The 133700-nt window shown below is 36.5% G+C and overlaps 5 protein-coding genes across 8 annotated transcripts; 4 read left to right on the forward strand and 1 right to left on the reverse strand.

The window, feature by feature from the left end:
• Nucleotides 1-11590: 11590 nt before the first annotated feature.
• Nucleotides 11591-31613, forward strand: LOC121411060. Of its 4 annotated transcripts, none has more exons than XM_041603549.1 (4): nt 11591-11731; nt 25072-25287; nt 25956-26117; nt 28979-31613. In XM_041603549.1, exons 2-4 carry the CDS (start codon nt 25169-25171, stop codon nt 31482-31484), a joined length of 2787 nt encoding a protein of 928 aa, XP_041459483.1. In that variant the 5' UTR covers nt 11591-11731; nt 25072-25168; the 3' UTR covers nt 31485-31613. The 4 variants fall into 4 exon arrangements, with proteins under 4 accessions (XP_041459483.1, XP_041459509.1, XP_041459500.1 ...); XM_041603566.1 differs by lacking the exon at nt 11591-11731 and adding an exon at nt 13534-13614; XM_041603557.1 differs by lacking the exon at nt 11591-11731 and adding an exon at nt 23370-23929.
• Nucleotides 31614-38916: 7303 nt separating this feature from the next.
• LOC121411085 (nuclear pore complex protein Nup54-like) lies at nt 38917-66158 on the reverse strand. The gene is made up of 13 exons (XM_041603601.1): nt 66033-66158; nt 58271-58501; nt 55718-55840; nt 54322-54381; nt 53103-53287; nt 52446-52633; nt 50954-51150; nt 49522-49576; nt 48694-48787; nt 47096-47203; nt 46182-46301; nt 43253-43363; nt 38917-42215 (listed from the first exon to the last, which is right to left on the reverse strand). Exons 1-13 carry the CDS (start codon nt 66121-66123, stop codon nt 42108-42110), a joined length of 1671 nt encoding a protein of 556 aa, XP_041459535.1. The 5' UTR covers nt 66124-66158; the 3' UTR covers nt 38917-42107.
• A 22053-nt stretch (nt 66159-88211) lies between these two features.
• LOC121430289 (trace amine-associated receptor 13c-like) lies at nt 88212-92019 on the forward strand. Its single transcript, XM_041627570.1, has 3 exons — nt 88212-88419; nt 91016-91387; nt 91487-92019. Exons 1-3 carry the CDS (start codon nt 88212-88214, stop codon nt 92017-92019), a joined length of 1113 nt encoding a protein of 370 aa, XP_041483504.1.
• Nucleotides 92020-95597: 3578 nt separating this feature from the next.
• Nucleotides 95598-101504, forward strand: LOC121406410 (melatonin receptor type 1A-like). The gene is made up of 3 exons (XM_041597438.1): nt 95598-95713; nt 99567-99842; nt 100417-101504. The coding sequence occupies exons 2-3, from the start codon at nt 99575-99577 to the stop codon at nt 100869-100871; spliced, it is 723 nt and encodes a 240-aa protein (XP_041453372.1). The 5' UTR covers nt 95598-95713; nt 99567-99574; the 3' UTR covers nt 100872-101504.
• Nucleotides 101505-108910: 7406 nt separating this feature from the next.
• Nucleotides 108911-119265, forward strand: LOC121430299 (acidic repeat-containing protein-like). The gene is made up of 6 exons (XM_041627580.1): nt 108911-109129; nt 111044-111241; nt 111617-112535; nt 114572-115387; nt 115950-116029; nt 118572-119265. The coding sequence occupies exons 1-6, from the start codon at nt 108921-108923 to the stop codon at nt 118666-118668; spliced, it is 2319 nt and encodes a 772-aa protein (XP_041483514.1). The 5' UTR covers nt 108911-108920; the 3' UTR covers nt 118669-119265.
• Nucleotides 119266-133700: the final 14435 nt, after the last annotated feature.

The following is a 133700-nucleotide window of genomic DNA, read 5'->3' on the forward strand; positions in this document are numbered from 1 at the left end:
GAATGTTAATCAAATTAATCCTATTTCGTTCACTTTATTTTGTGATTCTCCAATTGTGCCGAAATAGTGGTTTTGGGCCATATAAGGTACCTATTTTTATATAATTTTCGGTAGTCATACCTTCTTCAGAGAAGATTCGTGAATTCACGAATCTTCCCTGAAGAAGGTAGATTACTACCGAAAATTTGGAGAGTGAATAAAAGAACTTGTTGGCATTGCAAAAAATTGCATTACTCGTGAATTTGTTTCACATTTCTGATGTCTTATTATTGCCAATCCGTGGAAAACCAAGATGCTCGTATAAATATAAATATATATATATATATATATATACACAATTATACACACAACAACAAAAAAAAGTGAGTCCCTCCTTAAACAAACATCAATAATTTCCGAACCAATGCGAGTTTTTAATATTTTTTTGAATGAGTTTGTAGGTAATTTTATAAGCTATCCTCTGAGTAAATGATATGGACGTATTTTACGTCATGCTTCATTGAGCACCGTCAGAAGGCAAAAATGTCACTTTTCGAAAGTCACGACCCAAATATCATTACGGTACTTTGATTCCATTTTATTTGAACTAATTTCACATTCTCATCATGAAAAATAGTCAGAAGGCTTGTAAAAGGAGCTTTCTAGAAGATGGCATCATCTTTTTTGGCTAAATTTCACGGTTGAATAAACAAACACAAGTCCAAATTTGCTATAATTGGATTTCTTACACATTTCTATCAATAAAAATGATAGAACAATGATGACAGTTATTCGGGGGAAGAGTATCTTCAACAATATTCATCGTTTCGCGGTTCAATGAACATTTATTGAAAACAAAAAATACGATTTTCAAATATCAAAGGCATGTATTGTTATATTTTGGTAAGTGGTAACTGAAAATGATATTTTCTCAACTTTTTCGTTATGTTCATGACCAATCAACATGCTTCAATTATTCAAAGGCGTTTAATTAAACATTCATGCTTGAATGAACATGTGGAATGTGATTAGCTCTTTTTTACATTATTGGAAAAACTGCAACTTGTAACTATAACTGTTAGTAGACTTGTTAACTGCAAAAAAGGGGTGAACGCTGCATTTTTTAGTACAAATGTCCCACATGGCACAAATGTTCCTTGAGTCAAAAGAAAAAGATTCATCCAAAGAGACACGCTGTATCTATGCAAATAAGCAAGTAATTTGCATAAATTTGCATATTATGTCGATAAAGTATAAACAAGTAATTCAGAATATATATTTCACCAGAACTGCCCTAAAATTGGAAATGAAGACTTAGGGTAAGACAGGGAAGAAAATTGTCATAAAATAATTGGGATATCCTTGTTTATTATTACCTAATTTACATAAATTATGCAAATTATAATTTAAAACAGAGTATTTTTTTCAAGAATCCTGAACTGTTTTATAAATAACAGCAATTAATACAAAATGTCAACATTCTACATGAAAGAGAATATATTAGCGAAAACATCGATATGCTCCATGACAGTATAGTGTCTTAATTTGCTTAGAAAGAGGGCAAATATGTCAAAATGTATGACGTGATATTGCGCTAAAACGAGACCAAAACAACCTCCGTTCAAAAGTTACAGTGATTTGATTTAGGGAGGGCTTACTTTTTTTGTTGTGTACATATATAAGTCTATATGTGTGAGTGTGTGTGGGTGTACTTGTTTTGTGGTCGAGCCCCTTTGGAACTTTGATTCATGATTTTGCCCCCCCCCCCCCCCCCCCGGTTGAAAATGCAATTAAAATCACAAAGGAGATCGAGCTGGTCGCTTTTTTTTCGAAAGTTGATAGACACAGGGAGAGCAGATCATTCCTTTATTTTGTGCAATAAAATCTCTTTTATTGCACTATACAGTATGGTTTTCTATCCCCTTTCCTTTCGAAGCCTCCATCACTTTCAAGCTCCAAGCTTAAGATGGAGGTCTAGAGCTCCCACATTTCTATATATGTTCAGTAATTAAAGAAAAATTTATATATAGATAAAATTTTCACAGTACAGTTGATATTTTATAATGATTTATGTACGTTATTCATTATGTTTTAAAAAAATATTTGTCTATTAAAGTAATATTGAAAAAAAAATATACTTGATTGTATATACTTTGTTTTTGTTTTAAATGTGGAAATAAAATAAATCAAATCGAATCATCAGAAGATTTAATTGCCGCGCAAGAACAATAATCATGATAATTTCGTCGTCCCGAGTCAACTCCTCAGAAATGCGAAAAGTCCGAATTGGGAGCGATCGAGGCAGGAGGGAACGGAGGGAGGGGAATTAGGGGTATGAATAGAATAGAAGATCAAAAGCGCAAGGACCAATCCACGGAGGTTCATCTATTGTTACTGGGGATGCTGTGGCAATGCTGAGGCAGCACGCAGCACCCGGCCCGGACGCGCGTTTCCGTTTTACACCCTGGCGAAGGCATTTTCCGGAAAAGTAGCCAAAAAGCGACTAGTGAAGAGTCTACACACGTCGCTGGTTGCATGCAGCGTGCGACACAGGCGAGTCCACCACCGCATGCAATTTGCACAGTTACTGATCAGAGCACAGAGTTCCTTGGCACTTCATGTGGCAGTCAGGAGTGAAATCCGAACATGCTTTTGCAGTCGCGTTGTTTATGATAGTTTTTTTTTCTAAAAATAAATTATTAACTAAATGAATAGAATGACAGGCAAAATCAAAATAAACAGATACTTATAATGGAAAGACAAATTGAAGTTTGATGGATTGATACACTTAGAAGCTGCCGAAAGATATAGAAGACTGATAAATAGATAGAGACAAGAAAGACAGATAGATAGAAATAGAGACAGAGACAGAGGGAGAGAGAGGTGGATAGATAGATAGAAAGAGAGAGAAAGAGGGAGAGATGGGTGGATAGATAGATAAATAGAGAGAGGGGGAGAGACAGAGAGGTCGATATATAGAGGGAGGGGGGAGAGAGAGAGAGAGAGATGTTATAGATAGAAATATAGACGGACAAAGAGAAACAGAGAAAAAAGACAGACAGATGCTAGAGAAGGAGAGAGATAGAGAATTTGAGAGACAGATAGATAGAAAGATAAAGAATGAGAGAGACAGAGAAGATAGACAAATTAACAGATAGATAGATACATAGATTGATAGATATATAGATAGAGAGAATTAGAGAAAGACAGACAGATGGATAGATAGATGGATAGAGAGATAGATAGAGAATTTGAGAGATAGATGTTAAATAGATTTAAAAGTGAGAGAGACAGAGAAGATTATTAACAAATTAACAGATAGATACTGAAGTTATAAGAAATGATAGATAAATAGATAGAGAGAAATAGAGAAAGACAGACAGATGGATAGATAGATAGGGAGAGATAGAGAGAATTTGAGAGATAGATAGATGTGAATGAGACAGGGAAGATTATCAACAAATTAACAGATAGATAGATACTGTATAAAAAATAGAAGATAGATAGATAGATAGATGGATGGGGGAGAGAACTTGAGAGATGGAGATATGTTATAGATAATTATATGGACGGAAAAGGAGACATAGAGAAAAAGACAGACAGATGGATAGATAGAGGGAGGGAGAGAGATAGAGAATTTGAGAGATAAATATATGTTAGATAGATAAAGAATGAGAGAAACAGAGAAGATAGACAAATTAACCGATACTGTAGTTTCATAGATAGATAGATGAATAGATAGAAGAAAGACAGACAGATGGATAGAGAGAGAGCTGGAGAATTTGAGAGATAGATAGATGTCAGATAGATGAAGAATGAGAGAGAAGAGCGACAAATTAACAGATAGATACTGTAGTTACATAGGTAGGTAGAGAGAGAGAAATAGAGAAAGACAGACAGATGGCATGGATGGATAGAGAATTTGAGATAAATAGATGTTAGATAAAGAATGAGAGAGACAGAGAAGATTATTAGATAGATAGATACTGCAGTTACATAGATAGATAGAGATAGAATTTGAGAGATAGACAGATAGAGAGAAAGACAGACATCAGCAAATCGGCAAGGCAAATGATCAAGGCAAACATTCGTATTGAACCTGGAAAGTATAAGCTCAGCTGCATTTGCAAGTACGGTATGTTCTGCGGATAACTTCGGTGCGGACTTTGGATCGCGCGCCCAGCTGATAATGTAAACAAACGTAGACGTAGACTCTTCACTAGTCGCTTTTTGGCTACTTTTCCGGAAAATGCCTTCGCCAGGGTGTAAAACGGAAACGCGCGGCCCGGACCCGCCCCAGTGTAGATCCTCCGTGGATAGGTCCCTAGCTCCAACAGCGAGCTAAGGGAGAATGGGGGAGGCATTTTCCGGAAAAGTAGCCAAAAAGCGACTAGTGAAGAGTCTACACACGTCGCTGGTTGCATGAAGCGTGCGACACATAGACTGTGGGATGGTCGCTAAAATTGTGACTTTCCGTGGGGCGGCAAATACAACCACGGTTCTTGGACATGATAATATGTAAAATATTATGAGTGAATACATGCACAATGTTGCCATCGGTAAATTTTGCTCCTGACCTCAAAATTAAAATAATAATATTCAAAATCGTACCATTGATTCGACTGGAAATTCTGCCATTCACCCCGTGTGTTAAGGACTTCCGTGAACGCGCGCAAGCGTGCACAATGCATGTAACCTCGTTCGCGATTTATTTTTTTTATTTGCTGTACATGATATACGTTACAATACAGAATGTACGATGGTGGATAAGATGTCGTCGTCTTCGTCGTGTTTTGACAGCGAAAATGACGATTTATCACTAGCCAGTATATGCTACATGCACGTCTTACCCAAGGAAAGAGGGCCAGTAAATTCCTTTCAAGTAAAGAGCTAGAACAAATTTAAGCCTTTGCTGTATTTGTTGATGTAGACTACCTGGGACTTCAGAATAAAAATAGCTATTCGTGCAGCAGAGAAGTTTGCGATTGACTTGCATGCAGCCCGGCCCCGGGAGACCAGCCCGACGTCCGACCAGCATTTCAGCAAGATCCGAATGGATCAAAATAAATATAAATGTTCGATGTAGGCCTACCGCGTTTACATCTTGCCCAGAGCCAGGTCAAAAATCGTTCGTATATCACCAGCATTGAGCAATCAAGCAATCGAAGGTAATTTGTTTTCACTTTGTGCTCTTGCATTTCACTCTCTGCAAAAGTGAAGCGGTGCAAACTTTGATGATTTTTGTATAGGTCTACATCTAGATTTCTTAATTGAGTCGATGAATAATGTGACTCATGACTTACTTCGTCTTCTATTCATAGGCTTGTAAATGTGGCGGTGAAGTAAGTCATGACATGAGTCACATTATGTATCGATTCAATTAAGAAATCTAGACCTATACAAAAATCATCAAAGCTTGTACTGCTTCACTTTTGCAGAGAATGAAATGCAGAAGCACAAAGTGAAACAATTTTGGCATGGACAAAGATCGCTATAACAAGGATCACCATCTCAAATTCATCCTCTGTATCTTTTTCACCTTCGATTGCTGGAATGTTGGTGATACGAACGATGTTTGACCTGGCTCTGAGCAAGATGTAACGCGTTACATCTATAACGTTAGTTTGATCCATTCGGATCTTGCTGCAATGCTGGTCGGGCTGGGCAGGAGCGTAACGGGTCGGTGGCCATGCAGGAGGGGCAAGAGCAAAAAAATCTCCGGTCTTATCAGGGGCAGATCCATGATTTTCCAAAAGGGGGCTAATTTTTCAGAGGAAAGTTTCGACCAGCCCCCCCCCCCCAAAAAAAAAAAAAAGTTTTTCAACCAATTGACAAGCAAAAAAAAAATAAAAATAAAGGTTTTCACCCACAAATGAAGTATATTTCGTACACGAAAAAAAGGGTCTTCAATTTCAAAAGAGGGGGCACACCTTTGTTTTAATGGCATATTTACATTACAAAATTTTAGTATTTTGCTTCTCAAAGGGGGGGGGGGCAGGCAATGGCGTCATGAGGCAACATTTTGAGGGGCGATATGGTGTATCGGGTAAAAAAAAACAATGCGAGTGAGCAAAAAATTATACATTTTTATTACAAAAATCCAATTTCAGATTTTGACATAATGTTAAAGAAGATAACATATTTTTCACCCTTCTCTCTTTCCTTTTCCTTTTTTTTTCTTGGTATGTACGCCACGGTAAACAAGATCTTTTTTATGATTTTGCATGCTTATTTAAAAAAAAATAAAATCACCTTTTCATGACAATCTATCTGTTCTTCTTTCTTTCCTTTTCCAGTTCCTCTTTTTCCCCTTTCCCTTTCATTCTCCCCCTTTTCTTTTTTCCCCTTTCATTCTCCCCCTTTTCTTTTTTCCCCTTTAAGTTCCCGGTGAACTCCGCCAGGGGGGATAGCTTGCCCCCCCCCCCCCCCGCTGCACTGTTAAGCCACTGCTCCCTGGGATGGGCCGGGTTGCATGCAAGTCAATCGCAAACTTCTCTGCTGCACGAATAGCTATTTTTATTCTGAAGTCCCAGGTAGTCTACATCAACAAATGCAGCAAAGGCTTCCTTGAAAGGAATTTACTGGCCCTCTTTCCTTGGGTAAGACGTGCATGTAACATATATTTGCTAGTGATAAATCGTCATTTTCGCTGTCAAAACACGACGAAGACGACGACATCTTATCCGCCATCGTATATTCTGTATATAACGTACATCATGTACAGCGAATAAAAAAAAATAAAACGCGAACGAGGTTACATGCATTGTGCACGCTTGCGCGCGTTCACGGAAGTCCTTAACACACGGGGTGAATGGCGGAATTTCCAGTCGAGTCAATGGTACGATTTTCGATATTATTATTTTAATTTTGAGGTCAGGAGCAGAATTTACCGATGGCAACATTGTGCATGTATTCACTCATAATATTTTACATATTATCATGTCCAAGAACCGTGGTTGTATTTGCCGCCCCACGGAAATGAAAAACTAGAGACATTTTCCTTGTCCATCCCACAGTCTAACAGGCGAGTCCACCACCGCATGCAATTTGCACAGTTACTGATCAGAGCACAGAGTTCCTTGGCACTTCATGTACAGAGAGAGCGGCAGTCAGGAGTGAAATCCGAACATGCTTTTGCAGTCGCGTTGTTTATGATAGTTTTTTTTTTCTAAAAATAAATTATTAACTAAATGAATAGAATGACAGACAAAATCAAAATAAACAGATACTTATAATGGAAAGACAAATTCAAGTTTGATGGATTGATACACTTAGAAGCTGCCGAAAGATAGATATAGATCATAGATAGAGACAAGAAAGACAGATAGATAGATAGAAATAGAGATAGAGAGGGAGAGAGAGGTGGATAGATAGATAGAAAGAGAGAGAAAGAGGGAGAGATGGATGGATAGAGAATTGAGAGTTAGATGTTAAATAGATTTAAAAGTGAGAGAGACAGAGAAGATTAGTCAGGTCGATACTGAAGTTATAAAAATAGATAGATAGAGAGAGATAGAGAAAGACAGACAGATGGATAGATAGATAGGGAGAGATAGAGAGAATTTGAGAGATAGATAGATGTTAAATAGATAAAGAATGAGATAGGGAAGATTATCAACAAATTAACAGATAGATACTGTATACAAAAATAGAAGATAGATAGATGGATGGGGGGGAGAACTTGAGAGATGGAGATAATGTTATAGATATATGGACGGAAAAAGAGAAAAAGACAGACAGATGGATAGATAGAGGGAGGGAGAGAGATAGAGAATTTGAGAGATAAATAGATGTTAGATAGACAAAGAATGAGAGAAACAGAGAAGATAGACAAATTAACCGATACTATAGTTTCATAGATAGATAGATAAATAGATAGAAGAAAGACAGACAGATGGATAGAGAGAGAGCTGGAGAATTTGAGAGATAGATAGATGTCAGATAGATCAAGAATGAGAGAGAAGAGCGACAAATTAACAGATATATACTGTAGTTACATAGGTAGGTAGAGAGAGAGAGAGAAAGACAGACAGATGGATGGATAGATAGAGAGAGATAGAGAATTTGAGATAGATAGATGTTAGATAAAGAATGAGAGAGACAGAGAAGATTATTAGATAGGTAGATACTGCAGTTACATAGATAGATAGAGATAGAATTTGAGAGATAGATATATAGACAGATAGAGAGAAAGACAGACATCAGCAAATCGGCAAGGCAAATGATCAAGGGAAACATTCGTCGCTCATGATTGAACCTGGAAAGTATAGGCTCAGCTATGGAAGCTTAAAAGTGCCACCGAGATGTTGAGATAATTATCTCGGGAAGTCGACATCTTGATAGCAAAAGATAAGATGACGAGATCCTGGATCTCATCATGTCGACATCTTTCAGAAGAGATGATGAGATGACAAGATCCCGGATCTCATCATGTCAACATCTTTTAGAAGAGATGTTGAGATGACAAGATCCCGGATCTCATCATGTTGACATCTTTTAGAAGAGATGATGAGATGACAAGATCCTGGATCTCATCATGTTGACATCTTTTAGAAGAGATGATGAGATGACAAGCTCGCGCGCCCAGCTGATAATGTAAACAAACGTAGACGTAGACTCTTCACTAGTCGCTTTTTGGCTACTTTTCCGGAAAATGCCTTCGCCAGGGTGTAAAACGGAAACGCGCGCCCGGCGCGAGGGGGGGGTGGTGTTAACAAAACGGATAAGAGATCATTGTGAGTGTACACCGGGAACATACGTATATCAAATGTTTTAATAATGGAAATGAAACATACCTTGGGCAAAAGTACAAAACAAACTCCACATTATCAACAGTGCTACGATGAACAGTGTCTTCCCCATAACTGACTGCATCACAGCGTGTAGTCTGCTGCACATAAATGCAATGAGGTGTGTTCACGCGGTCTGTCTACGTCTGGCTGTGCACAATGCACAATATACATAACATATCGTTTGCGACCGACGACGTAGGCCTACTTGTCTGGTCAGAATAAGCTGAGATCGATTGATTGATCGTAGGCCCGATTACTAGTACATGTATAAGAAAGATGCAGGGCCAGGGATGAGTGCACGTATGGAGGCAGGGGAAAAAAAAGATGGAGATCGGGGGCTGATTCCCGGGGGGCTGATTGCACGAAAGGGTCTTTCAAAGGACCGTCTTTCGTGTCGCCCATCTTTTATGATACGCTATAAGCGGGGTGTTTCTGAAATTTATGATAAAAAATAAGATTCGTTAGCTTGCTTTTAAATCAAATTTTATAAAATTTCATGATATATCACATATTAACATTTTGTTTATTTTAACGGACAAATAAAATATGTTTGCGATTGATTTATTTAAAATGCCTTTCACATGGCGCATCATAAAAAATGGGCGACACGAAAGACGGTCCTTGCAAAGAGCCTTTCGTGCAATCGGCCCCGGCATCTTAGATTCTAGACAAATAATTTCAGGATTGAAATAAGATGCAGCAGCAGATTTTTTTTCTCGCTGGCGGCTGGCGCGTAAAATCATGAGGGCGAATTATGGGATCGTACGCATCCCCGCGGTCTACTGACAGCTGTCTCTAGACTTTTGATGATTTGAATAAATAGAGAAAAACCAAACTAGCAAAACGATGAAAATTTCATCAAAATTAGACGTAAAATAAAAAAAAATTACATAGTTTCGTGTATTTAGTTTTTATGCGCACATCTCAGTGATATACCAAAACTGTCAATGACGTCCATCACTCACTATTTCTTTTGTTTTCATTGTTTGAATAATACAAAATTTCATTTTTACAGATTTGACAACAGAGGCGTCGATCCTGGGGGGGCAGGGGGGCGATCGCCCCACCAATGAAAATATTGGGGGCAAATATATCATTTCCCCCCCCCCCCTTAATTCCGGATATGCATTAAAAAAAAGAGTGTAACGGTTCAGCAAGCGAGATTGAGATACACAACTCGTTCTTTATTTAAAATCGTGCTCAAAATGTCCGCTTTTCAGATTGGAATATAAAAATTTTAAGCTCGAGCTTCGCGCTCGCATCATTTCTGTTGCAAGAACCCATACTTTTCATGATTAAATAGGTGAATGTAAATGTCCCGTTTTCAGTTCTAAGCCTCAAAAGAACTCCTGCTTCGATTTACTATCAGTGCGTCCCATAAAAAACAAAACCGAGATTTATCGATGATTTATCATAACTTAATCACAAATACAATAGACAAATGACCTACCATTTTAAAGCTTAGAATCTCCTCTTTCACCTGAAATTACTAAGATTATTTCTCATTCACGCATGAGTGAGCAAAAACAATTTGAAAAGGATACCAAAAAGTCACTTGGCGGGCCGTATCTGATTTTAAAAAGAAAACCACACTTTCAGAAAGTTCAATATCTTGTCTTTTATTTGATACCCCAATTACAGAAAATGGTCAATAACAAAGTTCTGGTTATTTAAAATAAGGCTTGAATTTCAATACACCTATTCTGTTTAAGTCACAAAAAGTGCATAGAATTTCCAATCTTTAGGTAAAAGTGTAAAAATTTTCAACTCGCGCATGACGCTCGTATTATTTGATTGTTGAAATATGGAAAGTCTTCATGGATAGTTGCAAGCAGTATGTAGGCGTCCCTTTTCGATCAGTTCAAAACGTGTATCAAAAATTTCCGCTCGCGCTTGGCATTCATAGTATAGTTGCATAGACATCTTTTTCAGGATAACAAGCATTGCCTAGAATGTCCCAATTTTAGGGAAACTGTACATAACATTTCCAAAAAAAAAAGTTTGCTCGCGCTTCGCGCTCGCATTATATAAATTATGATATTATAGCTAGGTTTATGTTGATTTATAAGAGTAAAGCTAAGAAGTAATTATAAGAAACAAAACAAAAATCATGTTCGAGCGGCCGATCGGGGAAAATATGACTGAAAAAAATTCCAACCCCCCCCCCCCCCCCCATTGGCGAAGGCTGGATCCACCCCTGTATAAAACATGTATTTTAGAACGATTTGGCTTTAATTTGGGGATGATGACCCTTTTTTTCTTTTGTTTGTCAAATTCATATTCGTCGAAATTACGAAATCTAAATTTGGGGTGATAACCTTGTACAAGTCAAATTTTCCAGCCCCATGTCCCCCATACCTTTTATGAGAGATTTCCGCCCCTGCGTATCCCCATACTCCGATACGGGCGTAGGATTGGAGCTGCATGTGGTTTTCCTCATTTCTTTCTCTGTCATTTCATCCTAGGTTTTACTTGCATACTTGTTGTAGGTCTTTATAGCATATTTTCAGTAAAAGTGTAAAACTGAGAGACACACCTACTTGACTTTAAATCCTAGTACATGTAGATATATCCTATAAAAAGGACATAGAAAAGAAAAAAAGAAGAAAAAGAAATATATTTTTGAAGTTTACTTTTTTCATTTATTTTTTAAAGAAAAAAAAGTTAAAAATTTAATATGATGGGGAAAATAGTCAAATTTGACTGGTTGCCAAATAAAAATAAGAACCCCCCTGCTGTTACGCATTTGGCTTTTCATACATACAAGCGCAGCGTTTGATTTGAAACATAGAGTTAACTCTATGATTTGAAAACAGCGCCGTGACGTACACGGTGTCGGTGACACCGGTCCTGTCATCACAATATACAGCTACATGACGAAATTGCTGAATCTCATCTCAGAAAGGAGTTATCCAGACATCGCTTGGTGCAATTTACTCAATACTCACACGTATTGCGAGGTTAGTGGTGATGTTGATAACTTAACATTGATTTAGGACATCATGATATTCAGACGTAGACTCAGTCTCAAATCTAATACCCACTCATTCAATGAACAAGGTTATAATATAACCTTGTTCTCAGTTATATCTCCAAATTCTCCATGTGTGACAAAATAAGGGTGGCAATCTTTGGCTTATTTTCTCTTTTTCTTTGGGGCAAATGCTTGATTTTTTTACACTGACAGTTTCCATTAGACCTGTTAATTCATACTGCTTGGCTCTTATTTAAATTTGATTCTTTATATCATTTTTCTTAATTAAAAATAGAGATCAAAAAATGAAAATTTTCTTGCCATATTACTTTCCACCAATAGAGGGCGTACACAAAAATATGGCCAAAATTCAAGTTTTTTAGCGCTCTGGTGAATACAAAAATTATTCCCACATTACTAATGATAAATAAAAACAAACTGTATGGAAATTAGTAATTTTGGTCACAAAAGTGATATTTTAATGATTTTTTAAAGTGTGTGCTCTATACAGCATTGGCATACCATAGTCCTACCTGTAGATTCTCCACAGGCCAGATGGTAGCAGTGAACAAGTGATCTAACCCAGCCCCAGGCCAGGCAGGGAGCTCGCGCTAAATTAAGCCAAGGGCTTACCGTGTAGCCTATTTGACCATACTCCTATGGATACCTATGGATGCTTCTGAACGCAGTCTAAGACTCTATATTCAGTTCCAAATTCTGTCTCCTTTTTAGGTTGGCCGGGTCATGTCCTGGTGGGTCAGCATCAAACTTGAACTTCACAGGTTCACATCTCCAAGTCCAATACTTATCGGAGTTATCCAATCCATTCTCGAAGCTGTGGACACTGGGTGCATTCACTAATTCATTACTTAGGCTATTCCAAGGTTTCCTCATTCTTGTGTAAAAGGAATTCTTACGTTTCTCAGTTACTGACCTCGGAATTTTTTATCATGACCCCTGGTAGGCCCCTGCACCTGTCCCAAATCTGGCACTACTTCCTGGTCATACCTGTGAAATAACTTGTATGTTTCGATCATGTCTCCTCGCGCACGGCGATAAGCTAATGTAGGAAGTTTTAGTTGAATCAATCTTTGTTCATATGGGAGGTTCTTAACCTCAGGTACCAACTTAGTGGCCCTTCTTTGTACATTTTCTATTGCTTGAATATGTTTTTTTAAGTATGGACTCCATACTGCATGAGCATACTCCAAATGAGGTCTAATCAATGCTTTGTATAGGAGCAAGAAGTTCTCCTTGTGAAGATAAACAAATGTTCTCCTAATAAGATTCATTAGCCTATTGGCTTTATTTATCTTTGACTGAAAGTGCTGGTCAAAACTTACACCAAAAGCTTCAGTCTCTGTATTTTAGTTGTTCCGCTGAACTGCGTTGGCTCCACTCACCATACATAGACTGAAGTGGTTGGGGGTCCGTGGCTACAGACAACGTATACTGAACTAGCGTTTTATAGATCGCGATTTAAAACTGTTTTTTGAGCGAAATTTAATTATGAAATTCAGGGAAATACAAATAATTTAAGTAATTGCATACCTTGGACCGGATTTATTGATAAAAAAAATCCACTGGATGATTGAGAAATCTGTCATCTAAGCCATTTTCTCCTGACCTGACGGTTTATCTTGCAAGTTGAATGACGTCATTATCGTTAATGTCTCGATATATCGCGATTATAACTATTATCGTTTGTCTTTGTGAGTGTATCGTATCGTATTATTGCCTTGTAGGTGTGCTGGTAGAATGCAATATCGATATCACATTCGTACATTGTTGACGCCCTCTCCGCGTTCGTTTTCATAGTTTGGCTGCCATTTTGACCTGTTTTCCTGCATCGTACCCAACTAAACATCGGTAAAGTATAATTTTCATGCATTTTCATCTATATCGTTTAAATTTTTGTAAAATTGAATATTTAAATATTAAGAATGTTTAGTTCAAATATCCTTAGATTGTAACCTCGATGTGTAAAAGAACCTCAAACTTTGGACTCTGGTCGGACAAAGGTGCTGGGGTTATAACAAATGGGAGCCCACACGGACACTTTACCGTCGGTGAATGGGGATTACAGTAAAATGTCAGAAATTGTTGAATAAATCCCCAGAAACGACGGTTATTCCTGTCTAGTCAAAACTAAGCTTTGTGTCAACAATCACTCCTAAATCTTTACTAGTTTCAACTTGTGATAGATTATGTGAGGCATTATCATGTGTCATTGTATAGTCATTGGAATCATTTCTTTTACCTATTGTAAGTACACAACATTTATCCGGATGGAACTTTAATAGCCACTTGTCTGACCATGAAACTAGATGATCTAAGTCCGCTTGTAATAACTCAGCATCTCTGTCATTTTTTACATGCTTGTATAACTTGGTGTCATCTGCGAATAAATGAACAGTACTTGACAATATCTGATCTGGTAGATCATTAATGTACATTACAAACAGCAGGGGTCCGAGGACACTCCCTTGCGGTATTCCGCTGGTTACATCAGCCCAGTCAGAGAACACACCATTCACACAAACACGGTGCTGTCGACCAACAAGAAATGACCTAACCCACTCGCATATTAGCTTAGATATGCCAAATCCCTCAACTTTGGCTAAAAGTCTTTGGTGTGGGACTTTATCAAAGGCTTTTATGAAATCTAGGTAGATGACATCAACTGCACCACCAACCTCCAACATATTTGTCCAATCATCTAACACATTGAGTAATTGCAACATTGTTGATCGTCCTGATACAAATCCAAATTGTTTTGAACTGAGAAGATTGTTGCTCTTCACATGCTCATATATTTCATCCCTCAGGATAGACTCCATGATTTTACATACAATTAGGAGTGGGCTATAAATGGGTGATTTTTGGTTTTACTGTGGGAACAGTTTTTTTGTGTTCCTTTTACCTTATCTCAACATGAAATGACAATATTTTTTGTCTCGGGTCCGAGAAAAAAGTGTGCCGGGCCAAAATCCAAAATGGCCGCCAAAACCACCCAAAATCACAGTTTTGGCCACAACTTCTTTATTTGGTGGTCTTTTTCTTTGGTTTTGGTGTCTATTCATATGTTTTAGGGGGCAGGCAATTTGTTTTTCCTATAATTAGCACTTTTAAACCACTATTTGTAGAGTTAAAAGGTAATTATACCTAAATTTTCCCATTTTTATAGCCTTTTTTCAGACAAATGTAGGTTTTATTGTCCTGGAGTTCTTGGATATTAGATGGTACGAGGTCAACAATAGCAAGCAGCTTCATAGAGCTATATTGCTTTTATTCCTCTACTGTGGGTTTTACGGATATTTGTGAAATATATCTTATTAAATCAAAAAATGTTAATTATCCATAGGGGCAATACAGTATACAATGTAGTGTTACTGTACATACTACACTGCATATTTCCATGCATTGACCACCATGACATATGACAAGGCCTGTATATAAACTATAGTGTCATAGAAATAAGCTCTTAAGGTTTAAAATTAGATTGTGAATTGTGAATTTGATTGCTTGTCAGCTGATGTACATGATGAAACCAGCAACGTGAATTTCACATAAAATATCACATATCATATACGTACATCACATATCTACATGTAGCCATATCTTCTTCATTTGGAGGCTTTTTTACCTGGTTGTGGTGTCTAACTGGCCTATGTTTATGGGGTCAGGTAACTATATAATCATGGTAATGTTGATCAACAGCCAATCAGAACCAAGGATTCCATGTAAGTTACCATTAAGTTAACATAATGGTAAATTTTTATGCAACGGGACCCAGAATATCTACAGTGTAAATGCCATGATGTGGGGTTAATTACCTTTCTCCGCCCCCTGAATTAGCATATTTGACAAAACATGTCCTCAGTTTCTGAGACGAAACATCTTCAACTTCTAAAGCATCTAATTCTAAACCTAAGAGCTCATTTCTACATGTATAACACTATAGTTTATACATGCCTTGTCATGGTGGCCAATGCATTTATGCAGTGCAGTATATTATGTACAGTACATTGTATACTGTATAGCCACTATGGATAATTAACATTTTTTTAATGTAAGATATATTTCACAAATATCCGTAAAACCCATAGTAGAGGAATAAAAGCGATATAGCTCTATGAAGCTGCTTGCTATTGTTGACCTCGTACCACCTAATATCGAAGAACCCCAGGATGATAAAATCTACTTTTTGGCTGAAAAAAGGCTATAAAAATTGAAAAATTTAGGTACAATTACCTGTTAACTCTACAAATAATGGTTTAAAAGTATTAATAATAGGAAAAACAAATTGCCTGCCCCCAAATACATATGAATAGACACCAAAACCAAAGAAAAAGACCACCAAATAAAGAAGTTGTGGCCAAAACTGTGATTTTGGGTGGTTTTGGCGGCCATTTTGGATTTTGGCCCGGCACACTTTTTTCTCGGACCCAAGACAAAAAATATTGTCATTTCATGTTGAGATACATTACAAGGAATAAAAAAAAACTGTTCCCATATTGAAGTTACAAAAAAAGTATTTTTGACCCATGTATAGCCCACTCCTAATACAATACATGTTAGACTTATTGGTCTGTAGTTAGAAGGGAGTTTACGATCACCCTTTTTTAATACGGCACTGACGTTGGCCTTTTTCCACACATTTGGTACTACGCCTGATGCAAGAGAGTTTGAGTATATAATACTCAATGGTTTTGCAAGAACAGGTGCCAGTTCACGCAAGACACGGGGATGCAACCCATCTGGCCCTGGTGATTTGGATGTATTCAAACTCTCTAGTTTCTTAAATACACACTCTTCAGTAATTACAATTGTGTCTAGTATGTGAACGTCATGACGTTTAACAGATGGGAGTGGTCCATCAGGATCTTTAGTAAAGACACTAGAAAAATGTTTCAATAGTGCATTTGATTTCCCTACATCTGATTCTGTCAATGTTTTACTACTTCCAGTTCCATCCTGGTAGAGTGGTGGTATTCCACTCTTTACTTTTGTCTTGTATTTTGCATACTGCCAGAATTTCTTAGGATTAGATTTTACTTCCTTGGCAATGTTTGACTCATATCGTTTTTGACAATGTCTTGTTGCCGTCTTCACTTTATTTCTGATTGTGTTATAAGTTTTCTTCTTTTTTACAGTTTTGTCTCTAATAAATCTTTCCCAGGCTCTGTGCTTCTTCTTAATCAATTTCAATGTGTCATAATCAACTGGGAAATCTTTTCCTTTGCCCCATGCATGTTTACCACATGTTACTACAGAAGGAATAAATTCGGGACTAGCGTGATTTATGGTCTAAATATTTCTCCAAATGAATTGTGAAAAGAGAAATTATGCACTTACCATGATTGTATGGATGAAGGTCTAGCGAGTGGCAGTTTTCCTGACATCTGGGCACAGACTGGAACCTCAAAAAACGAAAAGTTCTCTCCTACCACTCATTCAATGAACAAGGTTATAATCATTTATAACCTTGTTCATTGAATCAGTTATATCTCCATGTGTGGCAAAATAAGGGTGGCAATGTTTGGCTTATTTTCTCTTTTTCTTTGGGGCAAATGCTTATTTTTTTTACACTGACAGTTTTCATTACACCTATTATTCATACATCTTGGCTCTTATTTAAATTTGATTCTTGAAATCATTTTTTTCTTAATGAAAAATAAAGATCAAAAAATGAAAATTTTCTTGCCATATTACTTTCCACCAATAGAGGGCGTACACAAAAATATGCCCCAAATTCAAGTTTTTGAGCGCTCTGGTGAATACAAAAATTATTCCCAAGTTACTAATGAAAAATTAATTGCAACTGTATGGAAATTAGTAATTTTGGTCACAAAAGTGATATTTTAATGATTTTTTAAAGTGTGTCCTCTGTACAACATTGGCATACCATAGTCCTACCTGTAGATTCCCCACAGGCAGGGTGGTAGCAGTGAACAAGTGTCTCCTACCATGTATAGGCTACCCCCGTTTCGATCGGCCATTTTGTTACAAAAGGAGAGAACTTTTGGTTTTTTGAGGTTCCAGTCTGTGCCCAGATGTCAGGAAAACTGCCACTCATTAGTCCTTCATCCATACATACAATCATGGTAAGTGCATAATTTCTCTTTTCACAATTCATTTGGAGCAATATTTAGACCATAAATCACGCTAGTCCCGTGAGTATGGTCAAATATATGGTAAGCCCCTGGGTTATCTCAAATCAAGCTACTCCGTCGCGTCGTCTACTTCGAGCAAAGTTCGTGCAGCTCAGTCTACACTTCACTTTTTACCGCTACACTTCGCAACTAAGTAGGTACGGTACCGTACCTTGCATGGTTTTCCATAGGCTTAGCTAGAGCTAGCAATAGTGAAGTGGAGTGGCACTGCCACTGGCCTGGTGGAGACTGCACAAACTTTGCGCGAGGTATTTGTGTGTCTGGCTGATCAATTTTAGAAAGTTATTTGGAAGAATTTAGGCATGCCAGAATTTACAACTGAAGTTTTATCAATTTACGCTACAAAAATCAAAATGTAAGAAAATATTATTATAGAGCCAGAGGACAAAATAGAAGATGATTACATACAACTATTGAATTCATATTTTTTTGTGTAATCTTAGACCAAAAGTTTTGGTCTCTGTTAATTGTTGTTGTTCTGCTCACCTGTTCACTGCTGAACTCCCTTAAGCCAGCCTGACACTTGCACAATTTTGTGTCATGCATTGGCACGACTTGAGTCGGTGTGCAAACTAGTCGTGAACTGGCGTGAAGTTTGCGTAAACACGTCGTGACTGCGTGCCATGTCGGGACGAGAATTTTGAAATGTTCAAAATTTTGGCCACGACAAAATTTAGCGACCGGGTCGTGAACTATGCGCAAACTGTTCGTGAACTCGTCGGGACGATGGGGAGGATGCGTGGCAGTGCGCGCCATGCTACGACTGTCACAAATAGTTCATGAACAGCTCACGTCGTTTTCACAAATCGTTAAGCACGACACCGTCCGAATTGCGCAAACTCGTCGTGCCAATACGGGAAGTGCGTAAACTATGCGCAAACTACGCGTGAACTCGTCATGCCAGTTCGTGTCAATGTGGACACTGACAGGCACGCATTCGTGAACTATTCATGAACAAGTCGTAAACAGTGCGGGAGCCTCCCAGTTCGTGCCCCAAAATGGCACGACTTGCCACGACAAAATCGTGGCCAAAAGTCGTGCAAGTGTCAGCCTGGCTTTACCTTGGCTCCACTCACCAAATACTGAATGACGTTAGAGACCGAAGTTCTAGCGCGATCTGTACAGGGGACTCAATGGCCATATGTTACCAGGTCCATATGTTTATGTATTAAGTTCGGTTAAAACAGGGTTCAGTTGCGCGACAACCAAAGTAAATCACTGTTTTTCCCTGTTTTGGTGCATTTCAGGCCGAAACGGAATAATAATCTTTATTTTGGTACAGTTCTTTTTACACATTTTCATGAAATAAAGACAAAAATCGATGAGCCACGTCGGGGGATTTTGCATTGTAACTCCCCTAATGGCGGCGGCACGCTAGCGAGCCGTCTGTGTATGAGAAGAATTAAACAAAAATTTAAATAACGTTAAAAAAACTCTAGACAAAAGAAAAAAAAGACAAAAAAGAAGGCTTCAAAATATAAAGTGTCCGGACACCCTACCCCCCATCCTACAAGCCATCCTGCCTGTCTGTGGGCAATCTGTGGGGAATAGGACAATGCTATGCCAATGGTAATGCTGTACACAGCACACACACAAAATCATTAAAATATCACTTTTGTGACCAAAAAAACGAATTTCCATACAGTTGAAATTTATTTTTCATGGCATTATCGTGCTTTCTGAATACGGAGACAAAAAAGATCTGGGGTGCAAAATTTCTTCCAATGCCTGTAGTCTCGACACTGGGTCTGAAGTTCCATGCGCGCTCGAGTTGGCTCACGATCAAAATCTTCTATTGCGTGCTCATGAGACTATACTTTCTTATCCCATCTCTCTCCCTCAAATCTCTCTCATTTTCTTTTACGCTTTTCGAGTGTTGGCTTGGACTAAAAGTAAAATAAAGAAAAACAATAGAAACTGGTTTGTTTGATTCTGCTCTTTTTTTATAGAACGTTGTTATCACTGACGGGATAACTAGCTAAAAAATAAAATTTGTGTATATGAGGAAAATGCCTCACACCTTGTCAAATCATTCTTGAACTCCAACATTCAACAAACTAAATGAATGTCAATAATGAAATCCCTGCAGCTCGATGCACAGCTTTCACAAACTAATTATTTTCCCCAAAATGATATCTACATGATACTAGTATTAGAAGTGTGCAGGAATGCCTAATTCAATAGACATGTAAAATTTCATGGCTCGTTATGTGCTCATGCCACATGCATGCTTGTTAATTTCTCATGCACACCTGTTGATTGACAAAGCAGAATTTACATCTGTCTTCTGAAAGTTGATAAAATAAAAATTGTCCTAAATTTATTTGTCAGTGGTCGACATCAGTTTAATGATCTTCAGAATTCAATGTTCTGTCTTATTTTGTCAGCCAAGTCAGGCCTCTCATGACTGACTGACTTAACTGACAAAATATGAATAAAATGATTGGCCTATTTATTTAGTCAGTGTCACAAATTTTTAACATCTTAAATGTTACAAAGGAAAAAATCTAATTATGAAGTAACCCTGTCATTTATCAATCTTACATTTTATTTAGTCAGCGATAAAACAAATCAATTCAAACTGTATATATCTTTATCCTCCTTTTTACTCCACTTTTCCAACTAAATTACGCACGGTAAAACTAATTAACCTGTATATTCCATCAACCCCTCTTTTCCCTTTTCTTCAAAACCACTCTGGCACTTTAATAAATCAATTCAAACTGTCTATATCTTTATCCTCCTTTTTTACTCCACGTTTCCAACTAAATTACGCACGGTAATTACCCTGTATATTCCATCAACCCCTCTTTACCCTTCTCTTCAAAACCACTCTGCCACTTTTAGACAGTTAGCTATCTATCCAGTGCAATTTCAACAAGCTTAATATTTATCTTTATGACTCCAGCGCGTGTTATCACGTAGCCAAAACCCATATACGGACCCAAGAAGAACGATAAAGTTCTAGTTTTTATCCTCCTTTTTTGCTCCGTCAATTGGTTTTGACAACTGGATGCGCTGGAGTCAAAAAGGAAGATAAAGTAATAAAACATTGAATATTAATGTGTGCGACTGCGTGTGCAGTGGCGGACCGTGACCCGGAGGAGACAAAGCATTGGGGGGGCACAGCATTGTTCACAGACAATGCAGTGCCCCCCCAATGCTTTGTCTCGTCCGGGTCACGGTCCGCTACTGTGCGTGTGATATGGAATCCTTAGAATGATCCATTATGACTAGGGGAGTGTAATGATGCAAGAGTTAAGTTGCTGCGCAATGTCATGTCAACGCAAAAATTGTCCCAAGTGCGAGAGTCTTGTCCATTGAGAGCTAGCTGAATTTCTCGCATCATCCATTGAAAATCAACAAGGCATGGTAGTGCTTAGCGAAATTCAGGTAATGTATACTTTATGACTCTTGAGTCAGCAATCACGATTAGCCTTTTTCACGAGTAACTTGGGAGTAGTTTTTATATTCACCAGAACACTCGAAAACTTGAATTTTGGGCATATTTTTGTGTGCGCCCTCTATTGGTGGAAAGTAATGTGGCAAGACAATTGTCATTTTTCAATCTCTATTTTTAATTAAGAATAAATTTAAAGAATCAAATTGACTTAAAAAGCCAAATCATATGATGAGTAATCGAAACTAACAGTGACATAAAATCAAGCATTTGTCCCAAAGAAAAGAGAAAATAAGCCAAATATTGCCATATTTCACTACACAGGGAGTAGCAACAGAGAAAAAGGTTATATCCACTCAAGGCCAAGGGTCATTACATGCGGCGGCGCACAGAAAAATCAAGCCATAGAAGTCGTGTGTTGTGGAACCAGAAGTGGGATCGCAGCACGTTCGACCCACTAGTTAGAAATCAACTGCCAAATGCAGTTTATGGTGCGTGTAACCTCGCAATATGTGTGATTGGATTATATCTAAACCAGGCCAGGGAGCTCCGGCCCGCAAAGCGGGTCAGAGTTCCTTGGGTTAGGTTATATCATAACCTTGTTCATAGAATGAGTATATTGATAGCTTTACGGTATGGTATTTGGTAAGCATTAATCGAGTCATCCCAATTGCAACTTTGAGCCCTGCTCATAGCTGGAAAGGCTACAGTGTACATGTAGGCCCTAAATAGAATTCACGAGGGGAGGCCGAGGGTAGCGGTGGTGAATTGGAGTGGAGCCTAGATCTATATGAACCCTCGCCTGAGGTAGCCAGCATGTTATGCTCTGTTAGGCTAACAATATTTCTGTGCGGCTGGCACAGATTGATGAGATAATAACATAGCACTGTAAAATCTGTGTGAATAATCAACTGCATACAGGTACTCCGGGTGGTCAGTGTCTTTGAGACACTCCTGGACTCTGTGTATGAACTCCTGGCAGAGATGACGTCTAAGCCAAGATCCAACAAAGACAGTAATCTTGACTGTCTCATCATTAGAGTCAAGTCATAGAGGGGTGGTATAGGTGGAAGACTTTCCCTGATGTGTAGAGACGACATCGAGTTATGATACGTGGATGAAAGTAATTGGGCTCTGGCAATATTCGAATGACAGGGTAGTGAGTGTTCTTTGGATAAAAGATGTCTTTTTCAAGATAGGGCACGTTACATAGATAACGTAATAAGGCATTAATGGTATCAAAACACTAAAATAATGAAAAAAGGGTATCTACATCATGTATTTCCAGGGAAAGCTACGTGTTTAAGGTCAAATTTGCGATGGTAAAAAGACTAATACGTTTTATAAAGGATGTACTTTTTTCCCCAACAGTCAAGACTTGTGTTAGAGTCCGATTTGCGTGAGGTGTGGGAGGTGGGGGCGTACTAAAACCAATAGGTAAAGGTTAAACCTACGTTCGTGACATATAATATATTGCTGTACATAGGGGTTCAATTCAGGGAATACTTGCCAAGGCAGGGTATCATTTTGTTTTCAATACAATTCACACACCAATATGGTTGGAACTTCATGTACCCCTTATCGACCACCTAATCTTCTAAGCATCATATCTGCGAAAATATTCATCAATTTTACCCAGTTTTAGTCTCATATGTGCAGAAAATTAAGCAGATCGGATTCCCTTGTTTCGTACCGCGACTCCGATTCAATCCGCGGATATATCGACGGACAATCAATACAATGATTTTACATAAATTTGCTTTATCTTTTGAAACCCGACCACCCGCGATACACTAAGTTTACGGCCGATTCTTGTCGCAATGGCGAAGTATTTTGACTCTTCCAAATCAGTTCTATGATGTCAACATGCTAAATGATCGTCTCACTACTTCCTTTGCGAGCTCCGGCACATTTGACGATTGACGACGGATATTTGTTCTAAAGCCGTTTCCTATCGGATTTCTTGGTTTTTCAGCGGGGTTTGGGTCTGGTCAATACAATTTTGATTAATTCTACTAAATTTTTACTTTTTGCTTTTTTTTCTTGTAAAATCAATTCTTACTGTTTCTATGGACACTGTGCCTACTCTCCCGCGCAGATTGGTGGAGGCTAGGATATGATATATCCAGAACTTGAGAGATGACATTGCACGGATGCCTTATGCGACAAGATGACTGACACAGCGAGGTAGATCTTGTTGTACTTGATCACTTTCCTAAAAGTGGAGTAAGGAAGTGGTTCCTAGATAATGCTGTGTAGACCGGGAAGGTCATATTTTCTCATCTTAGCGTATCCTGGATATTTTGGAAAGTAAGAGTCCATGCTCTGAGAGCTGCTACATGTAGGAATGCCCGATATTCAAAACGGTTGTGGTCTGGATTGGAAAGTTGACCGATAAGAAGCAATCTATCAAGATCTATCTGGATGGAAAGAGGCAAAATGTAGGTGAGAAGATACGTGATGTCTGACTGTTTCAACCTCAAAACATCTGTCAGAGGAACCTGCTTGATGAATCCCTAATCGTAATAGACCATAGGCCAAGGACCCTTATGCAGAACTATGGAGTGACTGTAGACTGTAGTTTCTTGTCTTCTTAGATTTTATTCAGGTACTCCAATGTTTGTAGAATTTTTTTTACTGAGTTTGTTTTATTCCATCTCTCTTGCCAAAGCATCTTACAATTTTATTATATTAGTTGTACTTAATTTAATAATTTATGTATGAACTTCCTTTTTGTTAAATAAACTTTTTGTGTAGAGGAGTCTGCTATTTCATTTCTTCTTGTTCCGCAATGTTCTAAGATCCACTCAAGATATGAAACTTGGAACTGCATCTAAGCCTTGTAGTAATAGTCAGAATTGCTGTGATAGAATAATAGGTTTGTCTTTCTGTTGCTGTGAGGGCAAAAGGGCAAAAATGCTATTTTTCCATTTGTCCCTCTTTGTCTAAATGTTTAGAAGCTTTATATATTATATAAATCTTCAATATTTTGGTGTCAAAAGAAAACATTTTGAGCCTACAATCCTATACAAAACTCTATTTTTTGTTTTACTGCATTACATTTCGTAAACAAATATACACAATGAAAATAATAATGGTAAAAGTAATTAATCTCATCATTATTTGAAATTAAGTTCAATTCATTATGATGTCAGCAGCTCTGCGCTACAGGTTTTATCCCATGCATTAAAAGAGAAAAAAAGGAATAAACATCGATGAGGAAGAGTCTAGTTTATTATCGAGACTAGCATGGTCGCCCACTTCTTTTCCATGCAAGAGGGCAGCTTTATGTACACCATTTACATATATTGCATAAGATTTTACGTTGGGTATACTACATAGCTGACTTATGAGGTGTTTCAATCTCAACTTGCAACAATTGCAAGTCTATTTTTGGTCCCAGAATCAATCATAAGTTTTGAAATTAATTGTAAATTTGTGATTGATTGCTGATCTGATTTTTGAAACAAGCAGTGTAATTTGCTTTGCTGCAATCAAAATTAATCTGTCATTTGTAAACTTGCAACAGAATATGTACACTGGATTGCAAAATTCTCTTACAACACCCCCTTAGACATTCTGCAGCTCAGATGTTTTTGCCCAATTGGATACAAAAAAATCATAATTTGATCAGGTTCAGGCAGACCAATGATGAGAGGAGTAAGGAGAAACGAATACTGCTTTACACTTTCCTTGGAAGTCTGGAACATTATTCCTTGATTCACTCCTGGTGTTTTCTATTACTTTCAGGCACAACATTTAGGACAGAAAGCCAGGATTCAGCCTTGCAATGAATCATCAGACTCAATTCAGCTGCATCAATTAATGGATCATAAGATATGATAACATGGCTGCTGGTAAACATCTTATCCTAGCCACTGTTATTGATGTTCTTCCTGGTCAGATGATATACCCAGCATGCGTTACCTGTTACACCAAACTTCACCTTCTTAGTGATTCAAACCAGTAAGTCTCTATCTCTCACTGTTGGATTCATTCAGTTATTTTCATTTTCTATCTAGTCAGCCTTGAAATAAAAACTGATGTCCTTGATGGCACTGTAGTGAACTCCAGAATGTTTATTGTTTAAGTGATAACTTAATGTGTGTAATCATCATACAGCTTAAAGAGGAATGTTTCCAATCAAATGGATATGTATTTACATGACATATGGGATAGCCGCTCGAAAGTGATGTGATAAAACTTTCTTTGATGGATTTTTGTCAAACTTATCGGTAATGCTTTCTCATTTTTCTGCATTTTGATTTTTTTGTTGTAATCTATACCTCCATAGTGCACATCAAAGAAAGGATGCAGTATGTACAGGTCTTACTTTCTCAGTTGAAACTCTTTGAGGTTGGTCTATTCATTTCCCAACAAGCTTTTGATTCAATACAAATGAGTTGGCAGATGAAAAAAAGATTGTTTGGAAAAAAGATGAATTGGTAAAATACAGGTCCCAAATAGTCTAAACTTGCTTTACAACTAACCTGAAGCAATGGCAATACATTGAATACTCCCCGTCTGGTAAAGTCAGCTCTGTATTACAAAGATGCAGAATATTACTTAAAGTGACTATGCTGTTTTCTTGTAAATTGCATTCTAGCTGTCATATTGTTTATTCTGATCTATAGGTTGCAGTGTCAGAGGTGTGGAAAACTGTATGGGAGTGATCAGGTTTACCAACGTTATCGATTGGCTTTAAGAGTAACCAGTCAGTCTGACTCTAGAGAGGTGACAGTTTTTGGATCATGCCTGGATCCTTTTATTGGGGTTAATGCTACAATATTAGCAAGGTAACAAAAATTTAAGTGTCTCAGTGCCATAGTACAACATATACATGTAGAACAAATAAGATTTGTGTAAGTGGAACTATTAAAGGTACATGTACCATATATTTTTTGTGTTGGCTTGATGTAGAGCAAGATGAGCCATTAGAGGAAATGAATGGGCGACTACCCCCCCCCCCCCCTCCATTATTTTTCAACTTGTGAAAAAGCGGAAAAAGAGGAGGGGTAAACTGAAGAAAGATAGAAAAGGGAGAACTCAGAAGAGTAAAAAAAAAAGGAGAGGTCTGGATTGTGTGGCTATACAGTGTGTATCCAAAAAAGTTTACACTCAAAATAATCCTGTAAAATTATCTATTTTTGATATCCTGAAGCATTTTCCACGTTAAAACATTGGTACAGATCTCTATAAGCAAATGATGATAGAACTATCGCGAAATATTTCCACTTGAATGAGCACTACTTTTGAAAAAGTTTTTGAAAAGTGATTTGCACAGAGCTTGGCAATACTATGTGAATAAATGTCAATGACAGTTATGAAGAACACATGGACTTTAGCTAGGGGATTGATTTGAAGATATATTTTACCTTTTGAACTTATTTCCTTGCCCAAATCACTTCATAGAGCACCAATGCAACCCCCCCCCCCCATAAACACACACCGAGGCAATCCTGAAAATATCTGAATTACACAGAGTTGTGATTCTCCTGAAATGGCTTGGGCTTGATTTTCCTTCTGTTAATTATTGTCAAGCTTGGGAAAAGTGTGGAGATGGGGCTAGTGGAGATTCCCATTCCTAGTATCAAAGGTCAAGTCCACCCCAGAAAAATGTTGATTTGAATAAACAGAGAAAAATCAAACTAGTGTAACACTAAAAAATTTATCAAATCGGATGTAAAATAAAGGTTTTTTTTTTTTTTTTTTTCACCAGCTGAGATGAAAATTTCGCCTATTTCTTAAAACAGTGATATGCACAATGCAGTAACATGTAAATGAGACAGTCGATGTCCTTCGCTCACTATTTCTTTTGCTTTTTATTGTTTAAATTATACAATATTTCATTTCTTACAGATTTGACAATAAGGACCAACTTGACTGAACCATGTAGTATTAAACAATGCTAGTTCCACAATTTCAGGGAGGAATTAATCATTGTTTCACTTGACAATGAGGAAAAAATTTGAATATTTCATATACTAAATTACAAAAAAAACAGTGAGTGGATGACGTCATCAGTCTCCTCATTTACATACCAACTAGGATGTGCATATAACTGTTTTATGAAATTAAGCAAAAAATGTCATATCTTTCTTATTTTACATCTGATTTTGATGAACTTTCAGTATTATGCTTGTTGGATTTTTTTATTTTTATTCAAATCAACTTATGGTTGGGGTGGCCTTGTCTTTATACCTTCTTTCGAACAAATGCACACAGTACCCCGGGCATGGCCCGATAATGTTAAAGGGATTATTTCACCTTGTGAGCATTTTTTTTTGTGCCTTTTTTCCTTGACACAACATGAAAATGAGCATTTCTTCACACACTGATTTCTGTGAGCTTACCAAAAATAGACAATGTTCACTTAAATGTAACATTCTGTCAATTTTTTTTATTTTGATAGATGTGGCTTAAACCCAAAAATATATGTAAAAAAAAATATCACCATATTGTTTATTTTTTCAAGTCCCAGGACTGTTTCGAAGTATAAACTTTTTGTTGTTACACACTATATTCTCTAGATGTATATAACCCCTGCTATTTCAGATGAGAAAAAAATTATCTTTATGCCTTGCCACTATCTGGTGTAATGCCTGAAATGTGAAATATTATACAGTATGCAGGAGATGTAAAGATAAGGGATTATACCCTCTTTAAAGAAAATATTGCATCTATTTGATGGTCAAAATTGTAAGTATAATTAGGGGGTGTAAACCAGGGAAAAAAATACATGGGGGCTCGGGGCGATTTTGCCCCCGAAATGCCCTAAAGAGCCCTGGAAAACTAAAATGGAGCCCCTGAAATTCATATAGGGTCCAATGTAAACTTTAACACAAATTAGGATATTTGGGCTAGTGAGCTCAAAAATAGCCCCAGAAAATAAATTATTAATTTTTTCCCTGGTGTAAACTAAGTCTTGGTTAAGAACAAGCTGAGATAAAAAGGGTAGATTTAAGTAAACCAGTCTGTTTTGCATTATTATTAAATGTGTTTATCAGTGATTTAGTTATAATGGCTTGCCAAGAATCTAAAACCGCAGCATCTGCCATTCAATACAGACCACATGCTCACCCAATCTTCTATTTACACTGAGGTGGAAAAACAATTTTTTTACTATTGCAAGTCATTACATGTTTGAAAAACAAATATGCTTTCTTTTTCAACTTTGATACTGAATACTGTACGCTTTTCAAATTTTCTGAAATTTCTCATATATTCCTATCGTTGCTTCCAAAAAAAAATTTCCTTGTCACACAGAACTAGAAAATGAGAGGGAAAAGCATTTGACATTTTTGAAAATTCTGAATTGCTAACATTTTTCTTCCATGCAAGTTTGCCTGCTTTCAGCTCAAGATTTGTCTCTTTATATGGTTTATTTAGTCATGCAAGGTATTTACATAGTATTGTTTTAGACTGCTATTGTAATAAAAATCAAGCTTTTGGATATTTGAATTGTGCACTGACTACTCCATGAACAGGTGTATAGGTGTGATTTATTACCAATTCATTAGTGACTCGTTATCGCTTGATGAGATTGATTCATCCAGGCAGTAGTACTTGATCTATAAATGTATGTATAGACCAATGGTCAAGCTGGTTTACAATTCTTTGCCAAGATTGTCATATAGTTTGTTTACATCTTTTGCAGCTACTTGGAGCATACGTTGCAAGATCACGCAATCTCCAATGATCTCCTCCATGATTCCATCATCAAAACACTCGTTGGGCATCCTTTCTACTTTGGTTTCAAGACATCCCCAGCTCAGAGGAATAATTTCACTGGTCCATCTCTAGCAGATATCATGGCAAGGGATCATGAAAGTTTGGTAGCAGTGCAGATGACCTCCCCTTTTCAACAGTGGAACTTTCCAACTGTTGTGCAGTATCTACAAAAGACTGTCGAGAGATTAGGGCATGCTCCATGTGGAGAGTGTGGTATCTGTCGTGTAATACCAGTATCTCATCCTCGGCACCAACATGAAAGAGTGGAATATGATGATGCTGAAGATACCATTGAAAAGGGAGGGGTCAATGTAGAGGGTTTTGAAATAACCTGCTCACGATTAGATGCAACTCGTGATGAAACCACAAGTAGCAACACAACCTTACATTTAGGGGAAACAGTCTTTAGCTGTAGTATCCCGAGTTTTAGGCTAAGCTGTGATAAGAGCATGTCTACCACAGAGGAAAAAATTAGTAGTAGACTGTTAAATAGTTCTCTTTATCAGAGAAACTTGTATCAGACCGATAGTAGTAGCACAAAATATCAAGAAGATTTCCCAAGGGAAACACACAAAGATGAATATACGCCACCAATATACACTAGTGATGACATGGACCATCAAGAAATTAGTAAACATATCTTGCATAATTTTAAGTCATTTAAAGAAGGTATTCCAGTTGTTGCAACTTCAAATCAGGCAGAGTGTGGCATGTGCATCAAAGGCAACCTTCTAGAAGAAGGTGGTAGAAATAAGGTCAATGGTTCGAATAGTCGTGCAGTCACTACAGATAATGGTGAGGATGAGTTTGTCACACACAATCTTGAAGAATGTCAGCAGGATGACCTTGCAAATACCAATAAAGACAATGGTAGAAGCAAGGATACATTCCACCCAGTTGCTTCACGAGAAATTGAACTTGAGCCGGATGTTGTAGGAATCAACGATTCATCTATCATTCAAGAATGTGAAGAGTTCATGAACAAGTGGCTAGAGGAAAATAGTCTTGATAGATGGTCGTACAGGGAATCCATTGAGAATTCTAGTATAAATCTGAGAGGATTACCGAACTTGGACACCAATGCTCTCAAAGTAGAAGACTGTTGCAGGACAGAGGCCAGAGAGAATGATAAAGGCAGTAGCTTTCATGAGGTAGACCCTTCCAGGACGTGTATGAGCCAAGAATTTCTAGATGATCTGCCCTTCTCAGAAGCCCTCGATCAGTTCTTGCATGACATAGAGGACGAACAACCACAGTCAAGGGGAAGGGGATCCAGTAATAGCCAACACCTAGCTCACACAAAAGGCTTATTCAGTGGCACCATAAACAGTCATAAGGGGACTTCTTCAGCCTTAAAGAGTAAGAGGTCAAGTGAAGCAGGAAGAACAGAAGGAAGACCAAATGGGAGAACAGAAACAGGAGGAAATGCTACAGCCCAAACAAGTGGCTTGGTCAAAGACCAGACTGAAACTGATGTATGTTATGCAAAAGATTCTGAAATTATAGAAAATCCAGTGCAAGATATCAAGTGCAATAGAAATGAAGGAAATGAAAAGGAAGAGCAGGGAGAGTCACAGTCGATTAAAGAAGATAATGAAGATTTCAACAAAAGGAATAGGAATCATGGGACTGACTGTTATCGTGATGATGGCACTGTTCTTTCAGATTCTTCCAAGCAAAAGCAACAACAACCATCACCTCAGAAATCCAGAAGAAGGAAGCTTGATGAATGTATTTGTGAAAGTAGAGCACCTTCACATTCCTCCTTGCAAAGTGAACAATCATCTTGTGATTACAGCCAAAGTCCACTTCTCTTCTCCCAATCACAATCCCCCATCTTACTGCCAAAGCCATCAAAGTTCCTTCCATCACAGCAGCCTAGATCCCTAAATATTCATGGACTATGTGCTGATGATACTGAGAATATGGTGCCCATCCACCACAGCACTACCCCTCACTTAAGAAACAGCTTTCATCATAGCAGAAAGAAACTGAACAAACCGAGTGATGGAAACCAACAGGGAACAGCTACAGATGGCTCCTCTAACGATCAGCAAATAACAGATCAAGGCACTCCATGTCTTTTCTTCCAGATCACGGACGATCCGATTATTTCTTCTCGGCCCTCTCCGATCCCAACCACTGGAAACTTTCCGAAAGTGTTCCACAGCAGACAAAAAGCCACACCTCTTCGACAACTCTTCCTGCAGAGAGCACGCTCCTGGAAAATGTCCAGCACACCCATGACAAGTAAGAAGACCACCGCCAGAGAGAGTTCTTTTGAAAGCCCTTTGTCATCTGGTACCCCAAACCTCTTCTCACCCGAAACAAGTCTTGAAAACACATCATCTAATCTTGGTCAATTGAATCAGTCAAAAGAGAGGGAAGAATCTATTCCCAATAGTTTTGAGTGCACACCTGATCTTTTTTAGAAGCTAATTATGTGAATTTTGATGGTTGCAAATAAAGTGCATTTTCATGTCAAAGGACATTAAAGGGATGGTCCCGGCTGAAAGTATTTATCGCTAAATAAATAGAATAGAATTCACTGAGCAAAATGCCGAAAAATTTCATCAAAATCGATAGCAAATAACAAAGTTATTGAATTTTAAAGTTTAGCAATATTTTGTGAACACAGTTGTCATGAATATTCATTAGGTGGGCTGATGATGTCACATCTCCACTTGTTCGTTTGTATTTTATTATATGAAATTAGGTTTATTCAAATTTTTTCCTTCAAAAACTAGAAAAATTGGATTGACAACTGATTTAGTGCATTAGATATTTATTGCTGCAACTTATTTTATTATACGGGAGACATATTATTCACACAAGTATGAAATAATGAAAAATTATGATTTTATGTAATAACATACGAAAACGGAAAGTGGGGATGTGACATCATCAGCCCACCTAATGAATATTCATGACGACTGTTTTCACAAAATATTGCTAAACTTTAAACTTCAATAACTTTATTATTTGTTTTCTGATTTTGATGAAATTTTCAGCATTTTGCTCAGTGAATTCGTCTCTATGTATTAAGATATAAATATTTCCAACCCAGACCTACCCTTTAACCGTGAGCTAATACCATTTGCCAAATAAGAAAGCTAGACTTCGTTAAAAGAACTGTTGTAACTGAAGAAAGAAATTGATATGATATTTATCTTTGTTTACAAGTTAATAATATGTATCACAAAGTACTGTGATATGTATCACAGTATCACAAAGTACTCAAAAATACATATTTAAGAAGGGATAAACCATACTTGCAGTTTGTGATTTTTGGGGGCTTGAGCCTTGTGTTGTCTTTCAAAATTAATATTTTGCTTATCAATACTGTTAATTTTCAGATCATTGTAATATAAGGCTCTCCAATCTGATAATATGGTGATTGATATTCATGTTAAAACAACCATTTATATGCATACAAAATTATGTTATTTTACAAATCTACAGTCAGCTTTTTATCTTACTGTTTATGACGGTTCTTGTTCATTTGTGATTTAATTATTTTCCCAAACAAGCCTGGCTTGGGATTTTTTTATCAAATCTCATATTTTTACATGAATCATAATTTGTGAAAGTGATGTAGTAACAACCCTCCATTCATGTTGTGAACTCTACATGTACATGTACCTTACAGATTTTGAACTGATTTATACAATGGAAAAAAGAAGCGACATGTATGTCCCTTCTTTTTTTCAAATTGATTTATCAAATTTCAAGTCAGCGATCATTTTTCCCATGGAATCTGCTCCATTTCTTGGCCAAATGTTATGATAACTACTGTACCTATCGTGAGCTACATTAGGAATATACAGTCACCGATACATTCGGCTCTTTTCTCAATGATTTTTTATGACTTTGTTGTGAAAGCATATTCTGAAGTGATCCCACACCGCAATGAAATATATACTGGAAGTATGTAAAGGCCACTGCACACCTTATTTTGGAACAAATTGCATTTTGCTCATTTTCTGAAAAAGTGAATCGAACGGAACACATCATTTTATTTGAGGTTAAAATTAATTGAAACAATACTAATATAACAATTTTGAAACCTAACAAGCCTTTATTTTAGAGTATAGGCCAAATTAGTTTCAAATCGTAGGCAGACGTTACTATGACATTATTACGACTAGATATTAAATTCGCTTTTATTCTAAGAAGGATGATAGCACAGTTACAGATTTGAACACATGTATTTGTATGATGATTTAAAACTTTACACAGTAAGATATTCCAAGTCTCAATATTAGCATAAGATTCTACTACATTTTATTCTGAAATCGGGTCACAGACCAAACGTAAGGTGTGCAGTCACCTTAAAGGACGTTTATATGCAGTAATAAAAATGCAGTTTCCTGTATTCTTAATAATTATTTAAACTTCTTAAAATTATTAAAATGATTTGTGTCCTAGTTCTTTTCCATGATGAATTGTTAAAGTTTAATAGCATAAATCTTGCATTAAATTGATCTAACTTTATTTTTCAAAGTAGTGAGCAAGGAAAGTATCTGCTTGATTAGTAAATATAAGTTTGTGTACAGTAAGACTCCATTCCATGAATTATTATAAAACCTTGTCAAATTCTTTGTTGGACTTCATGTACTGTGTTCAAAACTGTACATGTAGGCCAACAATGAATTTGACAAATGTTCATTGACATAGAATTATCCTTAAAAACCTTTTAAAAACCCTGAAAATAAGTGATGGAAGGATTGATATATTAATGTAGTTTGTAACTTTCTCACATGTAGAACCAATGATATTTCCAATATGTGACATTACATGTATGTGACAAGTGTATAGAGCAGTGTACAGTTGTGCATAGAAATAACGACATAACTGTATACATGTAGCCTTGAATAAAAGTGACTGTTTTAATTGTCATTTGAAATGAATAATACTGCCTTGAAATTACACCAGAAAACACTAGTGGAATATCATGATCTCTCATTGGATTATTTTCAAAGTTGGAAAAGCGACCAATCACCATTTTCAATCAGTTCGATGCCAGTTTCACCATTTGTTTTTATTACTGAACCTTATATTTAACTACATCATTACATGTACATGTATAGCAAGTGATGTATCCTACTTTTGTGTTCTTTTTTTTTGTTTTATGAAACAATGAGATAATACCTATTGTGTAGGCTTATGAATATAATACTCAATACATTCTGATAATGTGAGAAAAGCAGTGGCACATATATCGGCCCTGCAAACTACACAAAGGAGTAACTCTTTTTTTTTTAATAATACATTAATCATATAGGGAAATAAAACTCCTCTTTTTTCCAGATACTATGCACAGTCATCTATGGGAAATGTGCCGTGACTCCTATTTTTCAAATGAATCACTCACATTTTGTATGTTTACAGGTTAGAGGGCCCAACACATGCCAATCAAGGTTAGAGAAATACTAGCTGCCTGTATTGAACTTAGGGTGTGTTTATGCTTCCATCGCGAGGACAGAATCAGCGATTTGAAACGTTGATTCAAAATGCCGATCGTAAACGTGGTTCTGGGAGTGCTGTTTATGCTTAACTTTTCAGAGCAAATCATGGTCTCAAGCTGGCTTTGCATCGTAAAGCGAGGTCAAATTGGGGGCGCCTTTTTTCGAAAGTTTTTTTTCCGATTGTTGTTATTAAGTGGAGATAACATGGAGCAATACGACTGTATTTGCCCGCGGATTTTCATCTCATGGTTTGTTAGTCCAGAAATGTGGGACTTTGTCTTTTTTCGAACAACCTAGTTTAGGCACACTGGTGATGATACCAATGGGAGTTGTAAAGAAACATGTTCATGTATGTTTTTTTCTAATTGTAGCTGTTTCAATCATGTACATGTTCTATGTTCTTCAATGTTAAATAGGAAATTATATTCATATTTATGCATGTTTGTATTCTATAATCAACTTCAGTACTAATGTATAGAACTTCAATGGATGGTGACATCTCGAACAAAGATGGCTATTTTTTTTAATGATAAATTATAAGGAGGGTGGAAAAGCTTTTGAAGAAAAAGGAATATCATTCCAATGGTAAATTGCCAATTTGTCCTCTGCCAACTCGTCCACTCACCACATGGTCTACCTTCATTTAGTCTAATCATGCCATTCCGTTCATCAACATTTCGTCTAACAACCATTTAATCCAATAATCATTTGGTTGAATCATCACTTCGTCTAATCACCAGTTCGTCTATTACCGTTTGGTCTAATAACCAGTTGGTCTAATACCCATATTCTTTTCATTCATTTTGCACAATTAGCACTTTAGTTTAAATAGACCAAATGATAAATGGACGAAATGGCTTTTGGACCAATTGGTTAGACGGAATGGCAGACTAAATGAAAGTTGACCATGTGGTGAGTGGATGAACTTGATGGTAGACCAAATGAAAGAAGACAAGTTGGGAATGGGACGAATTGGCATTAGATGAATTGGAAATAAACCATTCCAATGACCAAAAATTTTAATTGAAGAAATACAAATTTTCTTTGATATAAAGCAGTGTATGAAGACTAAGCAGCCTTTTTGTCCTTGTCTGTTACTCTACATGTACATCTGCAACTCCATCATTGGGAAATTAAATTGCAGAGAACAATCCAGGAAATGTTCAATATTTAAACCTTCGAAGTTTGTTTTTCCATTTTATTTTAAAGGGCAAGTCCATACTAATGGCAAGTTGGTTTTTATAGAAATGGATGTTTTCTATTTAAAAACATTCTGTAATATTTAATAAGAAAATGTATACCAGTACATGTAGTGTGTATTCTATAGTAATTATATAGGTAGAAATACATTGGATGGTGATACCTGAAAACAATGACTGAGATATTTGTGTTATGATATGTTTGTACATCAAGGAATATCACTCCAATGACTAGAAATTTTATTTAAAAAAGAGAAGACTGCTTTTTTGTTGTCTTTGGCTGGTACTGTGCAATGTGTGCATTATGTGTGATTGTCTGATATCATTGTCTTACAAAAAAGAACTCCTCGTTACCATCATTAGAACATTAAAATGCAGAGAACATGACAGGAAATGCTCAATATTTAGAATTAATATATTCAAATGGGAAATCCACAATAACGGCAAGTTGGTTTTACAAGGAAAATAAGTAAAAAAAAATCATTAATGGAGGTTTGGCAAAATATCAACAAGATTGTTATATATTTTCATTTTTATGTATCTTTAATTCTGTGATGATGGTATGAGATGAAGTTTGTGACCATGGATTTCTCTTCAACTCAAGACAAAATATTAAAGAGATAATTTCATTTACATGTACTACTTTCTGTCAGAAAAGCTGTTTTCTTTTTGTTTGGAGAAGGAGCACCCTCTGTTATCAGGATTTGTGAAAAAATGCAACATTATAAAGGAATCCATTCTTGGTCATTAAGGGTTGTGTGGGAAAGAAGAAAAGTACGTATAACAGAATAGTGAAAGTTTGAAAGAAATCAGACAAGCAGTAATAAAGTTATTCTTTATTAAATGTCAAGTCCACCTCGAAAAACATTGATTTAGATCAATAGAGAAAAATCAGACAAGAAAAATGCTCAAAATTTTATCAAAATTGTATGTAAAATAAGAAAGTTATGACATTTAAATAAAGTTTCGCTATTTTTCACAAAATGGTTAAATGCACAATTTAGTCCCATGCAAATGAAATGACGTCCCTCACTCAGAATTTTTTTGTTGTTTGAATTACACATTTCAATTTTTACAGATTTGACAATAAGGACCAACTTGACTGAACATTATGTTAAACAATGGTAATTCCACATTTTCGTGGAGAAAAAAAAATTGGTTTCAAAGGACGAGAAAATTAGAATATATCATATTTTATATAGTAAAATACAAGAGAAATAGTGATGTCATCAGTTCCCTCATTTGCATACCGAAAAGGATGTGCACATAAACTGTTTTGTGAAATTAAGCGAAACTTAGAATAACCTTTTTTTTTACATCCGATTTGATGAAATTTTCAGTGTTTTGTTTGTTAGATTTCTCTTTTTATTCAAATCAACTCTTTGTTGGGATGGACTTGTCCTTTAAAAGTAGTGATCCCTAAGACTATTCATATTGGCAACTGGTATGACAAGGTGCAAGCACACCATTCCCATAGGCCATGTACTTGATTACCAAGATTTTTTGGTTTTCTCCCAAGTACCATTATTACCCTGGGGCAGTAATCTTAATATATTAGGTGATTTTTTTTTTCAAAATGACACTTCAGCCATTATTTGTATTGGTGTACATGGAAGAGTGGCCCTTGCCTTACATCACTATAACATCAGACAACCAAGTCTACATTGGTAAAGTGATAACAATTTATACAACTTTAAAAAAAATCCAAAACTTTCTCATTGTGTGTTAACCTACAAACTATTTTTCCTTTTTTCTTCTAAAAACTTTTCATTTGGGATGGATTTCCCTGTAGCATTATACACATGTAAGAACCCTATTCACTCTTTCGACACCTAAAACAACAATTTTTAAGATCTCTGATAAAAGAATAAAGCAGTTTTTGTTATTTTAATTTGTTTTAGTGTTGCAAACTATCAGAATTACCTCTAAATATCACATAAATCTGTTCAAATTAGGCAACACTAGACTTGAAAGAGGTATTAATAGTACATGCTGTGCACAGTCAAGGTGTTGCTTCATAAAGCTGTATTCAAGTTATGTTGGTGGTGACCTGTTAAATCAGATTCTCATTCGTTTAGATTCCCATCAACTGAAATCTTGTCTTAATTTGATAAGGGGTATCAAAAATTAATTCAAAGATAAAAAATTGGGTATCTGATACCAGTAATTTATCCAGTAAACTTGCACCAGGAGGTTGTCTTAACCCTATCTAGGCCGGGGGGGGCCTCGGAGGCCCCCCTCAACAAATTGCACGTTATTTTCGCCGTGCGAAATCTTTTGACCGCGTCGCTCGCTGAGTTTTTACTTTCAAGTCTTGCGCAACTTTTGAGACCAATTTCGCGTCACCCGGGTACGTGGTTCCGAAATTACGCAACATTATGTAAGTGCATGTCAGACCGAAAATTGCTCAAAAACGTGATTTCGTGTACAAAGTCAATGCAAATTGTGTTTTCAACCAAACTTCATAAATGTATGATTATTTTTAGTTTTGCTAGTCTAAATTTATTCATGTTATGATTTTTATGATCACAGAAGAGTCCCCAACAAATTTCATTGAAAAAACAATGAAAAACAAAAGGTCAAAAAAACAAAGAAATACATAAGAAATTGCAAAAAACAATATAATACATAAGAAAATGATTTGATATCACAATTTTTTTCATGTAGTACATTTGGAGCATTATTTAGGGAGTTAGAGGAAAAAGTATGATTTCGCATACTAATTACGCATAAATTAGCATAATCACTTAATAGCGATTCGCATGAAATAAATTACTATACAATCTTGTAGATTATGTCCCAGACAACCCGCGTGCCAATTTTCGGCGCGGTCGACGGCCGAGATCTTAGGGGGGGGCCTGGGAGGCCCCCCCCCCGGCCATAGGAACTCCCAAAATACCCCGGCCTAGATAGGGTTAAAGATGTCTTCTTGTGCTACATGACTTTATTTTAGCCCCATTTATGTTTTGATTTGTACAGCCTAATTCAAAATTTGACATTGGACTTGGTATGCAGGAGTTGGTGACTAACAATAATTTGGATCTACAATTGATGTCAGAATGTCATTGAATAAAAAGAATAAGAATATAATTTGTCAAGAGAAGATGGCTCTCAACATTCAACAACTTAATGAAACACCATCAAGGTCTACCGAAGTACTTTGACTTCGGCAATAATTACAATTAGAGAAAATAGACTTCTGTATAATATAACTTATTAAGTGTATATCAAACAAATTTTAAAAAGGAACACGATTCTCGATTCAAAAGACACAAAACAAGTTTACTCAGTTACTTTTATGTACATGTATTTTTCAAAGATATTTTTTTTTCCAATTATTATTACAAAGTTTTCATAAAGCTTTCATTTCATGATCCAATGAAGTGGATTATACAAACTCATTGGCATATCTATACACAGTGAAAACTTATACAAAGATAAACTCAGGTTCATGTAGAACTCATTTTGTACAGTTGCACAGCCTCATTCAGGCATGGTGGTAGTTCAGTAAAATTTTTAGTCAAGGCATTGTAAGATAAGTTGATAAACTGACATACGGTTTAACTCAAAGAAATTATTATTTTTCAAAGAGAAAGTGATTTGTCTGCAGTGAGGCAACTAGAGTTCCTATGCGTTATGATGTCTTGTATCTCACTGCCTCTGCTCACACAAAATTATTATTACTGTTCAAGTAGACAGATGCCTCTTGTCTTTTGGCACTCCACTCTTTGCAATTCTCCACCAAGTTGTTAAATGAGTTCCCAGTAAGGTTGAAAAGCCTATGCAGTATGTCTTGCAATTGAGTCTTGAAACTCTTTCTGGAATGCTCCAGAGGGAGTGGAGAAAGTGCAACATTGTGTTCGGGCATGTTGGGATTGTATGACAGGGGTAATAATCTACGATATCTGTAAAGCACATATTCAGATGTATTTAAAAACATCTGAAAAGCTTTATGTGCTTAAAAGCACTCTATAAAAGTGAAATGATGTTCTTAATTTTACTTTGCAACCCAACTTCTGACCAGGGGCCCATAATACAAATCTTAGCAGTCATTGGCGAAGAATATCTTTACAACTGACTACAATGTACTGTACAAATCAATAATTAAAATCAAGTGTATGATCAATCGCTAACCTTTGTGTTACGGGAACCCGGAGATGGTTGTATAACCCATGTAATATTGTTTCTGGCCCAATGTCACAAAAATTTACCATTTACAGTTGGTAATTACAGTGTACCATGGTAACCTAGGTCAGTGCTTCTAAAACTCTAGATGCCCACTCTAGGTTTTTATCCTACACTGCAGTATTCTAAATAGAGAAAAATTATGATAAAAGTAGCAGACTATAAAGAAAACAGAACAAATGGATGGTGATGCTCTGATTCATAACACGACCTCCAGGGGACCCTAACACAAAGCTTATTAATCAATCATAATACTAATAATAATGGTGCCTACTTATATAGCGTGCAGGTTCCCCTTTCGGTGCTCATGGCGCTTTAAAAAGGCACTGCTATTATTACCCCGGCTAAGCTAGGCAACCGATTCAGGCGCACACAGCTTTTTTTAGGAATTACTTCTGCCGGTACTTATTTCGAGTGCAGCACACAGTGGATGAATTTCTTGCTGAAGGAAATTACGCCATGGATGGGACTTGAACCCACGACCCTCTGTTTCAAAGTCCGGAGACTAATCCACTGGGCCACAACGCTCCACTATCATGAAAATCAAGCGTATAAGGCCCAGACATACCCTCATTCCTCAGTATTTTCATACTGAAATTTCCTTACCATGTGATTATAAAAATTGTTCACTTTTACCTTGGGGTAAAATTGAATTGCAATTGATATGACAACAGTTGAGTTGAATCAAATCAAAGATATACGACAAAACATCAGATACATTTTTTTTCTAATTGGATATTACTTTGACTGACCCTGCAGCCAACCTGAGAAAGCTCTTATGCCCAACAGAGCACTGTGAACTATTGGTTGTGAAGCATTGACTGAACTACATCAACAGTTAATCAAAAACACTTTACAGCTACTTAAAGTGACTACGTGGAATGCTAAGGTACATGTAGACCCCAATCTTGAATTAAAAAATTGAAAAAAAATTAAGATACCCCAAAAATGCATGAATATCCCCTTGATTTTATACAATATTTGTATGTAACACATAGTATAACACGTTTATGAGATGGTATCGCATGGCTTCATCATTTACCCTTTTTCTTTTAAATTGCTTTAACAAAATATACATAAATTTATGACATGAACCCACTGTGGAAAAGACTTCCTTGTAGGAAATTAATCAAAAGTGAACCTTTAATATAATACCTGCACAAGCTTGCTAGCCCTATTACAGATAAGGTGTTGGAAAATGGGAGGTCAATTTTCCAGAATGCTACGCAATTCAGCACCCATACCGATATCACGCATCAGCAAACAATTAATGCTTTATGCAGAGATGGTGTCAACAGCTCGCTCAAATTTTAATCATGAACTGGCACCTATAACTGCATCATATATTTTGTCCAGAATAATCTCCTGATGAACATACTAGACCATGATATAGGAAGTTCTGTTTCAAAAAGAAAATATGGTGTAGCAATCCCATGAAGACTCTACATTGAAGCACCTGACTAAATTTGAAACAAGCATAACATATTTTCATTGGTAAAGGAATCAAAAGTGCCAATGCATAACATTCATGTGGCTTGTGTTGCCTTCTGTACAATAAGTTGCAGCATGTAAAATTATTGAGCTTTTGATTTATGTGTTCACTAGTGGACTACCACTTTTGAAGCAGTGGGCATCAACTAACTCATCGCTTGTAGCAGATTTCTTGAACCTGTTCATCCTTGTTTTGCTAGTCACCCACAGACTGTGACATGTCTATGAATAAGCACTATACGAAACACCACATTATACATGTAAGTCACAAAGTGTTCTCAATTGGCTTGATTCTGCAAGCAGGGAGTCTGTGATTTCCTTTCATTCAAAATTATAGAAGATTAATTCCCCAAGTAACCACATTATATTCATGCAGCATATAATCACATGTACAGTCACTTGCACCAAATTCGGTGTCGGCCTTGCTTCAGTTCAGCCATGAAAGCATGCATACAGATGACATCAATGAGCTATTAAATGTGGTCATGTGAAACCCACCACAAATATACCACTGTATGCTTTGTCAACTGCTTCAAAAAATTACCCAATACATTGCAGTCCACTAGAAAGCTTGCAAATTGATAGCTTACAAACAGTTCCTCACAAGCTGCATCTCTTGTCAACCTCCATCTAGTCATATTAAACATAAGAGTGGTCCACTACGGTTTAGATTTAAGAGTCCATTGAAATTTGAGTCAATATTGATGTATGATCAACTGGTTGCTTCTTCCAACCCTCTCTCAATGAGTTTTAAATCTTCCAAGTCTTCTTTGATGATACCCACAAGATGGCTGATACCTTCTTGTTGTTGTTTCAGATGCTGAGGATTCAAAGATAGACAAATTAGAGATCATATGAAAGTCTGAATATGTGCATAGAATCATGTGTTGTACACCCTACTATACACATGAAAAAAACAATTCAAATATATGGGCTAAAAATAGGCTTCAATATGACTTCAGGTTTGTGTATCAGATTTGGCATTCCTCAATGAGAGGGATGAAGAATTATTAAAATCAAAATAGTGTTGACTGATAACTCATAAAATTTAACACATTTGTATCTTTATTTTATAAAATGATGGAACTATTAGTAATTTCTATTCAAGAAAATGGATGTGGAACACAAAACATGGGAAATCACACTCAGATCAGTCCTTGCTGTACACAAAATCAATGTACTAGGTTTATATGAATTCACTTGGGACTACAAGCAGTTAATCTACACTACAGTTGGTCTAATATCCATTTAGTATAACTGCCATTCAGTCTAATGCCATGAGTTCCCATTCATCTACTTATCATTATGAACTTTGTAGATGACAAATACAAAATGAGTGTAGAGTAACTAGAAATTACACAAAATGGTGCATGAACTAACTGGCAATTAGACTGAATACAGTTTGTAGACGAAATAGATAGTAGACAAAGTGGTTGTAGGTGAATTCAGACTAAACCATGTGGGATGATACTAAAGAGAGAGTAGACCAAGTGTGTGTAATACAATCAACAATCTACTTCTGTACTATTACCTCCAAAATATCATAATTGACTGAGACAAAAAGCTCCCCATCTCACATAATTGCTACTCTGCACGATAATTTTTTTCTTTTAAGATCTCAGTCAGTCTTTCACTACATTTTTTTTTAAAGTGGTTGGTTAATCTTCAACAAGACAGCTGAATTAAGTTCTACACAAAAAATAGACCCTTCAGCATTTCAAATGTTGTTGACTACATTTTGGTTGACCAATCTCTCAGGATAAATGCGTATAAGTGACATCACAGTAAGAACCCATTAATAACACTATAAAGCGTGCATGTAACATGAAAAATACTTTGAGAGTATTGTAAACTCACCTGTCTAATTTCATACTGGAGATCAGAATCAATAGAATACTGCTCACTATTACGACTGAATGGAAGGTGACTCTGCAAACGGATCTGGGATAACATCTCATTCAGACGAGCCTGAAACAAAACGAGATGATCTTTGAATGTATTCATGGTGGAGAGATAATATATAAAAGGTTTTGCACAATATCATATGACTGTTTGTAATCTTTTGTAATTAGTTGTTCCTAACTGTAATACTCCGGGGGGGGGGGAATAATGCCTCCCCCAACAAGAAAGTTGAAAAACAATAAAATACATACGAAATAATTACCTCAACATCTTTTTCTTTCAGAAATTGATGAGGGGGTTATGAAAGACATTCATGACGAAAATCTCGCGTTTGAGAGCTGTATACCCCATTTTTCCTTATCATCAGATCTCTTCTCCCAGTAATACAAATCCTATTGCCCTCAAGCATGAAATTTAAGTATAGAAACACCTGTTTCTTGACCTCGGTCCGAAGATAATTCACCCCAGCATCTACGGTCACAGCAGGGGGCCACACACGATGGATTGCAATGTGTGTACTTCCGGCGAGCGCATGGAGTTCCATGTATACACGCGTTGATAGAAAGTTTTTTCTTTCTTTCTTTCTTTCTTTCTCTCTCTCTCTCTTCCTTCCTTCCTTTCTTTCTTTCTTTCTCTCTCTCTCTCTCTCTCTTCCTTCCTTTCTTTCTTTCTTTCTTTCTTCCTTCCTTCCTTCCTTTCTTTCTTTCCTTCTTTCTCTCTGTCTGGCTGTCTAATTTTTTTCTTTCTAGACTTATTTTTCTTCATCCACCCCCTTTCTACACCTCTAAAGAACGTGCATTTGCCAATCATATCTGTAGTGAGGCCTATAAATGTCCTTTTCTCAAAGTTGAGGTGTAGGCCTATACATAGATAATACGTTTGCGATTAAAAAAATAGTTACAGGCATAGTTTGTATTCAAATTATGAATAAGACTTTGGGGTAAAAAAAAATGATGATTTCATATTTTTGTGCATATCAGCAGCATGATTATTATACTTTGTATGTTAATTGGTATGCCATTACTTCTATTTTTCGAACGTTAAGACTGTATCATTGCGCGAGTGAACCCATTTTCTTGCTGGACGGACAGAAACTATGCATGCATCGCGGTCCTTTCATGCTAAGCATACCGTAATTTTTATTCGCTTACTTTCCTTATTTCAAGGTCGATTTTCTTCGTTCGAAATTGAAAATGGACTAGTATTGGATGTCTGAATGTAATATGCCTTTGAAAACGTGATTAATATCGAATACAATAATTTCATTCCGAAGATCCTTCTACAGGCAGACAAGTCTTACGTAATAGCACAGCTGTTGTTTATCATTTCGTCCTTGGCTCAACGCTCATTTAGCTGGCCCGTGGTGGTGAAATCGAGACAAGGGGATTACCTGGCCAAGATGGGTTTATCGGGGTTGGAAAAGTTGTTTGAGATATCCCAAACACAAATCGGGGTATAAAACCGCAGTTTGCAGTCCGAAGTGAGGTCGAGAATCAAACGGGAAATTTTCGTAATGTGTACCAAAAATTGCCATTCAAGAAGTTTTATTTCCTTTAAAAATACCAAATTGTATGATTTCTCACATAAATAAGCATAAATTAATGAATTAGAAAAAATAAAAGGACTTTCATAAATTTAGCTTTGAATTACCCTTGGAGTATTAGGGTTAAAAGGGTTTTATGACATCTGCTCCAGAGACAATTGCTCCGCTCTAAATTCCACACACTAATCAAATGACCAACTTTAACCCTGGGTTTAACCCTAAATAGACAGGGCTATTTTGACGCCTAGAAAGACAGGAGGAAGGGGCTGATTCAGCTCCCCCTTAAAGCGACCTTACATTCACAAATCATGGGCAAATTGAATCAATACGAAATTTGCAAAAGGCCAATTGACTTGCATGATATAATCCGTCCGTCATGAGAGCCTGTCGGACTAATGCGATAAAAGTTCGGACAAAAGCACAAATTTAACCGATGTAGTGATCGTATTTACTTTTTGATTGCTAAAACAAAACAAATATCCTTTGTAAAGACATGTTTCAAAATGGAAACATGCAGTATACTTCTGGTTGGTTAGTCTACTACATATCGCTCTCCTATTAGACCTCCCAGACATGCCGGCGTCTATTACACAACAGGTATGCAGTCTGAAAGCAGGCCTTGTAATTGCTCTTTCATATCATAAGCTGTTTTCTCGAGCGAAACTTGAAACAGGGCAATAAATCCTGGCACTTGGAACAGACTCTCATTATATAGTGACAGACTTGAATCCCTGATTTCCCCACGATTTTCTAAATTTCTTATGTATTTCTTTGTTTTTTACTTTATTGTTTTTCATGGTTTTTCAATGGACATCGTCAGGGACTTTATTTTGAACATAAATAAAATGAATTAAATTGATTTAATCAGTAAAAGTAAAAATAATTATCAATTCATAAATTATGGATAAAAACACTATTTGCATTAGATTTGTACACAAATTCACGTCTTTGAGTAATTTTGAACAACCATGGCAGTCAGAGTGAGCTTAAAACAAATGCTACAGCTCGTCTGATATTATGTCATGGTTCCAAGATTAATTCTGACTAATAACTCAATTAGAACATGCAACATTACTCATGTGAAAGCCAGAATATGACTATACATTATTTTGCCAAACCTCCTGGCAAGCCCTGAACATCTTATGTTTCATATCACATAAAATACTTATGGATATAGACATGTTTCAAGAAAACAAAAAAGGTAATGAAAGAAAAAATCTATACTGAATAAAGATTCTACAGCTTACAATATTGAAAAAAAAAATCTTGCTACATGTTACTCGATTAAAACTTCCAAGATGAAATGATAAAATGATCTGTCATACATATTTTGTAACCTACCTTCATCTGGGTTGGTGCATTTAACTCTGCCATCAGTCCCTCAAGCTGTGTTCTAAGATGCTCCTCCTCTAACTGAATGGACACTCCTTGTTTTCTCTGGACCTCCTGTCGAGCCATGACCTGATAATCAGTGGTAAACAGAAATGAGGATCTGGCATTTATCATCTACTCCCTTTTCTATTCCCGATTCTATTTCCTTATCAGCATTTTCCCATCTCCAAAAAATTAGAACTTTACTCTGCAAGGTTTATAAAATCAACTCAATAAAGTGTTTTGCTGTTTCAAAAAAATCTAATTTCCAGTTATGAAACCCTTTAATCCTGTTTCAAATTGAGTTAATAGGGAAATACTGTTTTGTCACTTAAAAAATTGTACACAGCAAGAACATATAGAAAACAACGATAAATTCAATTAATTTAACATGAAAAGTAAAGAACAAAAAAAAAATTCCATTTATTTCCATTTTGAGTTAATGATAAATGGAAAATCACTGTACTAGTGCTCCAGAGCACTTATAAAACATTTTGGAATCAATTGTGTTGCGACTAAGCCCTCATCTGGAAGATGCACTGATTTACATTAATTCTCAGGGGAGCAGGTCTTAATATCAGAAGGAGTAAAAACAAATCATTTCAATTCCACTTCTGCCATAAAACTCTTAAAATAACAGGTAGTTTATCTCTGATGCTACTTCATTCCATTGTCATAGGCTTATTTGTTGTATTAATGAGGGTAAAACAAGAAGAAAAATTTGCGTTTTCCATAGTTTACACATCGACACACTCAACAAAACACTTGCCCATGGTTTGATGGGCATAAACTCGGCTCAGTCTGATAATGTCATCTACTATCAACATCTTCTTCCTCCTCTACTTCTTCTCGTTGATCATCATCTGAATTCCATTTATACCTACCTGTAAAACTCTATGTGATAATTCTAGATGTCTTCTCTTATTCTCTGCTATCCTCGCCTGCAATGTGTCCTGCTGCTCTTGCAATTTTTCCAAGTCTTTGCTTACAAGCTATCAACAAAAATAAGTACAAATAAATCAATCATTTAGTCTGCTTGAGAAAGCATCTCTAGAAAAGGGTAAGTGGAATGCCCCTGACAGGTTTCATTGTGCATTTATATGTACACAGGAGCATTGCCTTTGTAACATTGAAATATCAAACATTGCCTCTTTTTTTTTCATTTACCCTTTGAATACATTCCTGGATTTTCAAGGGGGGGGCATTTTGTAATATTTGAAAAGCAATAAAAAAAAGCCCTCGATTGCATATGCATGACACATTCCCATAAAAAAAATGACTTTGGTGTCTCTTGAAAGGGGGGGGGGGCACAGGCCAGATTACCTGGATACAGACCTGCCAACCTTTGGGAATGAAAAACTGTATTCTGTGATTAAAAAAAAATGTATTTTTCCCCCTAAAAGTGTATTTTATGATAAAATGCGTGGCGCACTCGCTCATCGCGGCGCTCAAGCTGCATGCAAGCTAAAATGCCCACTGCTATCGCAGATGAAAAAAAAAACATTGAAACATGTGTATATCTTCACCCTGGTTTTAACAAAATGATTGAAAAAAAAACAAGTTACCTGAAATTACATTGATCTAATAACCATACTTGTGTACGCTTTATGAAATAGAGACATATAGAGGTGATTTTTCTCAATAAATTACGATTTTGTAAAAAAAAATCAGATTTTTTTTTTACAAAAATCATATTTTTAAATAAAAAATGTAGTGCCCTATTTTGGTTGCAAAAACGTACTAAATACGCCTAAAGCATACTGGTTGGCAGATTACCTGTATATGCCACTGCACAGTGCAATAATCTAAGACCACGAAAATGAAAGGAATTAGAGAATCGGGGTAATGCCAGAGCTGCCAACCTGAACAAGAACATTTCAGTATTTTTAAAGCTGAAAATCAGTATTTCGGCAAGGAAATCAGTATTTTCAAAGAAATACCATAGGACAACACATAAAACTGAAACTTGAGAAATCAGTATTTTGCATGAAACCATCAGTATTCTTCTCATTTTTCAGTACTAAATACTGAAAATCCGTACTACTTGGCAGCTCTGTAATGCCCCTCTTATGATGTCACATAATTCAATCATTTTCAAGACAATGATAAAACTTAATTATTAAAATACCTCTAGTGGTATCTCAGCAAACCACAGCAACATCAAACAAGAGTCAAAACAATGTTTTGATAGCAGTTGCTATTAATCCTCCCTGTACACCTCATATTAAAATAAGTTAAGTTACATTAAAATGTAGCATGACCCAAGAAAAGGAAACTGTTTGTTAATTTTTTTTGTCTCAATGCCCAATTTCTAAAATACAAAACTTGACAATATTGATAAAAATTAATGATGCAATCTTACAAATATCAATCTCTTAGTTTTTTCCAAACAATTCAAATACTAAATGAATTTATCAATTATACAGAGTGTAAAGTCTGTGGAAGGACAGTCATTGTCAACTTGTTTTTAAAGCATACTTACATCCAGTCTTGCTTGATGCTGTTGTGTCTCTTGCTGCTGATATTCTAATCTTGTCTTGATTACATCAAATCCAACAAGTGGGACTGGGATCAGCCTAGAATTCGAATATGCACATAAGAATTAGAAAAATATTACAAACTAAATGAGTTACTTATTCACGACATATCCACATCCATCACTGTTTAAAGCATTTGCCTAATACACTTTCGTAAAAATTACATCTGCATTTTGCTGATCACAATTTTAGAAATCAATTTGAAAATTTTCTTACAATATAACAGAATTCGACAAAAATGTACATTAATGTTGTAACCCGCAAGTGAAAACCCGAACCGTACCATCCCGTATAATCCAATAATTTGCAAGCAGGACCCGCTGACCCGTCAGGTTTTAACCCGCAAGTCAATTTATCTTTGAAAAATGAAAAATATTATTTCTACAATCCCCATACTATACAGGCTCAATTCAGGAAAATATATGCCAACTAATAACCTAGCCTAGAGTGAATTTACTTACAATTTGCAAAAACGCCTCTATAACGTTTACTTTCTCAATATCTATTCTATCTATCACGCATTTGTCATAACATGAAGCCTGGCCAAGACCTGTACACAATTACAAGTATGTATTAAGCTATAGCAAGAAAGGGAGTTAATGCTTTATTCTCAACTATACTCTTCTTTAAGAATAAATTTTCAGCAAAAGACTCATGGAAGATATATGAGGAGAAAGACATTATCAACAATGCCTCAATGTCTCTAATTATGACAATTTTTTGTGGAAAATATCAGAATTTTCCTTAGCTTTTTATTTTATACTGTAACTTACCTATCTGGATCAGGATTATCAAGCTGAGCTTGCCTCCATAGTCTTGGGTCATAACCTAAAAGGAAAAAAAAATAACATTGAAATTAAGTTTCTAATTTAAATGCCCCCATCCCCTCCCCAAAAAACATAACTCTCACTGCAATTTATTTCTTAAAATGCATTGTCAGGATGATACAACATCTCCTTTGTGAGACCCAAATCCATTTTTTTCTTATTTGCACTGTTAAGGCCATCGCACATTTTACGACCCGACCGGTAGCCGACTGGCTTGCGACTGGGTGAGGGGAGAGGTGACGTCAAAGCACTTGTCAGCTTCACAGTCGCAGACCGGTCAGAGACAAGTCGCAAGGAAAATCAGAAGGATTTGACATGTTGAATCCTTATGACTGGATCGCAAGCTCAATCCAACCTCCAGCCAATCAGACAGCAGAGTTGCATAACGCGTATTATGATAAACAATGCGCATACGCAGTAGTAAGCGCAATTTCTCAGATGCTATGCCAAAAAGCAAAAAGCGCATGCGTGAGTCGCAGATCGGACCGCAAGGTGTGCGGTGTCGAGGCTTATGACTGCCTTGCGATTCATCTCCCCTCACTCAGTCGCAAGCCAGTCGCAAGCCAGTCGCAAGCCAGTCGCCAACCAGTCGGGTCGTAAGGTGTGCGGTAGCCTTTAAGATCACAAAAGTAGAGCCAGCTATTTATTGAAAATATAAGACAGAGCAAAAGATGCATTCAAAAATCATTGAAGAATTGTAATTTTAATAGCAGATTATTATTATTTTGTTCACATACGTCTCATTCTTCTTCAAACCATTCTCTCAGTCTGTCATTGTTATTCACTCATTCCCTCATTATTTCAACTGATGTTTCATCTCCGTTCCCAAGCACACTTTCATCATGTCTCGATCCCCCAGACCATTTGTGTAAACATTGACATTACTGTTTTGCCCCCTTGATGAACAACTCCTAGTTCATCTCCATCCGTTAATTCTTCCTCAGAATATTATGTACAATGAATGATAAATTGTAGTTTAGTATAGAGAATAAAGTCAGTTGTGATTGTGACTCCAAGCCAAGCAGTCATGGCCATTTATTGAGTAGAGATCAAGATAGAGTATGAGTTCAAGTGTAGAGTCAGAATACACAGACACAAAAATGCAAATCGGCTATTATGTGTATCTGAAAAAAAAGGAAACCTCTACTCATTGATTTAAAGCAAAACCTCTTGATTTCATGCATAAACTTCACACATAAATTAGCATTGATAATGGCATCATATAATTTCCACGATGCAATTTTGTAGATTTTGCCATGTGTGCAAAAATTTGAAACTAAATGCTTAACCAGTGGTGAAGGAGTCCTTACTGAACCTATCAAATCACTTGCCTTGGCTGCATGTCAAAGGTCTCATGACCAACATTTGTTGAACTTACCTAGAGGAGGATTCTGGAGGTAGTTCTCTAACTGAGTCTGTGTCAATGCTTGTCTTGGTTGCATGTGAACAACCCCCAAACTACCAAGCTGTTGCTTGATCTTAGCGTTGTTCAAGAAGGCAAAGGTTTCTGTTGATGGGATGCGTTTGGTAGCACCAGTAGGAAGACGTTCCAAGATGTAGATCACTACCTCCGATCTATAACAAACGAGTACAATGTGAAGAAAAGGCAAAAATTGACTTGGAAGATGTAAATAACACAGGTTTGCATAATCTGCTCTGAAAAAAATGCTTTGACCTGGGCAATATACAACTTATGGTAGGTCAACTTGAGCAAATGTTACTTACTCATACTATGTACACTTTTAATCATCTAGGATATATATATATTCTACGTGACATCTTGTGGATGAAAATACATTTTAAAGGAGAATGAAACATTTGGAATAAGATAGCTTGTGTGAAAACAGAAAAATCAAAGAAACAGATCAAAGAAAGTTTGAAAAAAATCGGACAAATAATGAGAAAGTTATGAGCATTTGAATATTGTGATCACTAATGCTATGGAGATCCTCAAATTGGCAATCTGACAAAATTGTGTGATGTCACTTGTAAACAACTCTCCCCATTACTTTAGTATATATTTCACTTGACTTGCCTCTTTCATCACATCTGTCAGTAGATCATGTGTTCTTTATTTAGGAGGGCATGTAATACAGATTTTCAAAGAATACATCATGGATGAAGAGTTTGTATCGCCATAAGAAAAAGCAAAAAGAGACATTTTGAGGGTATTTTGTAGTCCATCAAAGGGAAAGTTGTTCACATGTGACATCACACATCATTGTCGCATTGCCAATCGGAGGATCTCCATAGCATTAGCGATTGCAATATTCAAATGCTTTACTTTCTCATTAATTGTCAGATTTTTCTCAAACTTTCGATGATCTGTTTCTTTATTTTTCTGTTTTCACACAAGCCTACTTGTTCCAAAGGTTTCATTCCCCTTTAAGTAGGCTTGAATAGGCCTTTTTTTTAAACTCAGGTTAATTTGAATCAACTCCACCCTTTGTTGCCACTTCACAGTCCACTGTACATTCTTCTTTTCCTTTTTTTCACCAGTGCAGCTGTGTTTCAGGCTATTTCACTTTTTTGCCTACTAAACCTAATAAAAATCTGGGTTTTCTCAAAGCATATTCCTTCTGTTGTAAGAATGAGTACAAAGTTGAAAATGTAAGCTATAAACGTGCTTGTGAAAGTGCTACATGCACAAAGCTCCTCACATCTCTAAGTAAGAGTGGTCAAAGTGGAATACAGAAAACACATAATGAATTTATTGCACTGACTTCATTAACATCCACAATGCAGATATTTGTTCCCATTAGATATTAAACATTCACATACAGAAAAATAAAAGGTGGAATATGAGTACACAAATAAAAAAAAGGATAAAGCCCTAGGTTATGTGGATAAGTCAAAGGGGGGGTTCTTACTTATCATCAGGAAGGGGTCTGACATCCTCTACGCATACAGACAGAGTTGGTTTACTGCCCATGATCCTGTAGAGTGAATCTACCAGCTGTTGTTGCTGAGCCCTGATTTCAGTGTCTTTCTTCTTGAAGTGTAAGACAACCAGACCATCTTTTGTCTTTGCTGTCGGCTTGACGCTATAGCCAACCGTCTAGACAGATTAGAATGATGAATATTAGTGCCAATTTGAAATCATTTCATAATTGTTGTGATGCCAATCTCTTATAACTGGTTTCCATTTTCTGGAACACGTATATTGATCTCTGCATGCCCTAAGCAGCAAAGGTTGCACAAATATTTGACTGAAAAGATAATGTTCATCCTATAGTGAATATATATCTTTTTTCTTACAGAAATCTATGTGTAATAATGCTTATGCTTAGCAAAACATCTGTTCCCATTTCACTAAAATTTCTTTTAAAAGCATCTTTACTGCTTTGAAACACCTGCCTCAAAACATGTGTAGCATGGAAGAGTTATATCCCTTCACTAATGAAAATTAAACAATGTATATTGTCATAGCAGTGATATGTGAATGTAAACCCTGAATTGGTTTCATCCTTAATCTATGTGTATGCGTACCCATGTGTATGTGTATCTATGTGTATCTTGATTCTAACCTTGAATCTACAGAAGGGGTTTTCTGGAGTGAAGTTGACTGTGGTATTCTGATTGACAAACCCACTACCGGTCCCCCAGAATGCCTGAAGTTGATTCCATTTGGCTAGTAGGTTATCCCTTTCATCTCCATAGATACTGGGTACAGATAGAGCAGCAGCGAGCAGAACAAGGTTGTTGTCAACACCTGAATAATGAAGAGACGTAAAATAGTGACATTGCGTCAGGTTCCAACTCTCTCATGGTAATCGCCAGATGAATCCAAGTACAGTACTTACTGTGCATACACGGCAAGCAGGCAAGCCGGAACCTAATGACAGGGGTAATTAATGATACACAGTAATGCTCATATGAACATATTCAAAACGTTCAAATTCTGTCATATTTTAGATATTGAATTGTGAAGTCAGGTGTTAAAATTCAATAGAGTTTGTTTCTCTGGGCTCGCCGAACATTGTAGTGTTGTTGTCTACATTTGACACTCAGCATGAAGGAGTGCATTCTGTGGTGGGGTTCACAAAGAGGCCATTCTTATTACGCTTTCTTAAACTAGTTCACTGGAAATCGATTCAGGAAACCAATTTGGAAGTTCGCTTAGCTATCGTTCCCACTTGATCACACGAAAGTGTTTTTCAAAATCACTTCACGTAAAGCGATCTTGTTGCCATGGAAACGCTGTCAGTGGGGTGACAGATTTCATGCAAAATTCAAAACCGCAGCGTAGGCATTCTACACCTGTCGTGTGGAGTAGCGCGCTCAAAATGTGCGAAGATTGCTTTCCAAAGAACAGTTATATCCTCATGCTAAAACCTGTTTAACGAGGCAAAGCGATCTTGAAAACTACATCGCGAGGTGGTTTTCTGAACCCGTTTGGAAGGTCGCTTCCAAGATCGCTTCAACCACTTTTACTACACGTCAAACTAGTTTCCACTAAACTAGTTTTAGGAAGGTAGTGAGAACGGTGTCTAACTTTTGAGCACAACTGTATCTGTATTCCTAAAGCATTTTAAAGATATCGTTCATTATGCTACATCAACCACACAAGGTGATCGGAGCATTTCTAAGCTCTGTAAAACGAAAAAGATCGGGGAACCAGTCAACAAAAGTTTGAGTAATGACTGGTTATCATTCGATACAATACCATAGAAGCCAGCCTTATAGTAATTTTGTGCAGAATATCATCATCTTCATCAAAGGTAACTACATTACTATTGTACCTACCTAGTTGTTGTTGTTGCTGCTGCTGCTGAGGCTGAGCACCAAATCCAGTACCTAATCCACCTAAATGCCAAGAAATAATGTAACAACTATGATTTGAAGAACTATATTTTAATCCAAAAAATTTTGGGAGATTGGCTAAAAAAAAAAAAAAGAGTATTCAACAACCTGCATATCATGTGTATCTCTCCTATACAAACCTTAGTTTAACAAGACAGTTTTAAGTCGATGTTTCATGAGCTAGATCCATAAACTTAAGTTGTGATGCCACCTCAACACATATTCCCAACATGGCCAGAGCTTGACCTTGGCCATGTTCCTGAAACGCGCACAGGGTATTCAGGGATACATTTCTGCTCTTATGTCCAAATTTCATTAACTTGATCCATAAACTTTTAAGTTATGATGAAAATTAGCCAAACACCCCCAACATAACCAAAGTTTGTTGACTCTAAATGAACTTTGACCTTGGTCATGTGACCTGAAACTCGCATAGGATGTACAATGATACTTGATTGATTGATCTTATGTCCAAGTTTCATGGACTAGATCCATAAAATTTCCAAATTATGACAATTCCTCAAATAACCCCAACATGGCCAAAGTTTGTTGACCCTAAGTGACCTTTATCATGTAACCTGCTCAAGCAAGATCTCCAGTGATACACTATTACCCTTTGAAGTTTTATGAACTAGGTCCATATACTTCCAAAGTTATGACAACATTTCAAAAACTTAACCTTGGTTAAGATTTCAATACTGATTCCGTTAACATGGTCTAAGTTCATGGACCCTAAAGGATATGGACCTTGGTCATGTGACCTGAAACTCAGGCAGGATAATCAGTAATGATTACTTGTAATACTTGATTACTCCTATGTCCAAGTTTCATGAACTAGGTCCATGTACTTTATAAGTTATGATGACATTTCGAAAACTTAACCTTGGTTAAGATTTCAATGTTGACAAAGGAGCCGGACGAAAAGCGGCGCCTATAGTCTCGCTCTGCTATGCAGGCCACACAAAAATGCTTTAATTTAGATTATACATGATGAAGAGTATTAACCTCGTAGGGTCAGAAGGTATAACTCACCCAAAGTGAAATGACATTCATAGACGTCGCATTCAGCCTGCCTGACAAAATAGGGACACAGCACATGCTGTCTCATCAGGCACAATCCAGTCAATTATACATGGTTACATGCTGTACTAATTTTCTCCTTTATTTCTTTGAAAACATCTGCTTCTCTTAATTTATGAGATAGAGATAGGTACAAACCATGCAAAACTAGCAAGAGCACAATATCAATCAATGCCTGGGGTCACAGAATGTTGTGTGTTCTGACAATTTCAACATACAAATAATGTAAGATTATCCAAATCAAGGGTTTTACACTTACTTGTAGTTGTTGTTCCTGTGTTAAGACCACCAAAACCAAACTTGAGGCTAGAGCTAGAGGTAGCAGTTTGACCAAAGCCACCCCCACCAAAGAGAGATGATCCTCCTGGCTTGGCACCGAACCCTGGACAAAAGATTACAAATAAGTTCAAAAGCTTAAGACAGAATAAAACAATCACCATGAGCTATTAAATTCTTCCCATCAGAAAGAAAAATGTTAAAAGTGGATATGGTATACTGCAACGGATTGCTATCAAAATGCAAACATGGACATTCATAACATTAAAGCAGTGTGACTATTTGCGTGCACATCATGTATTCAATTAATCATGAAGAAGAATCATGTACAAACAAATCCAATTAATGTCATTGTTACATTGTAAAACTTTACATGTTAATATTTATTATGATCAATTATGAAAATTTTCTTTGCAAAATACCCAGCCAAATCACACATCCCTGTACAATATAGCTTGCTCATTTATGGTGGGAAATATTTGTGTCTGAAAAGTGAAATACTTAAATAACTGATTTTTTAAAACTAGATTATTTGTACTTGTTACATTATTGAAACACTGCCAATGAATAAATATAAAATGTGACTGGAGCAAATTCACTACTCTTAAATTGTTACAATGCTATGAATGCTACGTACAGACTACAGACATGCAACACATAAACAAGTGGAATGCCTCTGGCGGTCTCACCTGCATCACATGATTCAATATGGCAGCAGTGCTGACTTTGAAAATTACTATAACTCGCACAAGATGTTCAGTGATACTTGGTTACTCTTATGTCCACGTTTTATGAACTAGACCAATACACTTACAGAGATATGATGGTAATTCAACAAATACCCCCAACGTGGCCAAAGTTCATTGACCTTACATGACCTTTGACCTTGATCATGTGACCTGAAACTTGCACAGGATGTTCGTTGATACTTGAATACTCTTATGTCCAAGTTTCATGAGTCAGATCCATAAACTTTCAAAGTTATGATGGTAATTCAACAGATAACCCCATTATGGCCAAAGTTCATTGACTTTTGACCTTGGTAGTGTGACCTGAAATGCGCACAGGATGTTCAGTGATACTTGATAACTATTATGTCCAAGTTTCATGAATCATATCCATAAACTTTCAAAGTTATGATGGTAATTCAACAGATACCCAAAATTCGTCAAAAGTTCATTGACCCTAAATGACCTTTGACCTTGGTCATGTTACATGAAACTCAGGCAGAATGTTCAGTAATACTTGATGAACCTTATGGCCAAGTTTCATGAACTAGGTTCATATACATTCTAAGTTATGCTGTCATAAAAACTTCAGTTAAGATTTGGTGTCGACACCGCCGCCTTCGCCTACATGTATTGTCTCACTCTGCTATGCAGGTGAGACAAAAATGGGGAACTGTATTGTCATCAATAAAAATGGGAAATGCAAAATAGTACATTACCAACTTGTAAAGCCATTTTTGTGTGCGTGTGTCCAGATATTTTGGTGATGTTGGATGAATGACATGACAAAAATAAAGCTTAAAATAATGTATAACTCAAAATGCAGCAATATAGCAAAAATGAGTTTTTGTGGTGTTTTTTTTTATAACAAAGTGGTTCACAGAGGGCATACTGAACTACATGGCAGCTCGATCAAAATGACGAAAATTACCAAAATAACACATAAAATAAACAAAGTTTTCAATAGAAAGCATCATTATGACCATGGAAGATACAGGTAGATGCAAAGGAACTCAAGAAGAAGCAATATAGCAAAACTGTGGGGGGGGGGGTAGACAAAGTGGATCACAGACGGCAGGCTGGACTACACATCTGCTATTTTACCCACCTAGATCAAAATTAAAGCCTGTGGTGGAAGGCTTGATGCCACCACTACCACTGCCAAAATTGAAGTTGCCTGGAGTAAAAACAGTACCATTAACATATGTACTAGTCACTCAAATTATGTAAACTAAGGATTTCTTGTTGGCTTCATTCTGGCAATAAAGTGAGCAGTTTGCAGTGGATGTTTGAATTATTACACAAGCTCATAATCTAGCCTTTAGACAACGTTCCATGTCTGTTATTTTGCAAAATGCAGGGTGAATACAAGCCCCTGATCTGTATGCAAGCTCAGCCACAGAGCCTTGAGAAGCCTGCCTTGGACTTCCTATTACAACCATTTTTAAATTTCCTGACTCCTGATTGCTACCCAAGCCAATACTTGACCAAGAATATAGCCAAGTCACAAGGCCTTGTCAAAAGACTAATGAAATCAGGTTCTAGAATATCAAGCATCTATAAAACATCTACACAAAAGGTTAGAGTTGGAGAGTGCTGAGAAGTTAAATTTCCAAACCAAGGATATACATATACCAGAAAAAGAATCACATCTGCAAGAGGGGGGTGGGGCTGGCGTTAAAATTAATACTTAAAATGCTACCTGAATTTTCACTGCAGCAATCTGATCCAGAATAAGTATGACAGGTAATCTAAAAATCCCCAAACAGCTGTACCCTTCACTTTCAAAGATAAGAATTGATTCATACCTCCTGTGCTTGTAGATGTTCCAAAGTTGAATCCAGATGCACTGCTAGTTGTCTGAGTATTTCCACCAAGCCCACCACTCCCAAAGCCAAAGCCTCCACCAGTACTGGTTGTAGCTGTTCCTATGGGTTTGATCCCAAATCCAAATGCAGAGCTGCTCGTGGTGGTGGCTGTAGAAGTCCCAAAGCCAAGAGTAGGTGCAGTTGTTTTAGTTGTACTACCAAAGGAAAATCCTATTTAAAAATGAAAATAATAAGCATGTGAATTGATTATCTGTAGAAAGGTTTGGGGCAAATTTCTGTACTGTTTCAGCATTCAATCTAGATTGGATACTTGTATTGGCAATAGCGAGGTAAAAATAGGGTGATATTTCGGATTCAAGTTTAATGTCATATGAAGCAGAATAGTATCCTGATCGATTTTACACCTTTTAACGAAAATAAGGTGAACAAAAGTGTCGCTATTAAAGGCGAGCACATAATACACTTGCCTGTAACGCAGAGAATGGAGTTAAAAAGGAAAGTGGAAGATGACTTCACCATTAACCTGTTTTTCTTTCTTTTTTTTACGAGAAATATTTTGCACAAGAACATTCTCATGCTGTTTTTTACTGCTTCTTTAAGTCAAATGATAAAGCTATCAAGCAGACTCACAGTGGAAAATCACTTTTGATTTTTTTACTATGCAAAAGCATAGTAACCCCGACTGGGGCGCCTCGGACTTCGGCCGGAACTTAACCACCCTTGGCTACTTTTCAGATTTTTGTTTCGGAGGGGAATATCATGCCTGCTACAGGGAACCATACAGACAAGGGACTTGAATGCATGTGATACATGAACATACCTGCTATTGAACTGCACACACAGCAGATCCAAGTTGCTTTAAAAAAAATATTCCAGGGGTGAAATCCAGCAGTAAAATCCATGTTTTTGACTTCTAAAGATTCTTATGACACTCGCTAATTATGGACTCCAAAAATCTCGTAAGGGGGAAGTGATTTCCACTGGAAATATCTCTGCCGAGATCGCACAAGTTTGATCTATCACAAGAAAATATGCAAAGGCTGCCGCAGGGATTCCCCACGGCAGAAAATTCGACACCCTTCCAAATATGGCACTCTCACAAAGCTATGTGATCACGTCCAACATTTAGAGCCGAAAGAGGTCCGTTTGTTAAGTAGATAATTATTGCTTACCGACTTCTACATCAAAATTATCAAAAGTAATAATTAAAATTCGCATTTGCGCAGCTGAGATCTTGGCCCTCGATTGCGCAAGCGCTGCGAAAAATTTGCACAGTGGTAGTGTGGGATATAATCTACAAGGCTGTATGATTAATTTTTTTTTAAATAACAATGAATTATAGTAATTCATTCATGAGATGAAACATTTGCTCTATCATACTGCCTCAAAACTGCTGATCTTTTATTCAGACTCGCAGATCCTGATCATACATGTTTGTACTGCAAAAAAAATGGTATCGCAATTTTTTTCTTTTGTATTTTACTGTTTTTTTTATTTCTTATCTATTTCTTTGTTTCCCGACTTGTTTTTTAAGAAAATTGTTGCAGACTTAATTCCGATGATAAACAAGACAAAATTACGTGATTATAAATTATAAATTATACATAATAATTATAATTATTTATAATCAAATTTTAGTATTTGTTAAAGAATTAGTTTTTATCTAAAAATTATTCTTCAAAACAGCATTTTGTAACATCGCTACGTCATAACAAAGCGGTTCAAGGGTCAGACCTATTGTATTTGCTTTGTTGACAAACGGACATGACGGATCGAGGGATCTACACAAGATCGATCTGGTAAGAAATTCTAAATTTTTAAACTTTATATTAACCAATTTTTGAAACCTTCATATGCATTAGGCAGGGCGCGACACTAGCGCTGGTCCAACGGTCCAGACCGGTAAAATCGCTGTCGGGCCAGTAGATTTTCAGAAATAGCAAGATTTACTGGTCCGACATGACCAGTAAAAAATATTGTCGGGCCAGCAATTTTTCCAAAAATAGCAAGATTTATGGGTCCGACATGACCAGTAATAAAAACCATTGTTGGGCCAGTAACTTTTCCAGAAATGGTCAAATTCACCGGTCCATCATAAACAAAAAAAATATTCCACGACTCAAATTGCAAACCATTTTCCTCCCGTTAATTTCTGTCATTCACACACAGAATACACACAGAATGAATCGCATGTAATTTTTACTTGGGTAACATACAGTGTGCATAATACAGTGCGTATCAAAAAAAAGTTTACACTTTGAAAAAATACTGTAAAATTATACATTTGTAATATCCAGAAGATTTTTCCATATTTTAACGTTGGTACAGATCCATTCAAGCAAATGACGATATAACTATCGAAAAATATTTCCGCTTGAGTGAGCACCACTTACTTTTGAAAAGTTAGTGAAAATTGATTTGCGCAGAACGTTGAAATAGCTATGCGAATAAAAGTAAACCTTTATCATGAAGAACACGTCACTTAGCAAGTAAAATTGATTTGAAGATATCTTTGACCTCTTTCAACTTGTTTCCTTGCCCAATACACTTCGAAGAGTGCATTGCGCCCGCCCTACTCCCCCACACACCAAGGCCATCAAGATGATATTTAATTTACACTGAGCTGTGATTTACATAAAATGAAATAGGCTTGATTTTCATTCTGTTAATCATGTTGAGCTTGGGAAAAGTGTGGAGAAACAAGTATTAAATGAAATAATAAATGTCAACCCACTTTGAATAATAAAAACTTAGTGAAAAAGTGCTGGAGATGTCTGATGTAAACTTTTGTTCAGATTCAGTCATGTCCTCAGATCCAGCTGGCACAAAAAGGGTAAAAGTTGTCCTTACTAAGTGTTGAAATTTCAATTTGGGTGGCAAATTTGTTTAAAAATGCTTGAATGTATCTGTTTTATCTTAATTGACTAAAAGTGCAAGGGAAATGCAGGAAAAATGTATCGCAGGGTAAGTTTGACTTTGCCCTTTCCCCTTGACACTGCGTGAAAACAAGCATTTCTGCGCAAACAGATTTCTGCGAGCTTTACAAAAATGAGCAGTGCTCACTCAAGTGTAACATTCTGTCAAAAGTTTTACTTTCATTGGATAGATGAGACCCAAACCCAAGATTAGATGTGGAAAAATTACCCACATGTTTTATATTTCTTAATTCCCAAAGCTTTTTCAAAGTGTAAACTTTTTTTTGATACGCACTGTCTAGCCTAGCCAGCCACACAGCCCACATGGTAAAATTCCTACTGGCTGCAAGAACGAAGCTTGGCCCCAGAGCTTGGCTAACCTCTGGCAGAAATCTCTCACAGAACTGTCAAAATTCATTGTTCACACTCATGAAAAGCTCTTATTATGTCCATATTTCCTAAAAACTGGGGTAACTCTGTCAGTTGTAAGCAGTAAAAGGAGAAATTTTCACTTGTTTTAGTTCAAACAGATCGGGTTTCGAGTGATATCATCTGAATACAGCCCCACATATGTATTTATGTGTGTGTGTTGATACACTTGGTTTCTGACTTTCTTTTTTAGCTATATTTTAATTGAGTCAAAAAGAAAAGTTAATTTATTTATGATAGCTTTAGCTTTCTTCCTCTGTTTTCTTTCTATCTTTCTTTTCTTCTTTCTTTTCAATCTTTGTTTCTTCCATCTCTTCTTTCATTTTCTGTTACTTTCTTTCTTTTTAATTTCCCATTTTTTCATTGTTTCAATCTTTCTATCCTATTAAAAAGTATTTTTCTTTATTTCTTTTTTGATTTCTTTAATTCTTGAGACCATCCAGCCTATATTTATCTCTTCTTCTTTCTTTCCTCCTTTTTACCCTTTCTTTCCTTCATTCTTTGTTACTTTCATTCTTTCTTCCTTCCATCCACCAATTCTTCACCCTTTCTTGTTTTTTATTTCTTCCTTCTTTCAGCCCTTTCTCTTTCTTTCATTCATTCCTTCCTTTCTTCTTTCTTTTGTTCTTTCTTTTTTCCCTTCATTCAATCTATCTGTTTACCTTTTTTTTACTGCTTGCTTCCTTTCTCTAATTCTTTTCTTTCTTTCCTTCATTCCTTCCTTTCTTTGTCTCTCAGTATTTCTTTTTTTTTCTTCCTTTCATCTGTTCTTTTACCTTTTCTTCCTCTTTTATATTGCTTGCTTGCTTCCTTCCCTTCCTTCTTTATTTCTTTCCAATTCCATCATTCTTTTTTCCTTCTTTCTATCATTTTACCTTTTCTTTATTTCTTCCTTAATTCCTTTCTTCCTTCTTTCATCCTTCCTCCCTCTCTTTCTTTTTTTCCTTCTTTACATCTCTCATTTTACCCTTTCTTTTTTTATTACTTCTTTTTTTCCTTCACTACTTTCTGTCTTTTTTCTTTCTTTATTGTTTCATTTCTTTCCTTCATTCCTTTATTTCGTTTATTTCTTTTGTTCTTTCTTTCTTATTTTTGTTCTTTCTTTCCTTCCTTCCTTTCCTTCTGTAGTTCTTTCTTTTTTTCTTTCCTTCACATCTATCCTTTCTTTACCTTTTCTTTTTTTCTTTCTTCCTTCCTTCATTTCTTTCTTTTATTCTTTCTTTGTTTCTTTCTTTCTGTCTTGATTTCTTTTTTGTCTTTCATTCCTTCATTTTTTTTTGGGGGGGGGGGTAACAAGAAAGGACAGCAAAATAAACTCCCGCCTTTTTTAATGTTTTCTTTATTTTTGGGGACCAGTAGATTTCAGGTTCGGACCAGTAAAAAATTGAAAAGCTGGAAATCTACTGGAAACTGGAAATCCGACATGAATAGGTTGGACCAGTAGAAAAAAGGGTTAGTGTGGAGCCCTGCAGTAGGCGTATGAAGGTGTAAAAACAAATAAAAATCGTCATCATTTACATGATATTTATCTTATAAGATGGATTTCCTAGGGAAATGCATCTTTGTTTGGTCAGTCTCTTAGTCTTATACATACATGTACATGGTAAGCAGTTCAAGGCTCCATGATGGAGAGTATATGTCAAAATAGTAAAAAAAAACATCATCATGGAGTCCTCGGCTCAAGCCTCCACCAAGGCTAGCAAGCATGTAAAAATCTACGTCCAGCTGAACTGTCCACATGATCGCTCGCGCAAGTGAAATTATGGTATCTGGTGAAAGAAAATATTTTTCTTATTTCAAGATAATATCACATTTTCTTTGTGAATTTGAAGAGAAATTACCTTCAGACTGACAGAAATGTAACTTTTGAAATAAATCAAATTATTGGCTGCAAAAAAAGAAGAATGAAATTAGATCAATTTTCAGCATTTCTCTGCCATAGACTGTGTAGTTAAGAAAAGGACACACACAGTTCCAATTTTTTAGCTTCCGAGAGCTGTTACATGCCAAAAATTTGTCCATAAAGAGACCAACTCCAAGTCGCCAGGGCGAATCTGCATTAGATCTAATGTTAGACTTACATGTAAATGTACGGGTATTTTGAAAACATTCTTATCTTTGTTCTTATCTTTTACCTCATTGAGATAAGAAGACGCTAAAATCATTGCAAATCAGTATTCTAAAAATCTTCTTAACGCGTTCTTATCTCTGTAAGGACTGCCTCCTTCTTATCTTCAATACACCCAATTTTAGGATACTACCAATCAAAATGAGCTTTATATTGGCAGTTTAACCAATAGAAGTGTTCCTTATGTCAAGAGAATATCATGGGCGCTGCACGTACACTGTTTCTGGCGCATTGCGCGAAATGTGCATTTTATACGCAATGACCGATTATTATTTTGAGACATGTGCACAAAATAAAGAAAGAAAGTAAGTAAAGTAAATCAGCTGCCCGCTTTACACGGTGACTACAGGACCTCAACATCTTCCTCAGCCCTTGTGTCTGCACTCGGATGGGATAGTCTCTATACACGCCGCCTTCTTGCTCAGTGTACCCTCTTCCATAAAATTCATCATCATCTATTTCCTGTACCTTTTCCTCCTACCATTGGTCCTGCCACATATATTGGACGACATGATCACAGCCTTAAATATGCTATACCAAAAGCAACCACTGATGCATACAAGTTCTCTTTCTTCCCAAGTACTATCAAAATTTGGAATCACCTACCAGGACCTGTTGTAATGGGAACAAACCCAGCTGTATTTTGAGAGGCTGTGCTGCCATTCATCCGCTTGATGCAGCCTCCTGTTGGGTCTCTTATGCTATAAACCAAGAGGCAGTTTTTTTGCACGGTGCACATTCACTTTTAATGTATATAAGTGAAATTTCAAATTACTTCACCATGGCACCTCGCACTGATACACAGAATGTTTTCATCCCGGGATAGCTTTGAAGCTGATGAAAGGGATTACTCTTCAAGGTTCAAGGAAAAAAAGTAAATAAAGAAAAAGAACGAAAAGGGAAAATAAAAAGGCAGGAAAAATGAAGAATGAAAAAAAAAAGAAAACGAGAACACTAAAGGAAAGAATAAAGAAAAATATTTTTATAAATTAATAGAAGAAAGAAAGACAGAGAGAAAAAAGAAAGTAAAGAAAGAGAGTAAATCATGAAGAATGAATGGAAAAGGAATGAGTGAAAGAAAGAAAAAAAGAAGAAATAAAGAAAGTATTAAGACACAAAAGTGTCAGAAAGCAGAAATTTGAAGAAAAAAAATAGAGCGAACGAACGATAAAAAAGAACAAAAAATGAAAATAAAACAAAGAAAAATAAGGGAGGAAAATTTGAAATTTAAGGGAAGGAAGAAAGAAAGAAAAAATATAAAGACGAAAGAATGAATGAAAGAAAAATAAGGAAGAAATAAGAAGATTACAAAAAAATAAAGTGAAGGTAGAGAGCAAGGAAAAAAGAAAGAAAAGAAAAAGAGTGGGAAAAAAGGGAAATAAAAAAGCAGAAATAAAGACTTGGTAAAGAAAAAAAGGAAAAGGGAAAATAAAAAGGAAGAAACAAAGAATAAATGAAACATAAGAAGAAGAAATTAAAAGATTCAAAAGATATATCTGGAGAATGAAAGGAAGAAAGACATAGAAAGAAGAAAAAAGAGAACAAAAATAAAGAAAGAAAAAAAGAGGATAGAAAAAAGAGATGGGCAAAATAAAGGGTGAATGAAAGAAAGGGTGTGATAAATAACTGTTACTACCAGAGTCCATCAATTTTTGAGCAAGAATGAACACAGACATCATGAGATGTGATAACCTCGGCTCTAGCTATCTTAAATATCATAAAATATCGAAAGACAAGAAAGATAAAAGTTAAGAACGATTTCAGAATACCACTTATCTATTATCTTGATTTTATTCTTATCTTTTCAGCGAGCTTTTGTATTCCTGCTATAGATCTATATGCGCAAGTTATTTACGGAATTACGCGCTCAGCAGCCATAGCCATGGCATAGGAATTAGGATGGAAAGCAAGATAAGAAAAAGATGATCAGATGATAAGAACGTTTTCAAAATACCAATTTAAGAACGTGACGTAGATAAGAACAAAATTAAGATAAGAACATTTTCAGAATACCGCCCCAGGCGTTTAACTGTATACATCAACCATCCAGATCCAGAACTGTTGTTAGCGCCGCCAACGCAACATCATGCACAGCGGGATCGCGACAGCAGCTGCCCCTACGGCGTCGGGCATGTTGGGCCTCATTTTTCGTCAGGTGTATCCGGTCAAATTTTTGCAGTCTGTCGAGTCATGACAGAACAAAAACTTTAGATGGTAGATGTCTTATTGATATATTTTACATCGAGTCATGATATATAAAATATCTCACCTGATGTCCCAGTTGAGGTAGAACCAAATCCACCGAAAGATGGTTTATTTTGCCCGCCAAATGTGCTCGTACTGCCAAAGTTGAACGACATCTTGAATGATATTGTGAATATAAAGTTTATTCGAAATTTCCGATAGATGGCGCTGGCACAGTTTCTACAAGGCCCTATAAAAAACTGTATAGGGCCTTGAGTTTTTGCAGATTTTTGCAGTCTTTGAGAGTAACATAACCAGTGGCGTAACTACGGGGGCATGGGGCACGTGCTTCCCCCCCCCCCCCATTGGCTGGCCACAAAAAAAAACCGTGGAAATGGAGAAAAAGAGGGAGAAAGAAAGAAAAACGTAGTGGGGAATGAAAAATAATTGTATATTAAATATATTATATTATGTTATATTATATATTACATTATATATTACATAAGAAATATTTTTTTATAACTTTAAGAAACATATAATTTGCTCAGGGACTATGTGTTCATCATTCCTGGTGCTCACATTGTCTGTTTAATTCCTGGTGTACTAAAACATCCCCCTTTCAAGTCAATCATACACCAAATAGGCCTATAGTTCCAGTTATCATTGTTTAAGGTAGTGGCATGATATGCTTCTTTTTCATGATTACCTTAAGTGATTACCCCCTTTTCAGGTCTGAATATAAAACATTTCCAATCCGTACTTACGTTCGCGTTATTGGTGAGATATATTAGCTCTTCATGAATTCTAAAAAACAATTTTAAAAATGTCAGTTTTTTAGTCTGAAAATCGAAAATTTCAGATCGCACTTCGCGCTCGCATCGTTGTATATTGAAATACTTTTGGTCTTTGTGAATTCATACGAGCAAGCATTAGAATGCCCTTCATCTACAGGTTTGAATTTTAAAAAAATTTTAGCTCGCGCTTCGCACTCGCAATATTTGATTAATGATATACGTATCATGTTCATGATTGCAATGACTACAAAAGTGTTTCATGTTTTTAAATGTATACTATTAATTAAAGCAAGCTCTTGGCGCTCGCATTAGATGGCTGTGGTCAGATACGTATGCTGTTCATGAATCATAGGCGGATCCAGCAGTTGGCGAAAAGGGGGAGGCGTACTGCCGAGCGGTGCACATATTTTTGCACCTCACCGGCGCCATAAAAGAAAATGTTGAAAAAGGGGTAGTCTTTGCCGGGGGATAGTCTTTCCTTTACTGTTGCTAATATTATATCAGTGTATATAATTTTTAAGTGGCGCCTTTTCTTTTCTTTCATTTATTTTTATTTTTTAAGCGACACCTTATCTTTCTTTCTTTTACCTTTTTTCTTTGAGCGGCGCCTTCGGCGCCGCCCCCCTTGATCCGCCACTGAGATTTTTTTCTAAAAAAAAACGTCCTGTCCCTGTTTGAGGTCAATTTATGCAAAAAAAATCAGCTCGCGCTTTGCGCTCCCATTGTTTATTCAGTGAGACAGGTATGTAGCATGATGGTAAAAAAAAAATAGCTTATAATATCTCTTTTTTAGGTCTGAATATAAAAAAATTTCAGCTCGCGCTTCGCGCTCGCATTTATTGACCGGCGAGATACATATTCGTTTAATGGAACAATCCTTAAAATTTCTTTTTCAAGTAAGTAGGCCTACCTGGCAATTGAGTGCGCTTCGCGCGCCCACTAAGTGACACAATTTTTGCTGGTGCCCCCCCCTAATGCCGTGACGGCCGTGACCCACGGTACGCCATTGAACATAACAGTTCAGAAATCTAGCCTGCAGCTTCGGCCGTTTGTTTTTTAGTAGTATTGTTTATTTCAGTTTTTTAGTTTTAGTTTTTCTCATATTTTTAAGTTGTTTCAAGGGCTCTCTTCTTTTAAGTATAATCATTCTATGAAGTTTACAAACATTGTATATACACTGGCGTACCTAGGATTTTCCAGAATGGGGGCAAATCTTTTTAGAGGATATTTCGTCCGCGAAAATATTTGACAAGCCAAAAATAAAGGGGGGGTCTTCAACCCAAGGTCTTTAGGTTCAAAAGAGGAAGCACACGTTTGTTTTTATTGCATTTTTGCATTACAAATTATTAATTTGGCTGCTCATAAGGGGGGGCACGTCCCCTGGATAAGTTGTGATTAGTCAGGGGGCAGGGATACGTCCCCTGCATGAGTTGTGACTCGTCAGGGGGGCAGTCTGCCCCCTGCCCCCCCCCCCCCCCCCTTGGGAAGGTAGTCTGCATATATATCAATTTACTGTATAAATAAGATTCCATACAATGACGTACATTTACAAACAACTTAAAAATGTTTATAAACACACAAACTGACTTCATCAATTTAATGCAATTCAACATTTACTTCCAAAGGTAAATTTTTTTTTGGTCGCGCATGGTATCCACTCGTCAATGTAAGCGGCCCCCGGGCTTTTTTTTTTTTACCTGTAAAACAAATTTTATTTGGATATAACAACACGTCCTGTGTCTTGGAAAATAGGTATTTATGAAGAGGAGAGTGTATTATACAAATTCTGATTTGTATCAAATAAATGAGAAAATGAACAAGCACATAAACCGATTGATAAATAAAAATATTGCTGGTATTAGGTTGTAAGCAGCTTAAAGGGGAATCATCCTAACAATCAAAAAGTTTATTGCAAGAGTAGCAGAAAATTATAAAATTATTGCCGAAGGTTTGAGAAAAATCCTTCAAAGAATTGAAAAATTATTAAAATTCTAATTATGACTTGTGACGTCAAGCATAGCGAGGTTAAACTCCGTAATTTCGAAGGTTCGTAATTCCGAAACACGTAAATTGCCTATATTGTGGAAGCGTCGTGGTGAAGCGGTTCTGACTCTCGCCTTGTAATCAGAGGGTCGTGTGTTCGAATCCCACCATGGCCTAGCGTCCTTTGGCAAGGCGTTAATCCACACTTTGCCACTCTCCACCCAGGTGTTAAATGGGTACCCGGTAGGATGTGAAAGCCTATATGTAGTATGCCTAGCAATTCGAGTCTTGGAACTCTTGTTGGAATGCTCCCCAGGGAGTGGAGAAGGTACATACATTGTATGCGGGCATGCAAAGATCCGATGACCGGGGTAATAATATGTCTGTAAAGCGCTTAGAGACGTCGTTCCGATTTATTAAGCGCTATATAAATGCGGAATATTATTATTATTATACATGTATACAGAGCGTATCAAAAAAAAGTTTACACTTTGAAAAAGCCCTGGGAATTAAAAAATATACAACATGTAATTTTTTCTCATATAATCTTGGGTTAAGGTCTCATCTATCCAATGAAAGAAAAAGTATTGACAAAATGTTACACTTGAGAGAGCACTGTCCATTTTTGGAAAGCTCGCAGAAATCTGTTTGCGCAGAAATGCTTGTTTTTACGCTGTGTCAAGGGGAAAGTGCAAAATCAAACTTTTTCTGCGAAACATTTCTCATACATTTCCCTTGCACTCTTAGTCAATTGAAATAAAACTGATACATTCAAGCATTTTGTAACAATTTTGCCATCAAAATTGAAATTTCAACACTTAGTAAGCACAACCTGCACTTATTCTGAGGACGTAACTGAATCTGAACAAAAATTTATATCAGACATCTCCAGACATTTTTTCCACTAAGGTTTTATCATTTAAAGTGGGTTTACATTTCATTTTTCATTTAATACTTGTTTCCCCACACTTTTACCAAGCTTTACAATGATTAACAAAATGAAAATCCAGCCTAATCCATTTTATGTAAATCACAGCTCAGTGTAAAGCAAATATCGTCACGATGACCTCGGTGTGTGGGGAGTGGGTGGGGCGCAATGCACTCTTCGAAGTGTTTTGGGCAAGGAACAAGTAAAGAAAGGGAAAAGATACCTAATTCCACGTGTTCTTCATGATTAAGGTCTACTTTTATTCTCATAACTATTTCAAAGTTCTGCGCAAATCATTTTTCACTAACATTTCAAAAGTAAGTGGTGCTCACTCAAGCGGAAATATTTTTCGACAATTATATCGTCATTTGCTTAAATGGATCTGAACCAATGTTGAAATGTGGAAAAATCTTCAGGATATTTACCAATTAAATGAATAATTTTACAGGATTTTTTCTAAGTGTAAACCTTTTTTTTATACGCACTGTATATCTCGATTATGTTCGTTAATATCCGAAAACAAAATAGGGTTCATTATTCCGAAGGTTCAATAATATAGTTCGGAAACGATCGCCGTTAGTCCGAAAACGAAACAAGATTCGTAAATATAGTCCGAAAAAACTGGTTCATAATTCTGAAGGTTTTTAGTCCAAAAACGAAATAATTAAGGTTCGTTATACCAAGTACGTTAATCCGAAAATGAAATAAGGTTAAATCGTTATTCCGAAGGTTCGATAATCCGAAATAATCCGTAGCGATGCCGGGAAAGGCAAGGCGTGGTGGAGGGTAGGGGGTAGAAACAATTGTTATGAGGATGAGAAGGCAGGGGCGCGGTGGAACGTATTTTTGTTCGGGGCCGGGCATATCCAAAAAAGGGACCTTAGTCAAATGGGCATATTTTCACCATATGGGATTATCATCTGTGTGAAGTCGTTGTATGTTTTGTAGAAGTCAAGTTGAGAAAATACTTTTCGAAGTGATTTCTGATTATTTTGAGATATATATATTTAGGCTTTTTTACGCGGTTTGGAAAAAAAATTCGAATCTGAATTAAGTTTATTCTAAAACTCGCACTTTGGATAATTTATGAGGATAATTAGGATTTACTGTTAAAAGGGATTGCGAGATGTTGCGAGTGCTAATCACAAGCTCAAACTTAATTTTGGACATATTTTCAATAAAAATTGAAAATTAAACATCGCGAGCATACGTTCTTGTAATCATGAAAATGATGTGTAGGGCCGCCCTGTCTTACTCAAGAATTAACGAAAGCGCGAAACGCAAGCTGAAATTTTAATATACTGACCATAAATTACGGAACCTGTTAATGACGAAATTTAGTGACTCATGAATAGGATAAGTATTTCACCAATCGAATAATGCGAGCACAAAGCGCGAGCAGAAAATTTATATTCCAAATAAAGGCCTGAAAACTGGACATTCTAAGCATTTTATAACCAGAAACAGAATGAGTACCTTACTGCATACACTGCAAAAACTCCGGTGTTGATTTAACACCAGCCCGGAATCTATATCTGTCCACACCAGAGAAGTATTGAAATAACATCAGTTTGGAATCAAACCGATGCTGTTTTAATACTTATTGGTGTTGTATAAACACATATCTGGTGTTAGACCAAAACCAAACTGGTGTTGTTTAACACTTCTCTGGTGTGGACATATTATAGATTCCGGGCTGGTGTTAAATCAACACCGGAGTTTTTGCAGTGTAACCATGATAACTGAGGCGAGCTCGAAACGCAAGCAAAAAAAATATGTTTATCTAACCTAAAATGTATTATGTTGTATTTCAAAAAGGGTAATTTTTAAAGGGGCACATTATTTTCCTTATGAAAAAAGGGGCACTTTCCATTTTGAAGAAAGGGCATTTTTTTCCTACGGGGATTTGTTTTTTATCATAACCCGCAGAAGCTATTAAAAATGACAGCCCCTCCTTAAAAAAAATCCCATATCTGGAGGTTATTTAAATGTGACACAGACTCCCATATTCTTAATCCATTCGCTCAGGCAGCAATTGCTCAGAAAAAATCAAAATTGAGATGCTTGATCCACGCGCCAAATCTTGATGCAATACAATCATGCTTTGGTCACTTATGAATCATCTTCCGTTAAAAGTATTATTATCCTGTTGTTGTTGTTTAATTATACACCATTTTTGTTACAAAAATACTTTCATTTTCGGAAAACGAACCTATTTCATTTTCGGACAAACAGACTTCCGGATTAACGAACCTTATTTCGTTTTCGGACTAACGGACCTTCGAAAAAAACGAACCTTATTTCGTTTTCTGATTGAACAATTACGAACCTTCTGAATAATGAATGTAACCCAATAGCGAGTGGTAAAAAAATATATGAAATGTCCATTTCTCTGAAAATTGAAAATGGTTTTCACTATACCTTTTGCATATCAATAGACAATTTCACATCTGATCATGAAAAGAATACAAAAATAATCGTCTGGAATCATTAGCAATAATCAAATTCATGCATTACATATTGGGCAGTTGCTCGTTTATGACGTCACAAACCCAACACTTTAATTCTAATAACTTTCTAAATCTTTCATGGATTTTCCCCAAACCTTCACCAATATTTCTGTCTCGCCTGCATAGCAGAGCGAGACTATAATATACGCACCGCTTTTCCGACGGCGACGTCATCATTGAAATTTTAACCTAATAGGCTAGGTTTTTTAAATGACATCAAGGTAACCATTTGGACCTACTTCATGAAACTTGGACATGTTAAGATTATCAAGTATTATCAAACATCCTGCCCAAGATTAAGGTCACATGACCAAGGTCAAAGGTAATTTAGGGTCAATTAACTTAGACCATGTCGGGAAATCAACATCAAAATTTACCTAAGTTTAAGTTTTTGAAATGTCATTAGAAAGTATACCTCGTTCCTGAAACTTATACATAAGGGTAATGAAGTAGTACTAAACATCCTGCCTGAGTTTCAGGTCACATATGACCAAGGTAAAATGTCATTAAGGGTCAATGAACTTAATTTGGCCATGTTGGGAGTATTTGTTGAATTACCAGCGTAACTTTGAAAGTTTATGAAAGTAGTTCATAAAACTTGGACATAAAAGTAATCAGCTAGTACTGAACATCCCTTGCGAATTTCAGGTCTCATGACCAAGGTCAAAGTTCATCTAAGGTCAATAAACTTTGGCCATTATGTTGGGGGTAATTGTTGAATTGCCATCATAACTTTGAAGGTTTATGGATATAGTTTATGAGATATGTACATATCAGGGTGACCAGACGTCCCGTATTTCCCGGGATTGTCCCGTATTTTGCTCCTGTGTCCCGGCGTCCCGACAAACCCTTCCCGGGACGCCTATTTGTCCCGTATTTCAGAATATTGAACAAAATGTAGTCAATACATTTAAAAGTGACGAATTTTCATTAAATAACCAACAGCTGACGAAGCAGGGAAAACAATTAAATCGATAACTGTAAACTTTTGCAAGTTTTGCGGTGATTTCTTGCTAACCCAATACATTGCAAACGAACTGGCCTCCTGCCTGTGTGTGGCAGGCTACTAGCTTATGGGATCGAAGCAAATTCTCAATGGTGCAAACATCTCACATGATAAACAGTTTTTCCACCAAAATAATCACAGAATCGGCGGGAAATTCTGATAATTATACTATGGATTCTCAGATTAATGATTTGGAGATGTAATCGGAGGAACAAGTTATTGACTTTTCATAGATCTAGTTGTTTCAGCTTTCGTTTTGAGTCTTGGTGTGCACGATGCCGCGATGTTTCATCTAATTTTTTTTTGTGTTTCACTTTGAAATTTTATTCATTTCTAAAACATTTTATTTTTAAAATTAAAAAAAAAAACAAATAAAATTACGATTTTTATTAGATGATTGGATTTTTTTGTTTACTTGAAGTTTGAAATTTTCCCTTTTTTACTCTTTTATATATACCCTATCCTTTCTGCTTGCCCTTTTTGTTACATCTATCTTTATTTCCTATCTTTCTTTCCTAGACATTTTCTTTTTTCTCTCTCTCTGTTTATTTTTCGTTCTTTCCTTCTTTATCAAATATCCTTTTTTATTTCCTTCATTCTTTCTTTCCTTATAATTACCTTGGCTTCCTTTTCTCTTCGTCTCCTGTTTCTTTTCGTTCTTTCTCTCCTTCAATTATTTTCTCTTTTTTTCGTTCTCTCCTCCCTTTATTCTTCCCTCCACTCTTTATACCTTTCTTTATTTTTCCCGTCTTTTTCTGTCTTTCTTTCTTTCTATATTCATTTCAAAGAATGACGGAAACCTTTTTTTATCTCTTTTGTTTCTTTCTTTCTTTCCCTTCTTTCCTTCCAGTTTTCTTCTTTCTTTCTTTCAAAGAATGAAGGAAACATCTTTATTTCCTTCATTCTGTCTTTCCTCCTTCTTTTTCTTACCTTCCCCCTTTAATTCTCTACTTTATTTTGTCTTTCAGACATTTATTCATCTTCCCTTCCTTTCTTTCTTTCTTTCTTTCTATATTCATTTCAAAGAATGACGGAAACCTTTTTTTATCTCTTTTATTATTTCTTTCATCCTTCTTTTATTCTAACTTTCTGTTATTTTTTTCTGTTTTCCTTTATTTTCTTTCCTTCCCAATCATCTCTTTTCTTTCTGTCCTTCATTCTTTCGTTTACCTTCCAATTCTTTATATTTTTTCAAAAGTCTAACACGTTGTGTGGGCTTCTTTGTTGATATTCGTTTGTCAATTGTCCCGTATTTCATTTTGTGAAATCTGGTCACCCTGGTACATATATATTGGTCAGGGGCGTAGAAAGCGGGGGGATGGGGGGATGCATCCCCCCAGAATTTTAGGTGGGGGATGGTGTGTAAAATCATCCCCCCAGGTTTTTGTGGGGGAAGAAGCAAAACTATACAGTAATAAAGCAATGAATGCTAGTTAAAATCAATCAATAATAATAGCAGTAATAATCATAACGTACAGCAATGACAAACATGATCAAAATTGGACTTTTATCATGTTTATTCAGAGTCAATCATCTTATATGCATTTACAACTTGCAAGTTTTAAGTAATAACAACTGTCTTGCGTCGTCATATACATTTAAGGATCGTTATTCAGAGTTTCACCAAGTACATTTCCTTATAATAATTATGTATTTGCAAAGGAGATAAGTTCAAAATATTTCATTACAGATTTAAGAAAGTGTCGCTTAATCACTCCCTTTCAGAGCAATTGCTTTCATAACACATTAACACTGTTCAAACGAATTAATAAGAAATTACCTATACACATACACTGACCCTTTTCCCTGCTGGCCATGTCCTCAACCCCTACTTTGCAAAGGAAAGGTAAAAATTTTCAGTCTCTAAGGAGCGGATTAGTAAATGAATGATTTTGGAATGAAAGTGCAAATTTTGGATGGCCTCAGTGATATCCGAGGTTTTTTTCACTCAATATTCACTCTTTCATATATTCACTCCTTAAAGAGTGAACTATTTCACTAATTTTTTCAGAGTACTTTGCGCTTTTCAAAGAAGGTAGAATCATCCAATATATAGACATGCCTTAATTCACGAAGGCAGATTGAATCAATCCATGGATAAGAATTCTGTACGTGCGCAGTCTTCTAGGTTTGAAGGTTATAAACTGTTACATTTCCTTACCTATGTTTTTATCATAATCATCATAACAAGGTACATAATAAGAAATGAATCGAAATTATAACAAGTTACTATCTATACAGTTTACTTCCGACAACCCGGTGAGGTTTATTTCATTTCCATACTTAATTCAATCAAGCCTTTGTAATCATGGTAATTTTAAACAGAGTGTGCTTATCATTTTAGTGTCCGCATATCTGCACGTGGATAAGAAATATAATGTTGAGCTTTTTTTATTTTACCCCTATTACTATAATTGTAATTGATATTTTTTTAGTTATTTGGCTGTTTATTTGTTTATTCCTTTAGTTGTTGATTCATTCGTTTGATCATTAACAATATCGCTACTTTTAAAAGAGTATACTACTATACTAGTAAAATAAGGAATACTAGTTATTCTAGATCATGTTAAGCAGGACTGTCATGACCAAGATGATAACTAGACAAATGACATTTCTCTTATGATCATCTTTACTCATTGTCATTAATCAAACAAAAGATTACTGCCATGAAAAATGTGCAAGGAAGTTTGTTTATGACTGGATGCCCTGTTTATTGCTGAAAGCAAAGTGATTAAAAGACACACGAGATAATCCATGAGGCAGATCGTGTTATTTTGTTATCTTTAACTCGTCTGCTTTGGCCCATGATATTTTGTTTTTATCGAGTACGTTATCTCCTTCATTCTTTATATTTATATATTAATGATATATATATATATATGACCCAGCTAGGGATCATCCCCCCCCCCCAGGTCTAAGGACCTGTCTACGCCACTGATATTGGTAATGAAGTATCTTGCTCATCTGGCACAAGTCTTAGGTCACTTGATCAAGGTCAAATGTCATTTAGGGTCAATGAACGTAGTATTATATCATCATTTGAATAGTGTTTTTGTGAATAATTATTTTATCAAAGTCAACACTGCTGCTATATCGAATCGCATAATGCAAGCGAGACTGCAAGAGGCGCTCCACTTATTTATAATTATTATTTCCTCTATTTTTGCAACAAACTTTTCTTCAGGGTGAACTTCCCCTTTCAGGGGAGTAAATTACCTTTGATCTTGGGATTGCTCCAGATATGATTCTAACCTTTTATTTTGTTTTGCAACCATTTTTTATAGGTTAGACTGAAAAGTACTACAATGAGATAAATAAGGCAACGCAAGTGTGGAATATAACATTCGCAATATATCAAATAATTAAAAGTAACTTGATATGGTCCATATATAAAACCAATGTTCTTTGATAATTTCTTCTCTATATCTTGTATTTTAAATTTCCAAGTTAATTTTGAATCAATGGCTACACAAAGATTTTTTTATTCAACTTTAGGAATCTCAATAGTATTACATTATAATTAAAAGACTCAGGGTGTCATATTGTTTATTACATTTTACGAGGATTATAACAGATAGCCTATTTGACTGAAACCGCATGCAAAGCATAAAGAGTTTATTATGTTTCCATTTCACCGAAAGAAAGATTATGAAATATAATGCAGAAAGTAAAAAATAAAAAAAAATAAAAAAAATAAAGATAGAAAGCCACATACACACACCGTCCTTCTCCTAAAGACCCTCTCCTCCCCACTCCCCCCTCTGGCCCCACCATAGCCGCCTCCCCTATAGCCTATATATACCCACAAACCCCAAGCATGCCCCCGCAAAGAGACTTACGAGGGGAAAACATTTGAATCTGCAGAAAACCAACGACCCGACACCACCCTATAAAGTGAGTAAAATCACAAAGCAAAACGCTGAAAATTTCATCAAAATTTGAGGACAAATAGCGAAGTAATTATTGAATTTTAAAAATATAGCAATATATTGTGAAAACCTGCAATTCACGTCGTCATAAATTTTTATTAGGTAGGAGTATGATGTTACATCCCCACTTTCCTTTAACCTATGTTATTATATGAAATTTTAAATTGTTTCATTTTTCATACATGTGTGAATGATTTGTCTCCCTTCTTATGAAATTACTTTTTTCCTCTTTCACCCATAATCAATTTCACATACAAAATTCAGAAATACATTTCCAAAATAACTGTCAAAATATACATTTCTTTCATTCCCTTTTTCCTTAGATCCTTATTAATGTTTAATCTAATTTTCAATGATTTTTTTAGTGAAGTAAGTTGCAACAATCCAATGCACTAAATCAGTTGTCAATCCGATTCTTTTAGTTCTTGGTGAAAAATTTAATAAACCTGCGGAGCGTTGTTTCATGAAAGGACTAGTCGGACGTTTTATTCGAGAGTTACCAAAGTAACCGTGACTATCAACCAATCAATACGTTAATACGTTAAAATTAAGCTCTTTATGCGCCTTGAGCACTCTACAGAGTGGATTTGGCGCTTTACAAGTCTCATTATTATTATTTATTATTAATCAGAATCAAGAAAAGTTGTTAGATCTGACAACTTGTCGGACAAAAATGTTGAGAAACAGAATCCCCTGATTTCATATAATAATAATACAAAAGAACAAGTTGGGATATGACATCATCCGTTTGCTCATGGAATATTCATAAGGACATGCCCAACTTTTTCCCTCGGGATTAAGGCAAATCTTTTAGTTATTCCCTTATATATTTTGATCAAATTTTCCTTGTTTTGTTCGTCTGATTTTTCTTTACTTGTTCAAAATAATATCATTTTCAACCTGATATAACCCTTTAAGTTCTCTCCCTTAAACAACTTGTATTAGAGGGGGAGAGGGGAAGAGGAGCACAGTGTGAGAGACTGAGGGAGAGAAAAGAACTTAAAGGAATGATAATTAGGCAATACAGAATTGCAGCGAGGATACAGAGCTGTATTCATACGTTAAAATTAGAAAGAACAAAAACCGAATTTGAAATGAAGCTGGGAAAGACACCGGGCTCCGATCGCGTTGAATGAGCTGCAATTTTGGTGAAAAGCGACCGCAGAGCTCCCCGGCGGAGGCCGCGCTAGCTGCATCATACACGCATGACCGTTCCGTAGGGATGCATACGCGCTCACACGCTGGCAATCCGTTCCAAGGACCCCCGTTTTCACAAACATTTGTCGTTCCGAAGCCCGTTCCGAGGACCCTCCTTTTTACAATAAGCCCGCTCCAAGGCCCCCGTTTTTTGTCTCGCCCGCGGCACACCCCCACCACTTTTTTGGTCGAGTGCCCCCCCCGGGGAAGGACAGAGGCAAGAATGGGCTGGAGATCGAGAATACAAGCGTGTTCGAATTGAATTGAGTTACTAAATAATAATGATAATAATATAATGTAGGGTAGACAGGCAAGGACATTGTCAAGGATTGAATGCTGACATGCATCATTACAAAAGCCTCAGCGTTTAACTTTGTCATTGTACATGTGAATTGCATTGGGTACAAATGATCTTTGCCTAAATCGTGAACGGTTACTCTTGGGTGCACGGAGGCGACTGCTGAGCGGTTGAATCCAAAGAAACTGTGCATGCAATGGATGTGATGAATCATTCATGATTGTACGTATTTTTAGTAACATACCTTTTTCATACAGACGCGCTCGCATTGCCTTTTAAGTGATTTACATATCTTGCTCAATATAGAGCTTCAAATATTAAAATTTTACAAAACATATTTCAGCTCGGAAACCGAACTTTCGTTATTTTGTTTGATTTACGAATTGATTTTTAAAAAGTGCTCTGTGAAAATTTATGTTTTCTGAATGTTAAAATTTTGTGCTCGCGCTGCGCGCTCGCAAAATTTGAATTGTCAGGTACCTATTATTTTCCTGTATTCCTTATAAAAGTTCTCAAAATATCCCTATTCAGGTCAGATTGTCAAAGCGTATCAGCTAGCGCTGCACGCTCGCATTTTGATTGGTGAGTTATGTATATCTCAATATTTATTCTAAATCAAACTACTTAAAATGACAGTTCATCAAAAATTTCGGCTCGCAATTTGCGCTCGCATTGATTGTTGAAAAGATATTAACTCATGTGTCTTATTCATATTTACAAAAGTGCTTTAGATGTCCAGTTTTCAGGCCATAATATTAACAGATTTCGCGCTCCCATTAGGCTTATTAGATAATAAATAAGATGTTAATTTAATAATCAAATTGTCCCTTTTCAGAATGGAATATCGACATGTTTAATCTCGCGCTTAGGAAGAAAAATAGGAAGATAGTCATCATTTTCATATGATTACATAATGTCCTCAGAGAATGTCCCGGTCCTATGTCAAAACTCAAAGTAATAATAATGAAACACATCAGCTCTTTTTTTTTACTTTGATCCATATCCACCTCATAATTTTCATACAAAGTACTTGAAATACAGAGCTTAAATCGACCCTTTTTCAGATCGGAATATCAAATATTTTAAGCTCGCGCTTCACGCTCGCTTTATTAATTTTCATGATAAAAAAGCTAGCTAGAATACCCAAATTCTAGGTCGAAATCAGATACGCAGCTTATTTTCTATTTGAACAATTATCCAGTTTCAGATCATAAACTATCAACAAATTTCTCCTCGCGCTTTGCGCTCGCATTATTAATGTAGGAAGATTTCCAATTACTCATCCTTTTAATGATTTCACTATATATATGTATGTATATATATATATTTATATATATATCATTTTTTTATTTATTTATTGCTATCCTGATATTTTTCTTCGTTTTCTTTGTGCAAATAGTATAATTTCACCATTTTATTATCGTAAATCTATTCATGTCGAGGAATAAGCTTTCGAGTTTTCTCGGGTCATCCTGTATAAGCCTGATCTTTTTAATGCTACTGTATATGTTATGGTGACTGCGGCCAAATCGATCAATCAGAGAAGAGAAGTTGCTCGCATGTGACGTCATAAAATTAATGATTTATGCCCCCGCCCCTCCCCACACGATGAAGTTGTTCAGAGCACTGGTGGATCCAGGAGGCACAGCCTGTCTGTGCCCCCCCCCCTTTGAGAGGCACAATTAACATTTGAAATGTAAATATGCCGCTCTAGCACAAGACTAATTTCCCCCCCCCCCCCTTGAAAGCGAGGACCTTTTTTTGGCTTGTAAAGAATTTTCCTGGGACAGATTGACATTTGGGTAAAACCCTTTTTTTTCTACTTGTCAAAATTATTTGTGGACAAAATTACCTTAAATTTTTGGGTGAAAACCTTTTTTGGGGAGGGGGGCTTTCAAATTTTCATAGGGAAAATGTGCCAACCCCCCCCCCCCCCCCCCCCCCCCTCCTAGAAAATCCTGGATCCGGCCTGGTTCGGAGTTTCAAATATGCAGAATTCATTAGGCTTGTATATCTCCTAATACCGCATCACTTTAGTTTGTTTTTCACTATAAATAGCACTTGAAAATAACGAAAACATGGAAGATTTAGCTAAAAGTTTGGGAGATGACAACCGATCTCGCCTTTTCATGAGATACAACGTTATCGGCTTGCTAAAGCATGTTTTCATCGGGAACAGGCACATAATTTCCATACCAAATAAACATCAAGAAGAAACTAATCCATAAAGTGCGACTACTATACCTAACCCTAGCTGGGCCTAGTCTACAAATGTAGACCCACATCTGCAGTGTGTGTACCTTAGCTGATTCAACGAGTCTGCATAGCAGACTAGGTCTACTGAGGCTGCTCGCCCTTTCAGGCTGGTTGCTTCGCAAACCAGTACTAGATCCCATCTCACGAGCCATTAGCTGGGCCTGGCCCCGTACGTCGCATAAAAGCATGTAACTTTGCCATCAACTTGTAACTACCATCGTGACGATAATCAACAACCAATCAAAATCAAGGATTCCGTGCAAGATACCATTGCATGTTGCATTTGTATGCAAATGGGGCCTAGGTTTGCCTGTCATACACTATTTCGTTAGATATGCCCTATATATATATATATATATATATATAGCTACCATCAGAGATGCACTTTATTATTTATAAAAATGAGAAGATTCATGCAAAAAAGACGAGTATCTTGACATTATGAACGAATACAATCTTTTAAATTTGACAATAAACTTATTCAAATAAGCATTCTATTAAATGGCATTATGGTAAATAAAATTTCCAAATTTGATTTAAAATATTTTTAGAGTGCTAAGCTAATAATAATAAAAAATAATAATTATATGATAATATTACTCAAACGCTCGATGCAAATGTCATCCTTGGATGAGTAGATCCTCTTTCCATTTTCTTCTTTTTGTTCATCTCATCTCATTATTTTCTCTCCCTCACTCTCTCTATAATTCTCACATTCTTCTCTACTCTCATTCACTTTCTCTTCACCACTTATTCTTTTAATGCAATGTGTGATTGTGAGTTTATGGATGTATGTTGTTTTTAGGTTTAGTGTGCAGGCCTACACTCTAAAAAATGAAGTGCTAATTCGGCTCTTAAAGAGCGTGTATAGTGACTGCACTTCGGAGTGCTGTTTTGTCTAGTTCAAATTTGAACGAGGAAAATCAGCACTCCGAAGTGCAGTCACTATACACGCTCTTTAAGAGCTGAATTAGCACTTCATTTTTTAGAGTGTATAGCTTATAATGCTCTTTCAAATAGAGTTAATCTGATATCAATATTTTTTTTAATTTCATTGTATATATTTCATAATAATATGTACCTTTAAGACCTCAAACACAAGCACAGGTTGCTTTTAGGGTATCCTGGCTCATTTTATATGTATCTGCTTTTTATTTCGTAACTTCTTGATTGTGTTATTTTGCCAAATAAAATTGAATTGACTTGAATTGAATCACTTTGTGGGCGTACTAGCGCCGCTCTCCCTTTCTTGAAATGCGAAAGATAGAGGGAGATAGGGAACGAAGAGATGTTATTTTATATCATCAGTTTCTGAAAAGTAGGGGTAAAGTACCTGAAACAACAAAAGGGGCAAACATTCTTTCTTCGTTTTTTCACTCTTCAGACGCTTTACCAATTACGCTGCATAAAGATGTTTGCATGGTTTATAGACAATCACGAGAATCCCATCACTCCAAATCTTTCATTTATCTGTTTGAACGCCAACTTAAAGGGATGGTCCGGGCTGAAAGTATGTATAGCTTAATAAATTCACTGAGAAAAATGCCGAAAATTTCATCAAAATCGGATAACAAATAACAAAGTTATTGAATTTTTAAGTTTAGCAATATTTTGTGAAAACAGTCGTCATAGGTGGGCTGATGATGTCACATCTCCACTTGTTCTTTTGTATTTTAATGTATGAAATTAGGTTTATTCAAATTTTTTCCTCCAAGAACTAGAAAAATTGGATTGACAACTGATTTAGTGCATTAGATATTTATTGCTGCAACTTATTTTATTATAAGGGAGACATATTATTCACACAAGTATGAAATAATGATGATTTTATGTCATAACATAAGAAAACGGAAAGTGGAGGTGTGACATCATTCATTCATTTCGGTTTAATGTACAAAATACTTCCTCGTTAAAACAGTCTGGAGACTGATACAAACAAAGATTACAATGTAAACATACATTTCATCATCAGCTCACCTAATGAATATTCATGACGACTATTTTCACAAAATAGTTCTAAGCTTTAAACTTCAATAACTTTATCATTAATTTTTTGTTATCTGATTTTGATGAAATTTTTTGGCATTTTGCTCAGTGAATTCTACTCTATGTATTAAGATATAAATATTTTCAGCCCGGACCATCTCTTTAAGAACCAAATTACATTGTCTGGTTGCTATAGTATGAATGTTTCTGTTGTGTATCCGTTACTAAGACAACGGCTTAGTGGCTTGGTCTTTACCTCTTCCTGTTGTATGTCAGATTCAAGCACCCTGATATTAATTAGAAAACTGCAGTCGCGTGTTCGGCACGTGTATCAGGAGCTGAGAGGGGCCATGCAATCAGACACTGGCGGGGAAATAAATGTAAGAAACTAGCTAGCTAGAGCCGAGTTTCGAAAAGAATCTTATTATGCCTATATAAGCATGATAAGTGTTTCTCACCATTATGGCACCCATCCCCGAGTCATCCCCTTTCCTTCGTCATATTTTTTTCACTCACCATTACAAAGAATGGGTAGTGTATAGGCCTACTTATCACCCCAGCCCATCGTTGCTACGCCAGGGCCACCGTTTACTATACTGACTGGAGACTGTAGTGGAGACGGTTAAATTATCGGCCATTTTTTAATTAGTATTACTCCCTCTAATTGCCTCTTTGGCGGTCAAATGTTTTAATTGGCATCACGACGGTTAAAGAAAAAATGATGATTTTCCAAGAGAGGTTTGCTTATTGAAAAATTCCTTCATTCTTTTTTTTTAAGTTTAAGATATAAGCACATAGTGAAAAGGGTAGCATAATAGCATAAAATAACGCAATAAACAAAAGTATGTATATGCAGGACCTCCCATTTTAAACAGTGCAATACCGTATTTTATCAATCTCCTAAATATTAGTTTTATCATCATATTTATTGTTTTATGCTACACTATGCATCGTGAAATATGCATTTCATCCTTTTAGCTGCAGTATGTGTATAATCTTTTAATTGAAAGAAATAAACCATGACATGAAATGAAAATGAAATGAAGATCAATCTGCCAAAGGGAAACCGTTCCAATCGAATATCAAAACAAATCTTGGGATACACTGTTTTAAGTCATAATACACAAGAAATGATCTGTTAATAGATTTTGCCTCTCTCGTGGTACACTTCGAAAAAACGGTGACAACTACGGAAGAAAATAAGTTAATTTCTTTTTTTTTTAAAGTTTTCACTTTGATCTGCTCTTGGTCTGTTGGAATACAATTCAGAAAGAAAGAAAAAAAGAGTCGACAGATAAAGACTACACGACTTTGAATTTTCGTAATTATCATTATTATATTATTATTATTATTATCATTATTATTACTATCATTATTATTATTATTACTATTATTTTCATCATCACCGATATCAATATCATTATTATTATAATCAAGAACACTGAAATTATGATAAAGCTGACTTCGTCCTTTATACTTTTTCTACTTTCATGTAACAAAATAAAGTAATTATAAAAAAAAACCGACGGAAAAAGACAAGCAGAGTGCGAGCATTCTTATAAACATCGTAAATATGTCAAATATGAATAAGAGGTCCGTGTTGGTCCTTATTAGTGAGAGAGGGGTGGTACTCATCATAATAATCGCAAAGTCGAATGCATGGAAAGGCAAAATGTCATACAGATAAGGGAGCCTAGATAGGGACTGAGGGATCGAGGGGGGAGGGGTATTAGAAGTTGCATATCAAGTAGGCCTTTAGTGGGGAAATGTAGCAAAAGATGAATCCAATCTTAAAACAACAAAGTAAAAGAAGCAATTTCATAGTAGTGAACAATCTATTCTTTGAACATAAACTCCACCTGTGGCTAATGTCTTGGGGTACTATACGTAAAAAATGAATAAGAGAAAATAATAATAAAGCCGAAGAAGTGGCAAACACTTCACTCGAGTTAAGGGTCTGAATGTGCAGCCTACTCATGCCTTGTGTACTGAAGGCCCTCTCGCTGAATTGAAACGGCAAGTTTTGTCTATGCGTGGAGGCACACTTGTTGATCAAAGTTCCAAACAGGGTCTGTGCCTACAGACTATAAACTGATGCCGGATGCCCAGATAAATGAAGATGTGTGTTGTATCACTATTGTATAGGTTTACCAAGAAAGTGGTTAAAACAGGGGATAAATGCGGATAAATGCCAGGAATGGGGAGGAGGATGACCAAATATGATATAATATTTTCATTTAAATCTGTTCTTAACTACCGTAGCAGTATTGTACGCCACTGCGTGGAGGGGGTGGGGTGGGTCCCACTGCACATCTCCCTCGCAAAGGAACGGTGCTCCTTCATGCGGCGTCGCTCGCATCAGAGTTCGTCCCTGAAAGATCACGAAGAAAGAGAAAACAGGTACAATCCTCGATTTGCGTGATGCGTCTTGAGAGTGTAATCATAATTTACTGTTCGCTCGTGGCCTGCACTGGAAAGTTTACGATTTGTTTGTCACTGTGAAGATAAGATTTCTTTTTCAAAAAGAAGCGTTTGTATACATTCGACGTTTGTGACATCCTGAACCTTTTCAATTTGTGCCGATTTGTTTTTCAGTCACCTACTGATTTATGGGATAGGACAAGGTGAATTATTGGATTTGGTTTTGACCAATCTGGCATTAGTAATCTTTGGGGTGTATACTGACGTGCGAAAAATAGGAAGCAAGGCACGTAATAAAAGACAATCTAATCAATTTTTCTTTGATCGCAGTGCGAGTGACTAAAGCCTGTTTCAAGTCCATGTTCATCAGCAACATAATATCACATAATATATAAGAAGTCTCCTGATAATGAATTTATCTGTATAACCGAGTGAACCTGTGGGGGCAAAGACCGATCTTTTTTTTGATATTTCAGGATCTGACGTTTGAGAATCATCATCAACGGTCGATATTGGGATATATTTTCTCTCCTCATTTTGAAGCTGGTGTTTTTATTTCGGGACGCTTTTCAGGATCACAATACTCCTATATGACTATGATTTTCCGAATCACGGTGCTAAAGTTGAAATGAGATCAGCGGTGATATTTTCAATCTTCATGTGAAAATTCGATAATTCACTTGTGAAAACAACGTCATTTTTATTTCGTAATAGTTTAATATTGTATGGTAAGTAAGTTATTCTACTTTATAAGAGTAGGCATATACATGCAGTGCGTATCAACAACACATAAGACGGGGGAAACTTTCAAAAGTCTATCAAAATTTTGTTTCAAATTATGATGTCTAAATAGTTTGATGTCAGTAGATGCTTTGAAGTCTTATTTTTTAAATGCTCTTTCAAAAAAAGTGTCGTTCATGTTTAAACCATATCAGGGGTTCAAAAAATGGCAGAAAATGAGAATATATTGACGATCAGCATCTTGCTATAATCAGCAGACTTCCTCTTAACCTTTTCATTATCTTTGCCATAATTTTGAAATTATGCTTTCAAAATCCATTTACAGAGCATAATTTACTTGAAGCCACTTTTTGAACCTCCGAAGTAAACAATCAGGCTCGTATTCTGAAGTCGGATTTAAATTGAACCCTTGTTTAAGTTGCAGTTTAACTATGGAGAGCCAATTGGGGCACAATCCTTTATTAGTACATGATCAATTTATTAACTCCTGTGACGCTCAAATCATTTTTAAGTGTCTCAGAATGATAACTGAAATATTTTCTTCATTATAAAAGCAAAGAAAAACAGAATAGTAAATATAAGAAATATAAAATATAAGCAGAATTTTCGAGTTTTTGGCTCCCCATAATTTTAAACCAGACTTAGACCACGCTTTAAGTTAAAACTGACTTCAGAATACGGGCCTCAGTGTTCGGTGAAGCATGAACATTAATTTTGAAAGACAAGACTTCAGAGAATTTATTAATATCAAATTGTATATAATTTGAATAATCTTGATAGACTTCAAAACTGTCCCGTATTTTATACTCACTGTATATAGTTTAATATGCATGTACATGCGCGTCTTTTTTTTTTTTTTTGCTTTTATGGATGTAAGCATTTTAGAATCAATCTTGTTTACATTTTACCTAACACACTATTTTAAATTCCATATTTGGAGAGTTCTTATCAAGGGACCATACCAAAATTAGGTTAATCATCTAAATCTTATAGAATGAGAAATAAATTATAATACTTAATGTAATTTGGTTTGGTCCTTAAAAACAGGCATTTAGATTCATTGAGATTTAGAGCAAGAGATAACCGAAGAATGATAAAATGTAAAATGAATCCAAAAGAAGATTGACCCTTTTTTATCGTATCTTCTTTTTCCCTAAAAAGCAAGGACTGTGCTACAGGGGCACTGGAGTGACCACCACTCTCTCCAAATTAATATAAAAATGACGAGAACAGGAAAAAGGAATGAAAAAAGATAGTCTGTGTACTTTTATTGTATATACCCCACTTACTTTTATGACGTAATTTTTACTGCTTCCCCTACAGAAAAATGTCCAAGCGTCACCCCTGCCTTAAAATAAAGAAGATGTCATACTATGAATATTACAATAATAGATATGACATGGAAATAAATTAGAAATGCGTAATAGAGTGTAGGAAAATAATGAATGGCAACCGAATACGAAAAAAATGAAATGAAAAGGTTTTTGAATTGATAAGGGATGCTATAAAATTAGGCAGATTTTATCTGGGCTTAGTCAACAAACGTGTTCCTCAGTCAGACAAGTAACATCGTTAACAAAAACTGTTTTGAGAATGCACAACCTTTAACCATGTCATTGTTTTACCAATTACAAATCAAGGAAACCCATCTATAAAACCCATAATTTCATGAGTTTGGTGATCATTAAACATGTTCCATTAAGAAACCGACATAAGGACAGCCTCTCTCAGTATGACATCATCTTTGACAAGACAGTCATGACAAATTGCCGCCAGATATTACTTACCAAATTATGACGAGAGGAGAAGCATCATGTAAAAAGAGAGCGTTTTCTGCACAAAAAAAAATAGTAAAAAGGGACACGATGATGAAGATACATGTACTTCTAATATTTCTAAAGGGAAATAAATACTTAAACATTTCTGCCCATAATGTCTAAATCAGGTTAATCATCAATTTAGTCTGATATCATGGTATTGGATAGTATTCAATTTTATAAACGAACAAGATATTATTGATAATATGATTTTATTTCAGATTTCAAAACGATAGAAGCAGAATAATATTGCGATATGTGGTGCTTTATTATTCTCTGTAAAGGAATCCATTCTCATGTTGAGAGGATTCCCTTTCCTTTTTAAACATTATTCCTCTTCCATTCTCATATCAACCATAATCCCTTTCTTTTCCAAGGAATATCTTAACTGGAGCAAGATGCGACTGTTTCTTGATAACGATCATCAGGTCAACGCTCAACACCATCAAGAAGGACCAAGTCCTACTCCTCAAGATGAAGACAATCATTTGGAACCGAATTATTTCATTTTCTCCATCACCTTAATCCTTGTATTCCTCGTTGTTATTGGCAACAGCATCACAATCCTTGTTTTCAAGAGCACGCCGAAACTATGTAACCAAACTGGTAAGTAAGCCTAGTATATGTATATGACGCCACAGGGCGCCACAGTCGTTTATTTGGTAACTCCGGGAGTGTCAAACTACATTAGCATGTCATACGAAAACGGCACCGATTATTACTTTGTTTAGATTATTCAAATGAACATTTTTCTTCCATTTCCACAAAATATATCATTCGTATATAGATATAGAACAGATTTGTTGGGCGTAATTCCTAGAAACAATAGTTGTGGCGGAATACACACTGTAAAAATTGTGGTGTTAAAACTGACACCAATTGGTGTTAATAGAGGACCACACCCCGAGCTGTTAAAATTACACCCTAGAGATTGAACATAACACCAAAGAGTGTATAAGTATCAACCAAAGGTGTTGTAATAACACCTATAGGTGTAAAACTAACACCACCAATTTAACACCGGTGTAAAATAACTGGTGTGGTCCTCTATGTACATCGGTTAACACCACAGTTTTTGCTGTGCACCTCTGACACATAATAAACCACAAAATATAGACTTAATATCAACAATCTCTTGTGATAAACCAGAACATGATAAAGACGAATATTTTAAAGAATTTCATCCTAATAATAAGAGGGTGCTTACAAACTTAACACACAAAAAAGTCCATTTGCTTTGATAATAATAATCTGATAAAAAAATACATCTGATAAAAAACAATCTGATAAAAAAATACATGTAAATTGAATTTAGATTTTGTAACCAAAAGATGTTATAGTAACTATTTGGGTTTGAATGATAATCATGGCTTAATCAACTTTGGGGTTGGTTAAACAATTATGCTGAGAGTGACAGAATTGTAAAGAATAAACTTGATCCTTATTTTCTTAATAATCGTAACAAAAGCAGCGACAATAATCATGATAATGGTAATGATGATGATGATGATGACGATGGGGAAGAAGAAGGAGAAATTGGAGATGATGATGATGATGATAGGAGAAGAAAAGGAGGACGAAGAAGAGAAGAAGAATAAGAAGAAGAGGGAGGAGGAGAGGAAGAAGAAAGGAAAACGAAAATAAGAAGACAAAGAAGAATGAGACGCAAAACGATAATCGCTATAATAACAAGAATGGATATTTCATATAGCTTATGTATCTTCCTAACAAGGTGTTAAGAGCAGTCAAACAACTCCTAGAACGGAATTAATACAGATAAACAGACATAATAAAGATTATTGAAACAATCAAGTAAATATAAACAAATTTGCTCTAACGAAAGCAAGGGACATGGAAATGTTATCTATAAATAGAGGGTTGCTATCGTTTATTTCAATTTTTCTGTATTTCAATGTGTAGCTTATTGCTGAACGCCGTATAGTGATCACATCAATGAACTGAAAATTAAGAATTATGAGAGTATTCTTTATCTAATACTCATCCTTCCATATCCTATTGCGGTTATCATGGTTATAAATATCATGATGTATGGAATTGACAATGAAAGGTTTACTTATAAATGACATAAGTATTCCTTAAATAACACGGCGCCATTCGAAATGCTCTTCGTGTTAGCGTTGCTAAGATCAACGTCCATTTGTTATAAAATGGTCGAAGTCGAAGAGCCATCATTTCTCCGATTATAAGATGTTGATATGCATCACAATAATGAAGCTCAATTAGACTAGTCAGAGCTAGAACTCAGCCAAAATTATTAAAGAAAGTATTGGGCTGTATAAGGGTCATGATGGTGACCATCAAACTCATCATAAATGACAAGACCATGGTTTTAATATAATAGTCATATCCACAATCAGCAGCAGCAGCACCATCATCATCATAGCCATCATCATCATCACCATCACCACCATCATCATCACCATCATCATCATCACCATCACCATCACCATGATCATCATCACCATCATCACCATCACCATCATCACCTTCATCATGATCATCATCACCATCATCATCATCATCACCATCACCATCATCATCATCATCACCATCACCACCATCATCATAACAATGGTAGTAATATTGACCTTTGTAAAAGCTACCAGTGAAAGGATCGACATAGAGGAAAAGCAAGGGTTTATTCCATTACCATTGCAATAGAGCATGAGACGTTGAGGGAAATCGTGGATGTAAGTGGATGTAATCTGAAATAAAAATGTGGCCCATGCAAACAAAAAATGCCTTTTGTGCAAATAATTTGTAGGGCTACTTGTCAAAGATCGTGTCAAGTGATCCGATCAAGTGTCGCTGCACCTGAATAAGTGCAAACACTCGTTGTATTTAAAGCTTATGTAGCAATCAGACCTTGAATCATCCTTGCCCAAGGTCGATGTCGACACATTGTTTTAATCTTGTTGTGTTACTATCAATTCAAACCCCGACTACTAGCTGGGTTGCAGTGACGCAAAGAGCATGGAATACCAAATTGAAAGTCGATGGGTCGGAACAGGATCTGGCGATTGAATATGCTTTACCAAGGCGCTGCACGTCATTGGGATGCCACACCGTTTACCAATGCAATGCTACAAGTTTGTAGAAGTATGTAACGTTAATATCATCGAAAAATAAGATAGCCTATCACTAACAGGAATTAATGCCATTTTTTCTTTTTGTTTTTAAGGTTTTTGCTTGATCAACCTGGCTATAGCAGATCTTCTGACTGGAGTGATCTACCTACCCTACAGCCTGCCATGCGCCCTCAACGGTGATTGTCTGATAAGAACGAACCGATATCTTTGTCTCGGCGTAGTTACGGTGTCGTATACGTGCTACAGTGTATCTGTCTTTACCCTCGTCATCGTCATGCTGGATCGTTATCTCCAAATCAGCCGACCATTTCACTACAACGAGATCTTCAGCAAACCTAGAACGTTAGCCACTCTAGTTTCTTCTTGGGTCGTGTTGTTTACTTTCACTGCCGGTTTTATTCTATCTGAGCCGAACATCATCGTTTTCGATGGGACAATTTATCATTGCACTATTGCAGCTGCAAGTAGGTTATCCTGGTCCTATACATATTGCGTGAACATTTTTTGTTTTCTTTTACCCGTTTTTGTAATATGTGGCTGCAGTTTCAAAATTGCTATCATAGCACATCGAGCTCGTTTACGCATTGCCAATCAAGAGGCAGCCGTAGCGTCATCAGGAAACTCACAAGCACAGAGAACTCGAGCAATCCGACATTTTCGCAAATCAGAGGTACGCATTGCCATACGGATCTTTGTAGTCGTGGCGGCTTTCATTATTTGTTGTATGCCATTCAATATCGAGTTGTTGTACGCTCGTCGCACCCAGCACATGTTTCCCGATAAAGCTGCCGTCACCACCGTTCTGATGGTCGAAATCAACAGCGCACTGAATCCTATTATTTATGTTACGAGCTACTCAAAGTTTCGACGTGTCTTCAAGGCCAAGTACCTAAAGTTCTGCAGAAATTCGAATCGAGGAGACTCTGTCATCTGGACGGTGACGAGTCAGCATAGAGACCAGTACACACCGTCACGACGTCGAACTAGTCCAATGACGATGACCAACACGCCTCCCAACAACCGAATGTTTCTGATGACGGCAAAATGTAACATAGACGAAGAAATTGATGAATGCGTAGCTGATCTCGAGCTATGACATGAATGACTGTCCACGATTGGTGTTTTCATAAAGCTATTCTTAAGTTACGCATTACTAGGGAGTCGGGATCCTCGGATGCTGAATCGAAATTCTCAATAATTGTTATTCATTCATTTATAAACTTGATATCCAATCTCTGTTGGTAAAAATTAAAATTTTCAAGAATTCAACTGTGTTAGAGTTGGAAAAAAATCTAGAGTACGTCTTCGAAAGGGAACCAACCCTGATAAAATAATAATTGTAAAAATAGCAAAAAAAAATCATCAAAAAATATTTCCGAGTGTTTGGAAAAATCCACCAAAGAATAGAATTCCAATTATTTGAATTGTGATGTCATATGCGAGCAGCTTTTCTAAATCTATACATTATGTAAAATGGTAAAAAATCAATGAAATGTTATTTTTTCAGAAAATTTAATATGGGTTTACTGTACCTTCAGTATATCAATATACAAATCATTTCACACCCGTTTCTTAAAAGAAAAAAAAAAAGTAAGTCATCAGGAACCATTCAAAAATTGAAATTTATGCATTTTATATTACATAACATATGGCAGCTTCTCATTTATGACGTCACAATCCAAAACTTTGAATTCTGATAACTCTAATTCTTTTATGGATTTTTTTGTTGTTGAAATTTTTACAACGAACTATTTCTTCACAGGTGCAATTTTAAAGTTGGGCATATACTACACGAACAGCTTGATAAATGACACCCCAAGAAAACTGCATGGAGATGTCTACTTAGGGCAAATAATTATAACAAATTAGTTCCTTCATCACTGACACAGCACACAATCATCCGCACTTCTTGCAATTTTTGTCTGCATAGCAGAGTGAAACTTTCGGCGCCGCTTAACGACGGCGGTGGCGTCAAATTGAAATCTTAACTGAAGATTAAGTTTTTGAAATGACAGCATAAATTAAAAAAAACTAGGGATCTAGTTCATGAAACCTGGACATAAGATTAATCAAGTACTACTGAACATCCTGTCTGAGTTTCGGGTCACATGACTAAGGTTAAAGGTCATTTTATGGTTAATGAACTTAGACCATGTTGGGTGAGTCAATATCGAACCCTAAGGTTAAGTTTTTGAAATGTCATCATAACCTTAAAAAAATGGACCTATAGTTCATGAAACTGTTCGAGTTTCAGATCGCATGACAAAAGTCAAAGGTCATTTAAGGTTAATTAACTTAAGCCATTTTGAGGGTATCTGTTTAATTACCATCATACCTCTGAAATTGTATTGGTCTAGTTCATAAAATTTGGATATAAAAGTAATCAAGCATCACTGAACATCCTGTGCGAGTTTCAGGTCACATGATCAAGGTCAAAGGTAATTGTAGTCCAAGAGCTTTGGCCATGTTGGAGGTAATTATCAAATTGCTGTCATAACTTTCAAAGTTTATTGATATAGTTTATGAATTATGGACATAGGCGTAATCAAATATCACTGACAAGTAGTCACTTGATCAAAGTCAAATGTCATTTAGGGTCAATGAATGTAGTTAAATTTGTGTTTTTGTTAATAACTATTTTATAGTAGTTTTCAGTGTCATGCCATGCTGCTATATTGAATCTAGTAATGCAGGTGAGACTGTACGTCGAAGGCACTCCAGATGAGACTGCCGTAGGTGCTCCACTTGTTTGTAGAACTGATTTATATTATAGCGCTTTAGGTTAAAATTATATTGTGTTGAAATTTCAAATTGATAAATTATAAAAAAAATGTCAACATTACCTTGAGCATTTAAAGAAAATTTTTGATTGAAGTGTAATTACAAGGGGACTAAAATATAAATTATGTAAGTGGGTGAGGGTGTGGAGACTTTGATGAAAATCGAGGTGTGTGTGTGGGGGGGGGGTATGCGTGTGTATATATAAGTTTGTAATGACCTGCTTCTGCATGGGGACATTTGCTTACCTATCAACCACGAGATTTCCTACAGCCGGGGATGACCCCGAATTTCAGATAACTTTGCTAATAATTTTCATCTCATCTTAAATCGTTTCATCTAGTCATCTCATGACTTGTAAAAAGCTCCCGTTCAGTCGATTAACCTCTATTTGTGTATGTATGGCGGTAGCTATAAGCGTCCCCCGTTTAGCGGTATGCTCACATAATGTCAAATTCTAATTTTAGAGTGTATTAGACCGGAAACACATGTCCCCATACACCTTGGCGATTGACAATAATTGGGTTCCCGATTGCCAAGACAAAGTGTTGTCATTAATAAAGAGATAAACTATGCTGATAATGAAAGAATGATAAGCCAAAATGAATTAAAGGAAATTAATGGTAGCAAAATCGGGAAGAGTAATTTTCCTTTCGTTTTAATTAAAGACACAGACTGGAGTTGATGAAAGTATGTTTTAAACAATAACTTCCTCACACCCACATATACCCTCCCACAAGTGCTCCAGGCACACACACATCACTAATTACAATGACATTCATGGAATATATACTCAAAAACATAAGCTTAATCAATTTTTTACATCGTCCGTTAATTTCTGAGAAATATGCGCACAACATCGTATTAATATTGATTGATTTACTTGTCAACTTTTTTTATAAATTATTTTGTTTGTATAATATGCCACAACATATACTACCTTGCCAAAGGAAAAGGAAACTAGATACATTATTTTTTTACTCATGAATTTGCCCGAAGCAATGCTTTGAAATATACTTGCTTTCACAGTTTTGCCCGCTTCTGGGAAACAATGCAGGGCTGAGAGAGACCTGTGCCTGGAACAAAATGTTAACATAATTCTCAATGCTCGTCGAGAGCTCCTATGTAGCATGCCACCAATCGAAAAGGCATTTTAAACATTTTTTTTTTAATTCAAACATTGCATTTCCTCATTCTAGCCATCAATCGTTTAAGAAAAAAACAATGCATATCAGTAATTCTGCCTTCTTACTTTGCTTCACAATTTCTCCTTTTTCACTTTTATCCCGCCTTTGCTTTCTTTCTTTCCTTCCTGCTTTCTCCTTTTCTTCCTCTCCTTTTCTTTCTTTCTTTTTCTTTCTTTCTTTCATCGTTTCTTTTTTTCCTTCTAAACCTGCATTAGCCCAATTATGTCTTCAAATGTCATTTTCTTTGTTATTTGTTGAACTGTATTTTAATGTTAGCGTTCCTTTTTAGCACCAGCTAATGAGGAGAGTCTTTTAACAGAAACTTGATTTCTTTTGATAATCCCCAGGCATTAGCTGGTGTTCTTTCTCCTTTTTTAGTGTTTTTTTTTATTTGATATTGTTTATTAGATGTATGATGACTAGTTTTAATGTAATGAATTCGAATATTGTTATGAGTATGTGTACCTGCATGGAAATCAAATAAAAAGATATAAATAAAAAATTGAAATAGAGTATATCCCTCTATTAAAAGAAATTAGTGAAATATTATTCAGTTGGGATCTCTCCCTTTATTTTACCATTCCGTTAGCTTATCTTCATGTGTTATCAGAATAATCCGGTGTTCATGGGGTTACGGTTATCTCTTTGGTCTGTTTCACAAACTACTAATACATACAACCAGATAATCCGATGATCATGATGATCAATCGGTCATAATATGGCTAAACATTAGGTCACCGAAATGGTGTCGTTAATTAGTCTTCTCATTTCATAGACCTACTTGTCAGATATCGGATGTTACACCAGCCGAAAATGCATATTCAGGTGAGAGCATTAAATACTATTTTCGAATAAATGAGATAAGTTTGATAATAATAATATAGGGTATTTATATTGCGCACATCTCCACCGATACTCAGACAAGAACATATTTTACACTTTTCGGGTGTTTTTTTCCTCCTACTCTTTTTGTTCTTGGTCTGACAACTTTTGATTGCCTTATTTTGTACGACAGTGGCATGTGGGGCGGAGCCCCCGCCCTCTCGAGATTCAGTCCTATTGAACCTTAAAGATTGCCGCTTTTTCAATCAAAATAATCACGGGTATATAGCATTTTCTTTTTTTTTGTAAAACACATTACTTCAACAAAGCGGCGTAATAAATAAAACATTTTTTTTGGGGGGTGGGCACAAAACGGGAATCTAAAACGACACGGGCAAGCGAAGTGAACGAGAAAATTGTTGGCCTAGAAGAAATGAGAAACAATATAAGTATTTTAGATGAAAGAGGAGATTCTAAGCTTGACAATGGTAATTTTTCTATTGTATTTGTGATTAAGTTATGATAAATCATTGATAAATCTCGGATTTGTTTTTTGTGGGACGCACTGAATATATACATATATATATATATATAAACCCCTCAAAAAAGTACTGCAACTCAAGTTTGAATATTCATCAGATTTCTTACAATCATGTAATGTATTGTATGTCATAGTGCATTGAAATATCCATACAAATGTAATTTGAATTGTATTCTAAATATGTATAGCCATAGGTAGGCCTTATGGTATAATAATAGACAATAGTTTAGCGGTACCTCCGGAACTTGAATCGAAATTCAGCAATATTTTTGTCCAGATTGTGAGTTTACGACCAATATTACAGGAAATTTAGCACACTTTATCCACATACGCCATCTCATCCAATTTTTTATTTCCGTTCTAAATCTTAATCCTCGGCAGCCCTGTCGTATTCTTATTTTTTTCTCTTTTTCCCCCTTTCCAATTTTATTCATTTTCAATTCAGCTTTTCACTTTCTTAGCTCTTTTTTGCCTCTTTCTTTCCATTCCCCCCCCCCAAATTTCCTTCTTCAAATACCTTCTCTTGATTGAATTGGCCTTCACACTCATTATTAGTATATTTATTTCTATTCTTATCTTCCCTTCCGTTTCACCTTCCCCCTCGTCATGTTCTTTCATATTTTGTTTCCTCCTTTCCCTTTTCCCTCTTTCATTATGTTTCCCTTTCTTCCTCTCTTTCATCTTCTTCCTTCCTTCCTTCATTTCTTTCTTTCCTTTCTTCCTTCCTTTCTTTCTTTTTTTTTCTTTCTACCTTTTCCCGTTTTTCCCTCGGCGAGCTCTGCCAGGGTGGGGGGGGGGGCAAAATGCCCCTGCCCCGTCTGTTTCGCGGCTGGTATAGATGGAGACACTCAACACTGATACTGTCCACTACAGTGCGTATCAAAAAAAAGTTTACACTTAGAAAAAATCCTGTAAAATTATATATTTGTAATATCCTGACGATTTTTCCACATTTTAGCATTGGTACAGATCCATTTAAGCAAGTGACGATATAACTGTCGAAAAAATATTTCCGCTTGAGTGAGCACCACTTTTCAAAAGTTGGTGAAAAATGATTTGCGCAGAACTTTGAAATAGTTATGCGAATAAAATTAGACCTTAATCATGAAGAACACGTGGTCATTACCTAGCCTAGTAAAATTGATTTGAAGATATCTTTTATCTTTTTAAACTTGTTTCCTTGCCCAAAACAGTTCGAAGAGTGCATTGCACCCCACCTCACTCCCCCACACACCGAGTCCATCGTGACGATACACTGAGCTGTGATTTACATGAAATGGCTTAGGCTTGATTTTCATTTTGTTAATCATTGCCAAGCTTGGGAAAAGTGTGGAGAAACAAGTATTAAATGAAATGTAAACCAACTTTAAATGATAAAAACTTAGTAAAAAATGCTGGAGATGTCTGATATAAAATTTAGTTCAGATTCAGTTATGTCCTCAGATCTAGCTGGCACAAAAGGGGTAAAGGTTGTGCTTACTAAGTGTTGAAATTTCAAATTTGGGTGGCAAAATTGTTACAAAATGCTTGAATGTATCCATTTTATTTCAATTGGCTAAAAGTGCTAGGGAAATTTATCAGAAATGCTTCACAGGGTTAGTTTGATTTCGCCCTTTCCCCTTGACACAGCGCGTGAAAACAAGCAATTCTGCGCAGATTTCTGCGAGCTTTACAAAAATGGACAGTGCCCACTCAAGTGTAACATTCTGTCAAAACTTTTACTTTCATTGGATAGATGAGACCCAAACCCATAATTATATGTGAAAAAATTACCCACATGTTGTATATTTTTTTAATTCCCAGGGCTTTTTCAAAGTGTAAACATTTTTTGATACGCACTGTATAGTCAAAGTTGATTTGAGTGAAAAAGGGAAAAATCAAATTAGCATAATAACACTGAAAATTTCATCAAAATCGGATGTACATTCTGATTAATATGCAAATGGGAAACCGATGACGTCATCCCTCACTCCATTTTTTTTCTTTTGATTTTTTTTTCTTTGCTTGTCAAATAATTTTGGTGAGCCACTCCTAAAATTTAGGTTGACAACCTTTTTTTTTGGGGGGGGCTTGTACATTTGTCCATCCCAAAATTTCAGGTGGACTCCCCCTCATCTTTTTGGCTTCCGCCGCTAATGCTCGTTTCTTTGCACAGTAAAACGTTTTTTAAACTTTACAACGATGTTTACTGTATAAAGCTATACAGTGCATGGTTGTTTAAAAGTTTAAATAACCATGCTGAATTTATCATGAATTGAATGCTAAAAAATAAACTTTGTTGTTTAAGATTTTGAACAGTGTTTAAACAACTAATGTAAGGTTTTTATAGTAAACATTGTATAAAAAATAATAAACGGTGATTCAACTGAGTGCGAAACACAGTTTAATACCTCCCTGAACGTGGGATTGCCATTATTGATTTTTATTACCGATTATACAATCAGTACCATTTATTGAACAGGAGTACCACAATTTATTCGGTTAAACAACATCAAAACGATGACATAATACTAATTAGTTTAACATATTAAGCTTTGAGTAAATACCCGGTTGAAATGACAAATATTTGACCAAAGTTTTAACATACGACAGTTTGACAAAAAATCTGTCCAATAATCAGTCTAAAGTTTGAAGATCTTTTGATCAAAACATCAATACATGTTAGTCAGATCCATCTGACCAATGTTATTTTAAATGTACGTTTCTTGATAGCTTTTGTAGTGAACAACATGTTTTGAGATGTTTTTTTTTTATTCAGTTTGCAATTTGAATTGTAGAGGTGGAGGGGACATGAATGTGTGTGTGATCTTTCGTTCGCTTTGTGTTATAAATATTTAGGTATCTGATAATAAATTAGCATACAATAATTTTACTTAAGTAGAAAATTGCGCTATAACTTTATTGAGAAGGCACAGTGAATCAGTGTGTTATCATAAAGGTCAAGTCCAAGCAAGAAAAAAGTTGTTTTGAATAAATAGAGAAAAATAAAAATAGCAGAACGCTGAAAATTTCATCAAAATCAAATGTAAAATGAGACTAAACTGCTTAGTAATTATGTAGCATTATGATTAGGTTAACAACCTGGCCAGATTTGGACTTGATACTGCTGCTTTGTAAGAATCTTAAGAACTAGTCGTGGCTGCCCCCTATACATGATTTTCAAGCAGTGATAAAAAGGGAAGGAGAAGAAAAGAAAGAAATATAACGATGATTTTGTTTATGATGATAATGATGATTGATATGATGACGTTGATGATGGCGATGATGATGTAGACGACGATGATAGTCAGATGCGCAATTTCCCATCATCCACAGGGAAAGCCATGTATGCCAACCCGCTGAGAATTCTCTATCCTTCGGAGGACAGTATCGCTGACCTGCAGCAAGAGATACTCCAGCACCCTATCACAACCAACCATATCCTCTTTCCACCAAGCCCTTCCGGACCCCCGCTGAACTTCACTGAAGGTCCCTTAAGGCCGAATTATGTCGTCTTCACCTTCACACTCTTCTTTACTTTTGTGGGCGTTCTTGGGAACTTTGTTGTCATCATTACGTTCTCGTCCACTCCTAAACTTCGAAACCAAACAGGTATGCTTCTACATCGATTGGCAGGGACCTAGGAAGGATTTTTGGAAGAGGTGCTGGTTTGGGGGAATATAACAGGCAAAAATGCGTTTTTCATTTGAAAGTTTTTCATTTCAAAATTAAAGCAATCTTGGTCAGATGAAAAATTAAAAGCAAACTAAGCAATGTTTTCACTGAAAATGAAGATGATTTTTTTTTCTTCTTCAAATTTCTATATTTTAGCATACCAACTTGTTCACCAGGGGAAGCATCCCCACTTCCCTGGATGTCTGATTGGTTACTGAAGGTATATTTTAAAATGTTACATTATTAAAGATAGTCGATCTTTAAGCCCGTATTCTATTTGTTATACACCCTTGATTTGATGTTACCCCCACATCAGAGACACCGATCCCCAGCAGAGAGACGAAGTTAACACCACCTATTGGTATTAACAGCTTTCACTGAAGTGGTTTGGATCGATTGGTGTGACTGCATTCAGCAAAAAGAAAACATTTGAACCTATTATCTTCTCTGATGATGTGTATCCACATAATCTATCTACTTTTAAATTTTCTTTTTGTCTGATCTTATGAAGGTCTGTGCATGATAAACTTGGCCATAGCTGATTTCATAATAGGTGTCTTCTACTTGTGTGTAAGCTTGCCCTGTTCACTTCATGGCGACTGTCTCATCATAAGCAGCCACCCGATATGTCTCGGTGCCGTCATCATCTCCTATACCAGCTACGGAGCAGGGTTCTGCTCCCTAGCTGTTGTTAGCCTCAACCGAGCCTTTCTAATAAGTCGACCACTCCAGTACAAATCCATTTTCACCAAGAAAAGGATCTTGGCAATTCTGATTGGAATCTGGATGTTTTCCTTAAGTATCACATTGGGTTTCACTCTGTCTAAACCACACACCATCAAGTTCGACGCCGCGTATTACAATTGCGGATTAGCCGCCGATGACAAAGATGCATGGCCGTATTCCTATATCATCAACATCCTTGGATTCTTGATTCCAGTTGCAATTGCGACGGCTTGTAGTTAGAAAATTCTAATTATAACACGGGACGCAGGTCGTCGAGTGCATCAGCGGACCGCCGACTCACCAAGGACACACGACTCCGTCAGACGACGTCGACCAAATTCATCTCGCGGGAGTCGGTCTGATCTTGAAGTCACCATGCGCATCTTCGTTGTTGTGATAACGTTCATCGTCTGCTACTTGCCATACCAAATACAGCTTGTTTATGCCCGTTACACGGGTAATATGTTTCCAAATACAGCGTCTTTGTTTGCCGTCATGTTGCTATGGATGGACACTGCAGTGAACCCGACACTAATCGCATTTACCTATTCCAATTTCAGGAAGGTGTTAAGAGAGAAACTCGTCACACTTTGCCCAGGCCGTAGGAGGTCATTCATCGAGGAGCCTGGAACCCAAGATGGTAACTTAACGACCAAACCTACAGTCCTTCAATCAAACAGTAGTTCTTATAAGAAGACAACCACAACGTCTTCTAGTAGGAAGATACATTCGGTGTCAATCGAGGTAGAAAGCACACACTAATAACAGTGTGACAAAATGGTTTTACATGGCTGTATGCATTCAGGGTATGAGGGGGAGGGGAGTATCTCTGACCATGTCGTCGCGGGTCGGCAAAGATCGAGGAAAACCCCTGGCGTAAGATGGGGGGGCCTTGAGGGGATCTTGGCCCCCTCAAAAAAAATATGACAAGGAAAAAAAGACAGCAGGGAAGAGAGAAGGGTGAAATATTTTCTGAATGCTATGTCAAAATCTATCACAAAATTTGATTTTTGACATAACAATATCGAAATTTTTGCTCGTTTGTTTCTGTTACTCAAGTTTTTATAATTTTACGCGATCCGCCATTTCTAGCCCCTTCGAAATTTTTTGCTCATTACGCAACTGACAACAACGAACTAAATTAGTAAGACCCGTGACCTCGCATCTGTCATAGCCGTTTTATTGTCTCACCTGCATAGCAGAGTGAGACTATATAGGCGCCGCTTTTCCGACGGCGGCGGCGGCGGCGTCAACATCAAATCTTAACCTGAGGTTAAGTTTTTGAAATGACATCATAACTTAGAAAGTATATGGACCTAGTTCATGGCCATAAGGTTAATCAAGTATTACTGAACATCCTATTAGAGTTTCATGTCACATGACCAAGGTCAAAGGTCATTTAGGGTCAATGAACTTAGACCATGTTGGGGGAATCAACATCAAAATCTTAACCTGAGGTTAAGTTTTTGAAATGTCATCATAACTTAGAAAGTATATGGACCTAGTTCATGTGTGTCAAACTTGGCCATAAGGTTAATCAAGTATTACTGAACATCCTATTAGAGTTTCATGTCACATGACCAAGGTCAAAGGTCATTTAGGGTCAATGAACTTAGACCATGTTGGGGGAATCAACATCAAAATCTTAACCTGAGGTTAAGTTTTTGAAATGTCATCATAACTTAAAAAATATATGGACCTAGTTCATTAAACTTAGACATGAGCTTAATCAAGTATCACCAAACATCCTGCATGAGTTTCACGTCACATGACCAAGGTCAAAGGTCATTTAGGGTCAATGAACTTTGGCCGATTTGGGGGTATCTGTTGAATTACAATCAAAACTTTAAAAGTTTTTGTATCTGATTCATGAAACTTGGACATAATAGTAATCAAGTATCACTGAACATCCTGTGCAAGTTTCAGGTCACATGATCAAGGTCAAAGGTCATTTAGGGTCAATGAACTTTGGCCGAATTTGGGTATTTGTTGAATTACCATCATAACTTTAAAAGTATGTTGGTCTAGTTCATAAAACTTGGACATAAGAGTAATCAAGTATCACTGAACATCCTGTGCGCATTTTAGGTCACATGACCAAGGTCAAAGGTCAATGAACTTTGGCCATAATGGGGGTATCTGTTGAATTACCATCATAACTTCGCAAGTTTATTGATCTGACTTTTAAAACTTGGACATAAGAGTAATCAAGTATCACTGAATTTCCTGTGCAAGTTTCAGGTCACATGATCAAGGTCAAAGGTCATGTGAGGTCAATGAATTTTGGCCACATTGGGGGTATTTGTTGAATTACCATCCTATCTCTGTAAAGTGTATTGGTCTAGTTCATAAAACATGGAAATAAGAGTAACCAAGTATCACTGAACATCTTGTGCGAGTTATAGTAGTTTTCAAAGTCAGCACTGCTGCTATGTTGAATCGCGTGATGCAGGTGAGACGGCCAGAGGCATTCCACTTGTTTGATATTGCTCCATCATGCACATACCACAATTCAATGGGTCCTAAAATTAAACGCGCTTTCAAATTGAAAAATCATTTTCATGCTTTCATTTGCCTACTGAGTTACGCATGATTCTAATCCACTCTAATGGAGAGTTGGTGTCAAAAATTCCTAACGAGGAAAATAAAATATGCTTGATCCATCCCTATCATCATGAGAAGTTATCATAAATTTCAAACCTTAGGCCGAGAGAGCAAGCAAAAACATTCCAAACCTTTCACACAACTTTCTTTACTGAAGATCAGTTTCATCAGGATGATCTTGTTAGAGTATTTTGCTTGCTCCTCTCTCGCAACGTCTTATTAATTTTTTGCGAAACGCCAAATCGAGCCCCCTCAAAATGTTTGGCTCATTATTCCACTGCTGACAGACTTTAAAGGTCTATCATTGCATGAAAGATGATCATGACAAATATTGTAAGATTTCACATCAATAAACATTTCTTTATCATTATTAAATGTTGCCTCTGTGAGTTTTTTTATTTGAAGTTAAATTTGTAGTCTTTTGTTTTATGTTAGATAATCCTCTCCCGAATCCTCAACCCGCAATATATGAAGGAAAAACACTCGGAAATGTTTACACTCTGATAAATACTAACACATTGTGACCAGCATCATAAAGTTTTTCTTCTGTATCCTTCCTCCCAGTGACGTATACCGTGGATCGCAGCATGGGGGGGGGGGGCTGGGGCATCAGCAAAATTATTGTGTCACTTATTGGGCGCGCGAAGCACGCTAAATTGCCAAGTTCTTACCTAATACAGACATTTTAAGGACTTTGTCATTTAATGGACATGTATGTATCTCATGATGCGAGTGCGAAGCGCGAGCTAATTTTTTTTAAAGAGTTTATTATAAGCAAATCTTTGTAATCATGATACATAGCTGTCTCACTAACAACAATGCGAGCGCGAGTTTTCTGTTAATTCTGACCCCAAACAGGATTATTTTAAGGACTATTTGTTTTAGGAATTCATGAAGAGCCTACATCTCACCATATGCTGATTTTGTTAGAATTACAACGAAACACATGAAGCACATTTTGAAGTCATTCCTATCATGAACATGAACGCCAGCTGAAAATATTTGAAATTCAGACCTGATGAGGGGTATTCTAAGGATTTATCTTCAGAATTCCCCTAAACCATATGTATCTAACTAATCAAATGATGCGAGCAGAAAATTCTTAAAATTCAGACCTGATGAAGGGTCTTTAAAAGAATTATCTTAAGAATTACCTAAAACCATACGTATCTAATGGGGCATTGCAAGAAACTTGCGATCAATATTGCAAGCATAATTTCAGAGGTCCATGAAGTTAGTTACTTATTCCTTATTACTTATTCCTTATTCGAAATGTGAAGTTAGTTACTTATTCCTTATTACTTATTCCTTATTCAAAATGTGAAGTTAGTTACTTATTCCTTATTCAAAATATGAAGTTAGTTACTTGTTACTTATTCGAAATACGCAGTTACTTATTCGAAATACGCAGTTACTTATTCAAAATACGCAGTTACTTATTCGAAATACCCAGTTACTTATTCGAAATACCCAGTTACTTATTCGAAATACGCAGTTACTTATTCGAAATACCCAGTTACTTATTCAAAATATGCAGTTACTTATTCGAAATACCCAGTTACTTATTCAAAATACCCAGTTACTTATTCGAAATACCCAGTTACTTATTCAAAATACGCAGTTACTTATTCAAAATACCCAGTTACTTATTCGAAATACCCAGTTACTTATTCAAAAAAAGCAGTTACTTATTCGAAATACGCAGTTACTTATTCAAAATACCCAGTTACTTATTCGAAATACACAGTTACTTATTCAAAATACCCAGTTACTTATTCGAAATACCCAGTTACTTATTCAAAATACGCAGTTACTTATTTCGAATAAGTAACTGTGTGTTTGAATAAGTCGAATAAGTAACTGCGTATTTTGAATAAGTAACTGGGTATTTCGAATAAGTAACTGCGTATTTCGAATAAGTAACTGCGTATTTTGAATAAGTAACTGGGTATTTCGAATAAGTAACTACGTATTTCGAATAAGTAACAAGTAACTAACTTTATATTTTGAATAAGGAATAAGTAATAAGGAATAAGTAACTAACTTCACATTTCGAATAAGGAATAAGTAATAAGGAATAAGTAACTAACTTCACGGACCTTAATTTCAGTCCCTATCGAGCATGTCTTACAATTACATTTGCAACTGAATGCTAATCTGCTCCATGAAACAAGGAGTGTAATCTGATTTGCTAAAGCTAAAATTGATTAATCAAAATTAAAATTGCAACATTAGATATTTACAATTGATTGCAAATATTTTCTTGAAACACCTCATCAATCGATTTCACGGGTACACTGTAAAAACTGTGGTGTTAGAACTGACAACATTGGTGTTAATAGAGGACCACACCCTGAGGTGTTAAAATAACACCCTGGAGATTGAACATAACACCAAAGAGTGTAAATGTAACAACCATAGGTGTTTTAATAACACCTATAGGTGTAAAACTAACACCACCAATTTAACACCGGTCAAAAAAATAAGTGGTGTGTACACCGGTTAAAACCACAGTTTTTGCTGTGTATATAGCCAATTCGATTTGTCTCTATAATAGAAATTAGAAACGTCCAGAGAAACGTGCTGCTTTTTTATTCTTTATTTTGCTTTAGTATGATAAGATCAATCAATCGCATGTCATCGCCAACAATAATGAAACACCATTAGAGTAACTGCAAACCATAGAGATGTATACATGCACTTATTATTAGTATACATCTCTATGCTGCAAACAAACTTAATTGGTGGGCCTTTTAGAAGAATGCCGTACCATACCGGAAACAGGCCACGCCCTACGGCCACGCCCCAATTGTTTGGCGCGTTTTTAGTAAAATCAGCATGCATGCGATATGCATAGCGCATGCAGCGCAGCGCATACGGCCGGCCTTACGCACACAATTACATTGCCAGTGAAACTATCTATATCGTGGATCTGGAAGCGAAGGTAAGGTTTTCCCTTTTAATGATATTTTTAGACCAGGAATGATTTTTTGTAGTATAAGCTATGGTGCAAATTTAAAGCTAAAATGTAAAGGTGAAAATTTAAAAGTGAATGGGTGTATAGGCCTAATAAGCAGAAGTTTATCGATAGATCATCTAACCGTAGATTTAGAACTCGCACTGGCGCGCGGGCTAAACAAGTTGGTGCTACTAAATACTATAATAGTACCGGTACCGTATTAGTGTTAGGCCCATGGTTTATAGGCGCAGGCCGCGCTAGCGCTAGCCATTGACTTACTGCGGCAGCCCGAACTAGATCTAGTCTATACATCTTGACTTAGTTACAATACAGTGTAGATTAGATCTAGTCTAGGCCTGTTCTAGTCTAGGACAAGTCCAAGAAGACTAGAGGTCACCCTGTACTACTGTAGAAGACAAAATTTCATCTTTATTTCAAGAAATTATCTTTGGTGGGATAGGACTAAGAAAGCCAAAAAGTTGAATATTAAAATTTCATTAGGATAAGTAAACAATAACATATACCGGTAATATATATATAATTTATACTAATTTGGGGCATCTAATAATAATATGCATGATTGGTAAAATGGGCATTATGTACCGTATGAGGAAATTGCAAAAACTCATAGAAAATAAAAAACAAAACTTATGTGGGACATGGCCATGGGCCCCCTCCTACATGTACATCTAAATTACTTTTTTGGGGAAAAGTTGGTGTCGTCTAAAAGTATGCAAATTATTTCTTGTCTAAGGATGAAATGTCCCACATGTAATTGAGGATTTTTCAAAAAGTTTCTTAGAATGCAATAGGCCCTACTTGTAATTTATTAGTTTTTAAAGACTGATTTGTTATGAATACTAATAGATAATCTAGGCTCTAGATCTAAATGAAAACAATTGAAGCAAAAAAAAATGAAAATTGATGAGAAATTCATCACACCATGTAAAACAAGGAAAAACTGTTGAAATGACTAATTTTTTTTTCATTAATATGTAATATATCTCAATAGAACATTTTAAAAGAAACTTTGTTATTTCCATATACATGTAATTTAGAGAGTTAAAATTCAAAATTATGGGGAAAATTGTGTACATTCTCTATGACTATGGGGACAAAATGTCCCATACATACTAACTGTCCCATAAGCAATCATTAACTTGCTTAATTACTGTCTGTAATTAGAGGGTTTTGGCTTATTACATGAAACTTGCCACAGTTATACTAGAGTGTTTTGAATTTTATCACACTAAGTTACAAATTTTCAAATGAAATACTTTCAGAGAATTCTCAACTTGAAAAAATTTGTGAAAAAATGTATTTTTTCTGCATTCCATATGTAACGGCACGTCTTTTCTCTCTAAAAAGTCAAGGTCATATGTCACCAGTTTTTGCATGGTTATTCTAGATATTTACCATCATGAGGGTATGCAATCCAGTCAAAGTCATTTAACACTATTTTTCGGGTCATTAAAGCCTCTGAAATGTCCCATACGTGACGCGTGCAAATTCTTTGACTTCTTGGCTGGAGTATGACATTAGAGACTAAGGACTAGGACTAATCAAGATGACTGCCCTGCAAACTTAATGGACCAGAACAAAAACCCTGTGTCCAGGGCTGAACCTTATAGGCAAGAGATCTAGATTCTAGATAGATTTTGCAAGAGAAGACTTTGAATAGATCTAGGCTAGATCTAGACAATCGTGTTTGGGCTGCCGCTTTAAAATTAGGCCTAACATTATTGTCATTCCCTGGGTAAGCCTAAGATGAGACTCTAGTCTAGACCTAATGTTAGTTTTAGATTATTCTTAGATTTGCTCTAGGACTAGGCTAATCTCCATAGTCTTCCAAAGATTCAGAACAGACAATTAGATCTAGATGCTAGGCCTACCAATTTCAAATTTTGTATGGTTCCTGATGACTTAATTTTATTTTTTTTTCATAATCGGGTATGAAATGATTTGTCTATTGATATACAAAAGTTACAGTGAAAACCATTTTCAATTTTCTGAGAAAATGACATTTCATTGATATTTTACCATTCGCTATGTAGGAATGCTGCTCGCATATGACGTCACAAATCAAATAATTGAAATTCTAATAACTTTTTAATTATTTGATGAATTTTTCTCAAACCTTCGGCAATATTTTTTATTATTTTTTCTGCTTTTTTTACAATAAACTTTTTGTCAGGGTGAACTTCCCCTTTAAGTGTTCTGGATCTAGACCATAAAATAAAAATTTTATGGATATTATGTCATACTCATATGTTAGATCAAGGCTGGGCCTATATGAATAATCCACCAACCTATCTATATCTTTATTTCATGATCTAGTTTACATCCCGAATCTGCATCTTGCAATGAATGTGGGTTTCCTTGGCTCTAAAGAGCATTTTAGGGGCAAAATTGCCCTGAGCCCCCATGTATTTTGTCCCTCTGCCTCTGGATAGCAATTAGCATTCAAGTTTTTTAATTTTCCACAACTAGTTCTATCTTTGTAGGTTAGACCCAGACAGGAAAAAATCCATCCATTTTGTCTTTTGAGGAGCTTATAACATCTTTTTTTAAAGTTATATCTAGGATTGGACCTAGATCTAGTAATGTTTTTCCCATTTAGTTTAGACATGTCCTCATCCCTAGTTGGAAAGAAGCTTGCTAATTACATGAATGTGCTTCTTCAAACAGATTCCAAGGCAAAGGGTTCAAGAAAATCCAGCATAAAGATGGCGCCTCCATTGTATCAATCACGAAGGAGTCGGGTAGACCAGACCAATTCTGACTCTAAGTATTACACCTTCTACAACATCAAGAAGACCAAACTGTCTGCCAGGTATCCATTCTTGCCTAAGAAACAGATTGAGAGGAAGATAAAGCATCTATGGGAGAGAGCTTCAGCGGAGAAAAGAGCAGTCCTTTGCTTAACATCATCTGGGTAATGATTTTTATTAACCTCTTTAATAACCTGTTAGAGAAACCTTGCCATCCCTCCAAAATTCATTTTCCAAAGATCCTGATCTGCTTTATGTAGTTTTTAGATGAAATTGCAACAACTACTTTATTTCATTTTTACAAAACTTGAAGTACCCAATGTCATTTTCAAAAGTATTGTAAAAAAGTAATTGAAAACTAACTCTTCAGGTCCTAATCTTTTTCATCACATCTCAATTTCTCAAAAAAAACTCTCCAATTTTAGTTTTACTTTGAATATCAGTGCATTAGCACTGCTTCTGAGTTAAACATAAATTCAAGATTATCTATGTTCAGGGGTGGCAGAGCAAAGTTGAAAGTGGGGGGGGGGGGCATCACAGGGAAAAAAGGGCACATTCTTAAAACAAAGAAAATGAAATCTACACTGACGTAATGGGGGAAAAATTTCCAGGGGGCTAGATACGTCATATCACATAAATTCACAAGCTCTGCAAGTGACCAAAATCCAATTTTGTGATAGATTTTGACAACTAATGTTCAGAAAATGATATCATATTTCACCCTTTCCTGTTCTCTTTTTTTTTGGACGGAGGCAGCAAGAGCCCCCCCCCCTCTCTATACACCTCTGCTTATCTACCCCACTTACATGACTCATGAAGCTTAAGGCATGAATATTGTTTTCTTGTTTCATAGGGGCACTCGTCAACACATAAAATGGGTCCTTCACAGGTGAAAGGGGTACAGAACATGTTCGTGTAGGGCACTTTTCTTGTGTAAAAAGGGGGGACTGATACAAGATAGGGCCCTTACAAGAAGGCAAGGGGGCACTTGCTCACACATAAAACAGGTCCTTGGGTGAAAGGGGCACAGAAAACATTCATGAGGGGGCATTTTCTGGTAAAAATTGGCACTTATACGAGAAAGGGCACTTGTTGAGGGGGTATATTTCTTGCATAAAAAGGGGGACTTTCTAGTTCTTCAAAATGTGTGGGACAGAGTCCCCACCACCCCCTCCCCAAGAATCACCACCCCTGTCTAATATAGATATAAAAACGATTGGTTTAAAAAATGGACCTGTTCTTTAAGGATTTCCCACTGTAAAGTTGATATCAATGTAGTTTTCACCAAACTTTGTAGTTTACTTTTGAACCTAGATGTAAGCCAAATATACAAAAAGAAATTTCATGATCATGTGCTTATGAACTATAGACATCTGAAGTTTGCCAAATCGACAGAAAGTTGAAGAAGTCGAGATTTGGGCCTCAGATCTTTAGACCTCACAAGATAAAAATGTTGAGTTCAAAATTCCTACTTTACTTCCGAAATACAAGGGGGCCTTCTACTCCTTCTTTCGTTAGCAGAGCAGTAATGGGGGGGGGGAATACCCCAAAATTTTTAAATACTTGTCAAAAGTTTTAAAAGTACAAAGAAAGCTGTACTTTATTCAAATCCATGTCATTCTCAACAGTAATTGTCACTTGTAAAAGGCGGAAGCATTAAAGCATGTCCTCATTTACAAACTATTGCCCCAAAATGCTTGATATCTAGATCTACATTTAGATAGGGATAAATGCAAAATCATATGCATTTAAAATCCTTGTCAGAATCCTTACAGAATGTAAAAGCATTTAAAAAGGTGGCTTGCACCTTTTTCCCACTTACAGCTTCATATTTTAATGTAAAAGATTTAAGGAATACAGCCATATAACCATAAGCTAATTCTTTTGCAGATATCAAGTACACAAGTAAAAAACTAGGCCTTCAAGTGTTCATATTTTAATTCTTATATATCTATGTTCTGATATTTAAAAACTCTTCAAGAATGGACATAGAGGGACTTCTGCATCGTTTGACTACTTTGCTAGAAATTTCTGGTTCATTCATGATGTTTAATTTAAATCTATCTGATTCCTTGTAGCTCTAAATCCCCCTTCAAAGGGTCTATACTTCAAGGACTTTGTAAGAAGAAATTACCCCTGGAGCACATCATTTTCAACAGTGCCCCTATCCACAATAGTACTCCCACAACAAGCATGGCTGGTTCTGGTCCTGTGCGTACCCTGCATTCAAGCATGAAAGATCCATGGTCTCAAACAAGCAGAAAACAAACTCTCAGGTACCAACTCTCAGGCATTCACTGTCAATTTGTTCCCCCTCTGGTCATAACTTATGAGCTATGTTTCATAAAGTGCGATCAGTTATAACTAATGGAATTATGAGAATGTAATGACAATAATGGGATAAACAAGATTCAATCTGGTGGGCATTGGGCAGGTCATTCTTTTTCTTTTCTAAGGAAAAGAAAAAGAATGACCTTCATACTTCTAGCAGTATGAAGTTATGTTTGGAAACAAGCTATGATACTTCTCTGGTAGGATGGAGTCTTAATAAAAATAGAAGATTTGGTATTAAAAAAAGACATTTGGTTACAAATCTCTTTTAGCCAAGCAGGAGATGAATTACGACTTTCCTCTGTTGTAAATCTTTACAGGAGCTCTTCAAAGAAACTTGTTTCAACCAGAAGAGTAAGTTTCAACTTTGATCAATCTCCATTGCTAGCAAGACCAAATACAAGAAGCTCCATTAAGGAACAGAAGTCAGAGGAAAGAAAAGTTGAAAACAAAAAAAGAAAGAAGCACAAATCAACCAAGGATGGTCATTTGAGGAAAAGGGAACTGTCGTTTGAAGAGAAACAGATGTATGAGTTTCAGGACGAAGGTTCCAAGTCATGGAATCACTCTGTAGGTAAGGCTCAAGTGGAGGCTGGAAGATCGTCCCACTCAAATCCTGGTGTCAAGGATCATGTGTTTGCACCTGAACATTACAACATTGAAATCAGTGCGAATACCAACATATTCACTGATGACAGTCAGTCTCCCACCATAACACCAGAGCAAAGACTTCCAGATACCACACTTAATGATAAATCTTCACAAAACCTTGGCAAAAAGACTAAAACTAGCATCAGGAGGAATGCTAAGAGCCTTAAAAATTCTAACAGAAGATTACAAAAGAGCAAAGATGTCAAAAACAATCCCAGCATCGGTGAGAAAGGAAAGAAAGATGATGATCCATCCACAGTTGATGACCTTGATTCCTCACAGAGTGATGATGCTGGGGAAGTACCATGGCTTGTCAGTGCTCACAGAGACAGTTCCTCGGATGATGCCAGAGATGATTCTTCCGATGACCAAGACCAGGATGCCTTCTACGATTACTATCACAAGAGCAGCAGTGAAAGCAGTGCCCCAACTGTGCCTTCTCTTTCTCAAGAATCTGACGATGCTGGTCCATCAGAGAATAACACCATGTTCAGTTGGAATGGAGCTTGTTTCACAAAGAAGACTTCAAGTCTAGGAACCGACACATTTGACAGCCAACTGTCTCAGGTTTCAATGGATGCAGCTGAGGTGAGGTTCATGTATGTAATATGTCTTTATTGTGTTTGGGAACAAGTTTATGGGGGAGGGTGGGGGTAACAGCGGAGGGTTAGAGATCTGTGGTAGATGTGAAAAGATCAGTTACCCAATACAGCAACAATTTGAAATCATTTGCCTTCCAAAACATAAAAAACACATTTCTTGATTAGAACTTTATGCCTATGGAGATTGCATTTAACCAGCTTGGAAAGCTTTTAATAATTTAATTGTAAGTACCGATACAGGGGACCATATGTCCTCAGTCTCCATATATCTGTGCCCTTGAATATAAAGCAACAGACTTTGAGATTAATTTCACATTCATTGTACATTTTGTTGATGCAATCAATCATGAGATCATAAGATCAATTGCTAGGGTTTGTGTAACAGATCTAATATCTTCAGTAGATGTAGAACAAGTAGAAACATGAAATTCTTTACCACAGATCCATGTACATGTAAATCATAGATTTGGACCCACCTATCTTCTCAGTCATCAAAATTAATTTTTTTTCCTTGAATGCACTGCTCATGTAGTACAGGTAATTGCAAAGGGAATACAGTTGACAAACATATTTTCCTCCATATATTTTTTCTTTATTGCCACGTACCGTAGCTATTTTGTTTACTCTCCTTTTCATTGTTAAGGAGTAAAATTCATATCCATGTCTTACATATACATGCCTGTCTCTCTGTATGAAGGTTGCTTATGCTAGACATATGAATTAAAATAAATCCCCATCCATCTATGTTTAATCATGATTTCTAGTATCAAACCATGAAGACATCAAAGCTCTAGAGTGGTGTTTCATAATGTAGGAAGTTAGGCAAAACTATTCAGGAAAATATTTTTACATACTGTACATGTATCCAGCTACATTAGCTTGCTGCTTAACATTAGTCATGCACAAAGCTGTATGTAAGTTACAAACTGCTTTGTGAAACTGTCCATATGTGATCAGTAGTAGATGTGAAGTCATCAATAATTAGTCAAAATCAGTGATGTTGTAGATTGATATCTTATTGGGAAATTTGATGATTAGCTATTTGATGATGTTCTGAGTCCGCAAAGATTATATCCTACGCTATATTTTCCAGATGGTTGATTTTGTCTCTCCTGCACAACAGATGGATATTAGAGTCACTTTTCTGATGGCAACAGCAGTTGCATGAGATTAAGTCATAAGCAAAAGTTTAATTTTTTACATGTTTCCAATTTGAAAGTACTGTATTTTTTGTGTCTCTTAAAATTTGGCATGAATTTCAAGTCACCAAAGCAAAGTCAAAGGTCATTTTACATTTGAGGTCACTAAACTTTGACAAAGTAGTGGTAGTTTTTCCATACTTTTGAAATTTTCAGATAATATTGAAATTTGTATTGGTTACATAAAATGTCAGCAAAACTACATGTACACCTGTACCTGAATGTCAATTGAAATAAAGGTTTGCTGTTTCCATGCACATGATTTCACATACAATGCTAATATATGAAATGCGAAATACATGCAAGACAGTGATTGACTTGTATGTAATTAAGAAGTGGTCTGAAGGCATCATTCTAGTACTTGATATTATGAAGAACAAAAAATGCCATATTTCTTTGTGGTGTTCACTGTCAGATTCATGTACAATGCATATTAATAACCCCTGCAAATGTATTTCAGAGGGGAACTGTGTTGTAAGGGTTGATAAATCCAATAGCCGGTAATCTGAACTCGGGTTTAAATCAAACCCTGGTTTAAACTTATGGTTTAAGTATGGAAAGCCAATTGGAGCACAAATATCTATTAGTACTTATGAGTCATAAGAATCAGGACACTCAAAATCAGTTATAAATTTCTCAGAATGATAACTGAAATATTATCTTCATTATGAAAGCAAAGTTTATCAAAATATTAGATAAAAAGAAAGAAGCAATATAAGTAGAATTTTAGTTTTAGGCTTCCCATAATTTTTGCACAGACATAGACCATGGTCTAAGTAAAACCTAACTTCGAATACCGGTCTATGTGTCTTATCTTTGACAGGTTATGTCATTGTCATCAACCGAGGCCAGCCTGTCTCCCGATAGCCCTCAGTTCATATTTGGATTGCCAAGGAAAATGATGATGTCACCTCAAGGGTCTGTGACACCATCAGACATCAGAGCAGACTCACCAATGCTACAAAATCAGGAGATGCATCTAGAAGATGGCTTGATGATGGAATCACCAAAGAACTCTAGATGTCAGCGAGACAGTCATCCATCGCCAGACATCAGAGAAGATTTAGTACCACAGAAACGAAAGATGCGTCTGCAAGATGGAATGTTGTTGGACTCGCCTAAAACCTCTAGACTTCAACAAGTTAGTCAAACATCGCCAGACATGATAGAAGACTCGGCTTTACCACAGAAACGAAAGATGCGTCTACAGGATGGCATGAAAATGGATTCACGTAAGAGCTCTAGGATTCAAGGACTTGTTTCTCCCACTAGCAGGAAGAGACAAATGAAAGGGCTACAAGGAGAGGACATGGTTTCCATGACTACTGCAAGACATACCAAAGAGAACCAGAAACAAATATCACCACCAAAGACTGCTGTATCTCGAGGAGACTCAGTGGTATCAAATGAAAGGAAGGTCTTGGTAGAGATGAATTCAAAACCTACTAAGCCAGCAACGAAGACAAACAGCACCAAAAGAAATAAAGAGGATCATGCACCAAAGGTTCAAAAGAGGACGTCAGGAAGACTGAAAAACAAGGAAAGCTTGGTGAACAGATCCTTGGCAAAGGAAGGTTGCACTGATGAGGGAGGAAATATTGCTCAGGGTAAGAATGATTATATGAAGAAATCCCCAACCGTATCAGGGAGGAGAGGGAGGTAGACCTGTTCTATTAGACCTGCCATTCTAAAGAGAGAAAGTACTCTTATTTTTGAAAAGCTTACATCCTTGGTTTATATTCACTTGTCTACAAGAAGGAGGTCTACTTTCTAATACTGAATGGGCTCAAATGTTTTTATCTACTATCAATTTGATCTTGGTCTTCACTACACTTGGTCCAATACCTATCCGTCTTATTCTCATTTAGTCTAATGCCCAGATTGACTAATCTCCACTTTGTCCAATCATTATTTTTTAACAATTGTCAAATGAAAATCTGAATCATTAACAGTTCATCTTACCAGGACTAAGTGGTGTCAGACCAAATAGGTAGTGTTAGACAAAATGTTTATAGCCTATCTGGTAAATGGGCCAAATGGCAATTAGACCAAGTGGTTAGTAGACCGACTGGGAGTAAATGAACTTGGATTAGACTATGTGGAATGAAAGGAAACCAAAAGTAGATGAAACTGGTGTAGACCTATTGTTTATTTACCTATGACTCAACTGCTACTGTAATTTGTTTTATGTAGAAATCAAGACAACTGAGCAGGAAGAAATCTTCAGGAGTGATGGAATTCTTTGTGATCTCTTCCAACCAAACCTTTCTTCTGAAAAGAGGTATGTTATTTATAGTGTTACAGAGTTATTACAGAACAAGATACATATCAGCAAAAACAATTTGAAATCAATCAGGATCGAAAGAAACTATAGGAAAATTTGAAATACAATTCAAAATTTAATGATTCTTGACTGCACACATTTATAATTTATATATTTGCCATTGCTAGATCTGAAATATATTTGCTTATAACATTAAAAGAACATAATCTGATCAGATTATCACTTCCATAGGGATCCATGAATTCTTCTATTGGATCTACAAATCTATGACCTGTGACCATGTGAATTTCTAATCTGATCAGATCATTGAACTCCTTTGCATAGAACATACATGTTTGGTTTTAATTCATGTATTAAATTGAGAAAGTCACTATCTAAATGTACTACTTTAATTATATGTATGATCAACCTGCACTTTAACATAATGACCAGATTCTTTATAATTCCCTAACTCTCTTCTCCCATCACACTCCCTCTCTTTTTAGGTGGTCTGTCTATGACAGATCACCTATTGATTTCGTCAGAATTTTCTTTCTTTATTATTTATTTATTCTTGGCACCTATGTTTGTCGCCAATTTTTCTCGGAATTGGCTGAATCAATTTTGCTGATTTTTTTCGTCATACATAGAATCTATCATAGAGACGGCATACTAAGCTTGTGAAGGTCATATGGTTATGATGACGTCATCTACGCGCCATTTTGTAAAATTCGTCATTTGATCATATCTTCATTATCAATTATCAAAAATTAACAATATTTACATGACATTAACTTCAGGTCAAAGGTCAACTGTCAATGTCATCAAAGGTCATGTAAAGGTCATGACGCGCGCGTCAAAGGTAAAAAATTCTCCAAATGGCCCATAAAATTTTTTGGGTACGTTTCAGGTCATTTTAAGCATTTCAAAAATTTGCGCGCGCGCGATTCAGCGCGTAACGCCCTAGCGGAACACAGAAACACCGTGTTTTTTTTTACATCATTGCATTAATAATAAAATTATGAACAATTTGATACCTTGATCAATCTTCTACAACCATTAATAACGAAATTTACTATCAATAACTGGGATATACTCATTTGATTTGCTAGTTCATTACAATTAGCTAGCACGCCGAAAGTATATCCAGTTATCTCGTTAATAAGAAAATCATGGTATTTTCATAATTAACACCCGTTAAACTTTGCAGCACGTGTGCGCGCGAGCTCTCACTATAGGCCATATATGGGCAAAAACATGCCTACCGGTATTCAAAATTCACTGTAGCTCTTTAAATAGTCCATTGACCCCAATTTTTTTTCATATATCGATAGAATATTAGTTGTAAATTTGATTTCATGTCACCAATGTCCCTCAATTTGATCATGACGTCATCAAAATGGCGCCTAAACTAAAAATTTCATTTATTAAAAAATGACGTCATCAAATTTATGCAAATTTGGTTGTAACTTCTCGAATATAGATTATTTTTCGCCCAGGATTTATTTTTGTTGTAGTTTAGAATGGACTCTTTCTCCTGAGTTAACATGAATTTTCATTTTTAAAAAGGCATCATGGCGTAAAACAGCGATGAAAAGAGGCATGTCATTTTTCCTCATTTTACGTGTAATCTCTATGGGACATGACTTTCTCAAAACTGGATTCGTCATTCCTCTTTTTCGTGAGCCATATCTCCATTTTTTAGTGTCACTTTTCCCTGAGCTTTTGGTATGATGTAGCTGAGATCCTAAGCTTTCGCAAGTGTTCCCTCCATTTTTTGATCAGATGCCGGGATCATGCCCGTTTTTCACTTGCAAAATTGGAATTGTAATTCTCAAAATTGCTTACGTGTAATCTCTATGGGGAATATCGTGGCTCAATGGATAACGCATTTGACTTGCTTTCTCGAGGGCGGAGGTTCGAGTCCTGGGGTAAACAACATGATTTTTTTTTCCATTTTTTTTTCTTTTTACCACCTCGTACATGATCCTTTATGATAATTTAAAGGTACAAAAGTTAAAATTTAGCAAGATAAAACAGATTATAATTACTTTTTTTCATATCACATGTATTGTCATACATCAGAGAGACCCTTTTCACAGTGCTTTATTATATATTTCACAAGTATTCCATCCATAATGAACATTCCGTCGTCATCATGAAGATCATATTGATCTGCATGAACATGGTAATAGTGATCATGATGTCGAGAATAAAGACAGACCACCTAATTCGTCCACATGACGAATTAAATTCTAGTTAACTTTCTTTCCTTCTTTTTTTCTTTATTTTTCTCTCTTTCTTTCCAACTCTCTCTTTGCCTCTTCCATCCTCCATACTTTCCTCCACTCTCACAAACCATCTTTTCTTATTTCTCTACATTTATCCCCTCTATCTGTCTCCTCCCCCTCTATATAAATATATATGTACACAATAATTATCCTTTCTCTCTCCCCCTCTTTCTCTCACACACACTTTCATCTCTATGCACTTTCCACATTTTCCCTATATCTGCTCTAACAATATATCCCATTTAATTCTTAATTGTTTATCAATGCAGATCATTCAACCCTCAAGGTGAGACAGAGTTTTATCAGAGTTGCATGGATGATCCAGTTTCCAGTCACTTGTTCCTGGAAGAAAACTTTTTTCTCTAAAGTCTAACCCAAAGCTCTCGGAGGGGAACTCCCTGAAAATTTCATTTACAAAATGTCTTCTAAATATTGTCGCCTAAGTTTGTCATGCCTGTTATACGTTCATTCTTTGAAAAATTCTGTGTTATTTCTCCTGAATTCTCCCTTAAGTTGAAAGATTTTGCTAAACATAAGTTATTTTATTTATTTCAGAACCGGCAGGTATGCCATCTACCATTCGTGGGTGGGGGCTACTTTATTTGTTCACATTTCTTAGAAAACGAATACTATGTACCAGCACTCATTCAGTATATCCTTAAAAATTGATAAAGTTTTACAATCAGAATTGTGACAATTGTTTTGTAAACTTTATTAAAACTACCATCAAAGATCCATCAATGTCTGATTTCTGTGATGAATATCTTTTCCCAAAATGTTTTCCATGCTTCTTACCGGTCCTTTCTATTCAGGTAAATGTGATATTTTGATGCTGGCCATTAAATTTTTAAACAGGGTCCTAAATATCATGCAAATACTTCTACGACGATACTCAGCAGGATCAATAAGTCAGGATGTTGTGCTAAGGAAATATCAAATACAAAAGGATAGGGGAATATGTTACACATACTGAAGCAATTATTATTGCATCAGTATTTTTCAATTAGTGTTGTGTTTAAAGGAAAATAATCGGGGTCCACCCGCCAGTCATAAGGACCACTGGTCATAATACCCGCTAGTTATAAGGACCGCTAGTCATAATAGTCATAAGGGTCGCTATTCATAAGGGGCTTTGTTCATAGAGGTCGCAAGTCATAATCAACGATGAGGGTCGCCATTCATAATCAAACAAGAGGGTTGCTAGTCATAATAAAGGAAAAGGGTCGCCAGTCATAAGGAGGAAAAGGGTTCGTTGATCATAAGGGTCGCCATTCATAATAGTGGATGAGGGTCGCCAGTCATAATAGTAGAAGGGGTTCCCCAGTCATAATGGTAGATGAGGGTCGCTATTCATAATAGTAGAAAGGGTTCGCCAGTCATAATAATGGATGAGGGTCGCCAGTCATAATATTAGAAGGGGTTCGCCAGTCATAATAATGGATGAGGGTCGCCAGTCATAATATTAGAAGGGGTTCGCCAGTCATAATAGTAGAAGGGGTTTGCCAGTCATAATGGTAGATGAGGGTCGCTATTCATAAGAGTAGAGAGGGTTCGCCAGTCATAATAATGGATGAGGGTCGCCAGTCATAATAATGGATGAGGGTCGCCAGTCATAATAGTAGAAGGGGTTCGCCAGTCATAATGGTAGATGAGGGTCGCTAGTCATAATAGTACAAAGGGTTCGCCAGTCATAATAATGGATGAGGGTCGCCAGTCATAATATTAGAAGGGGTTCGCCAGTCATAATGGTAGATGAGGGTCGCTAGTCATAATAATGGATGAGGGTCGCCAGTCATAATATTAGAAGGGGTTCGCCAGTCATAATGGTAGATGAGGGTCGCTAGTCATAATAATGGATGAGGGTCGCCAGTCATAATATTAGAAGGGGTTCGCCAGTCATAATAATGGATGAGGGTCGCTATTCATAATAGTAGAAAGGGTTCGCCAGTCATAATAATGGAAGAGGGTCGCCAGTCATAATAATGGATGAGGGTCGCCAGTCATAATAGTAGATGGGGTTCGCCAGTCATAATAGTGGATGAGGGTCGCTATTCATAATAGTAGAAAGGGTTCGCCAGTCATAATAATGGATGAGGGTCGCCAGTCATAATAGTGGATGAGGGTCGCCAGTCATAATAATGGATGAGGGTCGCTATTCATAATAGTAGAAAGGGTTCGCCAGTCATAATAATGGATGAGGGTCGCCAGTCATAATAATGGATGAGGGTCGCCAGTCATAATAGTGGATGAGGGTCGCTATTCATAATAGTAGAAAGGGTTTGCCAGTCATAATAATGGATGAGGGTCGCCAGTCATAATATTAGAAGGGGTTCGCCAGTCATAATGGTAGATGAGGGTCGCTAGTCATAATAATGGATGAGGGTCGCCAGTCATAATATTAGAAGGGGTTCGCCAGTCATAATAATGGATGAGGGTCGCCAGTCATAATATTAGAAGGGGTTCGCCAGTCATAATGGTAGATGAGGGTCGCTAGTCATAATAATGGATGAGGGTCGCCAGTCATAATATTAGAAGGGGTTCGCCAGTCATAATAATGGATGAGGGTCGCCAGTCATAATATTAGAAGGGGTTCGCCAGTCATAATGGTAGATGAGGGTCGCTAGTCATAATAGTAGATGGGGTTCGCCAGTCATAATAATGGATGAGGGTCGCCAGTCATAATAGTAGAAGTGGTTCGCCATTCATAATGGTAGATGAGGGTCGCTATTCATAAGGGTAGAGAGGGTTCGCCAGTCATAATAATGGATGAGGGTCGCCAGTCATAATAATGGATGAGGGTCGCCAGTCATAATATTAGAAGGGGTTCGCCAGTCATAATGGTAGATGAGGGTCGCTAGTCATAAAATTGATGAGGGTCGCCAGTCATAATATTAGAAGGGGTTCGCCAGTCATAATAATGGATGAGGGTCGCCAGTCATAATATTAGAAGGGGTTCGCCAGTCATAATGGTAGATGAGGGTCGCTAGTCATAATAATGGATGAGGGTCGCCAGTCATAATATTAGAAGGGGTTCGCCAGTCATAATAATGGATGAGGGTCGCCAGTCATAATATTAGAAGGGGTTCGCCAGTCATAATGGTAGATGAGGGTCGCTAGTCATAATAGTAGATGGGGTTCGCCAGTCATAATAATGGATGAGGGTCGCCAGTCATAATAGTAGAAGTGGTTCGCCATTCATAATGGTAGATGAGGGTCGCTATTCATAAGGGTAGAGAGGGTTCGCCAGTCATAATAATGGATGAGGGTCGCCAGTCATAATAATGGATGAGGGTCGCCAGTCATAATATTAGAAGGGGTTCGCCAGTCATAATGGTAGATGAGGGTCGCTAGTCATAAAATTGATGAGGGTCGCCAGTCATAATATTAGAAGAGGTTCGCCAGTCATAATGGTAGATGAGGGTCGCTAGTCATAATAGTAGATGGGGTTCGCCAGTCATAATAATGGATGAGGGTCGGCAGTCATAATAATGGATGAGGGTCGCCAGTCATAATAGTAGAAGGGGTTCGCCAGTCATAATAGTGGATGAGGGCCGCTATTCATAATAGTAGAAAGGGTTCGCCAGTCATAATAATGGATGAGGGTCGCCAGTCATAATAGTGGATGAGGGTCGCCAGTCATAATAATGGATGAGGGTCGCTATTCATAATAGTAGAAAGGGTTCGCCAGTCATAATAATGGATGAGGGTCGCCAGTCATAATAATGGATGAGGGTCGCCAGTCATAATAGTGGATGAGGGTCGCTATTCATAATAGTAGAAAGGGTTCGCCAGTCATAATAGTGGATGAGGGTCGCTAGTCATAATAATGGATGAGGGTCGCTATTCATAATAGTAGAAAGGGTTCGCCAGTCATAATAATGGATGAGGGTCGCCAGTCATAATAGTGGATGAGGGTCGCCAGTCATAATAATGGATGAGGGTCGCTATTCATAATAGTAGAAAGGGTTCGCCAGTCATAATAATGGATGAGGGTCGCCAGTCATAATATTAGAAGGGGTTCGCCAGTCATAATGGTAGATGAGGGTCGCTAGTCATAATAGTAGATGGGGTTCGCCAGTCATAATAATGGATGAGGGTCGCCAGTCATAATAGTGGATGAGGGTCGCTATTCATAATAGTAGAAAGGGTTCGCCAGTCATAATAATGGATGAGGGACGCCAGTCATAATAATGGATGAGGGTCGCCATTCATAATAGTAGAAGGGGTTCGCCAGTCAAAATGGTAGATGAGGGTCGCTATTCATAAAAGTAGAAAGGGGTTCGCCAGTCATAATAATGGATGAGGGTCGGCAGTCATAATAGTAGATGGGGTTCGCCAGTCATAATAGTAGATGGGGTTCGCCAGTCATAATAGTGGATGAGGGTCGCCAGTCATAATAATGGATGAGGGTCGCTATTCATAATAGTAGAAAGGGTTCGCCAGTCATAATAATGGATGAGGGTCGCCAGTCATAATAATGGATGAGGTTCGCCAGTCATAATAGTGGATGAGGGTCGCTATTCATAATAGTAGAAAGGGTTCGCCAGTCATAATAATGGAAGAGGGTCGCCAGTCATAATAATGGATGAGGGTCGCCAGTCATAATAGTAGATGGGGTTCGCCAGTCATAATAGTAGATGAGGGTCGCTATTCATAATAGTAGAAAGGGTTCGCCAGTCATAATAGTGGATGAGGGTCGCTAGTCATAATAATGGATGAGGGTCGCTATTCATAATAGTAGAAAGGGTTCGCCAGTCATAATAATGGATGAGGGTCGCCAGTCATAATAGTGGATGAGGGTCGCCAGTCATAATAATGGATGAGGGTCGCCAGTCATAATAATGGATGAGGGTCGCCAGTCATAATAGTGGATGAGGGTCGCTATTCATAATAGTAGAAAGGGTTTGCCAGTCATAATAATGGATGAGGGTCGCCAGTCATAATATTAGAAGGGGTTCGCCAGTCATAATGGTAGATGAGGGTCGCTAGTCATAATAATGGATGAGGGTCGCCAGTCATAATATTAGAAGGGGTTCGCCAGTCATAATAATGGATGAGGGTCGCCAGTCATAATAGTAGATGGGGTTCGCCAGTCATAATAGTAGATGAGGGTCGCTATTCATAATAGTAGAAAGGGTTCGCCAGTCATAATAGTGGATGAGGGTCGCTAGTCATAATAATGGATGAGGGTCGCTATTCATAATAGTAGAAAGGGTTCGCCAGTCATAATAATGGATGAGGGTCGCCAGTCATAATAGTGGATGAGGGTCGCCAGTCATAATAATGGATGAGGGTCGCCAGTCATAATAATGGATGAGGGTCGCCAGTCATAATAGTGGATGAGGGTCGCTATTCATAATAGTAGAAAGGGTTTGCCAGTCATAATAATGGATGAGGGTCGCCAGTCATAATATTAGAAGGGGTTCGCCAGTCATAATGGTAGATGAGGGTCGCTAGTCATAATAATGGATGAGGGTCGCCAGTCATAATATTAGAAGGGGTTCGCCAGTCATAATAATGGATGAGGGTCGCCAGTCATAATATTAGAAAGGGTTCGCCAGTCATAATGGTAGATGAGGGTCGCTAGTCATAATAATGGATGAGGGTCGCCAGTCATAATATTAGAAGGGGTTCGCCAGTCATAATAATGGATGAGGGTCGCCAGTCATAATATTAGAAGGGGTTCGCCAGTCATAATGGTAGATGAGGGTCGCTAGTCATAATAGTAGATGGGGTTCGCCAGTCATAATAATGGATGAGGATCTCCAGTCATAATAGTACATTGTAAAAAATGAGGTGCTAATTTAGCGCTTACAGTGCTTGTATAGTGACTGCACTGGGAGTGTTGATTTTCTAGTTTAAATGTGAACTAGAAAATCAGCACTACTAGTGCAGTCACTATACAAGCACTGTAAGTGCTGAATTAGCAATTCATTTTTACAGTGTAGTAGGGGTTTGCTAGTCATAATAGTAGATGAGGGTCGCTAGTCTTATTAGTAGAAGAGGGTCGCTAGCCATGATAGTGGAAGTGGTTTGCCTGTCAGTAGAAGGGAACTTTGCTACATAATAGCTGAGGTGGGCGCAAAGCGTGAGAACACAAAAACGGTGATTTTCAAGCCTTATATGTATTATGTTGTAGTTCAAAAAAGGTATTTAATTTCGAATAAGAGCACATTTTTATTTTGAAAAATGGGATTTTTTTTAAATCATAACCAGCAGGAGCTATTAAAAATGACACCCTTTAAAAAGATAAATTATCTAATGTTATTGACATTACTTTTGTGACCATCCTGAAATGTTTTATGTTGGACTTCAAGAACAGTATTTAGTTTTGAAAAAAGAGCACATTTCATTTTGCCAAAAGGCTTTTTACTTTTGAAAAAGGGCATTTTTTTTTACCTACGGCAATTTTTTTTCATCATAACCAGCAGAAGTTGTTAGAAATGACACCCTCCCCTAAAAAATTAAATTATCTTTAGGCGAAAAGGTGTAGATTGTGAATAATTCCAATAACAAGGAAATCTTCTTTGAATATATGCATTTAAGATAGTGTTGACCTAAACCTGTACGACAGTATTTTCTAAAAGCCCTTTTTTCAATAGAGGTTTTTTTTTTTTACAGAAAAATGTCTTTTCTATCTATATTATATCTTTTTAAGTTGATGTTGAATATGATATGAGCATGAAATTATTCCTTCATATTATACATTTCATTTTTTGAAAAGGAAAAAAAACCCAAATATTAATTGTTTACAGGACACTCATTTTGTAAAGGATTTGGAAGAAAACATATTAAAGGAGTGAGAGGAAGGTTTTTTTTTCTCATATAAATCATCTAATGCAATGCTATATTATTTGATAAAAATATACAACTTGTTATTAAGAGAGTAAAGTGCGATACTGATGGAAACTATGTTGCTTATTTCATTGATATCATTGTATGAGCAAAATGATCCTAAATTTTTTAGATGTATAGAAAATATCTTATTGGACTATGATGATCCTCATAAAATCCTATGTGGTGATTGGAACCTGGTCCAAAGTTTTGAGTCAGTGAGTTAATTTAGTTGATCCATGGCGTCAGTTAAATCCAAATTCAAAATGTTATACTTGGAGACAGTCCACACCATTGAAGCAAAGTAGAAAACATTATTTTTTGATATCTGCAGATATTATTTCTTTGGTTAGAAAATGTGATATTGATTTAGGATATCGTACCGATCACACAATGATCAGTTTAGAGATTGTGTTAGATAAATGTTTTTACAGTATCTTGATATTGATTGTCTTCATGGTAAAGCTTTTGAAACTGTTAGAAAAGAGAAACTCAGATTTATTATTGAATATCAGTTGTTTTGTTTATACACTGTTCATAGGCGGATCTAGGGGGCCCGAGGGGCCCACCCCCCCCCCCCATTGGCGGAGCAAAAAAAAAGTAAAAGGGGGAAGAAAGAAAGAAAGAAAGAAAGAAAGAAAGAAAAAGGGAAAAGAGAGGAGAAAAAAGGGGAAACACAAGAAGAGGAAGACGAGTGAATAAAATAAGATGAGGGGAAGCCTAGGAAAATGATTTTTAAAATCCTTAATGTCACTATAAAAAAATCGCTTGCGCTTCGCGCTCGCATTGCATGTTAGTTGATTTACATATCAATATGGAGATTGAAATATCAAAATTTGAAGTCAACATAGAAAACATATTTCAGCTCAGAAATCGTACTTTCATTATTTTGTTTGATTTACAAATTGATTTTTAAAAAGTGCTCTGCAAAACTTTTTGTTTTATGGTCTGAATTTTTAAAATTTCGGCTCGCGATTCGCGCTCGCATTGATTGTTGAAAATCTATCAACTCACGCATCTTCTTCATAAATCATAAATACAAAAGTGCTTTAAATGTACAGTTTTCAGGCCATAATATTAATAGATTTCACGCTCTCACATTAGGCTTATTAGGTTAATAAATAAGATATTAATTTAAGAATCAAATTGTCCCTTTTTTCAGGATGCAATATCGACAAGTTTTATCTTGCGCTTAGGAAGAGAAATAAGAAGATATAGTCATAATTTTCATATGATGACATAATGCTCTTGGAATGTCCTGGTCCTATGTCAAAACTCAAAGTAATAATAATGAAACTTTTGAATGAAATTAAAATAATGAAACTCTTTTTTTTTAATGTCATCCATACCCACCTCACAATTTTTCCTACAAAGTGCTTGAAATACAGAGCTTAAATTGACCCTTTTCAGATCGGAATATCAAATGTTTTAAGCTCCCGCTTCGCGCTCACTTTATCGATTTTAACGATGAAAAAAGGTATTTAGAATGCCCATTCAGATTCTAGGTCTAAATCTGAAACACGCGCGCGTTTATTCAGATACGCAGCTTGTTCTCTGTATAAATCATTATCCAGTTTTAATCCCGGGTTTTAATCCGCAATATAAAAATAAATGTGCTCGGGCTTTGCGCTCGCAATATCAATGTAGAAAGATATCCAATTACTCATCCTTTTCACGATTTACAAAACATGAATGGAGTGTCCCGTTTTTAGGTGTAAACAGCGGCGTAACAGGGGTCGGTGGCCAAGGGGGGGGGGGGCAAGTGCCAAAAATTTCCCGGTCATATCATGGTATAAACAGGCGCAATGGTGTAATTAGGCGACGATTTCGAAAGGGCAAGACATTGTGTATCAGGCAGAATTTATCTTTTAAAAAAAAGTTGCGAGAGAGCGATGCGAGCGAGCGAGCAAAAATTTTGACATTTTTAATACAAAAATCCAATTTTGTGATAGATTTTGACATGATATCCAGAGAATATATTTCACTCTATTCTCTTTCCATCCCTTTTTTGTGATCTGTACGCCACTGTTAACAGGATTATTTGCGGCAGTAGCGTGCAGAGTAAACAAAACAAAAATCAAGGGGCGCAGTATGGCGCATGTGCTAAAAAGCTGGTTAATATAAGTCCCGAGCGAGCGAAGCGAGAAAAAATCACCTTTTCATGAGAATCTAACTTTGAGATATGTTTTTTTACATGGTAAAACTTTTGGGGACCATGGCCCAACCCTTCCATACTCATATACGGCAGTGCTATGCGGTTGGGGTCTGGGGCGGAGCCCCCGGAACTTCTGGATCTCAAAGCCATTTAAACCTCGCAGATTGCCGCTATTTAATCAAATTGCGGGTATATACAGAATATAGCTTTTACACAACACATTTATTCAACCCAGTTGAACCAGATATTTTGAGAGGGGGCAAAACATAGCAATGTGGGGGGGGGGAGTCGCCAGCGAGCAAAGCGAGCTGGAAAAAAATTGCCTATTGAAATTAAATTCTAATTATGTGATAGATTTCTCCATTATATTCAGCAAATAACATATTTCATTATACGTTGTCTCCCATAAATTCTTTTATTTCCTCTTGGGTGTTGAACCAAGACCCCCCCCGCCTGTACACCAGTGATTGAACGTAAAGCTTAATGTAGGAAGGGTCCCTAAGGGGAGGGGGCGTAATAGCGCCAATTGAAGGTCATAGATGAAGAGCCCCTACTGCTTGGGGTCTGGGGCAAAGCCCCGGTAGCTTTTTTTGCATAAAATTTAGCAAGCTAATATCACAATGTTGTATGCAGTTCCTCTTTCTTCCCGCTCTCTATTTTCTATCCTCGTCAGCCCGGTCGTGTTATTAAGTTTTTATTTCTTGTCCCTTTTCTTTGTTTTCCAATTTAGCTTTGGACTAATTCCATTCTGCCTTGCCTTCATTTCCCGTTATTGTTTGCCATCTTTTAATTTATTTCCCATCATGCTATTGCACTATATAGGTCTATTTCAGAATGATTTGTTCTTTCTCAAATGTTTTTCTTTCGTTCTTCTTCCCGCTTTCCTTCCTTTTCTATTTCAAAAAATATATTTTTCCTTGTTTTCTTTCCACTTTTCCCTTTCTCTTTCCTTTTCCTCCTTTCCTTTCTCTCTTTCCTTCCCTTTCCCTTTCTTTCTCCATCCCTTTTATTTTTCCCGTTTTTTTTATTTTCCCGGTGAAATCCGCCGGGGGGCAGCTTGCCCCCTGCCCCCCCCCCCCCGCCTGTTACGCCACTGGTGTAAATTTCGAATTTTTCCGCTCGCACTTCGCGCTCGCATCAATTGTTTAGTTACATACTTATCCTTTTTACGATGACAAAAAGTGCTCAGAATTTCGTTTTTCAGGTAGAAATGTCAAAATTTTTAGCTCGCGCTTCGCGCTCGCATTATTTGATTATTGAAATATATAACGTTCTTAGGCTAACTGCAAGCAGCCGTTAACAGATCATTTTTCATTACATCAAAACGTATATATCAAAAATTTCTGCTCGCGCTTTGCGCTCGCTATATTAAAGGTCAAGTCCACCTCAGAAAAATGTTGATTTGAATCAATAGAGAAAAATCAGACAAGCACAATGATGAAAAATTCATCAAAATCGGATGTAAAATAAAAAAGTTATGACATTTCAAAGTTTCGCTTATTTTCAACAAAATAGTTATATAAACGAGCCAGTTGCATCCAAATGAGAGAGTCGATGATGTCACTCACTCACTATTTCTTTTGTTTTTTATCTTTTGAATTATACAATATTTCAATTTTTTCGAATTTGACGATTAGGACCTCCTTGCGTGAAGCACAAAATGTTAAAATAATGGAATTCCACGTGTTCAGGGAGGAATGAAACTTCATTTCACAGACAATGACGAGAAAATAAAAATATTTCATATTTCATTTAACAAAATACAAAAGAAATAGTGAGTGAGTGATGTCATCAACTCTCTCATTTGGATTTAACTGGCTCGTTCATATAACTATTTTGTTGAAAATTAAAGCGAAACTTTAAAATGCCCTAACTTTCTTAATTTACATCCGATTTTTATGAAATTTTCAGTGTTATGCTTGTTGAATTTTTCTCTTTTTATCCAAATCAAGTTTTTGTTGGGGTGGACTTGTCCTTTAAAGGAAACTAAAACCCAAGAAGAGAGGCAATTTTACTTGAAAGAGTAAAATATGAAAGGATCAATTTTAAAAAAGTATCATCAAAATCGGTTATGAAATAAGCAAGTTATGGGAGTTTGAAAACTATTGTTGTACTTTCTATGGGCATCCTCAAATTGGCAAACGTGCTTCAATATGGCTGATTTTGTGGACAACTCTCCATTTGTTTTGTACACAAATTTTCAGATTTTCCTCATTATCTTTCAAGTTGCATCTTGCCTCCTTCTGAGCACAACATATGTCATGGGAAAATATAATCCACACCATATATGTCAAGATCAGGAGGTGATAATGTGAAATATGTAAAATAAAGGGGAAAATCTGAAAATATGTGTACAAAACAAATGGAGAGTTGTCCACAAAATCAGCCATTCAGTCATTTTTGCTCGCGCTTCACGTTTGTAGTAGTTATTCATTTGCATGCACATCTTTTTCAGAAAAAATACAAAAGATTCCCAAAAAAATTAGCTCGCGCTTTGCGCTCACATTATATAAATAAAGATATGATATTGTCTATAAATGTTTATTCATAGGAATAAAGCTAAGAAGTGAGTATTAGGATTACCCCTTCAAAGAAACCAAAAATCATCTTCGAGTGGCCGATCGGGGAAAATATGTCTGAAAAAATTCCGCCCCCCCCCCTATTGGCGAAGGCTAGATCCGCCCCTGCTGTTGATGGAGTTGAGAGCAGCGACTATATTGTATGTAATAAGAGAGAAGAGAAAAGAAGAAAGTGTAGAAAAAACCTCGAAATTGAAATACTTAACAAAGACAAACTTCTAGACCAAAATCCCGGGGGGGCCACTTACATTGACGAGTGGATACCATGCGCGACCAAAAAAACACGTAAAAAGGATGTCTTTTTCACGATAGGGCACGTTACGTACGTAACGTGATAAGGGTGTCAAAATCACAAAAATAATGAAAAAAGGGTATCTATTTCGTGAGGAAAATTACGTGTTTAGGGTCGAATTTGCGGGGATGATAAAAGAAAATTAAAATGTTTTATAAAGGATGTCCTTTTTGCCCCAACACTTCGTGTTTAGAGTCCGATTTGCGCGAGGTGTAGAATGTGGGGTCGTACTAAACCAAATAAGTTATAGCCGACGACCGAAGGACCCGTAACAATAAAACATTCCTGTACTTGTTTAGGGGTTCATTTCAGGGAATATTTGCCAAGTGTATCGTTTTGTCTTCAATACTTGTTAAGGGTAGGGTTTCACACGCCAATACTTGTTAAGGGGTGCATTTTCAGAATATGGAAATTACGTGTTTAGGGTGCTTTTTGAGACCCCATGGTCGCGCATGGTATCCACTCGTGAATGGAAGTGGCCCCCCCCGGGACCAAAATATAAATACTGGAGAAAATTTACAAAAAATTAGGCTACTTAGGAAATAATTAGAACAATTTAGATAAGACTTCAAATAATGCAATATGGAGAAAAACCGTCTAAATATTTTTTATCTTGAAAAGCAGAGGATAGCAGAAATAAACATTTGTTGAATTGATTCATGATAATGGTACAGTATTGCAAAACAAACAGACATTTTAAGAGAAATTGGCTCATATAATGAACAGTTATATAAATATCATGCAAATAGTGATGCTGAAGAACTTTTTTTTTTATCTTATTAGAGAAGAGAGTTTCCATAGTCTTACAGAGGAAGACGATTCTTCTTAAGGAGAAATATCTTACAGTGAAGTTGATTTTGCATAAAAAAAATATGAAAAGTAATAAGCCTCCTGGACGAGACGGATTTACAACTGATTTTTTTAAGCATTCTTTCAGGACTTAGGTATATTCTTGGTACGAAGTATAAAATTTGCTTATATTTCTGGAAAATTATCAATCTCACAAACAATAATGGCTTGATAACATTAATTCGTTAAGGTGACAAAGTAAGACATTTCATCAAAAATTGGAAATCAATTTCATTGTTGAATGTTGTTTATAAACTGTTGTAAAGTTGTATTGTTCACAGACTTTAAAAAGTATTACCATATAATTATTCATGTGAATCAATCAGGATTCTTGTCTGGACGATTTATTGGTGAAAATAGGAAAATTTTGTATGATTTAATTGTGTATACGGAGAAGAAACATATTCCTGATTTCTGATTTTTCATGATTTTTTGTTTAAAACGCTTTCCATTTTTAAATTTGGCAAATCTTTCATGACATGAATAAAAATACTTTATCAAAATGCATATTCTAGTGTTATAGTCATTGGGCAAATGACATTAAGATTCGTTTTTGCTATGCTCTAAAATTCTTGGGTTGTTAATTCGAAATTCACACTCTGTCAAATGAATTTATGTTGGCTTAAAAGAATACAAAGTTCTTTAATATGCGGATGACACAGTTTTATTTCTCGATGGTACAGCTGCCAGTTTCTGTAATGTACTAAATATTTTGGATTCATTTGCTAAATGTAGTGGGTTGAAGGTCAATACGCAAAATCTACCATCTACCTCAGCTACCATTATGACTATCGATCCATCTACTATTATGACTGGCGAACCCTTTCTTCTATTATGACTGCATGCGACCCTCATCCATTATTATGACTGGCGAACCCTTTCTACTATTATGAATAGCGACCCTCATCTACCATTATGACTGGCGAACCCCTTCTACTTTTAAAACTGGCGAACTCCTTTAAGTATTATGACTGGCGACCCTCATCCATTATTATGACTGGCGAACCCCTTCTGCTATTATGAATAGCAAACCTCATCTACCATTATGACTGGCGAACCCCTTCTACTTTTGTGACTGGCGAACCCCTTTTAGTATTATGACTGGCGACCCTCATCCATTATTATGACTGGCGAACCCTTTCTCCTATTATGACTGGCGACCCTCATTCATTATTATGACTGGCGAACCCTTTCTCCTATTATGACTGGCGACCCTCATCTACCATTATGACTGGCGAACCCCTTCTACTTTTATGACTGGCGAACCTCATCTATTATTATGACTAGCGACCCTCATCCATTATTATGACTGGCGAACCCCTGCTACTATTATGAATAGCGACCCTCATCCACTATTATGACTGGCGAACCTCATCTATTATTATGACTAGCGACCCTCATCCATTATTATGACTGGCGAACCCCTTCTACTATTATGAATAGCGACCCTCATCCACTATTATGACTGGCGAACCCCTTCTACTATTATGAATAGCGACCCTCATCTACCATTATGACTGGCGAACCCTTTCTACTATTAGGACTGGCGACCCTCATCCATTATTATGACTGGCGAACCCTTTGTTCTATTGTGAATAGCGACCCTCATCCACTATTATGACTGGCGAACCCCTTCTACCATTATGACTGGCGACCCTCATCCATTGTTATGACTGGCGACCCTCATCCATTATTATGACTGGCGAACCCCTTCTAATATTATGACTGGCGACCCTCATCCACTATTATGACTGGCGAACCCCATCCATTATTATGAATAGCGACCCTCATCCAGTATCATGACTGGCGAACCCCATCCATTATTATGAATAGCGACCCTCATCCATTATTATGACTGGCGAACCCCTTCTACTATTATGATTGGCGACCCTCTTCCACTATTATGACTGGCGACCCTCATCCATTATTATGAATAGCGACCCTCATCCAGTATTATGACTGGCGAACCCCATCTACTATTATGACTAGCGACCCTCATCTATTATTATGACTGGCGAACCCCTTTTAGTATTATGACTGGCGATCCTCATCCATTATTATGACTGGCGAACCCTTTCTCCTATTATGACTGGCGACCCTCATCCATTATTATGACTGGCGAACCCTTTCTCCTATTATGACTGGCGAACCCTTTCTCCTATTATGACTGGCGACCCTCATCCATTATTATGACTGGCGAACCCTTTCTCCTATTATGACTGGCGACCCTCATTCATTATTATGACTGGCGAACCCTTTCTCCTTTTATGACTGGCGACCCTCATTCATTATTATGACTGGCGAACCCTTTCTACTATTATGACTAGCGACCCTCATCTACCATTATGACTGGCGAACCCTTTCTACTATTATGAATAGCGACCCTCATCCATTATTGTGACTGGCGAACCCCTTCTACCATTATGACTGGCGACCCTCATCCATTGTTATGACTGGCGACCCTCATCCATTATTATGACTGGCGAACCCCTTCTACTATTATGACTGGCGACCCTCATCTATCATTATGACTGGCGAACCCTTTCTACTATTATGAATAGCGACCCTCATCCGTTATTGTGACTGGCGAACCCCTTCTACTATTATGACTGGCGACCCTTATCCATTATTATGACTGGCGAACCCCTGCTACTATTATGAATAGCGACCCTCATCCACTATTATGACT

Source organism: Lytechinus variegatus, chromosome 1 (assembly GCF_018143015.1).
Source record: "Lytechinus variegatus isolate NC3 chromosome 1, Lvar_3.0, whole genome shotgun sequence".
Taxonomy (NCBI): Eukaryota; Metazoa; Echinodermata; class Echinoidea; order Temnopleuroida; family Toxopneustidae; genus Lytechinus; species Lytechinus variegatus.

Coding starts and splice junctions, on each gene's coding strand:
- LOC121430289 (XM_041627570.1), top strand. CDS start 88,212: ATGCGACTGTTTCTTGATAACGATCATCAGGTCAACGCTCAACACCAT. Junction 88,420..91,015: donor GAAACTATGTAACCAAACTG/GTAAGTAAGCCT, acceptor TTTGTTTTTAAG/GTTTTTGCTTGATCAACCTG. Junction 91,388..91,486: donor TTGCACTATTGCAGCTGCAA/GTAGGTTATCCT, acceptor TTGCTATCATAG/CACATCGAGCTCGTTTACGC.
- LOC121406410 (XM_041597438.1), top strand. CDS start 99,575: ATGTATGCCAACCCGCTGAGAATTCTCTATCCTTCGGAGGACAGTATC. Junction 99,843..100,416: donor TAAACTTCGAAACCAAACAG/GTATGCTTCTAC, acceptor GATCTTATGAAG/GTCTGTGCATGATAAACTTG.
- LOC121411085 (XM_041603601.1), bottom strand. CDS start 66,123: ATGTCGTTCAACTTTGGCAGTACGAGCACATTTGGCGGGCAAAATAAA. Junction 58,502..66,032: donor TACCTCAACTGGGACATCAG/GTGAGATATTTT, acceptor ATTTTTAAATAG/GATTTTCCTTTGGTAGTACA. Junction 43,364..46,181: donor ATGCACCAACCCAGATGAAG/GTAGGTTACAAA, acceptor GTTTTGTTTCAG/GCTCGTCTGAATGAGATGTT.
- LOC121430299 (XM_041627580.1), top strand. CDS start 108,921: ATGGCGCCTCCATTGTATCAATCACGAAGGAGTCGGGTAGACCAGACC. Junction 111,242..111,616: donor AGCAGAAAACAAACTCTCAG/GTACCAACTCTC, acceptor AAATCTTTACAG/GAGCTCTTCAAAGAAACTTG. Junction 115,388..115,949: donor ATATGAAGAAATCCCCAACC/GTATCAGGGAGG, acceptor GTAGAAATCAAG/ACAACTGAGCAGGAAGAAAT.
- LOC121411060 (XM_041603549.1), top strand. CDS start 25,169: ATGGCTGCTGGTAAACATCTTATCCTAGCCACTGTTATTGATGTTCTT. Junction 25,288..25,955: donor CTTCTTAGTGATTCAAACCA/GTAAGTCTCTAT, acceptor TCTGATCTATAG/GTTGCAGTGTCAGAGGTGTG. Junction 26,118..28,978: donor AATGCTACAATATTAGCAAG/GTAACAAAAATT, acceptor CATCTTTTGCAG/CTACTTGGAGCATACGTTGC.